This window comes from Arachis hypogaea, chromosome 13 (genome assembly GCF_003086295.3).
Source record: "Arachis hypogaea cultivar Tifrunner chromosome 13, arahy.Tifrunner.gnm2.J5K5, whole genome shotgun sequence".
Classification (NCBI taxonomy): Eukaryota; Viridiplantae; Streptophyta; class Magnoliopsida; order Fabales; family Fabaceae; genus Arachis; species Arachis hypogaea.
Genome location: NC_092048.1, coordinates 1,771,719 through 1,912,982, shown reverse-complemented (window position 1 = coordinate 1,912,982; position 141,264 = coordinate 1,771,719). Strand labels below are relative to the sequence as shown.

At 30.3% G+C, this 141,264-nt stretch overlaps 17 protein-coding genes and 1 long non-coding RNA gene across 26 annotated transcripts; 6 read left to right on the top strand and 12 right to left on the bottom strand.

Moving 5' to 3' along the window:
• Positions 1-9,308: 9,308 nt before the first annotated feature.
• LOC112736338 (probable pectate lyase 5) lies at positions 9,309-13,044 on the top strand. Its single transcript, XM_025785739.3, has 4 exons — positions 9,309-9,473; positions 10,227-10,997; positions 11,735-11,873; positions 12,783-13,044. Exons 1-4 carry the CDS (start codon positions 9,352-9,354, stop codon positions 13,002-13,004), a joined length of 1,254 nt encoding a protein of 417 aa, XP_025641524.1. The 5' UTR covers positions 9,309-9,351; the 3' UTR covers positions 13,005-13,044.
• An 11,966-nt stretch (positions 13,045-25,010) lies between these two features.
• On the top strand, positions 25,011-27,899 carry LOC112736337 (BTB/POZ and TAZ domain-containing protein 1). 3 transcript variants are annotated; one of them, XM_025785737.2, is made up of 5 exons: positions 25,011-25,226; positions 25,318-25,430; positions 25,786-26,089; positions 26,317-26,636; positions 27,640-27,899. In XM_025785737.2, the coding sequence occupies exons 1-5, from the start codon at positions 25,128-25,130 to the stop codon at positions 27,686-27,688; spliced, it is 885 nt and encodes a 294-aa protein (XP_025641522.1). In that variant the 5' UTR covers positions 25,011-25,127; the 3' UTR covers positions 27,689-27,899. The 3 variants fall into 3 exon arrangements, with proteins under 3 accessions (XP_025641522.1, XP_025641523.1, XP_025641521.1); XM_025785738.3 differs by having other exon boundaries at positions 27,583-27,899; XM_025785736.3 differs by having other exon boundaries at positions 25,012-25,226; positions 27,624-27,899.
• Positions 27,900-29,773: 1,874 nt separating this feature from the next.
• Positions 29,774-32,320, top strand: LOC112736336 (peptide methionine sulfoxide reductase). Its single transcript, XM_025785735.2, has 2 exons — positions 29,774-30,692; positions 31,856-32,320. The coding sequence occupies exons 1-2, from the start codon at positions 30,372-30,374 to the stop codon at positions 32,105-32,107; spliced, it is 573 nt and encodes a 190-aa protein (XP_025641520.1). The 5' UTR covers positions 29,774-30,371; the 3' UTR covers positions 32,108-32,320.
• A 382-nt stretch (positions 32,321-32,702) lies between these two features.
• LOC112736335 (vignain) lies at positions 32,703-35,031 on the bottom strand. Its single transcript, XM_025785734.3, has 4 exons — positions 34,529-35,031; positions 33,711-33,946; positions 33,459-33,599; positions 32,703-33,170 (listed from the first exon to the last, which is right to left on the bottom strand). The coding sequence occupies exons 1-4, from the start codon at positions 34,989-34,991 to the stop codon at positions 32,907-32,909; spliced, it is 1,104 nt and encodes a 367-aa protein (XP_025641519.1). The 5' UTR covers positions 34,992-35,031; the 3' UTR covers positions 32,703-32,906.
• Positions 35,032-40,547: 5,516 nt separating this feature from the next.
• LOC112736334 (GCN5-related N-acetyltransferase 1, chloroplastic) lies at positions 40,548-41,981 on the top strand. The gene has a single exon (XM_025785733.3). The coding sequence runs from the start codon at positions 41,229-41,231 to the stop codon at positions 41,814-41,816; it is 588 nt and encodes a 195-aa protein (XP_025641518.1). The 5' UTR covers positions 40,548-41,228; the 3' UTR covers positions 41,817-41,981.
• Positions 41,982-44,710: 2,729 nt separating this feature from the next.
• Positions 44,711-48,928, bottom strand: LOC112736333 (uncharacterized). 2 transcript variants are annotated; one of them, XM_025785731.3, is made up of 5 exons: positions 48,168-48,928; positions 46,376-46,412; positions 46,038-46,274; positions 45,881-45,928; positions 44,711-45,505 (listed from the first exon to the last, which is right to left on the bottom strand). In XM_025785731.3, exons 1-5 carry the CDS (start codon positions 48,467-48,469, stop codon positions 44,990-44,992), a joined length of 1,140 nt encoding a protein of 379 aa, XP_025641516.1. In that variant the 5' UTR covers positions 48,470-48,928; the 3' UTR covers positions 44,711-44,989. The 2 variants fall into 2 exon arrangements, with proteins under 2 accessions (XP_025641516.1, XP_072067085.1); XM_072210984.1 differs by having other exon boundaries at positions 44,711-45,495; positions 48,168-48,757.
• A 7,914-nt stretch (positions 48,929-56,842) lies between these two features.
• Positions 56,843-58,999, bottom strand: LOC140177801 (uncharacterized). The gene is made up of 2 exons (XR_011869274.1): positions 58,553-58,999; positions 56,843-57,140 (listed from the first exon to the last, which is right to left on the bottom strand). It is a non-coding gene; the product is annotated as an uncharacterized lncRNA (long non-coding RNA).
• A 10,808-nt stretch (positions 59,000-69,807) lies between these two features.
• On the bottom strand, positions 69,808-72,607 carry LOC112736332 (leucine-rich repeat receptor-like serine/threonine/tyrosine-protein kinase SOBIR1). The gene has a single exon (XM_025785730.3). The coding sequence runs from the start codon at positions 71,917-71,919 to the stop codon at positions 69,982-69,984; it is 1,938 nt and encodes a 645-aa protein (XP_025641515.1). The 5' UTR covers positions 71,920-72,607; the 3' UTR covers positions 69,808-69,981.
• Positions 72,608-74,580: 1,973 nt separating this feature from the next.
• Positions 74,581-75,953, top strand: LOC112736331 (uncharacterized). The gene is made up of 2 exons (XM_025785729.3): positions 74,581-74,973; positions 75,045-75,953. The coding sequence occupies exons 1-2, from the start codon at positions 74,923-74,925 to the stop codon at positions 75,507-75,509; spliced, it is 516 nt and encodes a 171-aa protein (XP_025641514.1). The 5' UTR covers positions 74,581-74,922; the 3' UTR covers positions 75,510-75,953.
• Positions 75,850-80,937, bottom strand: LOC112736141 (uncharacterized). The gene is made up of 3 exons (XM_072213353.1): positions 78,771-80,937; positions 76,717-78,656; positions 75,850-76,371 (listed from the first exon to the last, which is right to left on the bottom strand). Exons 1-3 carry the CDS (start codon positions 80,935-80,937, stop codon positions 75,850-75,852), a joined length of 4,629 nt encoding a protein of 1,542 aa, XP_072069454.1.
• Positions 80,938-85,033: 4,096 nt separating this feature from the next.
• On the bottom strand, positions 85,034-95,573 carry LOC112736329 (protein SIEVE ELEMENT OCCLUSION B). The gene is made up of 9 exons (XM_025785728.3): positions 95,227-95,573; positions 93,785-93,883; positions 90,616-91,067; positions 89,508-89,617; positions 89,278-89,420; positions 88,168-88,647; positions 87,017-87,249; positions 86,590-86,659; positions 85,034-85,769 (listed from the first exon to the last, which is right to left on the bottom strand). The coding sequence occupies exons 1-9, from the start codon at positions 95,431-95,433 to the stop codon at positions 85,455-85,457; spliced, it is 2,109 nt and encodes a 702-aa protein (XP_025641513.1). The 5' UTR covers positions 95,434-95,573; the 3' UTR covers positions 85,034-85,454.
• Positions 95,574-103,923: 8,350 nt separating this feature from the next.
• On the top strand, positions 103,924-106,522 carry LOC112736328 (protein-L-isoaspartate O-methyltransferase 1). 3 transcript variants are annotated; one of them, XM_025785725.3, is made up of 5 exons: positions 103,924-104,209; positions 104,376-104,429; positions 104,681-104,951; positions 105,542-105,706; positions 106,009-106,522. In XM_025785725.3, the coding sequence occupies exons 1-5, from the start codon at positions 103,988-103,990 to the stop codon at positions 106,257-106,259; spliced, it is 963 nt and encodes a 320-aa protein (XP_025641510.1). In that variant the 5' UTR covers positions 103,924-103,987; the 3' UTR covers positions 106,260-106,522. The 3 variants fall into 3 exon arrangements, with proteins under 3 accessions (XP_025641510.1, XP_025641511.1, XP_072067083.1); XM_072210982.1 differs by having other exon boundaries at positions 103,938-104,209; positions 104,376-104,511; XM_025785726.2 differs by lacking the exon at positions 104,376-104,429 and having other exon boundaries at positions 103,928-104,209.
• Positions 106,523-106,870: 348 nt separating this feature from the next.
• On the bottom strand, positions 106,871-110,005 carry LOC112736327 (28 kDa ribonucleoprotein, chloroplastic). The gene is made up of 4 exons (XM_025785724.3): positions 108,842-110,005; positions 108,385-108,486; positions 107,487-107,768; positions 106,871-107,136 (listed from the first exon to the last, which is right to left on the bottom strand). The coding sequence occupies exons 1-4, from the start codon at positions 109,478-109,480 to the stop codon at positions 107,074-107,076; spliced, it is 1,086 nt and encodes a 361-aa protein (XP_025641509.1). The 5' UTR covers positions 109,481-110,005; the 3' UTR covers positions 106,871-107,073.
• A 142-nt stretch (positions 110,006-110,147) lies between these two features.
• Positions 110,148-115,738, bottom strand: LOC112736326 (probable galactinol--sucrose galactosyltransferase 2). Its single transcript, XM_025785723.3, has 13 exons — positions 115,424-115,738; positions 114,224-114,519; positions 113,880-113,970; positions 113,633-113,773; positions 113,342-113,449; positions 113,121-113,240; positions 112,383-112,793; positions 111,917-112,058; positions 111,742-111,809; positions 111,522-111,656; positions 111,121-111,332; positions 110,672-110,760; positions 110,148-110,550 (listed from the first exon to the last, which is right to left on the bottom strand). The coding sequence occupies exons 1-13, from the start codon at positions 115,615-115,617 to the stop codon at positions 110,254-110,256; spliced, it is 2,304 nt and encodes a 767-aa protein (XP_025641508.1). The 5' UTR covers positions 115,618-115,738; the 3' UTR covers positions 110,148-110,253.
• A 5,220-nt stretch (positions 115,739-120,958) lies between these two features.
• Positions 120,959-121,897, bottom strand: LOC112735692 (3'-5' exonuclease-like). Its single transcript, XM_025785215.3, has one exon. The coding sequence runs from the start codon at positions 121,769-121,771 to the stop codon at positions 121,148-121,150; it is 624 nt and encodes a 207-aa protein (XP_025641000.2). The 5' UTR covers positions 121,772-121,897; the 3' UTR covers positions 120,959-121,147.
• Positions 121,898-122,745: 848 nt separating this feature from the next.
• LOC140172916 (aldehyde oxidase GLOX-like) lies at positions 122,746-126,014 on the bottom strand. 2 transcript variants are annotated; one of them, XM_025785722.3, is made up of 4 exons: positions 125,867-126,014; positions 124,169-125,062; positions 123,636-123,927; positions 122,746-123,301 (listed from the first exon to the last, which is right to left on the bottom strand). In XM_025785722.3, exons 2-4 carry the CDS (start codon positions 125,010-125,012, stop codon positions 122,875-122,877), a joined length of 1,563 nt encoding a protein of 520 aa, XP_025641507.1. In that variant the 5' UTR covers positions 125,013-125,062; positions 125,867-126,014; the 3' UTR covers positions 122,746-122,874. The 2 variants fall into 2 exon arrangements, with proteins under 2 accessions (XP_025641507.1, XP_025641506.1); XM_025785721.3 differs by having other exon boundaries at positions 124,169-125,073; positions 125,867-126,012.
• LOC112736324 (pentatricopeptide repeat-containing protein At3g53360, mitochondrial) lies at positions 125,665-130,216 on the bottom strand. Of its 3 annotated transcripts, none has more exons than XM_025785718.3 (3): positions 130,008-130,216; positions 128,569-128,641; positions 125,665-128,429 (listed from the first exon to the last, which is right to left on the bottom strand). In XM_025785718.3, exon 3 carries the CDS (start codon positions 128,359-128,361, stop codon positions 126,094-126,096), a length of 2,268 nt encoding a protein of 755 aa, XP_025641503.1. In that variant the 5' UTR covers positions 128,362-128,429; positions 128,569-128,641; positions 130,008-130,216; the 3' UTR covers positions 125,665-126,093. The 3 variants fall into 3 exon arrangements, with proteins under 3 accessions (XP_025641503.1, XP_072067082.1, XP_072067081.1); XM_072210981.1 differs by lacking the exon at positions 128,569-128,641 and having other exon boundaries at positions 125,665-128,031; positions 128,133-128,429; positions 130,008-130,065; XM_072210980.1 differs by lacking the exon at positions 128,569-128,641 and having other exon boundaries at positions 130,008-130,185.
• Positions 130,217-133,517: 3,301 nt separating this feature from the next.
• Positions 133,518-139,098, bottom strand: LOC112736323 (E3 ubiquitin-protein ligase RGLG2). Its single transcript, XM_025785717.2, has 12 exons — positions 138,629-139,098; positions 137,640-137,908; positions 136,858-136,942; positions 136,628-136,768; positions 136,422-136,535; positions 136,241-136,338; positions 135,939-136,018; positions 135,763-135,868; positions 135,523-135,650; positions 135,107-135,296; positions 134,931-134,987; positions 133,518-133,764 (listed from the first exon to the last, which is right to left on the bottom strand). Exons 2-12 carry the CDS (start codon positions 137,892-137,894, stop codon positions 133,684-133,686), a joined length of 1,335 nt encoding a protein of 444 aa, XP_025641502.1. The 5' UTR covers positions 137,895-137,908; positions 138,629-139,098; the 3' UTR covers positions 133,518-133,683.
• Positions 139,099-141,264: the final 2,166 nt, after the last annotated feature.

The following is a 141,264-nucleotide window of genomic DNA, read 5'->3' as shown; positions in this document are numbered from 1 at the left end:
AAACATTAATTATTTATATTTTTCATCTTTTGGCTACAAGAGTTTCATTTGCGCATGCAACCTATGATTAAAACTTTAAAAAAAAAAAAAATCGTTATTTTGAGTTGTTTTCGCTTGACAAACAAGTAAAGCTAACTATATGGTGTTTGGGGCCCCATAAAATCCAAAAATATCATCATATATATAAAGCTAAGCAGCAAAAGATAAATAATTTTGCCAAATGAATAATAGCTCAAATGTCATAGATTTTCCTTACTCAATTAAGAGGTTGCGGGTTCGAGTCTTTTATCTTTCCAAATTTTTGCCAATGAGTTATAGTTCAAATGGCATAGTCTCTGCATATTAAGAGGTTGTGGGTTCGAGTCTCCTATCTTTGGTAAAAAATAAATAAATAAATAATTTTGTGTGTTAGTGAGATGATGCTTTTATACGGGTCCTTATCTTAATATCAAATATTAGATTCCTAAAATCACTACTAAAGTGAAAATCACTTTTTCAAATAGTAATGCTTGTTTCTTTAATTTAATAAATTTTTTAATTTAAAATTTTTTTTTGAAAATTATTTTGAGAGTTGGATTTCCATTACCACAAAAAAAGAGGAATGCAAGAAGTGAGTGATGATTTTTTGTTCTCCGTTATTTCGAGTGTTTGGTTAAAACAAAATCAGAGTCTTTTAAAAAATAATTTCAACTGTTGTGATAAAGTGATTACTCCAACTATTAAGAGCAACTCTAATATTAAGAAATAGAGTTTTTCTATTGACATATGGGAACTCAATTATCATTAGAGTGAAAAGGGAAGGAGGGTTCTTGACGTGGATCAAGGTTGAGAGTCCCTCTAAACAGGGACTTGTAACAACCAATAAAATCATGTCATGTGGTAAATTAATAAAATAAAAATAAAAATATATTAAATATATATATATTAAATAATTAAATTATAATTAATTTATTAATAATTATAATAATTTATTATATTAAATACTTATATATCTACTTAATTAATTATTTATATTAATTATTTAATAATTAGTTATATTAAATTATAATTAATATAAATAATTATGTTAAATCAATATCAAATATTATTTATATTATTATATTAAATAATAATTAATTAAATTTATTTTACATAAAAATAAATTTAATTTTTACATATTATAAAATAATTTTTAGTTAGATTATTTATTTTTATTTATAAAATTTAAAATACTAATCAAATTTAAGTTATTTATTTTAATATTTTATAATATTAAATTATTTTGAATTTATAAATTTAAATAATATTATTATAAAAAAATAATAATTATATTAATTCTAATTACTTTAATTAATTAATTAAGTGAAACACAATAGAGATTAAAATTAGTTTCTTTTAATGGAGAAGAGAGAGATTCTTTGAGTTTTTATTTATTGTTTATGATGTAAAAGCTGATGTTGAGTTACTTTTTATGACATGTAAGCCATAAATAGAGACTGGAATGAGTTCTTTACTGAAGATCGTCTAAGAACTACAAAGAATTGAGTAATGTCACCCAATCGATGTTGATGATAATATCGAAAATAACATAAAAACTGATGATAAGTTTTATGTTCTAATTTTTTTTTTTTTTGGTTGCTGTGTCTACTTGCTTTATCATATTCTGTTGAGTTTTTTTATTTAAAAAATAAAATTAATTAGGAGAAACCCAAACTCTCTCTATGGTCCTAAATGCTTATTTAACAGCAAGAATGCATATATGGTGGAAGCTACTATCATGAAATTAAATAATGAAATATATAATCCAGTAAGTGACAAAAAGCTATGGATGCATGCAATGTGGTGTCACCCACATTTCGTGATTAAAGCTAGTGTGTGTCGGTGTACATGCTTATCGTATCACCTTTTAATAATAATAATAATAATAATAATAATAATAATAATAGTTAAGTACGATTTTGGTCTTTAAGGTATAAGTCGAAAATTTTTTTCGTCTCTAATCTTTTATTGTATGCAAAATCATCCCTAAAGTTTAATAAAATCAAGTTTTAAAATTATCATTTTTATTTAAATCTTAAAATTTTGAACCGAATTACTCATAAAAAATTATAAAGTTAAAAAAAAAATAAGAGAAAGAGAGTGTTTCTGTTCTTGCAAAAGAGAACAGAAAGAAGAAGAGAAAAGGAAAGAAAAAGAAGAAGAAGTTGTTCACGATTCACTTCCGCTTCCATTTCCGCCACTACTTTTGTATGATTTTGGTTCTTAAGGTAAAGACGATTTTAAAACTAAATTAAACTTTAAAATAATTTTGTATGTAAAAAAAGGTTGAAAATTAAAAAAAAAATTCCGATCAATACTTTAGAAATCAAAATCGTATTTAGCCATAATAATAATAATAATAATAATAATAAGCTTTTAGAAAACATTTTTAATGTTTAAGGGAATAACGTCCTTCAAGTCCAACGTTCTCATCTGACTCTCAGAAGAATTGTGTACGAGTAATTCATAATTAAATTAAAAATGATACTATATTAATTCTAATCTTGTTACTAATAACTAATTGCCTTCTTTTTCTCTTCATCTTTTCAATTGTTCCTTCCTCTTCGCCTATATATCAAAATCAAAGGTGTAATTCAATTCTTGCGTAGAATGGCAAGTAAAATCAATTTTCCAACATAGCACTTGAATAGTTGAATTGAAGGAACATATGGACCCATTAGAATAAAATGATCAAACAAGTCAATATTTTCCACCGGGAAAAAAAGCTTTAATTAGTTTCTATCGATAAAATAATAATATTTAGAGTAAAATATTATTTTAATTTTTAATATTTATGCTAAATTTTAATTTGGTTTATAACATTTTTGTTTTGTCTTCGTGAAGATGGCCGAACTATAGTGACTCCTTCGAGCAGTGTGTTGCTTGGTTAGGAGAACTATATGTCGACTTGACTTGAACACCACAGCAAAAATACCTACAAAAAATATTCCGACGCTCAAGTTATAAGTGAATCTTAAAGGTGTGTTTAATAAGTATTTAAAGTAAGTCGCAAAGAATCTGGCTATGTTGTGGTTATTTGCTCGTTTATATAGATGAATATTTGGTTAGTTTTGGAGTATGGCCAAGATTCCGGGTAGAATCGAGGATGTCTTTCAGAGTAATGGCTTTGACCCACACTCTACATAACCGATCTTATCTTTTTTGTTGCCAAGTTATAAGGTTTGTTATTGTTTTAATGGTTAGGCCGAGGTATAGGGTACGTATCATAGCCCTCAAGCTTGCCTTGTACCGAAGAAAACAAAGGCGAGCTTTAGTTGTGCGTATACCTTGGCTATAGATTTTTTGTGTTGTCGGTATACCTTAGCCCCCAAACTCATCTCGGTTTTGTGCAGAATGAAAAACGTCTTGTAATTAATGAACGTCTGGTTTTCTACGCCTAGTGGATTGATTGATGTGAAACGTGGCGCAGATTTCAGTGTGCCCTTGACCGTTGGGTTGATATATGAAGCGGGTGTATTTTTTGAATGGCTGAGATTTGAAACAGCTTGTTGGTAACTGTTTTAGCTTCTTTGCATGTATTAAGTGCATTTCTATTTTTCTCCTTGCTTCTCATCCTTGTAGACATTGTGAACGTAACTCCTCCGTTTTTTCAGAGAATGAGTAAGAAATGTGAGTGTTGAATTTCGTTTGTGTCTTCTATTTCTTTGGTTTTTTGTGTTCAAAATGGGTAAAGGTAATTTGGTGAATGCCGAGAGCGACCTGTATAGTTAGGTTGACGTTAGGGTGAAGAATTGCGCCTCTCGGTTTGATGATGGTGAATCAGTGATGAAGTTAGGTTCGGATGTGTAGGTTAGGGATGGTAGTCAAATAAGAATACAATTGTTACCTTGTGGAGAGGATGATCGTATTTGTGATAAATTTTTTGACTGGTCTTACTTCTACATGTATTGTTGCTTGTTTACAGAGTTAGGTGTCAGGTTACCCTTTACAGAGTTTGAATGTGGTGTTTTATATTGGCTAAATTGTGTCCCAACTCAGGTGCACTCAAAATCCTGGGGTTTTGTTAGAGCTTTCAAAGTATTGATGGAGGTGTTAGAGCATCCTCCGTCTCTTAGGTTATTTTTTTTCTTTATTTCAGGCTAAGGGGGTCGGGCATGGTTTGTAGGTAAATTTGAGGAGTCATCCTAGTCGGTTAGTCTTTGCTTTGAATAAGTCATCATTTAAGGACCTTAAGAACATGTTTGTCAAAGTCAGGAGTGTAGAAGAGGAGTTTCCGTTCTATGTGAATGAGTTTTTGGAAGAGAGTTTCCCTCTCTCATGGTGTGCGGAGCCTGTACAGGTTTTGGATATTGATGATAGACTTTCTCATGATGATATTGTTATGGTTTCTTTTTGAAATGTTGGAATCGAGAGAGTTGTTGTCCATTATTGAATTGTTGAAGTGTGATACTTATAAACAAGCAGTTTTGGATTACATAGGTAATTTAGATTGGCAACTTTTTTGTTGTATTTTGTCTTATGATTCTGATGGCAGCTCTTTCATTTTTCAGCTGAGAAGGCCCCAACCATCACCACTGCTGGTCTGAAATCCTTCTTAAACCAAAAAGAAAAAATGAGAAAGAAGGGTCGACCACTAATGTTGATAAGGACATAGGTGTAGGGGTTGTGCAATCTGAGCCAAATCCTAAAGGAAAACAGAAAATGGGACAGCCAAAAGGGAAAGTGGCCGAGGTAATTGAGATGAAAGATGAGGAATATGCGAGTTTGCAACTGGTGGAGTCGACGTATGAATCTCAAAAGCGACTACATCAGTATCTTGAGGACGATCATGCTAAGTCGCTCTAGAGATTATTCCCTTTTACCACTCTGGCTGACGAGTTCTGTCGGTTTCCTGAAGATGCAAAAATGATTGGTGAAGTCGGCAATATAGGCACAAGCCGCTTTCTGCAGGTATGTCTTCGTTTGGATTGTATTTTGATTTTTACCATTTGTTTAGTATTTAGTGCTCATAGGTTATTGGTGCTCGCCTTGTTGCTGTTGGTCGGACGCAGGAGCTTGCCTTCGAGAAGAATAAGAAGGATGCGGCAAGTATTGTTGAGCTGTCGAATGCTGTTGAGGAAAAAGAGAAAGTGATTGTTGAACTTTCTTCTTATCTAAAATAGAAGGAGGCAGAGCTTGTTGAGAGAAGGCGTTTCCAGCTTTCTTCTGAAGAGGAAGTTAAGACGGTAAGGAATGAGAATGACCAACTGGTTGCTCGGGTCAAGGAGTTGGAGGCCGAGGTATATGAGACGTTTGCTCAGGGTTTTGACCGAGCTGTTTCTCAGGTCAAAGTTCTGCTTCCAGAGGCAGACGTTTTGAAGCTTGATACCACAAAAGTTGTTGTAAATTATGAATTGGTTTATGATGATGCTATGGCGGAGAAAGAGAGTGAGAGTTCGAACATGGGTGATAAAGGTGACTGATTGTGATATATAGTTGTGGTCATTTATTTTGTTTATTTGAATATTGCTGCTATTGCCAATAGTATCGGTTTTGTTTAGTAGATTCGTTGGACAATTCCCGAGTATGAAGCTCAGTTTCTTTTGTTTGAAACATTTAATATGTGATCGTATTTATGGTTTGGTCGTTTGTTGTTTGTTAAGTAGATATAGAAATATTGACAACGGAAATAGATCGAACTAGAAAATGAATTGCATCGTACTAACATTTATGTGGAGGTTGTAGCGTCCAGCCTCATTAAAACCCTCCCCGAGTAAAATTCATCTTGGGAAAAACCTCGAAAGTGGAAAAACAAGTACCTTCATTCGTTGATAACATGGTCTTTCATGATTGATACAACTTTAAAGAGGAAATATTATAGAATCCTGAAACAGGGTCTCCTTTTAATGTTTGTAATAGGTAAGCCCCCAATCCGAGAACCTTTATAACACGGAAAGGACCTTCTTAATTTGCAGCTAACTTTCCGGGTGCTGGAGGCCTTCGTGCCTCTTCTGTTCGCCGAAGGACGAGGTCTCTTACTTGGAAGATTCGAGGGATTACTTTTTTGTCGTGTCTTTTTTCTATGAGTTGTTTCATTGCACTCTGCTTGATAGCTGCTATTTTCCTGTCTTCGTCGACGAGGTCTAGCTCGGCTACTCTTCTGATTGTGTTGCTATCATAATCATATAACTCGGTTCTTAAATTTGGGTGGCCGACCTCGACAGGTATCATTGCCTTGGCTCCGTAAACCAGTCTAAAATGGGGTTTCTCTCGTAGCTGATTGAATAGTTGTGTTGTAGCTCCATAAGATTTTAGGGATAAGGTCGGTCCACTCCCCATTTGCGTTGTTGAACTTCTTTTTCATAGCCTGCAATATAACTTGGTTGGCTGCCTTTACTTGTCCATTTGTTTGTGGATGCTCCACGGAGCTAAAATGATGTTTAATGTTGAAATTTTGTAAGAATAAAGCAAGCATATAGTTTGTGAATTGTCTACCATTATCAGAAATTATTTCTCTCGGTATACCATACCTACATATGATGTTTTTCACAAGAAAGATCTTACCTTTTCAGCAGTTATGCGTGCTAGTGGTTGTGCTTCGATCAATTTTGAAAAGTAATATATTGAAACCAGAAGAAATTTTACCTGGCCTGGCGCTTTTGTGAATGGTCCTAGGATGTCTAGTCTCCACCTATAGAACGGCTAGCTTACCTCGATACTATGTAACTGCTCGTCTGGTGTTGTTGCAATGGTAGCATGTTTCTGTCAATTGTCACATCTTTGTACTTTAAGCATGCAATGATCTCTTTTCATTGTCGGTCAGTAGTATCCTGTTCGAAGTATTTTGGATGCTAGAGCTCGTCCTCCTATATGATTTTCACACACACCTTCATGTGTTTCAGCTATGACAATCTCGGTCTCTTCTTTATTGAGGCAATTTAGTAGTGGTTGTGATAAGTCTCGTCTGTATAAGTTGTTTCCAATGCTTATATAAAAACTTGCTCTTTATCGGAAGAGTCAGGGGTTTGATTCTTGGATTGGAATAGTTCCATTGTTGATGTAATTAAGAAAAGGAATTCTCCAATCGCTTGCCTGCGTAATGCTTAATATGCATGTTAAGTCTATACTAAGCTTTTCAAGTGTTAATTGTGATAATGTCGAGATGTGTGTACTTATTCTTGTGGTGGCTAATTTAGATAATATTAGCTCGAGTGTTTTGTTCCCTATGCATATGAATAATTTTAAATTTGTCGAATTTTGAAATGAGATCTTTTGCTATAACTCAGTATTGTTTAAGCAAAAGATCTCGTGCCTGGAAGCTTCTATTAATTTGTTGCACGACTAGGAGGGAGTCGCGATAAACTATGAACCGAGCTATCTGAAGGATGTTGGCGAGCTTTAATCTTACTAGCAAAGCTTCATATTCTACTTGGTTGTTACTTATAGTGAATTGAAAAAGTGTAAAGATTGTTCTACTAGCACTGTGTCTTCGTCTTTTTGTGATAATAATTAGTAAATCAATTTACTTACTACTAAAATTAAACGTTATATTAACTTTTAAATATGCTAATTTTTCATGTCAAATTTAAATATTTTACTAAAAAAATATTAAAATTTCAAATTTTTTAAAACTAAAATAAAATATTTAAAATATTAAAAACCAAATTAAAATTTAACTCAAATTTTAAAAACCAAAATAATACTTTATCGAATATTTATATCAAATGGATGGAGGAACAATTTATTACTTTCACTGCTTAACTAACCAATTTAATTTGATTAAATTAATAAATAAAGATGCCCATTACTTCCTTGTTACATTGCAAGTAATGCCTGCCTCGACAGAAAATTTATTAAATTAAAATATTCACAAAGCATTATAATATTATTATTTAATATTTCTAAAATATATTATGTAAATAAATAAGTATACAAAATACAATGATGAAAATTGAATATTTTAGTAATTTTTTTCAAGTATCAAAAGTGCCATTCAGTTGGATTTAAAAAATATTCTTGTAAACTACGTCTTCATTACAGGACCCACCCCTCACGAGGACCCTCGCATGCTAATATTATATTAAAATAATCAATCCTCCATCTTAAGATCTTAATTAATTATTAATAAGGTAGGTAAAACCCAATTAACTACCCTAACTAAGCAGTTGTGTATAATCATGTGGGCGTGCCTCTATATATCACTACTTCGGTTTAATTAATTAATAGAACCTACACTAATAGAATTTTACTTTTTAAAGGGATCCAAGATCAATTTGGTTAAATGATAGGTAAATTTTATTCTAAGAAGATTTAAATGTGTGCTAATAGTGTGTGTATATATATATATATATATATATTGTGAACATAAAATATAATTTACTAAATTAATTATTATATATTTATATATATTTGAGTAAATTAATTTTTTTAACCATGACATATTATTTAAATACTGACAATTTTAACCATTAAATAGGTAAATTAAGTTAAAAATTATCACAAATTGAATTAATTTGATACAAGTACAAAAAAAGTTGGATAAAAAGTAGCATCGATTGTAAATATAAAATTTTAAAAATAATAAAAAATACTATTTATTTTTACTGACAACATAAATGTAAACAATTTTAACTTAATTTTATTAATTTATTTTTGACAACGTTTTTATTACCAACAACATAAGCCTCATTATTATTATTATTATTATTATTATTATTATTATTATTATTATTATTATTATTATTGCTGATGACGGAACAAAAAAATCGGTAATATTATTTGTCCAAAATTACAATTATATCTATTTGGAATTTTTTGTCAAACTTACACAATCTTATATATATATATATAAAGTTAATTTACATCTTTTACAATTAGAATTGTTCGCTGTTAAGTTTGTTATAGTAAAAAAAAAAAAACAATAATTTACTTTATATATTTATACATGTTGTTTTATATTTTCTCAATAAATAGCCAATCGTTAAAATAATCAAATATATCATAATAAAAGAATTGAATATAATTTAGTCGAATAATCAAATATTTTTATAATAAGGTAAAATAATACTTTACTTTGTAGTAAAACAAGGTAACCAACTAACCATCCTCTTTTTTCAAACCCATACTACATCTTTTATTTTCATCTTTGACTGTGTTTAATTTTTTTTGTTTTTTTCCTTTTTGGAAAAAAAAAATGTTGCACCATGATTTAGGGCTTGCTTAACGGCAAAAACTAGCCAATAGGAATCCCCCAATGAGCATAAATCAGGGAGCAAGTGGGTCCCACATGTTTAAAATTCTCTTTATATATACACCTTCTACTAAGTACTTCTTCTTCATTCACTTCTCTTTATTTTCTTCAAACCCAACATCAACATATACATTATTGTTATTATGATGATATCAAGAAGCATTCTATTCTCTTTGGTTTTCTTGGTTTTCTCTTTTCTCATCCCTACCTTCATTTCCTCTTCCCCTCTCCAAGACCCTGAATTGGTAGTTCAAGAGGTGAATAGGTAAATAACTAAATATATTTATATATAAATTATAATGATCTACTTTAATTTATTCTTCTCCATATATGTGTTAAACTATTTTATATTATATGCACATACATTGTTTATTATTATTATCTTTATTCACTTTTAAGTGTCATTTTTAAACTAAAAATAGAATTTGTGTATCAATAGTATTAATTCTAAAAATGATCTTACAATATATAGTATTGGAAAGTTTTCAAGTATATCGGTACACTGGTGTTTCAGTAATTTTTAACCGTTGATCTTAATTATATATATTATATATACTTTTTAAAATTAAGATCAACAGTTAAAAATCACTGAAACATCGGTATACCAGTACACTTGAAAAATTTCCTATAGTATTAATTTATATCTTAGATGATATAGCTACTAGCTTGCATTCAAAATTCAACCTTTTAATTAAATGAGTACTTTTTAGATTTGTATTATTATGGAGATTAACCTATAGTAGTATAGTTCTAATTACATGTGCAATACATAACTTTATATATACAAGTCAAAAGTAGTTAATGTACAAATAAAGGAGTGAAACTTAGTTAAAGTAATTTTATTTTATTTTTATTTTTATTTTTATTTTATCTCTTTTGACATGACATTATGGTTTGAATAATTAAGAAACAACAAAAAAGATGCATTTTTTTTCTCTTATGGCATGTGGGTATATAGTAATGTGTATGTACTTTGGAAAATGACATTGATGCTTAGTTTTGTTTTCAACTTTTTCAGGCAAATCAATGCCTCCATTGCTAGGAGGAGCTTGTTAGCTAGTGATAGGAGAAACTTAGGGTACCTTTCATGTGGAAGTGGCAACCCCATTGATGATTGTTGGAGGTGTGATCCTAATTGGGAACAGAACAGACAGAAGCTAGCCGACTGCGCAATTGGGTTCGGAAAGAACGCAATTGGCGGTCGGGATGGTAAGATTTACGTGGTAGATGATTCTGAAGATGATGATCCAGTAAACCCTAAACCCGGAACCCTACGTCATGCAGTGATTCAGGACGAGCCATTATGGATCATATTCGCTAGGGATATGGTAATCAGACTGAAAGAAGAACTAATTATGAATTCTTACAAGACAATTGATGGAAGAGGAGCTAGTGTACACATTGCTAATGGTCCATGCATAACTATACAATATGTGACAAATGTGATTATACATGGAATTAACATACATGATTGTAAGCAAGGGGGGAATGCTATGGTGCGCGACTCTCCTAGGCACTACGGGTGGAGGACCGTATCGGACGGCGATGGCGTGTCGATCTTCGGTGGGGCCCACATTTGGGTGGACCATTGTTCATTGTCCAATTGCAATGATGGGTTGATTGATGCAATTCATGGGTCCACAGCAATCACAATATCTAACAATTACATGACACACCATGATAAGGTTATGTTGTTAGGTCATAGTGATGAATATACTCAAGACAAGAACATGCAAGTCACTATTGCTTTCAACCACTTTGGTGAAGGTCTTGTTCAAAGAATGCCAAGGTAATTACTTAATTTTAAAAGATTTTAACATTAACATTAAATATCTTATTAGAGAGGAAAATAATGCTCGCTTATTTGAATAATATAATTTGAATTAGGTTAATTAACTACAAAAATGCTATTCGTAATTTCGTACACCAAAATCAGTCATTAAAATCAGTCACCAATGTATTTGTATATAAATATATCTGTAATTTAATTTATTTTCAATGTGTACGTATTTCTATTCCAACATATATTTTATACTAGTAGCTGACTTTAGTAGCTGATTTTTGTATACACGTAACATAATCGAAGTAACTTTTTAGAATATAAAAATAGTATAAAAAAGTTTATTTTCTTCATTTACAGGATTTAAACTTAAGATATTATTTAAAATTTAAAATAATAATAAATATATATTATTTTATATTGAATTTGTCTAACTTGTGTTGGAGTTTTTGTCCAAATATAGTAGTAACACCTTTTGCAATTCTAAGTTCTAACTACAATTTATAGTCTCACCCAATAAAATCCACTAAAGCTAAATAAAAGAAGAGAGAAGGAAAAAAAAAAGTTGGAAAAGTGAAAATGATAGAAATTTATGAAAGTGGGGGGATATGGGTGCCTTTAAACTTTGTCAATATCCCTCTTAATTAATTAATTACCATATGGGACCATATATATTTATATTGCATATGCATGAGTTGAAATGAAGTTTGAAAAAATATTGGTGGAATTTTTATGTTACTTTGTAGGTGTAGGCTTGGATACTTCCACGTGGTGAATAATGACTATACACATTGGGAGATGTATGCTATTGGAGGAAGTGCTAACCCTACCATTAATAGCCAAGGAAATAGATTTGTTGCACCCAATGATAGATTCAGCAAAGAGGTAATTAAATCTATTATTATTATTATTATTATTATTATTATTATTATTATTATTATTATTATTATTATTATTATTATTATTATTATTATTATTATTTAATTTAAAAAATTATAATGCTTTTTCTCCAACATATATATGAATATTATTACTAACTACAATTATCAAATGAAAAAATACATGAGAATGACATTTTTTTTTGAACAACGTAAATAATAAATTAAAAAATTAATTTTAATTTTAAAATTTAAAATTTAAAATAATTAAATTTATTCATGTTTAATAGACTAAGATATAACTCATTATTCATATTATTCACTATGTTCATTATTTACTTATCGAAATTGTTATCAATATATATAATAGTCAATTCTCAATAAGACAACAACATATGAATATGTTGACTCACATTATATTTACTATATATACATGCTTATATGAAAAGTAGTAGTTTTTATAAATATCACATAAGTAGGTATACATGTACATTTTTTTTATTAAATATGAAGTTTTTTTTTTTTTTTTTGGGTCAACAATTCAGATTTTTCATTTTACACTTTAAAGTGTTATCTCTATTATTTTATATTAGTCGAATATAAAATTTACACATCATCATTCAATGATGATATAATATTTCACAAAAACAATTCCACTACATTTTTTTAAAAGAAAAATATAGTAACATATATGTAAAAAATTCAACTAATGAAAAATTATTCTTTTTGGTCAGTATATCTGTACATTTTTTTAAAATATTATTGTATATCTTAAATTTCAAATTTGAAACCCTCTATAAAAAGAGAGTTAAAAGTAATTTTATGATAATAAAAAAAAAATTGACTAATATCTAATTAATTAAAACTTATTGGTTTTCTATATTTATTGATGTATATATATGATGAAATAATGAAGGTAACAAAGCATGAGGATGCAGCAGAGAGTGAATGGAAGAATTGGAATTGGAGATCAGAAGGGGACATGCTTGTTAATGGTGCATTCTTCACAGCTTCTGGTGCTGGTGCTTCTTCAAGCTATGCTAGGGCTTCTAGCCTCAGTGCTAGACCCTCTTCTCTTGTTGCTTCTATTACTACTTCTTCTGGTGCCCTTCTTTGCAAGAAAGGTTCTCCATGCTGATCTCAACATTAATTCATCAACCAAAATTGTTATTAATTAATTAATTAAGAGTAAACTGATAAATAAATAAAGGTGAAAACTCAGTTACAGTCGACTTCACGTGAAGTTGATAGCTGAGAGCTGTTAAATGAAAATTTAGTCAAATCAGTCAAATCATCTAACGGCTCTCAACTATCAACTTTACGTGAAGTCGACTGTACCTGAGTTTTCACCTTAAATAAATTCCTGAGAATTTATATTTCGGACATATTAGTCTCTAAAAAAAATATTAATAAAATTTTTTAGAATAGTAGACGTGGACACACGACCTTTAAATTAGTCTCTATATATAATTATGATAAAAGGTCTTAGTTTGAATTAGCTTGTCTACGTTTATTATTTTAAAGAATTTTATTGGTATTTAAAAAAAATAATTTATCTAAAATATAAATTTTAGGAATTTATTTATTATTTTACTCGTTAATTAATTAATAATTATTTTGGTTGCTTACCTTGATCCATTATTAATATATATATACATGGTATATAATTTCCCAAGAAGCAAAGGAAATTATATATTAAGAAAATATATATTTTGTGAAAGAAAGAAAAAAAGGGAGGGGAAATTGAAGAAAAATGCCTATATATATATGGTCAATTTGGATTTGGATATTTTACTTTTTATTTGATTTTCATATCCTTCCTCTTTTTTTTCCTTTTTTGGTTTTTGTTGTTTAGGGTTGTTTTGTAATGTTTGTCTTTTTTTTTTCTTTCCTTTTTTGGGTTTTTTGGTAATTTTGTCATGATTACAACCTCCACATGTTACTCTTAGAAATGGTGTCTAAGAGAAAGAACAAGTGTTGAAGAGTTGATATTATTGTTATCATCATCATCATTATCAATTATAATATAGTAGAAAATTTTCATCTCTCTATGTTACAAACTTACAATCTCTTCCTTTTTCAAAAAATTAATTAATTAAGAATTATTAGTTAACCTATTTTTGTAATCTTATGTTATATTCTTCCATTTCCCAAATTATCCCTCGTTCTATGTGACCGACACATCCTCACAAAAAATAAAAAATAAAAAAAATTAACAGTGTTGACTAAGAATATGAATAAGGTTAAGGCTTGTACGACATTATATTATTATATATATAATAGAAAATTTAATGTGATGTAACGCAAAAACAACATAAAATAAAATAATTCAAATTAGACTTTATTGGAGTAATCGATATATAAAGTTCAACCACCAAAATAACTGTTAACTAATAAACAACAGAAGGGTATAAATAAAGTGGAAATTTGATGTAATTTTTTTTTTATAAATTATAAATATGATCACCAAAAAAAGTATAAGATCTTCTATAAATAAATATGATCATGATGTATGAATTAAAACAATAGTCACCAACAAAAAAAAGGGAAGAAATTAAAACAATAACATTTAATTCGTATGGTTACTTCATCTAATTAACAAGAAAATGACCTTGAAACGTTAATTTGGGGTAGGAGAATTATTTTGGAAAAATATTGACCATGAGATCTCTCACATGATATTTGTACTACAATACATATATATGGCCAAAAAAAAAGAATTTAATTTTAATACACGGACAGTGTAAAGTGTTATATATAATCGTGCAATAATATCTATTTTTTTATATGACTATTCACGTAGTTAATGTAAAAGATAGTTATTTTTATTAATGTAATATTATGTAATTAAATATATGTGTAAAATTATTTTACACTGACAATACATTAAAATTAAATTCGAAAAATATAAAGTCAAACATATAACGCTTGGTTTTTAAAACTAATACTCAATTAAAGAAAAATTGTATATCCTTGTGTGATGATAGTACAAAAACCTCCAAAATATTCAAACATTTAACAAGGGAAAAATTTTCGGTGGAATAATGTAAAAGCTTAAAATAGGAGGGGGAAAAAAAAGCACATTGGGTGCATCACTATTTAGTGGATCTTCTTTTGATGTATGGAGGCATTTGATTAGATTGTGGTTATATAGGTGGAAGATTTACATTGGAATACCACCACAACTTTGACAAAGTTTGTTTCAAGAGTTTCTTTAATTTCTTTCATTTTTTCTTTTTGAGTATTCTTTCACTTTCTTGAGTAGTGAGAAATAATTTCTATTTTTTTTTGAGAAATAAAAGAAAAAGAGAGTTTATTATTTATACTATAGTTGCAAGCTATAAAGTACAGACATTTTTTTTATTTGATGTGTTCGTGTATCGAATACATTTTAGACACGACACTTATCAACATTTGTTCGACACACGTGTCTTCTATGTCTATCGTATTTCAATAAAAAATAAAAAAAAATATTAAAAATGATTATAAAATTAATTTATATTTTAATATTAATAAAATACTAAAATATTATTATAATTTATTTCAAATATACTTTATATTTTATATATATATGCTATGTCTCTATATCTTATAAAAATTTTAAATTTTATATTTTTGTGTTCTATATCATGTCATATTTCGTATCCGTATCAGTATCTGTGCATCATAGGTTGCAATCTTACTTGACCAAATCACATGCAATCAGAATAATGGACACTTCAATTCATTTCCATTGAAACCGGATTGAGCTTTCTCACATGGTGGATCTTGATTGGGAAGGATACCCGTTTATACTAGTTAGGGTTTACATATTATTATATATTATATATATTTATTTATATTATTTATGTGTTGGAAAAAACAAGAGAAAGAAAAAGTGAATTAATTAGGAAAAGAAGCTTCTGAATGAATGGCTCTATGCATTGCACATGAGTAATAGTGGTGCTGTTATAAGCTCAAGAATTTTCATGATTACATGCAATAGAATAGAATAGAATACATATATATCTATGATAATTGCTTCCTAAGTTTTTCTATCCTTTTCTAAAAAGAAAAGAAATTAGGATTTAAATTAAAGTTTAAACGTGCGATCTATTTGATTAATTGAGTGATAGATAAATTCTCTTAACAACCTTTTTAGTATATTCCAAAATAACAACTAAAATTTATATTTTAAAGACATAAAATATAAATTTATTTTTTTTTATATTCAGAGAAATAATTAGAGTTGTGCGTTTTTTAGCTTCACTTGAAAATTGAATAAGACCAAAAAACCTACAAAACATAGACATTTTATGAGTTATCATATTTGTGTATTTGATATTACAAAAAAGCAGCAGATAGTAGCGAATTTTTAGCGACGGTTTTCAAAAATCGCTGTTAGATGAAAAATGGCGACAATTGTTGTGCGGATTAGAGAAGGGTTTCTAACAGCGTATTATTTTGCGGCAGTTATAGCAAAATCGTCGCAAAATGTCGATTTTGCGACAGTTGCTGCAATAGTCAATACAAGTTACTCTGTTAATATTCATTAACACTCGTATGACATATGTGTCTTTTGTGTCTATTCGTATCTAATTTTTCTGGCTGAAACCTTAGGTTATTGGGTATACATTATATATAATATAGTCATTATATTATGATTATGTGTAGGGTTTGTACAAGTTTGAATTTTGGTTCCCTTGCAAATTCTTGCCGCAATCAAAGGGGAACTCCATTTTTCAAAGTACAAATTGGAAGCCACGTTGGTGTAATTACAAATTAACGTGACAAAGAACATAATGAATTGAAGTTAGGTGAATGTTGTAGGTTTTAACTTTAATTTTAGTTTAAAAAAGTACAAAAAGATTACTTGTATAAAGTCAACAAGTTAATTATGAAATTGTAGCATATCGTACTTTGAGGTAAATAATTCAATTTTAGGAGCTAAATTCACACTTTAATTATTCCTATATTATAGCTTTTAAGATTTGATCTTGTATAGTATGTTATTATCTTATCAAGTATATTAGGTATACATTAAAATTATTTATTAATATAAATTAAAATATATATTAAAAATAAAGTTAATAATATATATATTTATACATAATATATATAATATTTAATTTTAATGGTTAATTTTAATGTATAAAATATGGTCTTACTAATATAGTTTAACTTGTAAATAGAATACTTAAAATAATAATAATAATTAATTAATTAATGCATAAAAACCCTAGTAATTAGGCCTCGGTTAGATTTGTTGCTTACTTTTCCCATTGACTATATAAGCATTGAGGATGAATGGTTAATATAGTCCACGAAAAATAAATTGTTTTTTAAATTTATTATTAAAAAATTTTATCAATTAAATTAATTTTTTAAAAATTATAAATTAATTATGTTTGTCTTTTTACACTCCACTAATAGTTTTTGTTAATAATTAATAACGTGGAATATTAGCTGACAATATTAGCATATGGATGCATAGTTAAAAGATTTTTTATACCTAGAGGTAGATCATGCTTAGAGAATTATAAATTTGAGTAATATCCAAAATCAATTTAAGAAATCTTTAGTTGAATACTTAGTTTTTTTAATAAATTTTAATTATTAAATTAATCTTCAATTTTTATTTTATTAAACAAATCTATTTTTATGTTATATATTTTCGTTAGAGGTTAACAGAGTTCAACTACATGAAGAGATCTGAGAATTAAAAAGAAGCATGCTACATATATAAGTTTTTTTGGCTTATAAATCTTACAAGTTGGCACAAGCTCAATAAAAAACACGCATTACACTCCCACATTTAAGAGTAAATAAATGCACGTTATTCAACCACTTTTTGTTTCCAAAGCGCGCTACTTACCATGCATTATAAACGACTCTTCTTCTTCTTCCTCCATGAAAACGAGTTTCTTGTCAAATTTGAAGATAATGGAACTTCAGAAATACACCCAAACGATTACAGAAATACACCCAAACGATTACAAAAATACACCCAAACGATTATAGAAATACACCAAAAAAATTATCGAAATACACCCAAAGGATTTAAGAAATACACCCAAAATTCGCTGAAGTACACCTTATGCATAATTCAGAACTCTTTCTCTTTCTCCTCCTCATCTTATGCTGCTTCTTCTTCTTCAAAAACGATTTCAGAGCTTGATGTCAAAAAATAATGGAAATCAAGAATAACGAAGAAAGAAAACAGAGAGAAAAGCACGTAAATGAAGAAGGAGAAAGAGAAGGCAAGAAACGAAAGAAAAGAAGAAGAAGAAGAGGAAGAAGAACGTGCAGCAAGAAGAAGAAGAAGGTGCAGTGAAAACGTGCAGTAACGGTTGAAGAAGGAGAAAGAGAAGGCAAGAAACGAAAGAAAAGAAGAAGAAGAAGAGGAAGAGGAAGAAGAACGTGCAGCAAGAAGAAGAAGAAGGTGCAGTGAAAACGTGCAGTAATGGTTGAAGAAGGAGAAAGAGAAGGCAAGAAACGAAAGAAAAGAAGAAGAAGAGGAAGAGGAAGAAGAACGTGCGCAAGAAGAAGAAGAATGTGCACTTGTAAAGACTTGTATAAAGAAACGCTTGTATGTGGAAAATTTATCTTAAAAAAAAAATATAGGAACATTTAAGAAAGGGGAATGCTAGGGGACAATGATTTTGTGGAACAATATGAACAACCACCAATCAAATAAAAACCACTATACTTTCAAATTAACCCTCTAAATTTTAATATTAAAATAACTATCCGTACACTAATAAAATAAACATCCGATATATCTATTGTTTACATTGTTTAATATTTACATTATTTACCTATACTTTTTCTTTAAGAAAAATCTGATCTAATTTAATTCTAGCTCATCACTTCAAAGTTCAAAAGCAAGAGTATGTAACAACTAACATAATAGATTCATTCCAACAAACAACCACTCACCGAATCCAACTAATTATTTCAATGATTATTATGTGCAACTAAGCATGGATGGTACCAATAAAAGTACGTACCAAAACCTAATAAAATCTTAATGGGCCCATTTGGGCCCTTCAAGTTTGCTGTGTTAGTTATAATATGGTGAAATATGTAAATGCGTCGCACATTGTTGGTAGCAAAAGTGGTTGCTCTCTTTAATGTTAAAGCTTCTCACAGTCTCACCCATTCTACTCAAATTGATTTCGGTGACTATAGTAATTATAGTATTTCAAAAATAACAACAACAACAAAGTCTTATCCCATTAGGTGAGATCGACTACATGAATTAAACGACGTCATTGAGTTCTATCATATCTACAAAGAGACCGTTTACATATAAATCTCATTTGACTACTTCATAAATAGTCTTTCTGTATCTTTCAAAAAATATTGCTAAAATTAAAATAACGTTTTTTTATTATTAAACAGTATTTTTTAAAAAGTGTTGATTAAAAAAAGTATTATCAAAATATAAAAAAATATAACTTTAATTTTAATAATATTTACATAATCATCGTAATTACCATAGTATAGTCATATTAAAATCTATATACATGTATAATTATAAATTGCACATAAGAAAGTGATTGTTATTTTGAACAAGGAATTAGTCTACACAGGTTTATTTTCTTTCCAATCCAAGTTATAAGGATATTAACAAACTTGTACCAAAAGGAGTGGTTACATTTTCTTAAGTTAAATTAGACAGATTATTCGTAGCAATAAAATTTGATTAAGACCAAATTTCAAAGAAATTTTAGTTTTCTGAGGTAAATTTTATTGGATTTGTGTCAGAAGTTAAAATACTAACGTAAAATGAATATTGATCAATAACAATGCATATTTATCGAGTAGTTAATTCATTCGTTCATTTTAAAAATATCGAAAATTTAAATTTTATCTGCTGTATGCTATAATTCATTGGCCATTAGCAATAAATTCTTAAATAGAACATAAGATAAATTTACTTCAATTGACTTAGTTTTAGTATAAATTTTTCGATTTTAATGATAGAATTAATTATAGTAAAATTAGGTATTCTAATTTATTTAATTTAGTATTATTATTCTGTATTTTATTGTTTATTTATTATTTTTTTTATGAAAAATAACTTTTTTACGGATAAGAGTTGGATTATGAGTCTTCTTGAATTGTAAAATTCTAACTTAGTATTTAGGGTATTGATTTTCTGATGATATGACATGAAGAGTATTTTTAATGGAGTATTTTTAAAGTATTACTTTTGATACTTTTAAGAAATAAATTAATTTAGAATTAAAATCTGTATTAGAGTTAATTGATAAAATTAAATGGATATTACTTTAGAGATATTGATAAATTTTCACTTATATAACTATGTCAATAAAATAATTAAAAATAATATAAAATTTTAACTAAACTAAAATTAAATATTAAAAGGATAAATTTTATTTTTAATTTTTAATTTATATATAATCTCTCAAATATTTATGTGTCATCTTATAAAATTTAAAATAAAATTAAAATTAAATATAGCATTGGCGCTATAAAAAATTATGATATCACTTTTTATTTGAATAATTATGATATCATTAATAAAAAATTAACAATATGTTTGTTTTGTAATAATAGTCATCGTTGACATTAAGAAGTGCACTATACTAGTGAAGTGTACATGAGCATAACTATAGATATGACATGCTAAAAAATGTTCAAGAAATATATATTAACAAAATCTTTTTATTTATCGTTATTATTGTTGTTGTATATTATAAAAAAATATATTTAGGTATATAAAAAATATATCAAATATTTTTTGGTTGATATCAAAATTCTTAGAGACGATTTATAATATATAAATTTTTAACTTAATAGTAAACTTTGTGAAAAATTACGAATAAAATATTATTAAAGAGTGTAAAAATATTTAGAACATAATAACACTTATATCATTCAATTCTAATTCAAATAAAAGTTAGGGTAAAGTACTAAATTAGTCCTCTAGGTTTGGGCGTAATTCTGTTTTGATCTTTAAGGTTTAAAGTGTTCTATTTGAATCCAAAAAAGTTTCATTTAGTATCAATTTAGTCCCACAGTGAGGTCAAAATTAAATAATTAACAAAATGTCCTACATAATAACAGTACAAGAACAAAATCGATAATTTGGAGAACAAGTACAAGCTCCAGAGGCATAAAATCAACCATTGATACATCAATATATTTATTTATTATTTTTTTATAATATAAATAAAATATTTTCTATAAAACTAAAGAAAATGATAAATAAATGTATTGATGCATCAATGGTTGATTTTGTGCCTCTTGTACTTGTTCTCCAGATTATCGATTTTGCTCTTGAACTATTGTTATGTAGGACATTTTGTTAATTATTTAATTTTGACCTCACTGTGGGACTAAATTGATGCTAAATAAAACTTTTTTGGATTCAAATAGAACACTTTAAACCTTAAGGACCAAAACAGAATTATGCCCAAACCTAAGGGACCAATTTAGTGCTTTACCCTAAAAGTTATGAAAAATAATTTTTATTTATACTCTCATCCATGATAAAAGCTAGGACCCAAATGCATCAGTCCAATTATGCTAAAGGTACTAAAAAAAAAAATCCAAGAGATAAGCTCACCATTATTTGAAATGTGGAATAACAATTCTTTTTTAAATGTTGGAAAGTAACTATCTCCCATTATAAGTGAAAGAGTTTTTTTTGTTTGATCGATGGATTGGACAACTCCCAATTTTAGGTTATACAATACACCCACTCACACATACACTATAAAAAAAAAGTGAAAGAGTTTTAGAGTGGTAGACTGGTAGTCAAACCATCACTCCTAGTTATATAAATATCCCATCAAATACGAGTATATCTCAATTTTTAATTCACTTGAACCAGTCAAAAATCCTTATTAATTTAAGTATTAGAGTTCTTTGTAGGTATTATCCACCATTCTCACTCAAAGACCTTAAACGACTTTACCTCACCAAAAAGGCGACGAAACCTTCATTAAAAGAAGTCCGAACCTCATGTTTACACTAAAATCACATTAGTTTTGAGTAACATTCGGAACAATTTTAATTTTTTTTGGATCCATGACTAATCCAAAACTAAAAGGTAGATAATACAACATGATTTATAAAAGGAAGAGTAAATGTACTTTCCGATCCCTAACCATTTGTCCAATGGACTTTTCACCCCCTAAGAAATCTAAAAACCCAAATCGGTCCCTATCTACTTTGATATATGTACGTTCCAGTCCCAAAAAGGACATTTACTCAAAGTTGATAGGGACTGGAACGTACATATATCAAAGTAGATAGGGACTGATTTGGGTTTTTAGATTTTTTAGAGGGTGAAAATTCATCGTACAAATGATTAGGGACTGAAAATGACATTTACTCTAAAAAGAATTGTGTTTTTGTTTTCTGGTCAGTAAGGTTTCGGTTGTTTAGTTCCAAGACTCAAGAACTCAAAAAATCATCTGGGCTTAACACAGCCCGATTCCTTGTAATTATTGACTTGGGCTTCCTAGGCCTTTTATGAGTTGTTTTTTAATTTTTACTCTCATTCACCGAGAAAAAAAAAGGACAGGAAGAAAGAAATTCGACCCTATCATCTGAAGGGAGAAAGAAGGCCAAATTACTTCAAAATAAAAAAGGCCCAATTACTAGAATATTATCTAAAAATTTATCTTATTATAAAAAAAAATTACAAAAGATAGCTTAATAAATGTCTATGAAAGATTTTAAAACGTGAAAAAAGTAATAAAAATATTTTTTCATTAAATGACAAATAATTTTTGTCGTTAATACCACTTGCGCATTTGATTTAAATTTTTATAGGAGTATTTGGATAATTACTTAAAATAATTTTTTAAAAAAATACCCTATTGAGACCTTAAAATTATAAAATTCATATTATTTTTTCTTAACTACTTAATCAAAAATATAAAATAAATGATTTAATTAAAAAATATCTTAAAAATATTAGTTAAAAAAAGTTAAAAATGCAAAATTTAAATTCTTTTTAATATATTTCAACTATTTAATTTACATATTTTATTATAAAAAAATATTTATAATATTTATTTTTAAAATTCATTACATCATGAAATTATGGTTCAGATTTCAGGAAAGTACGTACAAAAGGCTAAACATATCATTAATAAATTAAACGACATTAATAAAAGTGAACTACTATAACCTAACCAACTTTACCCGATAAAAAAGATTACCTATAACATCAAAACATTTTAAATTTTAAAGTTGTCACTTTATACCTGACAAAAAATATAATTAAAAAAGAAAAAGGAAAAAGTGACATTTTATAAACATTAAACGACTTTACTACTTATCCATATAGGATTTTAAAAGTGTACAATTTTTAAGGAGAGAAAATGATGTTAACCAATAATCCTTAGTTTATGTGGACGTCCCATGAATTTAAAACAACCTAGATCTTCAATCACAATCTTTCTTAGAGGTGGGTCCCATCATTATCAAGGATAAGAGAAAATATCGATTTAATTCTTAACTAATATTATGATTTTAAATAAATAAATTAATTTTATAAAATTTTTATTAGGTCTAATAATTTTATTATAAATTTATATTTTACGTACTTAATTTATTTTTTTAATTTTATATAAAATTTCGGTTTTTTCTTCTTGAATTTTGAGTGTATAGTTCATACCCTCTCTGATGACATGGAATGTTGGAATGGATGAGAACAGGCAAAGGGTGAGTTTTGTTAATTATTGTTAATTAATTGTTGTTAATTTTTTTTGTTTTGTGACTAGTTGTTAATTGTTTAATTAGGGAGACTCTTGTTTACCCCGAAGAGCCATTTAAACCTTGATCAAAGGGATGGTTTATCCATGTAACATTTTTTATTAGAAAAAGTATAGGGTACTAATATATTATTTGTCAATTTATTGTCAATAATAATTATTTATTATTTTTTAAACATATGTTATAAAGAGACACATCCAAAAAATATATTTTTATTAGACACATCTACAAAGATACTTTCATTAAATATAGTCATAAATAAGAGTTGATAGAAGTTGACAGAAATATTGTTGGTAACGTAGCGGGATTGTTTTTATTATTACTTTGTTAGTGCCAATTTGCCAACTTGCACAAAAACATCGTTGTGTTGTGGCCTTGTCTAGTTGTCTTTGTTCACATAACAAAGTTTTCAAATTAATTTGGATGGTGAAATAGTTAATTTATTAGTTTATTTAAATAAATATTAACTTTAAATTACATCTGATGTATGTAATACCTTTTAAATCATCTATATCGAATTTCGCTAAATCAGACATCACCCATTAGTATTTGGTGAATTAATTCTTATTTATTTATATTCATTTTTAATATATAAGAAAATTTCTCTAATAATAAAGCTAGATGAAGATTAAAAATTATAATTAAATCTGTAAAAAAATATACATTGTATATGATATTTTTATTTATTTATTCTTTTATTATAAAAAAGTTTCATTCTTTATTAAGAGGATAATTTTTACCTGATTATCTATATTCGTCAAGATGTATTTTAATATTTATTTTTTTAATATATTATATTTAAAAATATTCTTATGTTATAATCTTTTTTTTTATTTTGTAATTTCTAAAAATAATTTCACATGTATAATTTCTTAACTTCCATCGAAATTTTTTCTAAAGTAATTTTTATTTTATTGTTGTAGAAATAAAAAGAGTAGCAGGAATAACAGAAATAATAGAAATACTACAAAAGTATAGATAATACTATAAAAGAGATAGTAGAATTACTCTCCAAAATACAATTACCTATTTAATAAGAAATACATCTTACAATTTTAAATCAGTAAAAATTTATATACAGTTATTTTTATGAGAAATTGTTAAAAATTATAAAATAATTTGATATATTTGATTAAATTATTATTTAATATCTTTAACCATTAATTTTGGTGAAAACTTAAGTGCAATTAACTTTATATGAAGTTAATAAATGAGAGTTGTTATATGATAATTTAATCAAGCGACTCTCAACTATTAACTTCACATAAATTTAACTGTACCAAAATTTCTACTATTAACTTTACATAAAAATAATGACATATCAAATATTTCATTATTTAAAGTTTAAACCCATTTGCCTCTTCCACAGAGTTAGGTGCCTTCTATAAATATAACCCTTATTCCCAAATATTCATCCCTCCACTCTTCTAACTCTTATTCATATATCAAAAATTCAAAATAGTAATCACTTTCAACTCTCAAACTATAATAATATAATAAACTGAAGCAAGGAAAATAATTCATGGATACGTTTATGACTACCTCCCGGGTCTTACCAGAACCCGACCTTTACCTATACACTTCTGTCTCAACACCCATTCCAGTTCATGCTAGCATCTTGGTAAGTTTCCTATATCATTATATTCTATTTCCATTATCATTATGGAATAATCAAATGTCAAATTCATCAATTGTTTATATCAATCCCAAAGGCTTCGGCATCCCCGGTTTTAGAGAACATCATAATGTCCAACAAAATCATCAAAATCTCCGGCGTTCCGTACCGCGCTGTCATTGCCTTCCTACGCTTCCTCTACTCCTTCAGGTTTGTATACCAAATAAGACAGAAACTCGAGTGCAGTTGATTTAAAGTGAAATTAATAGCTAAAAATTGTTAAATAATTTGACAGATTTTATTAAAGAGAAATACTAGGGTCAAGTAATTTTTGTGATTTATAGTCATCAAATAGTCATTAATGATAATTTTAATGGTGTGAGATTTCATTCAATAATTCATTTTTTTTACTGGGTTACATACTGGCCAAAATTTAACAAAGTTGCCACCCCTAAATTTTTTCTTTATTAAAATGTCATCTAATGTCCACTATCAACTTCACGTTAAATTTTATAAAAGAGAAATGAATGAGCAATTGATGTTTCAATTGGAGGTAATGATGCAGGTGCAGGGAGGAGGAGATGGAGAAGTACGGAATGCACCTTCTAGCACTATCGCACGTGTACGCGGTGCCGGAGCTGAAGAAAAGGAGCGTGAAAGCAGTGGGGGAGCACGTGACAGAGGAGAGCGTGGTGGACGTGTTGCAACTGTCGCGGCTCTGCGACGCACCGGATCTTTATCTCAAGTGCGTGAAGTTGGTGGATGATCGGTTCAAGAAGGTGGAGAGAAGTGAGGGATGGAGATTCTTGCAGAACCATGACCCTGCCCTCGAGCTAGATATCCTCTGTCTTCTTGACGACAACGATAACGTAAATCAAATTCAAACTCTGCTTTCCGTTATAACAATTTGGTACAGTTGATTTTACGTGAAATTGATAATCGAAAAGACGTTAAATAAAAATGTAGTCAAATCAGTCAAATCATATGACGGTTCTTAACTATCGATTTCACAATGAAGTCGATTCCAACTAAATTTTTACCAATAAATATGTTAAATTATTTAATAATATATAATATTTTGGTTGATATTTCACAGAGAAAGAAGAGATTGATGATGAGAAAAAGACAAGAGAAGGTGTACATGCAACTGAGTGAAGCAATGGAGTGTTTGGAACACATTTGTACGGAAGGGTGCACCAATGTGGGGCCCTACGATGTGGAACTTCGAAAGGGGAGAGAACCATGCACCAAGTTTGGTGAAACGTGTCAGGGGATGCAAGCTTTGATACAACACTTTGCCACGTGTACGAAGGGGAATAGTGGAGGCTGCATGAGGTGCAAGCGCATGTGGCAGCTCTTTAGACTTCACTCCTCCATTTGCCATCACCATGATTCCTGCAAGGTCCCTCTTTGCAGGTAAAAGATTTAAAATTAATTTATTATATATTATTTTATTTTTCTTAATTTAGGGATTTGTGATTTGGAGTAAAATAAGATGAAAAAATTGTATAGATAAGCTATGTATATGTATAATTTTTTTTATTATTAATGATTAATCACATATAAATATTTTTACGTGAGAATAATAATTATGTTAATACATATTATATTAAATAATTTAATTAAATATATAAAATTATCTAACACTTTTTAATTATTTTTACATAAAAATATTTTTAACTATTATTATGAGTAAAAATTAATACATATATATAAATCTTAATATTGTTGGATTTATCATTCAGTCTTTTTTATATAACAAAAAAATATTAAAAAAATAATACTAATTATTTTATTTTTAATATATTTTTATGGTTCCCTCTCAAAATTAAAAGCCGCAATACAACTAGAGTAATACTAATTATTTGTTTATCACACGGAGTTGGTGTCCATTTGACACACAAAAAAAAATTAATAATAATAATAAATAAAGTTCAACGACTAAAACTAAAAAAAAAAAATCCTTCAAATATCAACTGCAAAAATAGATTTCGAATAGTCAAAATAGTTTTTGAAATATCAAACATACATCAATTTAATTTTTAAAAAATTAATTTCTTAAATTAGTATCGAAAAGATATAATTATAAATCAAATTGATTATTTTATTAATTAAATGATGAAATGTGACATTATTATTTTGTGATACGTCATTATCTAAAAAAGACCAATTTAATTTATTATTATATTTTTTAGAGACTAATTTAAAATATTGATTTTTTTACCACCAAATTAACGACCATAAAATCTTTTAATGACCATTTTAATCCAATAATTAAGCACATATTGCATTGTCACTGTCTTGTTTTATTCTAATACCATAGGATGATTGTCTTGTCTTACACTTGGAATTTTCTATTCAGTGGTCTGAGTTTAAATAACTTTGATGTTTATTAATATGAAGACAAATTGAATTGAAGAGGCAAGAAGAGAAGAGGAAAGATGATGGAAGATGGAGACTACTTGTGAGGAAGGTGGCTTCAGCCAAAGCCATGTCATCTTTGTCACTCTCAAACACCAAGTGTGGGTTCAACAAATTTTAGGGGGATCACAAACAATAATCCTCCATCACAAGTTTTTTTTTTATGTTAATTATATTAATGAAAATCTGTACTTAACTAATGTGAGATACTCTGTGTATATTTTTTATTTGTAAAATTTTTCCTCTTTTCTTTCCAAATTTTGTAAAATAATTATAGTTATGTGTTTTTTTTTCTTAAATAAATAAGTTATAAGTATTTCATTTTATCAAATTAAGGATATGTTTTTAGTATAAAAAGACATTAAATTAAAAGATTTTAAAGTTTTTTTATCTTTGAATTTTTAGAATATCTTTTAATTTAGCTTGTTAAAAACTAATTTATCACGAATCAAAATTTTATTTAAGAATTTGTAGTAGACGGTTGGAACCTCCAAGTTACTTTTTTTTTTTTTTTTGGTAAGTAACCTCCAAGTTACTTTAAATTCAATGGCTCAGCTCTTTTAGGGTTTTTTTTTTCCTTCAAGTAGATTCTTTTGTAATTTTTGCAGAAATGGGCCATAATTTATGACAGGAAGGAACTGGGCTACGTCAAGGATGTACTCACTATTGTATCTTGGGGTGACTGGTTATTGGCTTGTAGTTAATAATTAGTATTATGTTTAGCTAACTAATTCATTTAAATACAGGTTTAAATTCGGTTTTATACATACTATAACTCATTGGTTAGCAGCAAATCTTTAAATAGAACTTTGATCTGCAATGAGTTATTAGCCATTATCTATCGAATTGAAAAATATCATGAAAAAAAATAGTATTATGTTTTTGAGAAATTGTGAAAATGTATATGATTACAAAATTTATTTAAAAAAAAAACTACTCAAAAGCTTTGTATAATCACATTTTATAGTGAAAGCATATTTGTACAAACAAAGCTGAACCTTTCATTTTAATTAATGAAATTGAAGAGAAAAAGTATATTAATATTGGTGATTTTTTGGTAGTCAATGAAAACCCAAATAGCTGTTTTCATGTATTTATTAAAAAATAAAATATAAAATTTATACTAATTTTGAAAAATGCTTACCCATTATTATTATTGATTTGGTTCTGCCATTCCTATTTTGTGGTGCAATGGGGTTGGAAGACTTTCGAGTCAGGTTGACTAAACTGTATCCACAATTATTCATGCATGTATCAGACCAATTTTGTTGGTGTTGTTCACCCTCTTCATTCCATTCAAATGCCACGTTCAACATGTAATCTACTCATATTACTACTATTCATTATACTTATTATTTCATACCATTTTTATTAATCATTCGCATACTATCTTATTTGATACACAACTTTTTTATGATTAGAGAGTAAATCTCTTCATTGATTTCTCAACGTTCTTAAGTTTTATGAGTAAAAATAATAATTCATTAATTTTTATAAATATAAAACTAATTTCTTTTATTTATAAGTAAATTTGTTGATATTTTAAAGTTTTATAAATAAAAATAATAATTTACTTTTTAAATTTGTATTTTTCTAATAAGCTTAAAATTCACGACACCTTTTCAGAATAGCTTACAGCTATGTACAAGTAAAAAGTTGCAATCAATAAGTAATTTTGTTTTTTTTTTTAAACATCGGTTTGAATAAATTATTTGCTTTCTCAAAATGAATATTTCTAGCATTTTTTTTCATTTTTTAATTTATTAAAACTTAACTTTAAATTTCAATAAATTAAAATAGTTACTTATTCTAAAAAAAAGAAGAAGAAATATATCTAAGAATTTATTATTTATATATGGTTATATCAATACTATCATCTAATTATGAGAATAGAATAATACATTATATTGAGAATAAAATTCAAAGAATAAAAATACAAAAGTAAATGTTTTTATATTTTATTTAAGGTAGAAATTCATACGTAGTTGTCTTCGTGTGCATGTAAGTGTCAGAAGTTCGAATATCGCCTTTGTGCATGCAGTAACTTATTGGCAAGCGGCAGACTCTTAATAAATGGAACTCAGATCCACGACAGATTAATCCTTGACCTGTCGAGTTGAGGGATACAGTGAGAAACCAAAAAAAGAAATAGTTAAAAATCGTTAGATCACAATTTAGTCAAATCAGTCAAACAATCTCACAATTTTTATCCAACTGTAAGTGAGTTTTCACTTTGATTTAATAATAAAGTAAAAATAAAAAATATAATTAAAAAAATTAATAAAAATAATAATAAAATAAAAAATAAAGGATCCAAAAGTTTGTCCATCCAAAAAATAAAGGATCCCGCTAGGGAGACAATGGACTATTGAGTTACAAAATAAATATCCATCCGAATACTAGGGATAATAAACATCTTCCAAAAGTTTAAATTTATTTTGAGGTTCATCAAAGATCAAACTCTTGACCCTTCGAATCTAGCGCTCTAATACCATGTCATGATACCACTCATCTCAAAAGTTTCAAGAAAAAAGTAACACTAATAGTTATATGTCTAATACTCCGTATACACATTATACAAATAGAAATTCTATTGGCTCTTGGTACTTTCCAAAAAATAAATGGTGTTTTTTATGAAGCTAAACGCAGCTATAAAAGTCAACCGAGATTCGCAGTTACTCACAAAGGAAGTGAGAAGAAGCACGCCGTATTACGAATAACTGAATAAGAATGGCATCAAGCACAGGGCAGAACCCGGCCCATGACCCGGATACAGATAAACCGGAAAACCCGGATCACGAGTTTGCAGAGTTCGGAGCGGGTTGTTTCTGGGGGGTGGAGCTTGCGTTTCAGAGAGTGGTTGGTGTGGTCAAAACTGAGGTTGGTTACACGCAGGGTCACTCCCATGATCCCACTTACAAGCAGGTCTGCACCGGAACCACCAACCATGTCGAAGTCGTTCGCGTGCAGTTCGATCCCAAACTCTGCACCTACAACGCCCTCTTGGATCTCTTTTGGTCTCGCCATGACCCTACTTCACTCAATCGCCAGGTCTCTAATATCTTTTTAGCTTTGTTCTTGTTTTCAAGTGTTAATTAAGATTTTGCGTATGTTAAATGAATTTAATTTTGATGTACTTTCGGTCTAAGATAGTTTTACATGTGATTCACGTAAAGCCACATAGTAAAAATATGAATAAGCGTAGGAGGTGTACAATGGAGGATTTTCAAGTATTAGAGATATGATCATTAGTGTTATATTGTCCTCTCAAGGTTACGCTTTTGGGATGAGTGGTTTCATGATATGGTATTAGAGTTCTAGATCCGAAAGGTCAAGAGTTCGATCCTTGGTGAACCCCAAAATCAGCTTAGTTATCTCTAGTATTTGGATGGTTAGGCTATTGGCTCCCTAGCAGTACTCTAAAAATATTTATCCTTTACAATAATCGCATGAATTGTCATCTAAAAGAATAGATATCGTTGTAGGACTCCATATAACACTATACACGGTCAGGTATCAAAATTAAACTCATGTTAAATTTGCCAAAAGATATGGTTTGACTTCTTTTGAATTTACAGTTTATTATCTTCACACCTATGCTTCAAATACGAGTGTCTTAATCCAATTTAGATTAGATGAGTGTTGAGGGTTCGAATTCTGCGTTGTGTATATAGAAACCATTGACCAGTGACAAGCCATAGCTATAGACTTTTAAATGGAGACAATATCTGCAATGATGGATTACTTCTTAGCTTGTCAAGGTAGACCATCCGCAAGAAATCAATCAAAGAAGACAAGTGCCTTGATTTCTTAAAGATTTGCATGCCACATAACTATTGGAACTAATTTAGCTTGTAGAAAAATCTACTAAAACCATAACAATGCAATATAAAAATTAACTTCACACCTACGGCTCAAATACAAGTGCTTTGAATTAACATGGTTGGTGGAGTGGTTAGTTCACTAGTTTGCATAAACAGATGTTGAAGTTTTGGATTCTGTATTGTGTATGCAAGAATCCATTTACTAGCGACAGCAGCAAATTAGTCTTTGTTCTGTCGAACTGGAGAATACCATGAGAAATCAATGAAAAAATACGAGTGCCTTGTTTCCCTAAAGATTTGCATGTCACATTACTGTTGGAACCAATTTAACTTGCAGAAATCTACTAATATGACATGTGTGTGATTTTTTTGCATATGGATATATTTCAGGGCAATGATGTGGGTGCACAATATAGATCAGGAATATACTACTACAATGAAACTCAAGCTCGTTTAGCCCAAGAATCAAAAGAAGCTAAGCAATCAGAATTTAAGGGCAAGATTGTCACAGAAATTCTTCCAGCAAAGAGGTTCTACAGAGCAGAGGAATACCATCAGCAGTATCTGGAGAAAGGTGGTGGTAGAGGCCTCAAGCAATCTGCTGAAAAGGGTTGCAATGATCCCATAAGGTGCTATGGTTGAAATGAATGAATCAATGACTTGTGAAGCAAGTTACAGTTCTAGTTTTCTATCCGCCGTCAATTCTAAAAGCATGGTATGTTATCTTGAAAAATAAAAGTTGATAACGTTGTCTGATTCATGTAGCTAACAATGTGATAAGACTCTCTTGTTACTGTTGTTAATAATGTAATACAAACTTGATTTGTGTAAATGTTTATGTTTGTTTCTTGCAAATTTGCTGGTCTTGGTTTGGTTTGAACAATTGCAAACAATTATGTTAAAAGCTATAAGATATCATATTTAGATGAATAAAAGTTTAAACCAACTTACATGAGAAATTGCAAGGAACCAAATTGAAATAAAAGCTATAATTTTTTGCAGACATGAGTGCCAGTTTTGGCTTGAATATTTGCATGACAGTCGAAAAACTTCTTCCTACTATGTTAGTGTCGTTTGATCCATGTAGCTGAGTGTAATGACACTTAGTTCTGCTTAGTGTTAATGTCATATGAAGTCGCTCCATTCAAAAAACAAAATTCTTAACTAAAAAATTAAAAGCGAAAACATACCACTTTTTCGAAACAAACTCTTTCCATGGAATAATTGCAGCTTACTGTTAGAACTTTCAAATTTGAAATTCTTATTTGCTTGTGACACAAGCCTCAATGTCTGGAAGGTTACATCAGCATATGAAAATGTTATAATCCTAATTGATTATTATTACTATTATTGCAAATTCCTAACACACAAGAAAACAACAAGAACAACAACCATGAACTGATGAAAAGGTCTTAAATTCCAAAGGGTAAAGTTATTCAAATCAAAGTTCATCAATGGGAAAAGATGAAGATCCTGTTGGGTTAGCAGAGGAGTTTTTGATTGGGTATGAAGCCAACATATTTATGCCACATTGTCCTTCCTTCTGAGTTACTCCCCTTTGTATTCTGAAGTAACCCTGTTCTCCCCATTTATCCCCCCATGAATTCTTAACAATCCAATACTTGGTTCCGTCGTTGGTTACGCCGTACCCAACTGCGGTCACACCATGGTTTAGATGTGTGGTACAAGTTCCGTTGTATACTCCCTGTAATGTTAATTAATTATTAGCAAAAAACGCAGGGTTCAGAGAAGAACCGCACCCAAAAAGTGTAATGTACGCAGTCTAATCTGATAATTACATCAGTGCCTGCTGTAATTCTAGAGTAAGAATTAGTCTTTCCAAAGATTTTCAACTTATAACAGTTTTATCTATCATTAAAGTGTTATAATCTGATATTAGAAGACTTTAATTTTGTTTAAGCACTAAATTAAAGTGTAGATTACAAATCTTTGAACAAGTTTTACTTTGCATTAGGTGAAACTAGTCCCTTACCTCTTTGTAGAACTGCATATCATAGCCCATGGCATCTATGGCTACAGACACAGGCTGGTTCGCGACGGCTTTAAGCAACGCACCTTCGTCGTTCGCAGGGACAGTCTCGTGGCCATCGATAGACACGGCTTTATCATTAGCCTGCAACATGAATGAATTACAGCATCATTTTAAAGCTTCTCTAGTTATTAGCCAATTATTATTGTCTTGGTTTTAAAAAGAAAGAAAAAAAGTTTAGCATAAGATTTTCACCTTTAATGTGTCACATGATCCTTTTACTGCTTTATAAGGGTAGTTCTCCTCTGTTGTTATGCCACCCTTTTCTTTGATGTACTTGAAAGCATACACCATTAGGCCACCATTGCACCCTTGATTGATTGCATTGTCACAATCCACAAGTTCTTGTTCAGACAATGATACTAACTTTCCTGTCTTGATTTGGTTGATTCCTTCGACCGCTGCAATGGTCGAAAACGCCCAGCAACTACCTGTAACAGACAGACATAAGCAGCAACATTATCTTCAAGAAAAAATGTCATAGAAGAGCCTCGATTTTTGCTCAGATGAAAGTAGGGCTGGCAATGGGTAGGGTAGGGACCCTAACCCTACCCGCGGGTTGAAAATTTTATTAAAATTCTACCCTATCTCAACCCTAACCCTACCCGCACCCTAAAATTCTAAACCCTACCCAACCCTACCCTACCCGCGGAAATATCAAATTTTTTCGAAGTAAATATAAAATTCAATTATTTCAAATTTTATACATATTAATAACATAAAAAATAAAAAACTAATGCTCTAAATTACTAAATTAACTAACTAGTTTAGTGGTTGTTCACTTATTATAAGTCATTACATAAGAGAGGTTGTGGGTTCAACTCTTATTTCTTTCACTATATAGAGAGATTTTTATAAAATATGTGGTGCGGGTAGGGTACCCGAACGAGTTAGACCGGATTGGGTACCCGCGGATAGGGTATGAATTGCCAGTCCTAGATGAAAGATGTCCATGAACATATAATATAAGAAGAGAATATGATTAGTGAGTAATAGTGAGTATTATAGCTTACCACATTTGGCTTGATTCTTGACAGGAGTAACAGCACCTTTCTGCCTCCAATCCACAGAATCAGGAACATCCTTAACATTCTCATACATGAATGTTTCTTTTGCCCCTCTTAGTGTCCCATGGAACCTTCTATGGTGATCAATCCTTGATCCGGCATAGGAGCTTCTAAATTCATCATTGGTCAAGTCAGCAAACATGTTAAGCTTAAGCTTATAAGGCTTGTCCATTTTGTTAGTGTTGTGGACATGCATCACATTGGCCTTGAACACATTGAATCTCTTGAGTTTTTCGTCGATGCTTCGAGTCACCGTGTGGTGGCTCCTCCACTTCTCATACAGCTCCCAGAGGCTGTCCTCCGACGCGAGATCCTTCTCGCTGAAGTCGAAGCTCTCGGCTTGCCAGGACAAGCCGAGAAGCAGAGTAAGTGAAAGAGCAGAGGCTAATAAGAACTTCTTCATTTCCATATATAATGCTTAGATTTTGAATTGAAAGATGGTGAAGAAAAATGGTAGCATGTGAAGGGTTTATATAGTGGAAAACATGGAGGCTAGTTATCACCAACTAAATAATGAGAATAAAATTGAACAATAGAAAATAAATAAATAAATATTAATGTGCAAGTTACATATTCCTTATGGACATCAACAATGAGTAATGAGGAAGATGCCAAGATGTGCCATTAGAAAATAATCAAGAAGCTGTACTGAATTCTCAATTTCGGCTATAAATTAATGTTTTGAGTACGTAGTTATTATATGAGTTCTTGAAGTAGTCTTAAAAATTGGACACTTTAGTCTTTTAGATTTTAAAATATACAAAACATTTTTAATCATAGTAGCTAGAATTTCGATTTAACTCTTAAAATCTTTAGATATTATGATTTTAAATGAATTAGTCGATTTTACGAAATTTGTACTAGGTCTGACGATTTTACCATTTAAATCTTATTAAAATTTTATATTTTACGTACTTAATTTATTTTTTTGATTTCATGTAAAATCTCGATTTTCTCTACCTTGTTTTTAACGTTTATATCTGTTAGACAATACAGTCTCTCTCCAATTTAATCCGAAGAGTAAAATATAAAATAGTCCTCGAAAAGTTTAAAAAATCTCAAAGCAGTCATCTCAAAACTGACAAATTTCAAAAATTTAAAAACAGTTATTTCAATTAAACGGATTAAATTAGAAGGGGATTATATTGTCTAACAGAAGTAAATATTAGAGATTATTTTGTGTATTTTGAAATTTGGAGACTAAAATATCTGATATTAAAACCCTCAAAGGACTGATTTAGGTAGTTATCCTAATTAAAAAATGAAAATTGTGATTTTTTTTAATCACAAAAATTAGGTAACTAGCTTTTTAATAAGTATGGTTATTATTATGTGGCTTATGTATGGAAGCAAAAAGGGTACAATAATTTTCTTAAAAAATGGTGTCTCATACTCTAAAGCATTTTTGTGTCATGGGTTTCTGTTATTGTATGCTTAAAGGATAATCTTTCTTTTTGCATGTAGATCACGCTACTAAAATAAGAAGAGAGTGATATATGAAAGCATGGTTACGTTCAGTTTTATGACACCATCACCATATATATGATATGTTAAATATATATATATTTGCAAATGAAGAATGGAAACTTTATGATATAACCGATTTCATCTTTATTTTTATCTACATAACTGATATATGATATGGTCCACAAGACTACTAAAGTTTGGCACACAATGTTACAAGGAAAATATGTTCTTAAGTGTCAACTATATATGTATGTACATTAGTGCGTTTGTGGTAATAAAATTTCGTAAGAGTGATAGCATGAAATTGATATTATTTAGTGAAACATTGATGTATAACATTCACAAGTTCATTAATCCTTAATCCTTGTACATTTCCGTTTATTGACCAACTTACTTGCTATATGTCATACTTATTTGTTACACATTTATTACTTATTACCATGTTTGATGGATTAAGCTCTTGAGTGAAAATCAAGGTAAAATTCTTGTATATGAAATTTATAAGGGGAAATTATCGAAATTAAAGTAAAAATACTACATAGATTAGAAAAAATAGAGTGAAATTGCCAACGATTTGTAGAGAATTTTTTTTAGTAACGGAAAACTTAATTCTAAAGAAATTACACAATAATTATTTTAAAATGAGAAATATTTGTATCAATAAGAAAATCTAAGGATGAAATATGAGTTAAAAATATCACAGTTCTGATTATGGGAATGATTAATTGATTAGTTCAATTAAGCTAACTATGAATTGACCACTAGATCAATCGAGTTAAAAAAAAAGTTGCAAGTAAACGGATAGGGTTGGAAGTGAATCGAGTTAGGCCCATCTCAAGTTCAGCTTACAAAAATTGAGCTCGACTCACTTATAATCGAACTTATTTATAAAGCTCAAACTCAACTGCACTCACCAAAAATTTAAGAATTGGCAAGAACATAATTTATAATTCTATATAAATAACAACTTATATCTCTATCAATTATAATTATGTCCTCTATCATAATTATATATAAAAATTATATATGTTTATTGTATTAAATATAAAATATATTAATATAGATAATTATAACAAGTTTGTATATATACATAATCGAGTTATTCACGGGTCAATGAGTTGAGTTTATTCAAACTCAAGCTTGTATCATTTAATATATGAACTCAAATTCAAGTTCAAATTTGATTTATGAGTTGATGAACTTAGCTTATCTAACTATTAACCAATCAAACTCGAATTGGTTCATGAGTTAGTTTAATTTATTTTAAACCCTATGAATGAATCAAAAATTAAATAAATAGTCAAATCAATTTATTTTTTGTAGTTAATTAGTTTAAAATAATAAAATATAAAAAATCTTTTTAAATATATATATATATTTTATATATAAATATATTATATTATTTTATTATATCTAATTAAATATCAATTTAACTTTTAAACACCTGAATTTCTAGCATTACCAATTCAATAATTAATATGATTTTTTCAAACCTTAAAAAATATGACAATCAAAAGATAAAGAATTACCAAATCTAATTATCCCATATCAACACATATATTTGGATATTCGTCTTTCTAAACTCATATTGAATACCAAATTAACAAATTTGGTTTTATGATTTCAAATTACTAGGAACATATAATACTCTCATTAATGAAAATTTACTTCAATATGATTGTACAATTAGACTGTCACTCAATAATCAACTTTCACTTATACTTTATAAGATTATATATATATATATATATATATATATTAACTAAACTCTTAGTAGTAGTTTATTATAAGGAGAATTTGGTAATCAATTGCTAAAGGGTTAGAAACTAGAACTTGCTATTATTTGTTGGTTTGGAAGGTTCCATTAAGCAAAAGCAACATACAAGAAATTAAGGCATTATTTTAGTAGGTTAGAGTGTTGATGAGCTTGAATATCAGAGGTATAATTATTCTGTTGGTCTCTATAATTTTGTGAAAATTTTAATTAGGTCTTTATATATTTTTTTTTCTTTTTAATTGGGTTCCTGTACTAATTTTTTTTTCAATTAAGTCTCTCTTAGTAGTAATTGGCTTAATTTTATAGGGATCCAACTAAAAAAAAAGAATTGGTATAGGAACCTAAATAAAAGGGAAAAAAGTGTAGGGACCCAATTAAAAAAAAAATTAGTGCAAGGACTCAATTAAAAAGAAAAAAGTATAGAAACCTAATTGAAAATTTGACGAAACTATAAAGACCAATAGAATAATTAAACCAATATCAAAACATGTTCTTTAATTTTGTTGCTTGTTGTGACGGATTGCTGTAACGTAATGCATGGTGCGCCACTAATCTCAATCCCCAAATTGGAAAAGCTGAATCTTCATGATAACCTATCATTCCCTTGTACATGAAGTATTAGCTATTATGGTCAATTTAGTATAGCTATTTTTTTGGGTTAGACAGATTTAGTATAGCTACTTACATATTTTATATGAAAAAATAAATATATTTTTGTCATTAAATTTTTTTTATTACGTTAAAATTTTTAAACTTTATAAAAATAAGATATATAGGTCATTCTATTATATTTTTTAGCATTTATTTGTCTAAGTAATTAAAAATAATAAATCTGATTAAAATAAAAATTTATATGTCTTACTTTTATAAAATTTAAAAATTTTAATATAAATTTTTTTAAATAAATAATAGAAGGTCGGTGGCGTGCCTTAATTGCATTTAAAGACTTTGTTTTTTATTAACTTAATTTTGTGAAAGAGCTATATATCTAGTTCTGCCTCACCGATAACAAGCTAGCTTTACCTTATTTGGATATCCTTTTACTTTCTTTTAGTTTTACTTTTAGTATATATACCAAGAAATATTATCTACTAAGATTAGACTAACTGACTGGTTTTATAAAATTTTTATTTTTTGAAAATAGTTTAGTAAAAGTTAATTTTTAAAAGATAATTTTTTTAAACACGATAATATTTATGTTTGATAAATTAAACTAAAAATATTTTTTTTGATAATACAAGTAACAAAAATTATGTTTGATTAAATAATTTTTAAAATAAAAAAATATAATATAAAAGTAAATTTAGATATTTATTAATATATAAAATTATATTAGATTTTTAATTTTACAAAATAATTTGTTAGGTATTTTCAGAAACACTCCTATTTAAAAAAAAATTTGAAAGCACAAGTTTTACCTAAACTAAGTTTAAGTGTATTCTTTCTTTCTTTTATTATAGTAAATATTGATTAAAAATTTTGAAAGATCAATTAGTGTTTTAGCATGGGAAAATCCTTAAGTAATTTCTCATATAATTAATTAGGATAAATTAAAGAAAGGCATAGTAATCTCTTCTTTATATAATTAAACGGACTACTATATCCTTTGTTTTCTTTTAATTATTTAAACGACTTTAATTTTCATGCATTGACAGTGTAAAAAATATTTTATACAGTCGTGCAATCACAATTATTCTCTTGGATGACAATTAACGTAGTCAATATAAAAAGTTGTTGTTTTCGTTAATATGACATTATGTGATTGGATGTAAGTGTAAAATAGTTTTTCAATTTTTATTTAAAATTATATGAGAGTTTTCCCATTTTTAGGAACTAATTTATCTTTTGAAACTTGTAAAAAGGAAGGAAACTAAACTAAACTAAACTAAATTAATTAAATTTCTTAATTTTAAGAATACTCACTTGTATGGCTCATTATATATATGAACATGGGATGATGAGTATGGAGATAACATAAACACACCCACTTGGCCACTTTATTAGAGTGATGTTGTTATTTAAGATCACATGGACATTGCCCATAAGAGTTGTTTTTAATTTCATCCCAATTAAATGCATTAATTAATACAGCTTCTCCAGGGCCTTATTGGTTATTGCATTCTTGGTTACTTATCTTGCTTGTACTCCAAGTAAGTCCATGATCCTTGAAGAAGATAAAGTAAACACCCATCTTGAAGTTTCAAATTTCATCCATAACCCAATTAAAACTACTAAATTAATCCAGTCCAAACTAAAAAGGCTTGGAACTTAATCTAGTTGTACAACTTTTTCATTAATTAGAATTGTAGATATAGGGACCTAACTTCTCTGAAATAAAAAAGTTACATAAAAAAAATGAGGTAATAAGAGTTTGCTCATTTTAAAACAAGATACTGACCTAATAAAACTTACATAAAATAAAAATTGCAAATTTAATAATAATTGAATTTTTATTTTCCCATTTACTAATTTTATTATTACGAGGATGTTAATACTTTTTATTGTCATAGATTTGTCAGAATTTATATCTCCCTGTTGAAATTTACTTGAGCTAAAAAAAAAAAGAGAAAGGGATTGAACCTTAAATTTTACAAATTGCATGGATTAAATTAATTTAATATACAAGCACAACCAATTTTAATTCATCCATAAAAATCCAAAAGGGTAGGCAAACATACCACACAGCTTCGCTAAAGTAATCAACATATAAAATAAAAAAAATATATAATTTTATAATAAAATTCAAAATAAAGCTAAGATTAGCCCCAATCCAAGTTGAAATATCCAATACAGGGAGTTGACATTATGCAGAAACACTGCAACATTCCTAGGCAGGGTTGTCTCAACTCTCAACAATATGTGTGCTGAAGTTGACAAGGACATAGCATCAACAACACATATTATATGTTCTTCTGTTCTTTAAAGCTCTTATTCTAATCAAAATTATTATTATTATTGAACACAAGCCTCTTTTTTTATTGTCCACCATATTCTTTTAACTCCCAGGTTTAGAATTAATCCGTCACAGATATAAATTATTACATGCACAAAATGAAATTCGAATTTCGAATACTTGAATAAATTGACTACTCGATCAATTTAAATTAATTAACACAAGCCTTCTTTTATCAAAAAAAAGAAACACTTGTTGCACAAAATTCTCCCAACCAAACAACACAAACGTTATCCACAAAAGCCTCTCTCACAACCACAAATCACAACAACAACAAAAAATCCTATTCACTTCATCAAATATAATGACTCACATCTTCAATCTTCATCATCTATTTCACAAGGCCCTTAAACCTTTAAACACTACCAACTTTCCAATTTTTTTTTTTTCAAATTTTCTTTTTTTTTAAAAAAAATACATAATATAATAGTAATAATAATAATAATATAATGCTCTTACGTGGCATCATCTCGAGTCCTCTCCCTTCTCTCCGCCTCCAACTCAAACCCAAACTCAAAACCCGAAACGTCGTCGTTTCATCGCAAACCCCAACCAACGCCACAAGCTACCCTCTCTCCATCTCCGACGAGGTCCTCGAATCTCGCGGCTTCGTCCTCCGCCGAAGCGCCGACGGCCTCAACCTCGACGATCTCAACGGCGTCTTCGTGGCGGTAGGGTTCCCGAAGCGAGATCCGGAGAAGATCCGCGTGGCGCTGGAGCACACTGAATCGCTGCTGTGGGTGGAGTACCTCCGTACACGGCGGCCGGTGGCGTTTGCGAGGGCAACCGGCGACGGAGTGTTCAACGCGATAATATGGGACGTGGTAGTGGATCCATCGTTCCAAGGAGTTGGGCTTGGGAAAGCGGTTATGGAGAGAATGATATCGGAGCTTCTAGAAAAAGGGATCGTGAACATTGCTCTTTACTCGGAGCCTAGGGTTCTTGGATTCTATAGGCCTCTAGGGTTTGTTGCTGACCCTGATGGCATTCGGGGAATGGTGTATTCCAGGAAGAACAAGAAGAACAAGAACAAATAATTTCACAATTTATTTATTTATTTTTATTTATCATAACATATTTGTTAATCATTTTTTTTGTTTGTTAGTTACTCTCTGTTCTAGTTTTCCTTTTAACATTGCTTAGGCGACATTAGGATATTTGAATACTCTTATATAATATTGACAACGAAAATTCAAGTGCAATTTTTTGAAGTAAAATTAATAGTTGAAAACAAACTTGAGCTCTCAAAATTAATAGAATAATTATCTAAATCAGTTCAGACATTTTAGTTCTTCAATTTTTGAAATATACAAAAAATTCTATCAAGAATTTGATTTTGGAACAAATTAATCTTTGGTTTTATTTCTCTTGACAAAAAAATGACATAGAGACTTGAATTAATATATATATTGTATTATATTGTTCTTTTTAATTTGTCTAGTTGTACACATGAGTAATTGACTATCACATATTGTATTGTATTAATTTATTATTGACGAAAAAATAAGGCTATGATTGATTTGTATGCTGGAGTTGAATTTTAAGAAATTTTTTGTTTATTTCAAAAGTTGAGAGACTAAAATGTTCAATTTTAAAAATTTTAGAAACTGATTTGGATAATTAATCAAATTAATATTAATACATGAATGGAATCCAAAAAGGATTAGTTTTCTCTCGAGTTGAATTATTTACTTGGTTTGTACTAATAGACCGAGTTAATACAAATAATTGCTTGAGTAAATTTGGCATTATTGATCAGAATTACAATATATGTGTGATGTGTAACAAGAAACTTGAAACCGTACAACATTTGTTTAAACTGTACAACATTTGTTTGTTACGTGTGAGTCAGAGGCGGAGCTAGAAATTTTTTTGGGAGGGGCCAACATGAAAAATATAAGTTAAGAAGAAAGGAAAATTAAAAATAAAAAAAAACTAAATTAAAAATTAAAACTTATACATACATATTATTTATTTTGGGGGGGCCATTGCCCCCCTTCTCTATAACGTGGCTCCGCCACTGGTGTGAGTATGCTTGACAGGTATGGTGCGCATGGATTACTTATGTGGGTCGGGTTTGGTGTTGCCCAGGGTCCATCAGAGAACACTTTAAGAGTTGGAGGATGATGCCTTCGAGAAAAGACGAGCGTAAAACATAGTTACTGGGATTTTTTTCCGTGATTTGGAATATCTGGTTGTATAGGAATGAACTCATTTTTTAGAACAAGACAACGGTAGCGATGGAATGCATTGTTAAATCTTTTTGTAGTTTTAAGGAATGGTGTGAAACAAACTCATGTCATTGATGACTATGCCGAAAATGATATAAGAGTTGTTACACTTTTATTTCCTGGTTGTATGTGTTGAGTTTCTTTTGACTTTAAAAAAAATAAAATTGAAATTTATTTTTAAATTTTTAAAATAAAACTAAAGAAAATTAACATTACGGATAATTTTTAAAATGATAGAAACAAAATATATATTTTTGTCTATTTTTTTTCTTAGTCCACTTGTAATAACGCACATCCTTGAACCAAAAAATGTGAATTATTTTGTTTGCAATCATAAGTTCAACTTGATGGCATAAAAGAAATAAAGTTACTGAATGTTAAAAGTTAGAAAAGTGAATCCAAAGCAACATAACTTGAGTCAACTCCATGATTGAACCTTCCTTCTCTTGAATTTGAACAGAAGCTTTAGCTTTTGCCTTTTGGAACCCAGCATTAAGCTATTCTACAACATACAGCTTTTGTATCATTGCGGAAATTCCACGTTTTAAATTCACTTCTTTTTCTTTTCACTCATAGCTCTCTTCAAGGACGCTCAAATTTTAAATTGTGGTCACATTTATGTAATAATTGTCATTGCAATTTCAAAAAAAATGCAAATATGCAATGTACCTTGCACTAGTAACACAAAAATATTAAAAGTATATCGAAAATCAGCTATCAAATTAATTATCTTGTGTAAATCAATTTGGATAGATCGAATAGTCAGGTCACTCATTCATTTAAATAAGTGTTGAAATTTTCGAATTCCGTTTTATGTATGCAATAACCCATTGGTTAACGACAAAACCCCTTAAACGGAGCTCAGATTTGCGATGAATTAGTTCTTGACTTGTCGAGTTAAGAGATACCGTGAGAAACAAAAGAAAGTTAGTTATCTTGTGTTTGTCTATAAATACATGTATTATCTCATTTATTTTATATTCTAACATATTTGATACGATTAATTGATTTAGTAGCTGATTTTTTGTCTGTAGGTAGAATGATCGATAGTAACTTTGCAATTTGCAATTACACTTGTAAACAATAATATAAAAGGTTTAATTATTCTGTTGGTCTCTATAGTTTCGTGAAATTTTCAATTAGGTCAATATACTTTTTTTCTTTTTAATTGGGTCCCTGCACCAAATTTTTTTTCAATTAAGTCCCTCTTAGTAGTAATTGGCTTAATTCTATAGGATAGAAAAAAAAATTGGTACATAGACCTAAATAAAAGGAAAAAAAAAGTGTAGAGGTCCAATTAAAAAAAAATTGGTACAAAGACTCGGTTAAAATAAAAAAAAAAGTTAGAGACCTAATTGAAAATTTTGCGAAACTATAAGAACCAACAGAGTAATTAAACCAATATAAAACAATGACTACAATTATCCCAGCAAACAGCTCTTGCAATTTCAAAGAGTGGCCACAAAATTTTCACCAATAAAGATTATAACTTTGAACAAAGAAATTGAGTTTAATCATTGTTTTAAATTTTTTGAAATTTGTACAAGAGCTTATTTTTACAAAGGAGGTGATTGTTGCTATAACAAATAATAAAGCCTTATTCTATAATTCAATTCATGTGAATTTTTACAAATCATAGGAGTGCCCACCTTTGATATTAAGTTCATTTTAATACTAAAAACAAGGTTAGAGTCACTTCATTTGAAAATAAGAATAATGAGAAGAAATAATATTAAGAAGAAGAAGAAGAAGAAGAAGAAGAACTAAGAATATCCAATACCAACATATCCAAATCTACATGAACATTGCAATGGAAGTATGAAACTGCAAGAGCAACATATTGCATTCTTCAAACCATAAGTTAAAACCCCCCTCTCAGTGTAAGTAATTGTGTCTGTATTCTTCTTTGTATTTTCCCCCCTCCCATGTTGCAAATTCAGTATCTCCAATGTAACATTGTGCTTCAAGAAGAGGTTGGTTTAGCCGGGGCGAACTCTGTCGAGCCAATCGATGCTCTTCCTCGGCCTCTCGAACTGGACATCGACGCTTCTCCTGGACTTATCTTGCAAGTCCATGATTCTAGACTTGTCGTACTCCACGCTCCTTCGCGACCTCTCCACCTGGTCGAAATGGACTCGCAACTTCTCCAATTTGTCTGCATTATTGATTTTGTACTCGTGGAATTTCAGCTTCTCGGTCCTATCGACACTCTTCCTCGGTTTGTCCCTCTGATCAGTGCTCTTCCTCGGAGTTTCAAAGGTATCAACACTTCCCCTGGATTGTTCAACTCTATCTACACTCCTCCTAAAACTTAGTCTTTGCGACGGCGCCTTTTCTACAGTAGATATGAATTTTCTGAGATGTCGAATGTATTCCGGGAAGAGTTCCAAATTACAGTGGTTTCCTCCTTTGAGCCATAGAGGTTCATATTTCTGTTGGCATAGCTCCCACAATTGCTTGCCATGAGAGCAATCGACGACCTCATCGGCAGTTCCCTGAAGAAAAGTACACACACAGCCAAATTCGACATTAGTACCCGTAAACATAACTACATAGAAAGCATGATCACTTGAATACAACTTAAAAATGTTTCAATCAGCTGCAAAGGCTGGTAGAAACAGAATCCTTTTTCTTGTGCCGAATACCAGTTCATGTCGTATCACGATTTTACATTACAAGATTTAGCAGGAAAATTTATCAACCAAGTAAAATAGTGCAGATTATTTGCATTAATTAGACTGCATTTGTCACTTTGATGCTAAGCCCGAGTTGACGATCCCAATCGAAGAAATTATGATAACATATGAAAGTTAATTATTGGACGAAAAAATGACGAAGTGAAAAGTTAAACCTGCCAATAGATTACTTACATGAATTACTAGCACCGGACACTTGACCAATGGAATTTTATCGATGTTCTGCACAACGGCACGACAATAACAGGAGTTAGTTCAGGGATAGAATGCTGCATGTATGTAATCCTCAAATCAAATGACATTAAGCACATCGGACAATGAAGAATCTAACCTTATAAATGTCGAACCAGTATGTCCGCTTCACAGGATACATGACTCTCAACCCAGATAGTATAGGGCTGTGGAGAACAACAGCCCTCAGTCGGGGTAAACGAGCCGCGAGATCCAAAGTAGGGCCGCTGCCAACAGATTGACCATAAAGGATTATGTCTTCTTGCTTTGTCCCGTAGTTCTCTTCCAGATACTTATATGCAGCTTCAATGTCGGCGTACGTATTATGCTCACTTGGCTGCAAGAGAGCATCAAAGATAAACAAATTTTTCGGCATTCGTTTGCCTGCAATGATTAAGAGTACTAAATAAACAAGAAATAAGTGTATATACCCATTACCTTCCCCGATGATTGTCCATAGCCTGAATAATCGTATCTGCATACGTCGAAAAAAGATACTTCAAAATCAATAACCTCTGACTTACAAATGTTCCATTTTACATATCATTTCTTTGACAACAACACAACAATATCATGACAGCAGGGCAAGAAGTAACAGGAACAAAATCCCTAAATTAGGGAGCAAAAGATCAATATGACATATTTTCATTTGAGATCTAACTACAATCATTCGGATGTAGGTCATTAGTATATCAAATCAACTGCAACACAAGTTCCTGTCATTTTTAGTCCAAAAATACTCCATGAGAGTTTACAATTTCATTGTTTATCAGGCAATCTTAGAGCTGAAGAACAAAGTTTTGGTCAATCCATGGTCCAAAATAGTTAACCAGACGTCGCATCGTCACTTGTCAACGACAACTTCCCAAATTTATATTCTTTTTTCTTTAACTACACATGCTTTAACCTTCTACATTTTTATATGCTTGACTCATGACCTCTAAAAGTAGTGTTTCACCAAAAAGCTAGCTAAATTCAAAGTTCTTTTTCTTCCACAATCAAAATTTCAACTTGGTTGACGATGAACAGATACGGACGATACATTAAGTACCGATGAAAGTTATGAAGTACCATGTTCACACCTTCACATCATAACTTTGAATCGTGCAAGACTCAATTACAAAACATGGATCAAGCTTCACAAGTAAGGGATTAGTGTACTATTGATACAGGAATTATACACAGGAACTGGAAATCATTGCTTGCAACATGAAAACTCTTGCCAGATAAGCCGGAACTCATGACCTAACAAACTGGACCCATCATTGAATAATCAAACCCCCCACAAAGCCATTGAATTCTTTATTGCAAAACAAATCCATCAACATCAAAAGCACAACAAAACAAATCCAAGCCAATTCATTCCCCTCAAATGAATGGTCATAATCCAATCAAATGCCAAAACAAACACATGCCACCGAAATTCAGCCAAAAATCCAACCACAGAAAAACACATCCAGTCTCAATTGATCCACAAAATTCCAAAAGGGAGACAACCATGCAACACAAATCCTCATAAAGAAAAAGTTACAAAGAATAAACTAGAACATTAAAAAGATCATTTTTATACTAAAATTCAAATCAAGAGTAAGATTGGTCCCCATCCAATGGAAAAACATAACTCCGAACGTAATTCCAGATACCCCATTACTTAGAAAAACTAATAAAACAAACCCAATTGCCCAAATCATATAAATAAATAAAAATTCAATTTTTATAATATAAAATTAGAATTAAGAGTAATATTGTCCCCAATACTAGCTGAAAACATGACTCCGAATTCAAAGAACTTAATAAAACCCAAACCATATAAATTAAAAGAAAACTCTTTTTTTAAGAAAATAATAAAATTAAAAGTAAGAGTAAGATTCAACCCAATTATCCAAATCACAAAAAAAAAAAAAAAAAAAATTAAATCTTTTGAAGCTGAAAACAGTGAGAAAAGGTGAAGCATGCTTAATGAATTCAACCCAGATACCCCTCATTGCTTAACAAAGCATAAAAATCAGTACCCAAATCACATAAACAAATTGAAAAAACAAAACAAAAATAAAAAACCTGAGGGGAAAAAAGTTGTTAACTTAACAGTAAGATTGAACCCAATAAAAGGTGAAAGCATGAGTCCAAACTCAGATGAAGACATTTCAGATACCCCATTACTTAGAAAAGCTTAAAAAACAAAGCCAATTACCGAAATCATAATCTGAGAGAGAAAAGGTGGGAACTTTACCCCATGAGGTTAACGCGCAAATGGATACTGAGCTCGATGAAGAGTTCATACATCTGTCCAATATCAGCGGCATTACCATGAGAGTAGAGAAGAGTGGACTTCGCCATTGGGTGTCTCACGTACATGGCTACGATCTCTGTTCCTCTTCGGTTGGGGAATTTGAGAACCTCAACGTTCTCGCGGTGTGGAAATGGGTCCAAGAGTAAGAGACCTGTGGCTTCTTCTTTTATGAGCTTGTATGATGGTGGGTTTGGTGGGAAAAAAGCGAGCTTTGCTGCCATGGATGAAGTTACTCCACCCATCTTCGAAGATCTTGTTGTTAAGAGAGAGAGAGAGAGAGAGAGAGAGAGAGAGAGAGAGAGAGTTCACATAACTGGTTGTGGTGTTTTGTTTTTTCTTCTGTGTTTGGTTTCAACTTTTTTTTTTTTTTTTTGGTGTTATGGGGATGGATGATGATTATGTTGGTTTTGTGCTGTGTGTGAGAGAGCTATGTCATTGTGAAATGTGAGAGAGAGAGAGAGAGAGAGAGAGAGAGAGAGAGAGTTTTTAATTTTTTGTTATTTTTGGTTTGGGATAATTAGAGGATTTATGGTAAAAAAAAAAAATAGGTGATTATATTTATAAAAACTATTTTTATATTAATATAATAGTTATAAATATTGACATATTTATGTAAATATTTCAATTAAATATATCTAATTATTTAATCATTTTTAATTATTATTTCATAAAAAAATTAGAAATTAATACACAAAAAGAATAATTAGTTAGTATTAGTCCAAATATAAGTTGGGGGGGGGAGGAAAAAAATGTTGAGAACTTGAAATTTTTTATTTTATATGAATTTTTTTTAATAAGTACTTAACCAATAGCTAACCCTTTATTAGTTTGTTTTTAGGGTTTGTGGTATTGAGATAATCTAAAGTGTTTTTATTGTTAAATTAATAATATATACATACAAAAAATAGATATTATATAAAAGTATATAGTTAATTTTATTAAAAAATTTGATTATGTTATTGTAAAATTTTATTATTTTAAATTTATTATTTTATTAATTAACTATTTTATAAAAAATATATAGAATAACATATTGTACAAAAAATATAATACTTAATTTAATGGATTATACTTTTTTTTTATTTTTATCACCTTAAGAAGTAATTGAATAAGTTATTGATTAATTGAATTCACCTTATAATAATAAAAAGATATAATAATAAAATTTAAATAACTACTCCAAAAAAAGTCATTTTTAATTTGTTCACTTACTTATTTAGTATTTTTGGAAAAATGTTTTGACTTTTATATTAACTTCATTAAAGAATTTATTATTGGTCAATAAATTATTATACGTATAAGATAAGTTTCGAACCTTCGATATTTATTTAACTCAATGAATGAGCTGATCACTCAACTAATTCAAATTAATTTTTTTCATAAATTTTTTTTAACATATCACGTAAAAAGTTTATATGTGGAGTAACATTATAAAAGATCGAAGTAAAATAGTAATTTTCCTATATATATATATATTACTTTTTGTGAATATTTTATCCTCAAAGCAAGTTTACAAGGACATCCCTCTTATTTTTCGGGAGCTATAACAAGTGGATTCACCTGTGAGATATTGTCTCTAACTTTGTTCACATCTCATGTATTATTGATTTAGATACAATCATTGTAAGTCTACAATCCCCCCTCTAATTAATAATATAATGTAATTAAGATAAGTTTATAACATAGTAAATAAAAAGTAATTAAAAATATTGACTGATTATTAATTAAAAAATAATTTAAACTTTTTTTTTTCTGACCAAGATTAGAAAACATCTTAGTAATCTCTTTTAAGAACAAGTAAAGCCTCCCCTTCTCATCATCATATCATATTTATTATCGAAAAATGTTTCTCAGACCAAAGTGATTTTGACAGAATTCTGTTGACATATATATTGATGGGATATTAATATAGCTGACACATTATATTTTTTAATATATGATTTTGACATATCATATTTTTTTATTTTATTAAAATATTTTAGTAGAAATTTATATATTATCATTTATTTATTGTACAATTTTATGTGTCTACTTTCTTACTTTTAAACTTTTTATTTTATTCATATAATTCTAAATTTCTTTTAGGAAATGAATCCCAATTTCTTTAAATAATTTTGACTTTAGTTTATACCATTTTTATTTATGAGTATTTCCTTTCATGTATATATACCATAACAAGTTTTGTTTCATGCATTAAATATTACTTATTTTTATTTTTCGGCTCTCTAGTCTCTGCCACGTGTTCTGGTTCTTCTTCAGTCATCAACCATAGTTGTGGTCCATTTTTCTTCTTTCTAAGTTCTAACCCAATACATCTCAATTGTTTTTTATTTCATTCACTTCCTTCCTTTTTGGTTATTTAATTTATGGTAATTGCAAAATTAGATCTCTTTTTTCCCTTTTAAAATAAAAGAAAAATAGGCCTAGTCCCTTCCATTATAGCTATTGTTTGTTAAAAACTTAAAATCAAATCAAAGAAGGATATATATGTAGATAAGTTTTCTTAAAATATTTTGTATACTTTAAAAATAAATTATTAAATCAATTATTATATATTTTAATAAAATAAATAATTATCACAATAATTAAATCTATTATAATAAAATAATCAAATTTTTTTATAATAATATAATAATTTTTTATACAGTAGTAGCTAGTATTAACTTATGTAACTTACTTTTCATGTATAGGTAAAATGGTTTTTTTTTCAATAGCATACATTTTTTTTTATCAAAGATAGGGAGACTCAAACCCGCAACCTTTTAGGTGAGTATAGAGAAAGACTATATCATTTGAGCTATAACTCATTGGCTTTCAACAACATACATAACAAAATAGAAATAAATAAATGAAACCAAATTTCATATATAAAAAAGATATTATTTTATTTAATTAGATTATCCTTTATTCACCCCCCATCAAGTTGCTTGAATGGGAAGCAAAATATATCTAAGTTTTGGGGACACTTTTTTTTTTTTTTTTTTGGGAAAAGAAAAAGGGGGTAAATATAGTTATTCCTCAAGATGGATTAGTCTAATTGATAATAAATTAATAATATATATAGAATGAATACTACAAAATCACCCTTCATTCAAATCCTTTTAATAACCCCTTTAATTTTATTTGCTGTATAGACAGGGAAGAACATTACTACAATTATAATGATCTTGTTGGTTGGGTAGATGATCTTCTTAATAAATATCATTAATAATCTTTTAAAGTTTTTTTCTTTTTTACATAAGAAATAATGCATTCAATAACCCTACAATTAACAACCTTATATATCCCAAGGAAACCTATTTTTCCCCCTTACATGAAAATAGCTAGTATTATATATTAAATCTCAATAACTTTACTTTTCAACAAATTATGTGAATATTAACCTAATTTGTCAAAAAGAACATAAAATCAATTATGCACATAATGCTAACAATATTATTGTTATACAAACAATTGGAACAAATAACTATACAAGGCAATTATATAAAAAAAAGGTGTATGTTTATGCCTTCAATAATTATTTTTTTTATTCTAAAAAAAAAACTACTACATAATTATCTATGATTGTCAAAGCAAATAATGTTAGAGAAATAAAAAAAATAGTCCAAATTTATTTTAGGTTTAATTATTCTGTTGGTCCTTATAATTTTGTAAATTTTTTAAGTAGGTCCCTACATTTTTTTTTCTTTTTAATTGGGTCCCTATACCAATTTTTTTTCCAGTTAAGTCCCTCTTGATAGTAATTGGTTTAATTATATAGGAACCCAACTAAAAAAAATTAGTACAGAAACCCAGATAAAAGGAAAAAAAAGTATAGAGATCCAATTAAAAAAATGGTGCAAGAACTCAATTAAAAAATATATATATATTTAAGAATCTAATTAAAAATTTTACAAAATTATAGAGACCAACAAAATAATTAAACCTTTATTTTATTTATTATTTATTAATCATAGGGATAATTAATAAATATTATATAAGACAAATTTAAACTGTTTTTTTTTTATCTTCTAAATATTATTGATCATTTACATAACATTATTGCAATATTAATTAATGCTTTAATTTGTGTCATATACAAAGGAGGTGGATAAGAATACAAAATAAATAGGGAAGATATGTTTAGAAGGGTTGTGGAGAGTAATAATAATTAATTTTATTTGAGTGGAGACCAGAGGAGCAATTGAAAATGAGTAGAGGGAGGGAGGGGTTTGAGTAAAAAACACACAAAAACATAGGAAAGTGGAGAGAGTTTGAATTAGTAAAATGATTTGTTGGATCAAAAACAGGTTGTCCCATGTTGTTGTTGTTGTTGTTGTCAAAACCTATGTCCATGCATGCATGCTTCTCTCATTACCATCACCCATGATTTCATTCCTAAGGAACCACAATCTCCCTTTCGGCCCTTTATTATCTCTATTTCTTCACAATTATGGGACCTCACCTTGACATGCCTCTACCAATGTCCTCCTCTTCTTATTAAGCTTTTAATTTGTGGATAAGAGAGTTTGATTTATGGATTTGAAATTCATCAATAAATTATTATATATAAAAGATAAAAATTAAATTTTTATTTTATTTAATTTAATGATTGAATTAATCTATCACTCCATTAATTTAAGTTAGTTATAGGTAGCGTTTGGTGGATAGACAGAGACAGAAAAACTGAGACTAAGAGACAGAAATTGAAATAAATCTCAGTATTTTGTTTGGTGTAAAGTGAAAGACAGAAATTGAAATAGGAATGAAACTCTAATTTAATTTGTACAAAAGGTAAAATTAAAATTAATTAATTGAAATGAGGATATTTTAAGTATAAAATGTTATTAAAGTTTTAATTTCCATTTCTAAAAATTTTAGTCTCCTGTGTCCCTATTTTTTGGAGGTACTGAAATACTAAAATTTTAGGGACAGAAACAGAAATTTTAGTATCAGTCTTTGAACCAACAAACATGATACTAAGTTTCAGTCTATCAGTCTCTGTCTCAGTACCTCAAAACAAACGCTACCTAAGAAATATGCGTAAACTAAAATCTGACAAATATAGATCCCGTTTGGATGGGTTGATAAGTTACTTTTTTTTTTTTTTACTTTTAACTTATGAAAATGTATAGTATTAATGTCTGGTACAATTTTTAAAATCAAATTGCAGTTTTTTAAAAAGCTATTTTAGTGTTTATGAAGAAATTAAAAAAATGACTTCTCTCAAATAAAAAGCTTTTTATCATCTTTCTCTTAAAATAAGTACTTTTAGAACTAAAAACCCAAATACAAAATAACTTATTTATAAGTTACTTTTAATATAAACATTTATTATTATTATTATTATTATTATTTACCGAAAATATGAAGACTCAAACTTACAACCTCTTAATTGAGTATGAAAAGACTATACCATTTGAGCTATTGCTTCTTGGCTAATATAAACATTTATTGTTTAAGTTATTTTTTTAAAAGTAATTTAATTAAGTTATTTATCTAAATTGGACATATAATATAAGTAGTTTATTGAATTTAAAGTGTATTTTTTGGGAGAAGAAACATGACAACGAGATTTAAATTATGCTTATTAAATGTCAAGACAATTTTGAATTAGTTCTTTATTTTCAATGTAGAGAGATAATATAAAATATATATTTTAGAATTATTTTTAAACTAATTTTTATATTTTTAGAAAATAATACTGCTATGGTGAGGAGTGAAGTGAGATGAAAAATAAAAATGGTTTTTTTTATAATAAAAAATATTTAAAAAATAAAAAATATGGTGTGCAATATATATTCTCCTTAAAAACTTGTTATAATTTTTTACTTTTCTTCCAATTTTTTTTTTAATTGCTAAAAAAAAGATACAGTATCAAATTAAAACCGGACACAATTAGGTCAATAATTTAAGAGTGTCCTTCTAGGGTATTAATGTGTTATTAGGGAAGACGATATAATCATTTAGAAATCTTATTTTATTATTATTATTTAATGAAATTGTGATTCTTATTCACTTTTCCTCGTCTACCTTTATTATTGTCATTAAAATTTACTTGTGTAGATAACTTTATTGGCTTAATGGCTTTCTCTGGTCTTAGTTGACCCTTTTTTTTTTCTTTTTCTTTTCTTTAGTAAAATCAAATATAAATTTATGAATTGCAGTAGTAACAACATTTGAGAGATAATAAAATATTAGTTCAAAGTAATATAAAGTAATTTTGTTTTATATTAACTTTTTATTTTATAATTTTTAATTATTATTAAAATAAATAATAAATATATAATTATTAATGTGATATATATAAAATTATATATATTAAATAAAATAAAATAATTTTAAATTATTATCTCTCTAGTATTAGTGCCGTAAAAGTATACAATTGTATTTTTAATTTTATGCCAACTCTTATTGCTTCGATTCAAATTAATTATTTTATCCATGTTACTTTGATTGAATATAAATATTATTGTATCTAGATAGAGTAATATTTTAATATGACACAAGATCATGTTTATAACAAAATAGAGGGGGATGTTTACTGTGTATACCTGTATATTCCAATTCCAATGGCATGTTGCTTCCCCATTAATTCATTCATCCCCATCATAGGAACTTTCTCCCTTTGTTATTTTAATTAATTAATTAATTAATTAAATTACATTAGGAAGAAGAATCTTTGTAGGGGAATTTTTGAACAATGGACCTCGATTAGGGTAATGAAGGCCCATCAACGGCTCCAATTGAAAACCCTAACAATCCCAAGACACAAGAGTGTGGAAATGTGGGGCCCATTTTGTTAGAAGCAATTTCCGTCGTATTAATATTTAATTTGGTCTCCAAAATTTAAAATTAGATTTAATTTTTAAAATTTTAATAAACTTAAATTAAATTCTAAAATTTATAATCATAACTCATATTAATCATTGAATTATCTGTTAACAATGTATTAATTTGATGTATTAATTTATTGTGATTTGAATTTCTCACTCAAATTCTATGTAATCAAAATTTATTAGAGTTTCAAAATTTTGATTGTTGCTTTGATTGTTGCTTCAGAGTTTCAGAGTTGCAAAATCTTTAAATTGAATTTATTATTATCGTTTTCACAAGGATGTATGTTGTGGAGCCAATCAAACTTTTACGAGGTCTAGTAGATCTTAATCACATAAAATTTAGTTGAAGAGTCCAAATCTTAATAAGTTAATATACAAAATTAACACGTTATTTACGAAAATTAGCTCAAAAACTAACGTAAGTTATTATTGTAAATTTTGGAGGCCGAATTGAGTCAATTGTAATTTTAAGAGTCAATTTGAGTTCGACTTCGAAATTTGAATCAAATTTAAGTATTTATTCAATATCTACCTATTAAATTGTGCCATGTGTCACCTATGTAGCTTTGTAGGGAGAAACAACCAATAAGCAAGGTATTAGCATACTAATTATTATTAATTTAATTAAATAAATAATTAAATTGAAGACTTGAAGTTTCTTATGCTACTACAAAATGCCAACATAGAGAATAAAATAGTGTACAATGATTTGAAATTATGGCTTTACCTACACGTTTTAAACTTTTAGACATACATATATAATTTGGGGTTTTATATATCTGTAATATATGTATAAATAAAAGGTATTTGATGAATTAAAGATCACACAATCATGGTGGTTGATTTCACAACTTATTACTTTATGTCTTATGAGTTTCTTGTATGAATTTAGGTTAGGTTGACTCATAGTCAACCCCTACTCCTTACATTTAGGATAACTTTAATTGGATATAAAAATAAGAAGAATATGAAGCAATTTTATGCATATCATTTTATAAATAAAAATTGTTTATACAAAAGTATCTAACTTTTATTCCAATTTAAACATATTTTAAAAATAATTTCTAAATTTACTAATTAATATCTATGTCAAGTAAAATATACAATTGATTCTCCTTTAAAAGTATGTTCAATTGAAGATAATTGTGAACTTTTATTCCAATTAAAACATATTTTAAAAATAATTTCTAACTTTTTTTATAATTCTTAATTAGTCATTGTATGTTTATATATATTTATATTAATTATATTTTTAATTAAATAATTCACTACTAGAATAATTAAATTTATAATAGACCAATAATTAAATTTATTCATAGTAATATAATTTTTATAAAACATTAAATATGTCTTTTTTATACGTAATAACTAGGGGTGAGCACGGGTCGGTTTGGTTTGGATTTATGATAAAATTAGAATTGAACCGATCAAAATTTAATTGGTTCAGTTTAGTTCGGATTTGTGTTTTTTTATACATGAACCTGAACCAAACCAAACCGATTAAGAACGGATTGGTTCGGTTCGGATAATTGGGTACCCGATGACTTTAAAATTTATAGAAAAAACCAAATTTTTATCTTAAAAATTCAATAAGTACAATAAACATATAACATCAATAGAAATAATCCAAACAAGGTTGTCAAACTCGCGAGTCTAGGTAAACTCGTGGAGCTGACCTAGACTCGACTCGTAAACTCGACTCGTAGACTCGTACGAGTTTACCTGTTATAAATTTTTTATAAAAAATATATATATCATGTATAATATATATATTTACTCAAATATAGGCACTCAAACTTAACAATTTTAACATAATAAATTAACATAATACTACAATTATAACAAGTACTCTAGATCACACATTCAAATCCTTCACAAATCACAAATATGCATCTAGTTCAACATAAAACACACAATCACACAATCAAAACTTCATATAACACAACCAAAAAACAAAAAAAAAAAATAACAAAGCAACAATTAAATGTTCTAATAAAATAAAAGACTAAAACTGAAATCCTCCAACATCTTCATCTTCCATGGCATCAACATCATCACCTTCACCATCTTCATCAGACATTTTGTATTTTTGTCCCTAAATCAACATTCAGATTCAGTTGCAAAGTTATCAAAGTTGATAAAATGAATAAATGATAAATAACAAATTCATATTTCAGGATTCAATTGCCAAGTTATCCACTAGTCCACTATCAAAGTTGATAAATTTATAACCAACACAGCTATTAAAAACAAACTAAACCACAAATTAAATATAATACAATTGATGTTAGCTGAAACTATCTCATTTCTTTTAAGTATTGTAATATAATACAATTCATGTTAGCTTCCTTCCAATCATTAACTATCTACCAACAATTGATGCTTATATGGATTAGCATCTGCATCTATGTGAGGCATGTGCATTGACAACTTGCAATACAAGCATAGCTTAGCATATCAATTCACAAGAAAAAAGAAAAGAGAAACTTCAAAAATAAATAAATTCCATAACAGAAGGAACAAAGTCATATAAAACTTGGTATATTTTTAAGGTAGAAACTTATAAACAGTTATTTTTATGTGAAATTAATAATTGAGAATCAGTAAATAAAAATTTAGTTAAACTTGTCAAATTATCTAACAATTCTTAGTTATGAATTTTATATGAAAATAAATGCACGTGAGCCTTCATATTTTAGTATGCTTTTGTAAAACTGATTCTACGTAGAATCAGTTATATGAGTTACACAAACATGCTTTGATTGGGAATGAGTAATGACAAGTAAAAAGATTGAGCAACTGTACTTAAAGCAAACTGGCATCTAAACTCTAAACACGAATCTATGCATCCTCCAAATAAAGTTCTTCTTTCCACCTCATTTTCCATAAAAGCAAAGCAAATTCAGCAACTAGAAGCATGATGAGTGCAATGATAAGGAATATGAGACAAACATTATCTAAGAACTCAACCAATTGGATTTGGAAGGACCATTGTGCAAGCACAGTCAAATTTGCACACCCCAACAAGGTTAAGAGCTAATAAACAAGTTAAAATATTGAAAAGCTCAAAGCTTTCAAAATCATGAGCCAACTTTACAACATGGACATCGAAAAACAAGTAACAAAATACAAATTACAAGAAGCAGCTATTAAAAACAAACTAAATTAACCCTAACATTTCAGAGTTTCAGTATTTCAGTTTCAGATATTCAAATTCTTCAACAAAAAATAACTAATTAAATAACTAACAGTCTAAGTATCTAACACTAATTAAACTATTAAAGCATCAGTTTAATTTTTGATACATTATTAACTTATTAAAGCATGTTTAATTTTTTTTCCATCAAATTTCAATAACCAATTTCATTATTCATCACACCATATGACCAGAATTTAAACTAAAAAATTAAACTATTAATATCAGAAGTCAGAACCAAAATGGCAAAACCGATGAAAGCTCAGGCAGAACCGAAATTATTGATATTTAAATTTGCGGAACAAAATTACCTTGGAGAAGGAAGCTCAGATAGAACCAAAGAAGAAGAGAGGCAGCTCAGGCAACCTTCAGCTCAGGCAGAACAGAGGGCGAGGAACACAAACCAAAGGTGAGGAACGAGGGGAAGAACAGAAGTGCCGTGAAGCGTTGAGGAACCTTCAGCGTCGTCGTCAGCCTTCAGCTTCACCAACGAAGTGAGGACTGAGAAGTGGACATGAACGACGATGGCAGTGCTGCACCACGAGGAAGAAGATGGCGTGGGATCCGTCCAGCCTCCGACGTGGTGGCGCAGACAATGGTGGATGGCGGCACGATGGGCTTGGAGAAGAGAGTGAGGGCTTGGAGTCTTGGAGAAGATAGTGTTTCTCTGTTCTGTGTGTTAGTGTGGTTTGGTCGTTTGGGATTAGGGTTTCCTTACATGAACGAAGCCCTTTCCCATTTTTTTGGCCCAAAACGACGTCGTTTTGGCGAAAATGGGCTCCTAAATCAAACTCGCTGACTCGCCCTCAAACTCGCGAGTTTGATCGATTCTGTCCGAGTCTAGCCGAGTCTACCCGAGTCTACCCAGAAACGAGTTTGTGTCCGAGTTAACTCGATTCTACTACCTAAACTCGTAAACTCGTACGAGTTTACGAGTTAACTCGCGAGTTTGACAACCATGAATCCAAACATCTTAAACACCAAATACATTAAAAAATAAAATCATTCAAATCTAAACATATTAATAGTGAATAATCTTTGTCTAATGAAAAAGTCATATATATATATTTTTTTATTTTTTTATTTAATTAATATATGATCGGGTTCGCGAGTTGGTTCGGGTTCTGCATCCCCAGAACCGATACCTGAACCAATTACTAATAAAGGTCATCGGTTTAGTTCGAGTTAAACCCGATTACTCATTAGTTTTAGAACCAATTTAATTAGTTCGGTTCGATTTCGGACGGATAATTGGATACCCGCTACGCGTGCTCACCCCTAATAATAACTAATTAATGATTGTTTTTATATGTATAAAATTAACATGATTGAAAAATTGTTTTTATATACAGTATAACATAATAATATAAATAAAACTGAATTGAAAAGTGGTATAAAGATGCATGCATCCAATGGATGTTAGAGCCATCGCAAAAGGTTGTAGCTGTATTTATCTGGCATAGCATAAAAAAAACTGTTTTCTTTATTATATATATTATACCATTATAAATAAAATCTCTATTATTAACTATCTAGCAAGTGAGTTACAAGATTATTACTTTGTAATTATATTCCAACTAATGAATAGCTTCTGGCCTTCTACAGTGAATTTATAAAATCAATGAATAACATCCTCCGAAAATAGGATACTTCTACAATGAAAGGTTATTTTTGAAGTTAGATAGAACAAACTTTAATGTTAAATTAATTAAAAAATTAAAAGTGCTATAATAAATAAAATTAATTCTGGAGTTATGCCAAATAAATTTTCCATAGTTTCAACTTTCACCTAACTAATTTTAAGAAAATTGCTCAACAAAAGACCGTCATGAAGTTGACTCTTCTTACAATTTTTTTTTGTTATTTATGATATTTTTTAATTCGACAAATTAATGATTAATCCATTAAAAATTTGAGTTTTATTTAAAAGTCTACCACTGATTAATGAGTTATTATATAAAAAAAATAAGATTTAAACTGCTAACACTTATTTAAAAAAACAAATGAATTAAGTAACTAACCATTCTACTAACCTAAATTTTCTTTGTATTTAAACAGTTTTTGTGCAGGTGGGAAATGGATCTTTTCCATTTTTTTTTAACACTAGTGTGATCTCTCACTTTTAATTTTATAAGTGGGACTAAAATTAAATAGAAGAGAGAGAGCAATGAAAAGTGAGATCCTACACTGGACACCATCTAGTTTTTTTTTTTTTCTAGCACTATTTATTGGCCAAAACTGCAACTTTTTTGATGAATGAATAAGGATCGTCCACTCTCTCAAGTTGGGCCTCAGCAACCTGGGCCATGTATACCTGCAAACTAAATATCCTTCATTTTCACTTAATTCTACACAACAAATTTTCTCTTAGTTTGAGTTGCTTTAACCATTAGCCTCCTCGGTCCCAAAAGAGGATGACCCAGGTTTTGGCGTCAACCAGACTCATAAGTTTGGGTTGAAAATGAAACCGAGGAATGTGCGGTCATGGCGATGGACGAACGAGGACCTCAAGGCAATTAGGGACAGCTTTAAAGAAACGAAAGATTTGAAACTCCAAAGACCACCAAAGTTTCGGCGGGATGAAGACGATGAGGAATGAGGATGTTTGTTGATGGAGATGAAGATGCTGCCGACGAAGACGAAGATACAGCCGACGTTTCGATAACTGTGTCCATTGATTTTGGAACTTTGAGCGTCGAAGATATATCCACTGATTTGGAATTCTTTCGCGTCAAGATGCGGCCGTTCATCTGCTTGGCTTGCTGAGGAAAACTTGCTGTAATGGAAGATAAAGAGTCTAGCTTTGTGGAAAAATGAAGAGGGAAACGTATGTTTGATTTCTGGATTGGGTTGGGGGCTTTGAGTTTTTGTATTAGGTTTCGACCAGATTTTGGTTTAGATCTTTGACCAAAAAAACCATTAGCTTCTATTTAGTTGGTATTTTACAATTTTTTTTTAATTTTAATTTCTCAAATAATTCTTTTTTTTAGATTTAGGACAAATTTACTGCAAACTTCACTCCAAATATTTAAAAAAATAGTTGACTGACTCAAATTTTTTAAACTTTACAATAGACAATGACAATCATTATTATTGTTTCCAAAATACATAAGAATATATAAGAGTACATAAAAATAATTCATACTTTCATTGGAAAAATAATGAGTTTTTTAATTTATAATGAAAAAAATCTTATTAATAAATATGGTTTATTCCTGTATATTTGTGTATTTTTTGAGACGATAAAAATGGTTGTCATTGTCGCCAACAATATTAAAAAAAGTCATACTCGTTATCTGTGTACTTTTGTGTACTCTTATATATTTTTGGAGACGATAATAATGGCTTAAAAATTTGAGTTTCGTTGATTATGGAAAAAATTGAAGAAGCAAAAGAAATAATAATAATAATAATAATAGTAATGTGTTCTATATATACTACATATATTGTGGAAAAAAAAAGAAGACGACAAAATTAAAAATAAAAAAGAGTATAATAATAGACCTAAAAAAATAAAAGAAAAATGAATTGGTCAAATCTGAATAACTATAAGTACCATTGAAGGCTAGTTCAATTCATTGAATAATATTATTGCTTTTATTTGTCTTCATATACCGTAATACGAAAATATTTTGTCATAAAAAATGTCAGCATTTACTTTATTTAATATTATCGATCATTGGATCATAATAACCTGTACAAGATTGGATCTTCTTTTTCTTCGTTATTATCTTCCCAAATAGGTGGAGCAAAACGTAGCATCTTCTCTTTCACCGTTGAACATGTTTCACCATTCATGAGTTCTTGTGTATTATAATTGAAGAATGCACCATTAACAAAACTCTCAACCTTTTCTTGATCATCATCATAGATGTTACAAAGAGCCTCCATGTATTGTAAGGGCAACTTTTCCATGATTTTAACGTAGTGCGAGACACGACGGAACGAGTCACGGCAAAGAACCCTAGAAAAATCCAAGAGCTTAAGTTCGCTTTTAGTGGCGGTTGGAGGTGGCGGTGAAGGAGGGTTTATTGCTTTTCGTAATAAACAGTGTTCTATTGGGTGGGTGGCGGCAGCGGTCATGGTAGGGACACGTGGCATCATCATCATGGACATAATTAGCATGAGAAGAATGATGATGAACTTTGATGAAGACATTGTTGAAGACTTGAAGAAGCTAAAAGTGTTCTTAAACAAGAATATTTGATATGAGAAACAATCAACTAAGTATGTGTGATTTAGTGACAATTGATGTTATTTATATACAATAATATCGTTAAGTTTGATTTGATTTGGTTTAGATTAGATTAGATTTATCTTATCTAATCTAACTAATCTTTTTTTTTTTATGGGAAAGTAATAACAATGTAGAGAAATTTTATGGGAAAACAAACTTAAATGAATTTATTGTCATCAAAACAATTAGGGTGTGGTACTGTGGTTGATCACTGCTTAATTTCCATGAACCAATTAAAAATTTAAAAGACAAATATATATTATTATTATTTACTATCTACTAATTAACTCTATTTTTCTCACCAGCTTAAGTGCATATATTCTTCATAACTTGGAAATTAAATAAAACCATGACAACATAGATTTATATATTAACTATATCACCATTGTTTTATTCAATGTCAAATCTGAATTGAAGGGTCAATATTGAAAGATCAACATATATAGATAAAAAAATGGGACTTAATTTATTCATATGTTTTAATTTCCCCAGTATCATTATCTATAAATCTATATCTTCTTTATACCTTGTTGATACTCTATAATTTCTTCAAGCTTGGTGGTGGAGCCTTCAATAATTTCTTCTTATTTTCTCTAATGGTAGCACAAGTTTCACCTCCTATGAGATTTTGCGGATCAGAACCAACAAAATTATCTTTGACATAACCATTAACCTTTTTTTGATCATCATTATAGATATTACAAAGTGCCTCCAAATAATGTCTGGGCAATTTTCCGGTCGATCGTATCGAAAACCATACTATTCGAAACTGATCTCGGCAAACAATACGACCAAAATCTACCATTTTTTGGTATCTTTTGGCCACCGGAGGTGGAGAAATAATTTTCGTCCTTATACAATGCTCAATAAAACTAGTCTCTCTCGTTTCAGCGGAGATACATGTCGTCGTCATCATGGACATGACTAGAACGAAAGTTACAATTGTCCATGATGACGAAAACATTGACCAAGATGTTCTTGTTTGAGAACTAGGAAAAGAAAATGACATTTTTGTTGGTACATCAAACAAGTGTGCTTATGATAGTTTGTGGGATTTAATTTTTCTAAAAAAAATTGAAACAAGATCTCATAATTTTTATTTTTATTTTTTTGCCCACTATTAATTTGTTTTTTGGAAGTGAAACAAGATCTCATTTTAGTGAGTGTCCTAGAATTGGTAACTTCTCCTAATTTATGGCAAGTTCGTGAGTTTCTTCTTACGTGTGATGCAATGCATGTTTATAGAGTTTCTTTGGTTTTGGTAATCAAGTGGTAACTCCTTTTGAGAGGAGCAAATAAAAGGAGAAAGAGAAAAATGGTTTTCATGTGCAAACAATAAATAATAATGAATGTTACTTCCGACCCAAAATTAATTTGTTGAAGTTATAAACACTAATGCCCTATCCATTTAATCATAATGTATTATTTTAGGGAACATAAATTTATTAATCTTTTCCCGGATGAATGATTAAAATAGAGTAGTAGTGTTTATAGCTTTAATTTGAACCCAAAATTTTGGGAATAAGTATTATTTTTGTTTTAAAATGACATGAGATATCGTATCAATTGCATTCTTTTTAATAAGATGGTAGGGTATAAACCCAATGGGGATTTTATTTTATTTATTTAATAGTAGTAGATAAAATATGAGTTGCCTGGTAAAAGATGATAGGTTAATTGCTCTATATTATTTTACCAAAGAATATTGTTAAATAACTAAGATGCACTTTTTTTTAATACACGTTTTTATCAATTCATTATGTTAGCTAACCCTTATTTTTTTATCACTGGTCAATGAATTGCTGTATGCTCAAAGCGAAATTTATATTTCTGATATTTGAGCAAACGAGCGAACTGACCACTCGATCAACCCAAATTGGTTCACTCACTTTGTTACTAAAGTTTGGTATAGTAGTTATGGTGATGTAATTATTAAACTATAATTTCAGTTTACAAATATGTACAATAAAATGCAAGCCCAACCCTTCAAGTTGGACTAAACTATATAGTTTTTGGGCTCAGACCCAGATATCTCTGTTAGATCCATTTCTTAAATTGATCTTATTCGTCACCACTCACCAAAAGTAAAAGACAATCCAGACCAAATGAATAAATAAAAGAAAAAAACTATTGATATTATTACATTATTATTAAATTATTATTTTATTTTATTTGTTATCTTATCTTTTTTATTTAAAAAAACAAATTTGTTATGCTTATATTTTTTTAAATTAGTTATGTTTTTTTTTTCTAACAAAATCATTTAAAAATTTTGGTTATTTTATCTTATTTTAAAATTTAAAATCAGTTTAGTAATTAATATAAATAAATAGCATTATTCTCCCATACAATAATAATATATAATAATTTTTTTATTTTTTTTTTATTCTTTCATAATTTTATTAATTATCATTTTCAATAATGCTAAGTAGTGTAAATTGTGATTTCATGAATTGTGTGAATAGCTCAAATAAAATTCTTTTTTCAATAATATCTTTTTTCCGAGCTATAATTTGATTAATTTCTGTAGCATTGTTTTTCTGTTTCAACAATCGAAAGTGAGCAAAGTATCATGGTGTTTACCGTGTTGAAATTTAAAACTTATTTAATCTCTTAAACTAAAACTAAGTTAATTTAATATTAACCTTCAATATTTAGTAAGAAAGTTATATATATATATATATATATATAATAAAATTTTAATAAAAAAATATTTTATTATAAAATAATTTAGAGATATATACTACTCAAACTCTCACTTCTATAACTATTTACTTCCTAAATAGATAGTTAAGATTTAATTCAATTAATAGTTCGTATAAAATGGCATAATCTCTTTATATTCATCTAAGAGGTCATGAATTCGAGTCTCCCTATCTTTAATAAAAAAAAAATATATGTAACCTATCACATTTTTTTAAACTCTTTTAGATTATTCTAAACTACTCTTCATGTTTCAATACATATTCATAATTTTTATACTCTTCGAGAATATTCTAAAAACATCTAGAGCAATCTCAAACACTCTAGAACATTATACGAACACCATTAAATATATCATTGTAAAATTTAGAAATAAGTATTGTTTTAGTTTCTAAAATTTGGGATCAAAATTAAAATCGTCCCTAACGTTTTTTTCACCTAAAATTGTCCTTAACGTTAAAATTTATTTTCAAAATCATCCTTTCTTAAAAATAATTTTGGACAATTTACCCTTTATAAATTGATAATTACATCTAAAAAAAATTCATCCTCCCATCATATATATGCCCTACAATCGTACTTCCGTAATCTCCATCTCCATCAACATCGTCTACCCATTTTCGCCCCTCTCTCCATGCAATTTGCCTCTTCCTCTTCTCCGTTAGCGACCTCTTCGTCCCCATCAAACCAATATTGGAATGAAAATGTCGAAATGAAACTTACTCTTTTTCACTCATCCTTTTATCAATCAATTGGTGAACACATAACTACCAATTTCACACTAAAGTTAAACCAAATTTCAAAAAGGATGCATCAAAATTAGGATGACTTTTCAAATAGTATGTAGTAAAAATCAAGCACATAGTTTTACCTACTAAACTTCTATGATTCATTCTGGTGAAGTGTTAGGGACAACTTTAGAAGTTACCCCAAATGTTGGGGATAAAAACGATACTTTACTCTAATATTTATTGGTTTTTTTTGTCGTATTTTTAAATCATTCAGAAACTATTTTGTTGATATTATTTTTCAAGAATCATTTTATCAGCGACTGAATCTTTCGAATACTAAATTAGTAGTTAACCTTATTTTTAAAGAATTCATACTTACAAATATTTATAAGTCGGATCCAACGAATTTCTAACTCATTAAAGTTCACCATTCAATAGACAAATAGTTAACCGTGAACCTTATTCGATTGAACTGGCTAGTTTGATCGGATTAACCAGGAACCAGTCATCTGGCCGATTTGATTGACTCCAAAACTATTCTGCAAAAAATCGGTGAAAAATCGTTCGAACTGGTAGTTAACCGGCAAACCGGTGAAACCAGCCAGGTTTTTTAGAGTTTCGGTTTTTCAATATCCACCAAAATGGCGTTGTTTTGATGTCGAAAAAAATCCTTACTGATTACCACCCACATAGCTGACCCATCTGACCCATTTTCGAAGAGCCACTCACCACACATCCTCAACCCTAATTTCGTCTTCTAGTCTTCCTCCAACGAACTCCATCGTCCTTACCACAATCGATGCCAGATCGAAGCTGCTGTTAGCGGGCAGAAGGAACTCACCGTCGCGGATCAAAGATGCTGTCAGCGACGTCGTCGTCTGGTCGTCTGAACTATGAAGCTTTTGGCGTCGGCGTTGTCTGGTCGTCCTAATCGTCGGGATCGCGGTTTGAAGATTTTGTTAGCGTTATCGTCGGACATCTATTCTGTTGCCGTGAACTCTAGGCCTTCTCTGCTCTCCATTGCAGTGAGTTCGTGTTTTTCAATTAATTTTTTTATCTTATTAAATAACTATATAAATTGCTGGTTGCTGCAGTGAGGAATTTAGTTTACTGATTTGAATTCAGTTATTTTTTTTTATTTTGTTAATGGTATGAATTGATGGCTTGATGTAGATTTTTTTTGCTTTTCAGTTTTTTTTATTTTGTTAATTATATGAATTAATCATTCTGTAATTTTAGATTCTGAATTTTGAATGCTATATAGAATTGATACAAATTTGGATTCTGAATTTTGAATGCTATATTGAATTTTGATGAATATAATTCTGAATTTTAAATGTTATATGAATTGATATAATTTTAGATTCTGAATTTTTGTCATTCTAAATTTTGTTATAATTACTATAATGACTGAGTTTTTATTTTGCTGTATGTAATTTGTAATTTGTATATTGTATATAACTTAGATGGAACAACCACAAAGTGATCAACAACCACAAGTTAATGCCATCCAAGAATCTCAAACAGCTTCCTCTCGAAAAAAATCTTACCCGACTTATAAATATTTTACTGTGAAGTATGACAAAAATCACAAAGAGCATATACATATATCTTTTGTTTGAATACTTATAATGGAGGGGGTATATATAGAATGAAATATTACCTTGCAAAAATTTCTGGACAAATTAAAGTATGTAACAAAGTCACTGAAGAGGTTGAACTTCAATTCAAAAGGCTTCTGATGGAAAATAAAAAATAAGATGGAAAAAAATTTGAGGAGGAGTCTTATGATGTGAAAATACAAGCACAAGAGTCTGAATCGCCTAACCCTGTACAACCTGTTGTTTCTACAATAACAGGAGACAAAAAAAAAAAAAAAGAGAGAAAAGCTATTATTGTTACCCAAAAAATTATTTCAAAGAAATGACTACTCCAGAGTCTCAACCGACTTTAAAAAGTGTTTTGGCCAGTAAAATAATTGTGCACAAGGCTAAGTCGGAACTTGCTAAATAGATCGTTGATACACGTATTCTTTTTAATGCAATTCAATCACCTTACTTTTAACCTGCATTGGATGGTATTGCTGCAATTGGACCTGATTTCACATAGCTGACCTTGCTTTTCGTATTTCAAAAGTGACTGTGTTTATTTACAATCATATGATCTTCTTGTCCTGGCTTAGAAAAAGAAAAATTTGGAAAGAAATTGTTCGACCAGGAGTCACACGTTTTGCCACTATTTTCATTATTTTGAAAAGTATATATGATCACAAGAAAGATTTGCAAGTATTGATGATGGACACATATTTCACTTCTCATAAATTAGCCAAAAGTGTTAATAGGAAGATTGTTAGTTCAATTGTCTTGGATAGTAAATTTTGGCAAGATTGTGTTATCACTGTGAAAATTGTTGGTCCTCTTGTTAATTTGTTGAGGATTGTTGATGCTGATGAAAAACTCTCTTTGGGATACATGTATGAAAGCATGCAAAGAGCCAAAAATACTATCAAGACAATGTTTAGAAATCGAAAAGCTACTTATATGTCATACACAAGTATCTTGAAAATGCGGTGGGATAAGCATTTAAAGCGCGATCTCTATGCGGCGGCGTACTTTTTAAATAAAGCTTTTTTCTATAGTGAGGATTTGGTTAAGAAGGCAAATATTTTGAGATCTTTACTTGATTTGCTTGATGTTGAAACCCTTTGCGATGACTCAGTTGCCGCAATGCAAGAAAAATAATTGAATCAAAATTATAAAAAAAGTTTTGGGAGAAAAAGTGCCAAGAGAGTGGCAACGAAACTTGAACCTGGTAAGTTATTTTATTTCTAAGTTCAATTTAGTTTGAAAGTTTAATATGTTGAGTAATAAATATTAAACAGTATTTGATTTTTATTTTTTATATATATTTAGGTGAATGGTGGAGGTTACATGGTGGAAGAACTCCTAATTTACAAAAAAAATGGTAATTTGTCTTTTTCATCAAACATCTTCTTCGTCTGGAGGTGAAAGGAACGGAAGCTTTTTTGAACAAATCCATTCAAGAAAGAGGAACTGGTTAGAGTATCAAAGACTAAGTGACATTATTTATGTGACTTATAACCTACGCCTTCAATCTAAGTTGCATCAAAAGAAGATGAATTATGATCCAATTGACATTTAAAGCATTAACACGGTAGATTTTTAGATAATGGCAGATGAGGATGATCCTGAATTTACTAATGGAGATGTTTAAGGCATTGAAAGTTTAATATACACTGATAATGCTATGCCTTCGTATTCTGATGGTGAGTGACATAGCAAACTCTGTTTCATTCCATAAAAATAAATGTTGTTAATTTTGATTTCTTATTGAATTTTTTTCTATTTTATTAGATGGAGGAGACATGGAAGTTAAAGTGAATATGCTTGATATTGTAATTGAATTCTCAAACACTTTTTTTTGTGGTTCTTCTAAAGATGGTGGTTTTGGATTACTTGTACTTAATGATGATTATGATTTCTGATGTGTAGTGTCTTTGTTTAGTTGAAAACTTATTTGTTCAATGTTATTTTTTTGTGGTAGAATATTTTGTGTTTGTCATTTATGTGCATTTTGATTTCCTTTAACTATAAATTTTAATATTTAAAATTGTTTATGAACTTTTAATAATAAATTATGAATAATTTATTATGCGAAATTATCAAATTTTAAATTTTATTAATATAAAAATTATTAAATTTAAATATTTAAAATCATATATTAATTTTTTTATAATTTTATTCTATATTTATTTAAACCAGATCAATCACAATTCAACTCCAATTAAATCATTAAACTAATCATTTAACCGATTTAATCACCGGTCTGGTTCTCACAACCTTGCTTATTCCATAATATATATCTCATTAAACAATTAGGATCACAATCACAATGCTAATTTATTAACATTATGTTATAAAGAAAACACTATCATTATATTTGTTCATTACACTTCCTAGCTAGGAAAATACAATTTTACCCAAACATATTATATAATACATTAGAAATAGAGAGAATCTACTCCTTTGTTTCTTTTTTTTCACTTTATTTAAGAGAGATTCATGTCATCATGCTTGATTTGAGTTAACATACACCTAACTTCCTTGCTATTAGGTCTCTCCTTAGGATCATCCATAGTGCAAAAGCATGCAATCTTAAGAACAAGAAGCATTTGCTCCTCAAAACCATTCCCACGAAGCTTCTCATCAATGGCTTCCTTTGGAGTCTCCGAGATGATAACCTTCCTCATCCATTTCACTATACTCATCTCATCCGTGTGTTGGAAGAAGTCATCAGAGGGAAGTTTTCCCGTCACTAAAACTCCAAGCACCACCCCAAAGCTGAAAATGTCACACTTATCAGTGAATTTAAGAATCTGGTGATACTCTGGTGCAATATAACCAACTGTACCAGCAACTTTGGAAGTAGTAATGTGAGTTTGAGCATCAGGCATTGCTTTTGCAAGACCGAAATCGGAGATCCTAGCTTCCATATCATCATCAAGAAGAATGTTTCCTGGTTTGAGATCTCTGTGAATGATTCTTGGACTATGACTCATGTGAAGGTACTCAAGTCCAGAAGCAACTCCAATGGCGATCTTGTGCCTTGATAACCAATCCAGTTCCTGATTTCCATCTTGAATTTTGTTTAACAAATCTTGTAAGCTTCCATTCTTCATGTATTCGTAAACCAAGAGGTGGCAATCAGGGCGGGAAACATGAGCAAGAAGGGGTAACAGATTCCGGTGTCTGATATGGCCGACTGTGTTGATCTCTGATCGGATTTGTCTCATTTTTTTGTGTAAGTCTCTGCTTTCTTCTTCTTCCATTTCAGTTGCATCCTTCGGTGGTTGGATGATTTTTTTTATGGCAATCATTTTTCCGTCGCTTTCTGGCAACTCCGCCTTGTAAACCTCGCCGGAGCCACCTTTTCCGATGAGTTCCAAGTTCGCCAAACCATCTTCTTTCTCCAAGAATGCCAAATCTTCGGCTTTCTTGATCAGAGGACTGAAGATATCAGGGCCGCCGGCGCGTTTGCCTCCTCTTTTCAGTAACGCCTTTGTCAGTTTGAAAAGCAATGAGAATATGAAACCGGATATTATTCCGGCAAATGCTCCGGCAAGAAAACCGAGTATCCATCCGAGAATCTTTCTCCTGTGATTGTGGTGGTGATGGTGGTTGGGTGCCGGTCCGGGAGCCGGAGAAGAAGCGCTGGGAAAGTAGCTCCTCCTCCTCCTTTTGTTTGATCTCGGAGATGGCGCGAGAGCGGTTATGCCGTCGTTGCTCTCTCCGTCGTCCTCGGCGAAGATGAAGCGTCGTGGGACAATCGGCGTCGAGCCTTCGAGGAAACTGTTGCCGGAGAAGTTGAAGTGTCTGAGGTTCCGAAACGAGCGAACGGAAACCGGGACACGACCAACGAAGAGGTTGTCGGCGACGTTAAGCTTTTCCAAGTTCGGAAAATACTTGAGGAAGTTGAGGTTGCCGGAGAGTTTGTTGGAGGAGACATCGAGGACTCGGAGCCTTGCGAGCGAAGAAAGGCGAGGCGGGACTTCGCCGGAGAAGCCGTTGCCACGGAGGTCGAGGATTTCGAGCTTCTTGAGGTTGACTATGGAGTTTGGGATGCGGTCAACGAGGTGGTTATCAGATAAAGAGAGTTCTTTAAGCTCAGTGAGGTGTCCAATGGCGGAAGAGAGGGTTCCATTGAGATTCTTGGAGGTGAAAAGAAGGCGCGTGATGCGGAGGACGTAGGTGGCTGTGGCGGTGTCGTTGGTGGAGAGCCTTCTCTCGCAGAACACACCATCGATGGTGCATGGGTGGAAGCGTTGACCGTTGACTAAAAGTGCATTGAGACCAAGGTCTCTTTGGAGGGTTTTAAAGGCGGTGAGGTCTGAAGGGTGGAGATCAAGCTTGGCTTTGATGATTGAAGAGGAGAAGAAGAAGAATAACAAGAGTAAGAGCAAGAAGAAGATAGGATTTTGTGAAGCCATTGAAGAAGAAGAAGAAGAAGAGAATGGTGTTTTTTTATTTTTTTAATGTGTTTGTTTAATGGTTGTTTATAAACATTATAAGGTGCTAAAAGCGTGTGGAATTTTTTTGCTGATGGGTCCCTCTTTGGACTGAATTTTCCACCAGGACTCCTGGGAGTTTACCAATTCAAAGTTTTTTTTTTTTTTTTTGGAGTAATCAGCAAGTTGATCATCAACAAATTTTCGATCACATTTATTGGTTTTTTAATCATTTTTGTTTTTTTTTTTTAGTTTTTTAAAAATTAATTTTATTAGACAGATTAATTTTTTTATAATTTTAAAAGAGAATTAATTTGTGTGATTTTTTTGGAATCTAATTATTTAATAACAAAATTTATTAGAGATTAATTTGTAAGTATACTTTATTAATTTAAAAAAATTATTAATAGAAAAATTAATCAGTTTCACAAAATAAAAAATTAAAAATTAAAGAAAATATTATTTTTAAATGAAGGACTCGTAATCTTTTAAAAAAAAATTTATTAAAAATCGAAATAGGTATTCATCCTTTCTTTTAATGAGAGGCCGAAATATTGATTGAACTTTTTTGTTTTTTTAGTTTACTATCGTTCTCTTGGTTCTTATGGTATTGACAACAATGGAATGACTTTGAAATTTGAATTATGACTTTTTTGTTTTTTGTTTAAAAGAAAATATTCTTTTTTTATTGTCTAAAAATGTTCAAATGTAAGTGAAATTAAACTAGTTTACGAATAATAATTGTGAAGTTAATTTGTATGTGTTATAATAGTAGGGATTAATTTCATTTATTTTTTTCTTTCTAACTCATACAATTATTTATTTATTTATATTACAAAAAAAAAACAAATTAATAAAATTCGTAGGTTTTTTATAGGAAAAGAAATCTTATTTAACCTTTCAAAATGATTATATATATTACATTAATTAAAGTATATATATGTTTTTATTTATGGTGTGGCTACACGGTGGTGAGTTTTCACGTTTCAGTAGTGTTCCGTCTGTGATGACCGAGGTTGATGATCTCCGGCCGAGTACTTGGATGCGTGGCTAGATTATATGTTGTCCTCGAGCAACGACGTGAGTTTAACCTCGGCCTTCTGAAACACGGCAGCGGGAGCACCTGCACAAAGCACTCCGACGCTCAAGTAAGTGGGAGAATAATTAATGAATAAAGAGTAAATAACTAGAAGTGAATGTGGAACCTGCCCCTTTCTGAATCAAGGGGTAAGATTTATAGGCTCCTCGAGTTTGCTGGTGAGCTCCTGTTAGTTCCGATATTCCTGGTCAAGTGCCGTTATGGATATCTTGTGAAGAGACGTGATTGAGTGGCGTATTCTGTTTCGGAGATAATTTATAAAGTTTGTTTGTTCAGTTCTGCTCGGTTCCGATTTTTAAGGTCAGTCTGCCACTGAACCTCCATGCCGATTATGGTGTGGTACGCATCATAGCCCCCCAGGTCGGCTAGCGTTCCGTATAGGTCGGTAGGCGAGCTTTTTGTTTTTCATACGTGGCTAGGTTTTGTTTTGAGAAAATTTGAAAAGGGTTTAACTTGTCTCTTCGCGAATCGTGTCATCTTTTATTGTCCATTATTGCCGTTTCGGTTTCCACGTTTGTTAGTGGGCATGAATTAATTTACCCACTTTGTTAGTGGGCTTGCAATAATAGTTATTTTCATTGTTTTGGAAATTACGCTGTGTTGCTCCTAGTCTTCAAGTCTGCGCTATGTCTTCGAAAGGTAAACGTTTTCTGACTCTTCTTTGACTGTTCGTTTCTGCATACTCTGTCATGGCGGGAGAGAAATTGAAAGAAAAATTGAAGGCTATTGAGGATAGGGAAGACGACCCATATCACTGGGTCCAAGATGATGTGAAGACACGTTCATCTTCCTTCATCAGCGTTGAATCCCTTTCTGATTTGAGGGGCATAGATTTCGTGAGGGGGGGTTCTGGCGTCGTTGTCGAGTTTCAGCCCTGTTCTAGTAGTGATAGGGTTTGTGAGAGGAGGGGTGACTGGGAGTATTTTTATATGTATACTCCATGCATGGTTGAACTTGGAGTGAAGTTTCCCTTTTCTTCTTTTGAGTGTGACGTCCTTACTCAGCTAAACTGTGCTCCGTCACAGTTGCACCCAAATTCTTGGGCGTTCCTTCGCGCATTTCAATGTCTGATGGAATTCCTCTCCTTCCCTTGTTCGCTGTCTTTATTCTTTTCCTTTTTTCAGGCAAAGGGGGTTCGTAAGGGGTTGTGGGTTTGTTTCAGTAGCTTTCCGGGTCGGTCTGTATTCCTTCTTTATAAGTCCTCTTTCAAGAACTTCAAATCTCTTTTTGTGAAAGTCCGCTCGGCCGAGTCTGAGTACCCTTTCTATTTGGATGGTGAGTTGAGCGAGAAATTTCCTCTCTACTGGTGTTCTGAACCGACTCAGATCCTCGAGGCTTCTGAGAGGAGTGAGGAAGAGGAGTTTGTGATGAACTTTATTGTGGAGAGTGTTGCTGCTGGGGAATGCTTGTCCATCCCTGAAATTTTGCGTTTATATGATTTGGGTGATAATGAGGGTCTTAGGGCTTACATAGGTAATGTTTTTTGGTGTTTTGTTATTAAGTATTGGACATTTGCCGAGTTTGTCTGACATTTGGTGGTTTTTTTAGGTGGCCGAGTTCCCTTGTTGGACCCGAACAAGCTGCAATCTTTCTTGAGTAAGAAAAAGGAGAAAGGGATTGGGAGTGCTGGTGATCGGAAGGATGTGGGCGAGCAGGCTTTCTCGTCTGTTGCGCATCCTGCGTCTTCATTTAAAAGGAAGAGAGACGATACTTCCTTAGAGGTTATTTCCGAAGGTGATCGTGAGGTTGTAGGTGGTGGCGGAGTTGCCTTTGATCGGCAGAAAAAGCTTCATGGCTTCATTGCTGGTTCTAGCTCGCACTCCCTTTGGAACGAACAGTTTAATTTCGCGGAGCTTTCTGATAGGGCCTCGCAGTATCCTGGGGACATGCTTATGACGCGCCGAGCTGGAATGGAAGCGCTCGGTAAATTTGTTCAGGTATGTTTTGTTTTGTGTTTCTTGTTTTTTTCAACCTTTTGTATTGTTCTCATGCTACGGGTGCTCGGTAGGTGGTTGCTTCTCGCTTACTCTGCGTTGGTCGGACTGTTGAGTGCGTTGGTGCTGATCAGCAAGAAGCTGTGAACAAGGTCTCTTCCATGGAGAAGTCATATACAGCTCGGATTGCTGATTTGGAGAAGGTTGTAAAGGAAAAGGAAGATGTTGCTACCAGTGCTGTGGCTAAAGCGAAAGAAGCTGAGGATGAGGTGGTTCGTTTAAGAGATCAAATCCGTTTGTTGCAAGCTGAAGTTATGGAGCACGACGTGGCCAAAGGTCGGCTTACTTCCCGTGTGCATGAGCTAGAGGAGGCTGGGATGGAGATGTTCTCTTATGGTTTTGATCGTGCTGTGAGTCAGATTGCCTTGTTAGCCCCTAATTTTGATTGTGATAAGCTCGATATTACAAAGATAGTTGTAGGTGGAAAGTTAGTTGTGGATGGTACTGTGGAGGAGCACGATGAGAATGCTCCTTCTTAGTTTGTTTGTATTTGTGGCTTTTGTTTTGACTGTCTGAGCTCTAGACTGTTAATTTTTTGGACTTTGTATGGTATTTGGCCGATGTTAGGCCGGTTTGACTATTAGGTGGTGGTATTTGGCCGACGTTTCAGGCCAGTTTGATAATATAATATATTTATAGTAAGTGTTTTTGCTTTGTTATATTTTGTCATTGTCAGGCTTTATTTGAAAAGAATTTATCGCTTTTATTTGGATTCGGGGGGCGTCCGGCCTCATTAAAACCCTCCTTAGGCAAAACCCTTTCGTTGGGAAAAAAGCTCTAAGGGGGAAAAAGAGTACCTTCATTCGCATTTTGTACAAACTATGACATATACATTTTGAGTGATGAGATGTTCCAGTTTCCTGGGATGGCATTGCCTTGTAATGTTTGGAGTTGATATGCCCCCTTGCCGAGTACTTGGGTAACACGGAAGGGGCCTTCCCAATTTGCGGCGAGTTTGCCATGAGCTGGAGGTCTTCTGGCTTCCTCTGTTCGCCTGAGCACAAGGTCACCTTTGTTGAATATCCTCGGAATCACCTTCCTGTTGTATTTTCTTTCCATTATTCTTTTCTGGGCCCTTTGTTTGATAGCGGCGATTTCCCTGTCCTCTTCGGCTAGGTCAAGCTCGGCGCTCCTGGCCCTTTGATTTTGTTGTTCGTCGTACAACTCGGCTCTTAACGTTGGTAATCCGACCTCAATGGGGATCAGTGCTTCTGAGCCATAGACCAACTTGAAGGGTGTTTCGCCTGTAGTGTTATGTATTGTGGTGTTGTAACTCCACAGTACTTCGGGAATGAGCTCGGCCCATTCTCCCTTTGCGTTGTCGAGCTTCTTCTTTATTGCCTGCAACACAACTCGGTTAGCAGCTTCGGCTTGCCCATTAGTTTGTGGGTGTTCTACCGAGCTAAAACGATGTTGAATATTGAAATTTTTTAGAAATAAACCGAGCTTATTGTCTGTGAATTGTCTACCATTGTCTGATATTATTTCTTTTGGTATCCCAAAGCGGCATATTATATTTCTCCAAATAAAAGATCGTACCTTTTCAGCTGTTATCTTTGCTAAAGGTTGCGCTTCTATCCATTTTGAGAAGTAGTCTATGGATACCAAAAGAAATTTTACCTGTCCTGGTGCTGTTGGGAAGGGGCCGAGGATGTCAAGCCCCCATCTGTAGAAAGGCCAGCTTACCTCCATGCTGTGCAGTACTTCGGCTGGCTTGGTTGAGATCGCCTCATGTTTCTGGCATTTGTCGCATGTTTTGACCTTAGCTATGCAATCTCTCTTTATGGTCGGCCAATAATATCCTGTTCGGATTATTTTTGCGGCGAGAGCTCGTCCTCCTATGTGGTTCCCACATACTCCTTCATGGACTTCATTCATTACTTCTTTGGCCTGGTTTTGGTCGAGGCATCTTAATAGTGGTTGTGAGAAACCTCGTCTGTATAGTTCTCCTGATATTTTTGTGTAGAAGCTTGCCTTACGTTTGAACTGTTGAGGATGGAGCTCGTCTCTGGGTAATGTACCTGTACATATGTATTCAAGAAAAGGTTTCCTCCAATCGTGGAGGTGGTTAATGTTTTCAATACATAATAATTCAATGCTCGGTTTTGTGAGTGTGTGCTGTGATAATGTTGATGTTTGTGTGTCCGCTCTGGTGGCGGCGAGTTTAGATAGTATATCTGCCCTGACGTTTTGCTCTCTATGCACATGTAATATGGTGAACGAACTGAAATTTGAAATTAGATCCTTTGCTATGAGCCAGTATTGTTCTAGCAAGGGATCTTTTACCTGGAATTCTCCTCGGATTTGTTGGACCACCAGGAGGGAATCGCAATGTGCCGTTAAGTTCGTTGCTTTGTGGCTTAGGGCGAGCTTTAATCCCGCTATGAGGGCTTCATATTCGGCCTGATTGTTGCTTGCCGAGAAGTGAAATTGGAGGGCTTGCTCGGCTACCACCTTATTTCCCTCCTTTAATATCATTCCGGCCCCGCTTCCTTCTCGACTTGATGCCCCATCTACGTGCAATTCCCATGTTTCAATGTGATCGTGTGGGGTCATCTCTGTGATGAAGTCGGTGAGAACTTGTGCCTTGAGGGCCGGCCTTGTTTGAAACTGAATGTCGAACTCTGAGAGTTCAATTGACCATTTGGTCAACCGTCCTGCCAGTTCTGGTTTTGTTAATATTTGTCTCAGTGGATGATTCGTCCTTACTATTATTGTGTGGCTTTGGAAGTAGTGCCTGAGTCTCCTTGCTGTTGTTATCAGTGCAAGGGCGAGTTGTTCTATCTTCGGATATCGTTGCTCGGTTGGTTGCATGACTCTGCTGACGAAGTATACTGGCTGTTGCGTTTTTCCTGTTTCGAGAATAAGGGCCGAGCTTATAGCATAGTTTGAAACAGATAAGTATAAATATAAAGGGTCACCGATTTCTGGTCTTTGTAGCACGGGTGGTGTTGCTAAGATCGCTTTGAGCTCGGAAAATGCTTTCTCGCCTTCCTCTGTCCAATGAAATTTTTTGTTCTTTGATATCGTTTGGAAGAGGTGATATGCTCGGCTTGATGCAGCGGGGAGGAATCGAGATAGTGCAGCTACCCTTCCTGCAAGTTGCTGTACCTCTTTTATCGTTTTAGGGCTTTCCATGTTGAGTATTGCTGAGCATTTTTCAGGGTTCGCCTCGATTCCTCGGGATGTGAGCATGAATCCGAGAAACTTTCCCCCCTTTACTCCGAAGGCGCATTTCTCGGGGTTCAGTCTCATATTGTAATTTCGTAGTTGGCCAAATATTTCCTTGAGGTCTTCACAGTGCGATTTTTCTCTCTTGGTTTTCGCGACCATGTCGTCCACATATATCTCCATGTTGCGTCCTATTTGGTGATGGAAGACTTTGTCCATCAAGCGTTGATAGGTCGCACCTGCATTCTTCAAGCCAAATGGCATTACACGATAACAAAAGTTTCCATGTTCGGTAATGAATGCTGTTTTGCTTTGATCTTCAGGATGCATTAGTATTTGATTATACCCCGAGTATGCATCCATGAAGCTCAAGCTTTCGAAACCTGAAGCGTTGTCTACAAGTTTATCAATGCATGGTAAAGGGTAGGCGTCTTTAGGACATGCTTTGTTCAAATCTGTAAAATCGACGCACATGCGCCATTTACCTGAGTTTTTTCTTACCATTACCACATTCGAGAGCCATGTGGTGAAGCGGATTTCTCTGATGAAGTCGGCTTGTAGGAGTTTACTGGTCTCTTCCAGGGCCGCCTTTGATTTCTCTGCTCCTAGGTTTCTTTTCTTCTGGGCTAAGGGTCGGCTCGAAGGATTGGTGGCGAGTTTGTGACAGATGATCTCCGGACTTATGCCCGGCATATCTGCTGGGGTCCAGGCGAATAAGTCTGCGTTGGCCCTTAGCAGCTTTACGAGATCCGACCTTTCTTGCCCTTGTAGTGCTTGACCTATGTATGTTACTTGCTCTGGTTTGGACGTTAGTTGAATTTTTTGGAGTTCGTCAGTTGGTTGTGGTCTCTCTTGTGTGTCTCCTCTGGGGTCGAGTTCGGCTAGGGAAAGGACTTCCTCTCTGGTTTGTACTGCTTTGATCTCATGTTGTCTTCCGCTGTTATCCGATCTTTTTAAGCAAGAGTTATAACACTGCCGAGCTTGTTGGCGGTCTGAGTGGATCGTTGCTATTTTTCCGTCCTGTGCCTGAAACTTAACACATAGGTGGAAAGTTGATATTACTGCTCTGAACATGTTCAGAGCAGGTCTCCCGAGGATAATGTTATAAGGACTATTGCAATCGACAATCAGGTATTGTATATCAAGTGTTCGGAATGACGCGTTTTCACCTATTGTCGTTTTAAGCCATATATAACCTTTTATGGGTACCCTTTCTCCGGAGAATCCTACCAGTTCTCCGGAGGAGGGTTGTATGAGTTTTTCAGATAAGTTCATTTTTAAAAATGTAGAATGAAAAAGTACGTCTGCGCTGCTACCTGGGTCCAAAAGGACCTTTCTTACCAGTAGGTCGCCTGTCTGGATAGAAATTACGACCGGGTCGTCCAGGTGTGGGGCGGCCGAGGACATATCCGCTTTATTGAAGGTGATCTCTAAATCTGGTGCGTCGCTCTTGTTTGGAGGTGAGGCTCCTTCTATGGCTAGCATGGCTCGGTAACTTCGTTTCCTGGCCGATGTTGTTTCGCCGCCTCCAGCGAATCCCCCGGAGATGCAGTTTATGACTGCCTTGGGCAGGTTGTTGTTCGGCCACTTTTCCTTGTTTACTGAAGTCGGTTGCCTTTCCTCCCTGCCCCGGTCGTCTTCCTTATGCTTCCTCGCTTCAATGTATTTGTCCAATAGGCCTTGCCGTGCAAGCCTTTCCAAAAGGTCTTTGGCTATTATGCATTCGTCGGTGGTGTGTCCGTATTTTTGATGGAAAGCACAATGTTTGGTTTTGTCTACGAACCTCTGGTCTTGGTAACTGCCTGCTCTTATTGGGGGTTTTATAATCTTGGCATTGAGTATTTCCTTGATTATCTTTTCCCTTCTTGTGTTGAATCTGGTGTAATTGTCAAACTTCGGAGTGAGCTTGAACGTTTTGCCGACCTCCTTGTTGTGGGTCGATCTCATTGATCGTTCCTCCTCCCTTATGGGTTTCCTTTCCGTTTTGTTGGCCTCGCGTAGTTCTTCAATTTTCATTTGTCCGGCTGCCCTTTCCCTGAACTCCTCCAGTGTCTTCGGTTTGGTGATGGCGATTGTTTCTCTGAATTTGCCAGGTCGGAGGCCGGCCTTAAGCGCATGGAGATGGACAGCCGGATCTAGGTCGGGTATTTCCATGGTCGCCTCTGCAAACCTGGTCAGGTAATCTTTTAGGCTCTCCTGTGGACCTTGGCGGATCGTGCCGAGGTAATCTGATCCGTGGACGTAAATTCTCGCTGCGGCGAAGTAATCAATGAAGGACTTCGCCAGTTCTTCAAATGATGAGATTGAACCTGCAGGTAGTTTTGAGAACCAAAGCAAAGCTGCTCCGTCAAGATATGTCGGGAATGCTCTGCAAAGCACAGGTTCATTGTTAGGACCGTTAAAAAACATCATAGATTGAAATTTCTTAATGTGAGCCCGGGGGTCACCAATCCCCTTATACGGCTCAAGTGAGGAGGGGAGTGTGAAATGTTTTGGCATTTGAAAATTTGTGATTTCTTCGGAAAAAGGGTTGTCCAAGGTCAGTCTCTCTTTCGGTGGGTCAGCGATCAGCAGGTCAGGCGCGCCCTGGGAAGATCTTTTGGAGCTTCCCTCGCCTATCTGGTTGGCGTTATTTCGTGCTGATAGTTCGGCTAGTCTTTTGACTTCCGCTTGAAGTTCCGCCATTTGGGCCATGAGTTCGGCCTGTGTGAATTGAGGAACTCCATTGTCAGCCATGACTGGGACCCGTGCTATCCTGCGAAGAAAAACTCAAGAGGTAGAAATATAATAGGGAATCGTGGGGTTAGTGTTATCGGGCCCCACGGTGGGCGCCAAATGTTCCGTCTGTGATGACCGAGGTTGATGATCTCCGGCCGAGCACTTGGATGCGTGGCTAGATTATATGTTGTCCTCGAGCAACGACGTGAGTTTAACCTCGGCCTTCTGAAACACGGCAGCGGGAGCACCTGCACAAAGCACTCCGACGCTCAAGTAAGTGGGAGAATAATTAATGAATAAAGAGTAAATAACTAGAAGTGAATGTGGAACCTGCCCCTTTCTGAATCAAGGGGTAAGATTTATAGGCTTCTCGAGTTTGCTGGTGAGCTCCTGTTAGTTCCGATATTCCTGGTCAAGTGCCGTTATGGATATCTTGTGAAGAGACGTGATTGAGTGGCGTATTCTGTTTCGGAGATAATTTATAAAGTTTGTTTGTTCAGTTCTGCTCGGTTCCGATTTTTAAGGTCAGTCTGCCACTGAACCTCCATGCCGATTATGGTGTGGTACGCATCAAGTAGTATTCATTTGGTGTGTAGTAGCCTCCATTTTTGGGACTTTCACATTAACATTATTAATTAAAGTGTAGAGCGTAAACCAAACAATATCCACAATATGTTGGGATGTTGTTGGTAGTTTCATCTCAAGGGACATTCTAAAATGAACCTTTTACTTGTGTTATAGTACTAAACACTATTAGCTATTTTTGGAACTCCCTATAATATAATCAAAGCATCACAAACCTAGAATTTTGTAAGAGTGTATATTCAAATAGTTTTTTAAAAAATTTTATGTAGGATATTTTTGCTTTTTAAAAAAATTTTGTTCATACTCTATCTCAATATTATGGCCTAAGTCTAAATAAATCAAAAAGCCCAATTTAAAGATTGGCCTTCGTTACCCACCGACCTCCTCAGAAGAGGTCAGATTCGACACGGACTCCTTCCCAAAGAAGTCGGGTTCGACGGATATTTGGCAGATAACACTTATTCAAATAAGTAACTGTCCCTGAAATCTCTCAATCCATTTTCAGGAGTCATATCTCAACTACTCTAAAATAAAGTGATGGTTATCCACCTTGAAAAGTGGAACTACTCCAACAGTGATTATTGAATCGCCACTATATATATCCTAACACTTTTCAGGTATCTCTAAGTTCCTCTAAGTTCCATCAATACTCTCTAAACCTACTTAATCCCTTGTTGACTTAGGCATCGAAGTGTCTTTACAGGTACCACCCTCCATTCTTTTACATACACAAATCGGATAGCGGCTCCCAGATGCGAATCAAGTCGGAGACTACCTCCTTTTGACGCTTGGGCCAATCCTTTAAACTCAATCTACCTATCTCAAGTTACCTACGTAACAAATTTATTACATTAAAATTTTTTAGGGAAAGATTTATATATCTTAGTTTTGTAAAATTTAAAAATTTTAACGTATAAATTTCGTTTGTGTCCTTTGGTATGTCTGTAACCAGTAACCACCGATAAAAAAAAAAGTGTTATCATAGAAAAAAAATGTCTAATTTCTATACATACTATTTTATGAAAAAAATATTAAAAAAAAAGTACATAATAATAAGACTTGATTAGATATTAATTAATATGAATGGAGTTATGACGGCTATTAAAAATTACCATAAAAAAAAACTCATTACACTTAAATTTTAAGAATTTCTAGAATAACTAAAATTTTTTTAATGATTTAAACCGCCACAAATTAAAAAAAGAAACGCACAAATAAGAAAAAGTACATTCGTCAATAAAGTTAAAGTAAAACTTAATTAGGCTGCATTTATATAGCATAATTTTATTAATTTCATAAAAAAAAACCTTCTTTATTGATAACAAAAAAGGGTGTAAATTACACAATGAGTTGACTCATTCTCTATGAAGTCTTAACACGGCAAAGACCCTACAAATTGAGAAATATATACACAATGATGTTCCTATATTTATGTAAATAGTTTATATATATTTTTTATTTTTTTATAGTAAATTACACTAGAAGTGTTTAAACACTAACCGATATTACTATATTTGACATAACTTTCGTTAATCTATCATATATTCTTATAATAATTTTATTGTTATATTTTATAAAAAAATATATAAAAATCACACAACTTAAATTTTATAAAAAAAAATAGTGTATCTTTTTAGAATTATGTTACTTGGATACTAAAATTAATTATCAAAATCAACCGTCAGTATAAAATATATATTAAAATATAAATATATATTAAAAATAAATTAAACTATATATATATATTTATATACAAATATATTAGTAGCTGATTTTAGTGTATGAATAATATTTTTGATATTTTTATATACTTTCATATTCTATGTTTGTTCTTGTTACTTACAATGAAACTTCCTTACCCCTTTTTATAAGCTTATAAAGTCTTGTGGATAATAAAACCATAACGTTTTTAATGGTTTTGGGTCAAGTCAACCCATGAAGTCAACAAGTCATTGCTATTGCTAGCTGGTGGGTCAATCAATAATGTGTCATTTTCCCATTCATGAATCATGTTTCCTCTCATTATTATTGGACTAATTTTTATTTTTATTTTTATTTTGCGTGTTAATGATGCTTTTAGAAAGGAGAAAAACACACATTTTGTCATTTTTTGCATATTGGGTGAATAATATCTCCTTTAAAAAAATATGTAGCTTCCATTTATATTTGATGGAGAAAATTCACAAAATTAGAAATTAGGTGTACATCTCTCTTTTATTAGGAATTATATATGCTGTATTTTAGAGAAATATAACCAGGTATATATTGAAGGATATTTATTCTAAATTTTATATCTTGTATAATTTTTGTTAATTAGGTTAAATTGTGATTTTTTTAAGGTAAATAAAATTATTTAATCTACAAATGTGTTTATATATACTATTGAATAGCATGACAAGCATGATTATCCATAAAGTAGAGATGTGCTTTCATTGTTTATTTATTTATTTATTTATTTTTAAATTATTAATGAGATTCCAACGATCTTTATTATTATTCTTTCATTGTTTATTTATTATTTATAATTTTTTAACGCAATTTTATAATTTCTCTTTCTCAAATTTAGCAATTTGTAATATATACATATATGAGATTCTGGGTATATATAAAAATGTAGGGAAGTATTTATAGTTATTGAATTAATTTAAATAATTAAGATTAAATATACTTAATAAATGATATATAATAAATAATGTACTTATGATATTGAATTCATTCTAAAAATTAGTTAACAAATTATTAACATATTATTATTATTAAATATGTCTAACTTTCAATTATATTTTTTTATAATTATAATTGATGGAATTTTTTAAAAAGTATTATATTTAATAGATAATTTTTAAAACATATATTTGATAAACGAAAACGAAAGATAGTGATGGAATTTAATTGTTGGATCAATAGATGTGCACAAAGTCGTTGCTTTATTTAATTTTTTTATCTCTATGGAATATATGGAATATATATAACACACAAAATATTTTAAAATGATCGAATTGAATTGGTCACAACTCACAAGAATGTCTTGCACGGGCTGATTTGATCAATCGGATAAATCCATTCATTCATGTTTTTCGTGGACAAAAATAAATGAGAAATTTGTTTCTTATGACCATCGTGATAAATATTAAAATTTAATTATGTTCACTAATATAATAGTATGTAAATTCTAAACTCCAATAATAATAATAATAATAATAATAATAATAATAATAATAATTTTGTTCACTCTTGATTCTCGTTCATTTTATTCTCATTGGTTCAATCATGTATATTTTTTTATATTTTTATTTTTCTGTAAAGCATATTTGTCTTTAAAGTGAATTGAAGTAGGTATTATTTATTGTTTAGATTACTTAATTGACAAGTTATAATATAACCATCATATATATTTTATTACTCAAAATAAACATATACTTTTATTTTATTAGTTCAAAGACAAATCTATTATTTTTTTTCAAAAATAAAAATAAAAATATTGATATAAAGGTAAAGCCAAAGAGATCCAAATAATAAAGAAATAAAATAAAAATAAAAATAAGGTATTCATAACACATATCATGACTGTTAATCATTATTACAACACTAAAGTTTTACATTACAAATGCTCTTTAATTCCTAGCAAGGACTAAAAGAGCTAGCTAGTATAGCACAAACACCATATCTTATAATGACTATATATATCCCATAAAATCAACACTAAAAATAAATTATTTCTGTCTCATACATCAAACTGACACAACATAATACAAAGTATTTAAAAGTGCCTTTGGTTTGTATTTTTATTTTTTGTTTTTTGTATTTTCTATTTTTATAATTTTATGAAAAAAAATTATGAAAACAAAAAAAAATAATTTTATTGTTTTCATTATTTTTTTTTTCACAAAATTTTAAAAACAGAAAATATTAAAAATAAAAATACAAACCAAACACATCTGTTATTATTACTACTCGACGCAACAACGATACATAAAGTACTTCTCCATTTGGCGGCCGCATTCGGCGCAAACGACCTTCTGAGGTATGCCGCCGGTGCTACCGGGGAGTATGAGGCGGTTGCAGTGGTGAGGGGTGTGAAGCTGATCAAGATAATCCTTGAGAGCTTGGACCAAACCAAGCTTATCAATGTTCTCCTTCCATTTATCAAATTCCAACAAGCTTGTTAGGGCAGTGTCACCTTTGGCTCTAGCCATTTCTGATGCACCCCTACAAAATATAGCCCAACCTTGATCGCTACCATCAAAGCTAAGCACAGTCATCACCTGTCATATTTTATAAAAAAATAAAAAAAGAATTATAAAAATAGAATGTTCAAGAGTTACTATATGAAAAATTTTAGGTGGCCAACACTTTTTTTATATGGTATGAGTGAATACCCTATCCGATTTCTGATAATTATTTCGAAAGGATAACGAGGCCTTTAAAAAAAAAAATATCCAATTTGGTCCTTGATCTTTTTTCTTTGGGACTTATTAGTCCCTGTACCAAAAAAAATAACATTGATTTTTTTTTGCACAGGGACCTCGTTGTCCTTTCGAGATAATTGTCAGGAGTCGGATTGGATTTTTTTTTTCAAAGATCTCGTTGTCTTTCGAAGTAATTGTCAAAAACTGTTTTGAGTTTTTCTCTAACATTTTTGAAATAGAAAAACTAGTAAAGCAAATAAGAAAAAGAAAATGTTTAGTCCTTTGATATAATTTCTTAGATATAATTAAATTAAAATAGGTTGATGATAAACCTATTTTGATCTAGACAAAAAAATACACACAAGTTAATTTGATCTCTAAAATGACTTAATACGAGTCAAATTAACGTATTGATAAATTATTGTTCACCAGAAATCGAAAATATAATATACAACAAATTTTATCTCGTAGTTATTTTTAGTGATCACACATCATTAAAAAGGTAAAATAATAAAAAAATTAACTTGATTTGTGCTAGTATTTTAATTTTTAAAAATAAATTGAGTTATTAATTTTAATTTAAATGATTAAATTAATTTATATGCGATTTTTCAGAAACTATTTTTTAGCATTAACCAATTTAACCTAATTAATTTTTTTGGTAACATATCATCACCTCACTCATGATTTCATCATTCTCCACTGTTCTTCCATGCTGTAACTTTGAGTAAAGCATGCTCTCCAACCTGTGTGAAACAAATTCAAATATAAGTATTAAATAAAAAAATTAATGATTAATTCAATAAAGAGAAAAGGATAAATAGGTCCTGACCTTTTGTTTCGCGGACATTTTTGTTCCTAATCATTGAAAAATACTTTTAAGTTCCTAACCTTCACAAAACTTAGACGGATCAGTCCCTCCGTCCAAATGCCTCTATCAGGGACTGATCCGTCCAAGTTTTGTGAATGAAGTTCAGAGACTTAAAAGTATTTTTTAATGGTCAAAGACGAAAATATCCGTAGGACAAAAGGTCAATGATCTATTTGTCATTTTCTCTTAAATAAATTTGAAAAGTGTTTATGAATCATATATAGCAACAAACCTTGCCCAAAAGAACCAAATTGAAGTCACATTAGGCCAATAGTAGCTGAACTTCCTTGTGGCAAATGTGTTGATCATTTTCTGCATCCTCTCCTTGGCATTGCTCTTCCCCACATAAACCATCTCTAGCTCGAATCCGCCGGCTTTCGCAACGCTAAGTGCGGCCGTCGTGAATTTTGAAATCCATTCAAGGTCTTCACCTCCATACAGGCATATGAATTTGCCTTCAGTCATCTGTAGCAATATCAACAAGCGAAATTTTGAGTATCAAGTATCATCATAAAACTTAGAACAAAAAAATATAGCTACGGGTTTTTTTTTTTTTTTTTTGTCAAATTGAATGATATATCACACAACAATAATGTAACCATATATTATTTGCACATCAAAAATAAAAAATCAGTTACTAAATCAGTTATAATATAAAAAAAATTGAAATGTAAAATACGCATTAAAAATGTATTAAATAATATATGTATTTAAATACAAATATAATTAGTGTTAAATTGAACGATACATCACACAACAATATAACTATGTCATGTATACACAAAAAATTAATTACTAAATCAATCATAATATAAAAAAGATATTAAAATACACGTTAGAAATATATTAAATAACATATATATGTATTTAAACACAAATATATAGTAAGTAATTTAGTGACTAATTTTTATATATATAGAATTTTGATTACCCGATACAAGATGACCAAAAAATGACAGTAGAAATTGGTTTAATTACGCTGTTAGTCTCTATAGTTTTGCAAAATTTTCAATTAGATCCCTATACTTTTTTTCCTTTTAATTGGGTCCCTGCACCATTTTTTTTTCAATTAGGTCCCTCTTAGTAGTAATCGGCTTAATTTTATAGGGACCCAACTAAAAAAAAATTGGTACAGGGACCTAAATAAAAGGAAAAAAAAAATGTATGGACCCAATTAAAAAAAATGGTGCAATGACTCAATTAAAAAGAAAAAAAAGTATAGGAACCTAATTGAAAATTTCGTGAAACTATAGGAACCAACATAGTAATTAAACGGTAGAAATTTAGTGACAATTTTCAAACCGTCGTTAAATAATATTTACCAATTCCAAGATAATAATAATAATAATAATAATAATAATAATAATAATAATAAGTATTTACCCATTCCAAGACACTAGGGTCAATGCCATCAACAAGAAGCTCAAGACTCCAAATCTCTTGCTTCCACATAGACTCTTCTTTCTCTCTTGTGAAAGGGAAAGCCAAGTTACCCCAAATCCAAATCATATGAATTGCATTTGGTGAAGACAACCTCCCTTGTGGATCAAGTGCAACAACAATGGCTTTCTTTGTAAAGTTCCAAACTTCTTTTATGTACTTTATAACTGATGGCTCAATTATGAATGGGTCTCTAACACTATACCATGCCATCATTGATTGCAAGTACTCAAACTTTTGATTGGCTGCTTCATTCCATGAAGATTTCTCCACAACTGGGATCCACACCATTTCATAGTGTCCTTCACCTCTTGCTTTTGCATCTTTGTATAAGTTGTCAAGAACCATTATCTCTTCTTGTGATAGGTCAAGATCTGATATTAGAAGTAGCACATGCTTCCTCCTTAGGATTTCAAGACTAGTCTGGAATTTCAATAAGTCAAATTTTACTTTTAGCGACGGATTCAGAAAATTTTACATAATTTTTATTTTAACGTGAAAGTAAATGTAATATAATAATGAGCGAGAATAGTCACAAAAAAAAATGAGCGAGAATAAAATATGTATAAATATATATAAAATTTAATTTTAATATATATAATAATAATATAAATTAAAATATTTTACGTAATCATTTAATTATATCCGTTTTGGATGTTCATATACGTTATTAATATAAAAGTTGTTATTTTTGTTAATATGGTATTTAAGTGGTAAAATCGTTTGACTTAGTAAAAATTTTATAGAATCGATTAACTCATTTAAAATTATAATGTCAAAAAATTTTAAGAGTTAAATCAAAATTCTAAATACTAACCCATGAAATTAAATAGTGAATAATAACAAAATGAAAATGTTTAGTTAAAAAAAATGACAAAAAATAGTTAAAATTTGTTTTATTTAATATTAATTAACTATTATAATAATTAATAAATATTAAATAAGATAAATTTTAACCATTTATTTTGTTTCTCTAGTATTACTGTAACAAAAGAAGGGCTGGTTGTAACTTGCAAGTTTAATTACTAGATTATATAATTAATGTATACATACCTTTGTTTTGGTAGTTCCATCAATGAGTGGAGGAAAATCATCCTTGGCATATATCAATGCTCTGAGGATTTTCATGTTGTCTATGTGGACTGTCTCAAATAAACGGACCAGATTGTGGAAGGCCTCTATTTGCATCCTTTCCTCTGCACAAATTAAATTAAATTTCTTAATATCTTCATTAATTAATCAGTAATTATATATTTAATTTGGTTATAATTATATATATATACCTATGGCTCGATAGCATTGATCCAATTGATTATTGAGGTGCTCATATATACTAGCCATTTTGTGAGCAAGGCTAGATAATTCCCATGCCTCTGTGGCTGATGACATCGACCTGTAAAATATTATACACATAAATAATTTGATTTGTATTTTCATTTTTTAAATAAAATATAATAAAAAAAGTAAAAATAATAAAATATATATAATGGAATTGATATTAATTTGATTTTTAAATTAAATTCGTCGTTTGAAATACATATAAAATGAGAATTAATTTGATTTGTAAATCCATATGAGATTTATATTATAATTAAGATAAAATAACTAATTGTAATAAGATGGTATTTTTACACTTTAAATATTGATATAAAAGAGAGTGATTTTCAATAATTCAAATTAAATTAATTATCATTATATTACAATCCAAACATAAATATTGATTTGTAGATTAATTTAGTTCACATTTTACATGATTAATTCCAAACACAATATATATAGTTAATTTCTAATTCAATCATTTCATTTTAAATCAAATCAAATAAAATTAAATTTATTTAAAATTTATTTTATTCTAAACATATCGCAGATGATTTAACATATTAACAAGAGAATACGAACGAAAAAATGAAAAATTATTTTACACATTATTTTTAAAATGACGAAAATGTGCTCTGAACACATATCAAATATTCAATCAGTAATCAAATTAAAAGGAATAATAATAATAATAATAATAATAATAATAATAATAATAATAATAATAATAATAATAATAAGGTTTAATTACTCTGCTGATCCCTATAATTTCGCAAAATTTTTAATTAGGTTTCTATACTTTTTTTTTCTTTTAATTGAGTCCTTGCACTAATTTTTTTTTAATTGGGTCCCTACACTTTTTTTTCCTTTTATTTAGGTCCATGTACCAATTTTTTTTTTTAGTTAGATCCCTATAAAATTAAGCTAATTACTACTAAGAGAGACTTAATTGAAAACAAACTTGGTGCAGGAACCCAATTAAAAAGAAAAAAGTATAGGGACCTAATTGAAAATTTCACGAAACTATAAAGACCATCAGAGTAATTAAACCTAATAATAATGATATATACTTACTCATTTCTCATGCCAATGAAACCAGAAATCTGAGAGGAACAAGCAACAATGCTTCTAATAACCCAATAAGAAGCAATTGGAATATAAGCACTTGCAAGAGACATAGGAGGAGAGTCTTGAGAAATATATTGAGATGGAAGCTCCTTAAACTTAACAATGCACATTGTAACATCCAATGAAGCCTTCACAAGCTTGTTCACAGCATCAAATTGTGGCATCAATGAAGATGAATTCTCAACTATGTCTGGGAGTTGTTTAAGAAGTGCCACTGATTTGGCAAGTGTGTTCTCTTTTGTGCTCATCTCAGCCACTAGCCAGAACTCTCCAAACACCACTGAGAATGATGCTAGGGTTAGAACCACCTTTCCATGCCATGCATAACTTGATAGGTAGTTTAGGAGCACCATTGTTGATCCATGTGCATCTCCGCTTCCCGAGCACTTGCACGATAGCTACAGTAACCAAACAGCAGACGAATTCAGAAAATTTTTGTAACGGTAACAAAATTAATATTAAAATTGCATTGGTTTGGTCATAATATAAGGTCTATAGTAAAAAGAAATATATCAAAATTTAGTGGGGTTATGTGGCGCTATATATAGATTTTGAAAATTTAGTAAAAAATAAAATAAAAAGTATTTTAAATATTTTAAAAATATTGATATTTTGATAATTTTAACTGTTAATCTCAATTATATATATTATAATAAAGATCAATGAAACACTAATATTCAAGGGACACTTGAAAAACCTTCCTAAAAAATGTAATACTTTAATTTAAAGTAAAGTATATTTTGTATTCTTAAAATATGTCAAAAATTTTAAAAATATCTCAGAGTTTTATTTTGTTTTAATTTTGTTCCAAAAATTTTTTATTTGTATCAAATATACTTTCGACAGATAAATTTTTACAAAATTTAAGACTAATCTAACAATAATGCATGAAAATTATACTTGATTTGCTTGTATTGAAAGTTGTTCTTATGAAATTATTGATGAATTAGTCTTAAATTTTTTAAATAATTAGCCGTCGTCAGAGATATATTTAATGTAAATTGAAAAATTTTGAGACAAAATTAAAATAAAATAAAATTTATGAATATTTTTAAAATTTTTACTAAATTTTAGAAATAAAAAATATACTTTGATACAGTAACGAGTTTAAAGTAGTATAGATCCATGCATGATAGATCATGAATTGTTGTATAGTAAGTTTGCTAGGTTCTTTAATTTAATTTGTTGAAGAACTTTCAATATATATATAGATATGAATAATGAACATGGTAATTAATTAATTAATGATATAATGATGCTCAAGAATCAACTAGGCAGAAAAAATAAATAAAATAATCTAAAGAGTTCAGAAAGACAAAACACAAGGCTGTTAGCTATAAATTAAATAGTTAAATACTTGGAGATAGGAGCACAAAAAGTAAATAAAGCTAAGATAAAGTGTTTTTAATTATCTTTCTCATTATTTATTTATTTATGTGTAAGCTAAGATAAAAAAGACTGCCACCATCCAGCATCAAAGTTAAGTATATTCTATTTCAGAAAGCAAAGGAACAATAAATGGCGGTAACTATCACAAAAGTTAACAAAATTTTTTACATGAAAAAATGTTACCTCGCACGATAGCTACAGTAACCAAACAGCGACGAATTCAGAAAATTTTTATAATAAAAAAAAAATTAATATTAAAATTACATCGTTTTGGTCATACTATAAGACCTATAGTAAAAAGAAAAATTTTATGATCAACGTATAAAATTAGATTTTGAAAACTTAGTATAAAAAATAGAAAATTTTTAAATATTTAAAAAATATTGATGTTTTGATAATTTTAACTATTGATTTTAATTATATATATTATAATAAAGATTAATAACTAAAATTGTCGAAACACTAATATTTATGGGACACTTGAAAAACTTTCCTAAAAATATGTATGTCGTACTTTTAATTTAGGGTAAAGTATATTGTGTATCCTTAAAGAAGTTTGTCAAAAATTTTAAAAATATTTCTCAATTTTATTTTGTTTTAATTTTGTCTTAAAAGTTTTCGATTTGCATCAAATATACTCCCGACAACTAAATTTTCAAAAATTTAAGACCAGTCTAACAATAATGCATGAAAATTATACTTAATTTGCTTGTGTTAAGGGTTATTATGAAATTATTATTGAATTAGTCTTAAATTTTTTGAAAAATTAACCATAAAAATTTTTTAGGACAAAATTAAAACAAAATAAAATTTAAAGATATTTTTAAAATTTTTACCAAACTTTAAAAATAAAAAGTATACTTTACCAAAGTATACTTTACCATTGATATTGATACAGTACCGAGTTTAAAGTAGTATATATCCATGCATGATAGATCATGAATTGTTGTATAGTAAGTTTGCTAGGTTCTTTAATTTAATTTGTTGAAGAACTTTCAATATATATATAGGAATAATGAACATGGTAATTAATTAATGATATAATCATGCTCAAGAATCACACTTTTTTATTTTTAATATTGGAATGGTAATAGTGTTTTTTTGAAATGTGGATTGTTGGAGTGTTATTATTAAATATTGAACTATTTAATTAGAGAAGTAAAAATCGGACCGTTCAATTTGTTAAAAATACAGAAATTGGACTGTCCGATTTGTGAGAGGTACACAAATTGGACCGTCTAATTTGTGTTAAAAAGAATTAAAAAATTTGAGGTTTGTGTATTCCAAATTTTTTTAATCTTTTAAACACAAATCGGACAGTCCGATTTGTATATCTCCTACCATTTTAAAAAATACCAAAAACTACCATATTAAAATATATCACTCATACCACTTCCATATTTAAATTTTTTAGCCGAAGAATCAACTAGGCAGACAAAATAAATAAAATATTCTAAAGAGTTTAGAAAGACAAAACACAAGGCTGTTAGCTATAAATTAAATAGTTAAACACTTGGAGATAGGAGCACAAAAAGTAAATAAAGCTAAGATAAAGTGTTTTTAATTATCTTTCTCATTATTTATTTATTTATATGTAAGCTAAGATAAAAAAGAGTGCCACCATCCAGCATCAAAGCTAAGTATATTCTATTTCAGAAAGCAAAGGAACAATAAATGGCGGTAACCATCACAAAAGTTAACAAAATTCTTTACATGAAAATGTTACCTCGCACGAGATTTTGTGTATGACAAAAGCCAGCGAGTCAAGCATGTCAAATTCAGCCAATGCAGCAGCAGCTTCCAATTTCTCGTTCTCACTTTTTTCCTGAAAAATATTATTGTATTGTAATACATAATTTATTCTTAACAAGTTAAACATAGCAAAATTAGTCTATTAATATAAAATCTAGCACATATAATTAAGGGTAAAATATACTTTTTGTCACTGAAGTTTGGCAAAAATTTTAAAAATACCTCTAAGTTTTATTTTATTTCAATTTTGTTCAAAAAATTTTCGATTTGCATCAAATATACCCTCGACGGCTAAATTTTCAAAGAATTTAAGACCAATTTAACAATAATGCATAAAAATTATGCTTGATTTGTTTGTATTGAGAGTTGTTCTTATGAAATTATTGTTGAATTAGTCTTATATTTTTTGAAAAATTAGCCGTTAGGGATATATTTGATGCAAATCGAAAACTATTGGAACAAAATTAAAATAAAATAAAACTTAAGGTATTTTTAAAACTTTTATCAAACTTAAGGAACAAAAAATATACTTTACCCTATAATTAATTAAGAGCTTGATTTTGATATACTCATAGTATAACTCAGTCATTTGATCTAATCAAATTCACGCATTTAAATGATTTTCTAAATTAGTTTATTAAAATAAAATCTAGCACGTATAATTAATAGTTTAATTCTAATATACTGACAGGATAACACAATCATTCGATCTAATTAAATTCACACATTTAGATGATTTTTTAAATAATATAAAAATTAATTAATTTTAATGGTAATGCACGATTAAATGTTTATTTCCTTTTCATATGTATGTGAAAATTAAATTTTATAATTAATTAGGTATACACAAATAGCTTTTGTACGTATATTTAAATTTTTTTTTTTTTTGAAAAATTTAATATGACAAAAGAAGATACATGTATAAATAGGCTAAAATTTTTTATTATGAAAAATAAATGTGTGCAATTCAATTCTGTTGGTGTGTGCATGTGTTTTATTTTGATATGGAAATCAGTAATCGGACCTACCGATTACTTTGTAACTTGATTTTTAAAATGTGGAAATCAGACTCTTCGATTTGTTTGTTATGATTTCTTTTTTTTAAAAAAATTATAAATAAGAGGGTCCGACTTTTTGTTCTTTATAAATCGGAGGGTCCGATTTCCACATTTTAAATTAAAAAGTTCCACATTTGAGAATAACACCCTTATTATCCATAATCCTAAAAAACACAATTTTCACCCTAATATCAAAAATAATTTGCGGCATAAATAATGATATTTCTAAGTTTTTTGTTTTGTTTTGTTATGTTAGATGGTAAAAGGTGGTTGGGCAAAATTAATTAGTATATACACCTTATAACATTTGTTTTAACAAAATTAATTAAAAGATGAATGAAATAAAAATGTGTCTTACATGATGACCCTCAATGCTACGAGCAATGAGTTGAATTAAGACTTGATCAACAATTTGAATGATCGGTTTCACATCAACTTCACGGCCATCAGGCTGATGAGTTGCCTGAATTTGCTTCATCATGGCGCTATCGTCGGCCGCCGCGAACAACCGCCGCTTTTCCTTCCTCTGTTGCATCTTATTAGAACCACCGTGGGTGCTGGCCATAATTATTCAACACAACAACAATGTATGTATTATGTGTTACTCTCTCTTTTTTGAATACGTGCAATTAAATTGTGACACAAACTAGGGTTTATATAATGTAAGGCAATAGAATAAAGCATGTTATTGAACAAGTACCTTGCTTGTTGAAGTGTATAAAACTAAAGCTAAAGTTATATATGATGGAACCCTATTTATTTAGGATATGGATACACATGGCTTAGTTAGCTTTGGTGGTCCCATTCATCTAATTTACTTCATATAAAGTGAGAAACTTTTTTTTGTTATAGTCTTTGGTGAATCTTAGCATAAACATTGGAGTAAGTTAGCCAAGACATAATTAATAAAGAGAAATAAACTTTTTACATAATCATATAAATATGGATAATTACCTTAGCATAAACAGTGAAAAAGTGAAAAAAATGTGACATCAGATAGATTATGTCATCACTATATATACTATTCTACTAGACTTGCTTTATTTGTGGCTATTTTTTTTATATTTATTAAATATATGTGTAATACATTGTTATTGGAAGATTATGCATTTTTTTTATATGGTGTTTTTTTTTGTATTATTCAAATCGGATGGTCCGATTTGTTAAAAAAAAATTAAAATACAATTCGGAGGGTCTGATTTGTTTAAAGAAAAAAATAAGGTAAAAATCGGACGGTCCGATTTTAACATTAAACATTTTTTTATTTTCGAAAACATATATTGGACCGTCCGATTAGTTTTTTTTTTTAAATCAAAACGGACCCTCCGATTAGGTTTTTTATATTTTTATATTTTTTTTAAACTCAAAACGGACCCTCTGAATTCTATTAAAACACTACTGTACACTACATTCAGAGAAAGTATTTCTCTTTTTCATAATGTTGCATCACCCCACCCTCTCTTCCATATTAAAAATAAAAAGCGTTTATTTGTATTGTTTGAGATATTAATTATTATATATTAAATTATTAATATATAATATGAGCATCTTTAAATTTTTTTTTCACATAAGTGAAAGTGATTAATTAATAAGTATTCCCTCATCGTTTCATCCCTTTTTTTTTCTTTTTTTTTTTTTGTTATTTATGTATTTGATTTTTTTAAAACTATTTTCTTAGTAGCAAAAGTGTCGTCACCTTAATTTTGATATGAATTTTAGTCACAGTTAAAACCGTAGCTAAAATTCGCTTCTATTGTAGTATTTATATTATTTTTTAGTGCATTTTAAAGTAACATTTTTTTAGAAATAGTCTAACTTATTATTTTTATTTTGTCACTATATTTACTATTCATAAGTGGAAGGTATATACAAATATGTAAAATAAAAAAATATGCATAACACAACTCTTTTATCATTCTCTTCAGGATTGATTTTGGTATCCCTTTGGTAATTTCAAAAAAACAAAAAAAACATTTATCTAATAATGGAAGAAGAGATAGAATACATGTTTTGAATTGTAGTACATTATTTCATGTGGTCTTCAACATAAAAGTACTACACATCATTATTTTTTTTTTGTGAAATCAGTTGAATCACGAATCGTTGATTAGTTCAAAATATATAATATATTTATTTTTATATAAGGTCTAGGTCTAATATTTTGTTTGATTTCTAATTAAGTACTTTTTTTAGAGTAATTATGAATAAAATTCTCTTTTTTGTAAAGAAAAAGCAGCCAACCATATTATGCTAGCTAGTAGCTTGTAGCTAGCTAGATATTTAATTTAATTTAAGTTTAGTTTAGTTTAGTTTTTTTTTTCCATGTAGTATCACTTATCATCAAGATTCTAAAAATTAAATTGGTGATCGATTAAGTAGAATTATAAGTTTAGAGGTTTAATCGAAGTTTATTAACTGATGTTGAATCGATATAATAAAATAATATATTTATATATAAAATATAATTTTTTTAAAGAATTATATTTTTTTATTTTAAATTAATTAACCATTAACAACTCAAATCAATTCCATCTAATTAACCAATTTTTTACTTTTTTTTCTTAATCTTTTGATTAATTCATTATATCGGTTAATTTTTATCTTTAACCGAATTGACCCGATGATCGATTTCAATCCAATTCTCACAATAATGATTATCATAATAGATCGGCGCTTATTATTTTTCTTATATTACAGAGAGTGTGTATCACAAAATAATGTGAGAAGAGAAGTAATTTACATTGATGTGAATTATATAAATAGGTGCCTTCGATTTTTTTATTGTTTAGCTTTTTTTATAAATAATCACAAATTAAGCGGTTTAATTTGTGTTTTTGAAAATTAAATACATGTTAACATTGAAATCGTATTGTTTGATTTATATTTTTTCAAAATAAAAGAAATTACATTAAAATTAGATTCTCCAATTTTTATTTTCAAGAATGAAAAAATTTAAAAATATAAATCGAATTCTTTGATTTGTAGTTTTTTTTTTTAAACAAATTAGATTTTTCGGATCGTCCAATTTAATTAATATCAATTAAAAAATAGCAATATATAAAAAAAATACCCAATCTTCTAATAATAACGTATTACACATATATTTATTCAATATAAAAAATAACCTTCAGATCAGATCGGGTTATGTGCCTACTAACAAAGTCTGTGCATTAAAGTTGAGTGAGTTAAATCAAAAGAAAAAAAGAAACGTGGAAGGGTTTGGTTAATTAAGGAATTAACAATGAGTGACAAAGACCTTATATTGATTAAAAAGTCAATTTTTTTAGAAAAATTAATTAATTTCTTAAAATTATTTTTATTATAAATTATAAATTATAAATTTTATATTCTAAATTTTTTAAAAGATGAGAATAAAAAAATTAATTTTACGGAAAATTTTAATTAATATTAATTAATTAAAAATTAATTTATATATATGGTCCCACGTGAAGTATCAAGCAATATTTTAATTAGCATGCACATGTGAGTAAAATGATGTATTCTTAGTCATGATTACAAAGAGCTATTTATTCTTGAGAGAAATATTTTTTTCTAGCACCTAATTATAATATATATTCACTTTGTCATAGTTAGATTTGGATGAACTCTTTACTTTTGCACCTTATTCTTATTGTTAATAGAATGATTAGAATTGAATTAGATTAATTAGTATCATTTGTATTTATATAGCGTATTTATATATTAATAGTAAAATTCTATATCTTTATTATTTTAATTTTTTTTAGACTGAATAATACATAAAAATACTTTCTTTAGTTCGATCTCTTATTTCTAACACTTATTATTTAATTTTAGATATTTATTAATAAAAAAGAGGAGAGTTGAGCGAAATTAGGCCAAATTTAAGATTGTTTTACGAAAATTAAGTTCAACTTACGAGTTAATTTATTAATAATCGAGCACAATTGTAAATTTGAAGCTCAATTTCTATCACTAGAAGTCCATGATAGCTTAAATAGCATAATAATAATTTTTAGAAATTATAAATTATAATTATATAACAAACTTTAATTATATATATGTTTAATTATTTTATTAGTTCCTATAGTTTTATTAAATTTATAATTTAGATCTTTATATTTTTTTTTCTTTTAATAAGTCTCTACATTGTTTTTAATTCTATAATTAGATCATTTTTAGTGTAAAAAATATTAGAGTAAAGTATCGTTTTTATCCCCAACGTTTGGGGTAAGTCCCAAAATTGTCCCTAACGTTTCAATTGTCCTATTTAAGTCCCTAACGTTTTAAAATTGACTCAATGTTGTCCTGACGTTAGGGATCCGTTAACAGAATTGACGGCGGGACAAAATTGAGACGATTTTGAAACGTTAGGGATTTAAATAGGACGAAAATGTTAGGGACAAAAACGATACATAAAAATAAATTTTAATTTAATTTTATCTTTCAATAATATTAATTTTTTACTGTACATAGTATTCTATTATTTTTAATTACATCTAAATAAATTACACTTAATCACATTATTTTTATTTTAAATAAATTTATTTTTTTTATAATTTTAAAAAATTTTGATACATTAGAGATAAAAGGTATAATTTATATTTTATTGTATATATATTATTTTTTCTTTTCTACAAGTTTATATACTACTCATTCTACAAACATTTCATGATAACTAAAAATCTTTAACAGTAAAATTATAAAAAAATTTAATTTATTTAAAATGAAAGTAATATGATTAAGTGTAATTTACTTAGATGTGATTAAAAAATAATTGAATACTATGTATAGTAAAAAAATGATATTATTGAAGGATAAAATTAAAATTTATTTCTATGTATCATTTTTGTCCCCAACGTTTTCGTCCTATTTAAGTCTCTAACATTTCAAAATCGTCTCAATTTTGTCCCGCCGTCAATTCTGTTAACGGATTCCTAACGGCAGGACAACATTATTGAGTCAGTTTTGAAACGTTAGGGACTTAAATAGGACGATTGAAACGTTAGGGACAACTTTGAGACTTATCCCAAATGTTGGGGACAAAAACGATACTTTACTCAAAATATTAAAATTAACTGAATATTTTTTTATAAATTAAATGTATTTACAATTAAAAACTTAATTAGATTTTGGACTACATATTTTTTGAAAGAAATATTCGATTAATTTTAACGTTTTTGACATAAAAAATTTTAATTACAAAATTAAAAATAGTATAAAAATTCAATTAAAAAATATATATATAAAAACCTAATTACAAATTTAATAAAATAATAGGAACTAATAGAGTAATTAATCCTTATATATATACTTATTCAAACTCAAACTCGTTTTATTTAATATATATATAAACACAAAATTTAAGCTCAAGTTTATCTTATAAACTCAGTTAATCGAAGTATTAACGAATCAAGTCAAAGTCAATTTATGAGTTAATTTGGCTCACTTTTAATTTCGGTGGACGCTCACTTTTAGTTAATGTACAAATAACTAAATTCTATTCTTAAATGATTTTGTTAATTACAATGTGTCTTTTTTTTTTTGTTATAATGATTTAGTATTATTTTTAGGCCGATTGGCTGAACCACTTCTAGAACAGGAAGAAAGGAATATAGTAGGAATGAATATTCCAATTTTTCTCAATCAAAAAATGAATATTGATTGAATTAAAGTGTCTCCTCCTTAGAATAAATTCGTTGAGGATGAATTATTATAACTCAATAATTAGGTGTAAAAAACATTCCAATACCAAATATATATAATTGTGTTATAATTCTGTAAAATTTTCATAAATTCTTTATTATTAGCTTATTACACATGCATATACTAGTATCTATTAATCAACTTAGGTTAGTCAAATGATCAAGTCATTCGTTTGTTTAAATGAATGTCGAAAGTTTGAATTGCGCAATAAAGCTCAGCTAGTTGCTTCTCCCTCATTGAAACAGTTGTTAATCTGATGAGTCTTGTGACTATAGAGATGAATTAATTTGTCTATATCCCTCAAGTCTCAATTTAAATAAGTGCCTCAAGGAACAACAATTAAATTGAAAGTCATTAGAAGACTATTTGACCCATATTAAAGTGGATTAATTGTCTAAAAGCACTATTTTATTATTCATTTTAAAAGTTGAAACTACTTTTTTAATGGTGAAAATTGTATGTTTTTTATAAAAAAAGAAAAGAAAAAAAACTCAAGAATAGTATACTCAAAATAATATTTTTTATTAAATATATTTTTTAATCTTTGGGTCCATCTTCTGAGGTTGGTTTAGCAGCAACTAAGAAAAACCGACATAACAAAAGAAGTTAGCCCATTTTGTTGGTTGGGCCCAGTAGCCTAAAGCCTTGTAGTAATTAGATGTATGTCTAATACCAAAAAAAAAAAAAAAATTAGATGTATGTCTTCGTATAAAATTTGCCATCCACAAGATCTTACTCTAATAATAATGATCTATATTGAGGTTTGAGTTTTAGGTTAGACTAGTAGTGAATGGAAATTAGAGAGTTGGAAACTTTTATACTGCGTTTAATTTTAAAAACAGGATAAGATATCACACTAAAAATATAATACAAAAGATAAAAATATAAAAATTAATATTTTTATATTTTATTTAATGATAAACTGAATACAAGATAAAATAAAAAATAAAAAGTCTAATTTACTTTATTTTTTATTCAGACACAATTTAAAATATAAAACGATAAAAAATATAATTATAAAAATTAATATTGACAATTAAAAAAATTATATCTTCGGTCAATATCTTTATTTTTTTCTAAAAAAAAATATAAAATACACTAATTCAATATCTTAGAATATAATATTCTGTCTATATCTTATTTACCAAACACAATTTTATATTTCTGTGTTCATGATTTAATATCTTGCACTTGTAAATAAATACACCTTAGTATTGGATATGTGAATATAAAGGCAAAAAGGGAGTGCTTTAAGGAGTGGTTTTTGTGCCACAATACAGATAATTGGAAAAAATATAAGACGGGTAAAAAAGAGACAAAAAATGGATGTAAATAAAGTAATAACAAGAGTATATGAGAGTCTCTACCAGTCTTTAGGCACGAAGGAAGGAGAAAAAGGTATATATAGAATCGCAAAGAGTCGTGAAAGAAAAACAAGAGACTTGGATCGAGTTAAGTGTATAAAGAAAAAGACGGAGAGGTTTTGGCTCAAGAGGAGATCAATGAAAGGTGGAAAAGCTACTTCTACGATTTATTTAATGAAGGACAGAAGACTCTTCCGAGCCTTAGTCGGTTATGCACGAGTTCAAAATTTCGACTACTATCGAAAGATTCGAGACTTCGAGGTAAAAGAGGTTTTAAACCAGATGAAAAATGACAGGACTGTGGGGCCTGATAATATTCCGATTGAAGTTTGGAAGGACCTTGGAGAGAAAGGTATCAGTTGGTTAACCAAGTTTTTTAATGAGATTTTAAGGTTAAAGAAGATGCCAGATGAGTGGAGAAAGAGCACCTTAGTACCTATCTACAAGAATAACGGGGATATACAAAGTTGTAGAAACTATAGAGTGATCAAGTTCATGAGCCATACCATGAAGTTATGGAAAATGGTGATAGAACAGATGTTGAGACAAGAGACACAAGTAACAGAGAACCAATTTGGTTTTATGCCAGATAGATCCACCACTAAAGCGATATACCTATTAAGAAGGATGATGGAGAGGTATCTTAGTAATAAAAAGGATCTACATATGGTGTTTATTGATTTGGAAAAAAAGTATACTATAGGGTGTCAAGGAAGGTCTTATGGAAGGTTTTAGAAAAGAAGAGAGTAAGGATCGCATATATTCGTGCAATTAAAGACATGTATGATGGGCTACAACTAGTGTGAAGACTCAAGGTGGTGTGACAGGGGAATTTTCTATTGGTATAGGATTACAACAGTGATCATCCTTAAGTCCATACATTTTCACATTAGTTTTAGAAGTACTCATAGAATATATCCAAGAGCCTGTGTCATGGTGCATGCTTTTTGCCAATGATATCGTCCTTATGGGAGAGCCAATAGAAGACCTAAATAAGAAGTTATATTTATGGAGAGAAACTCTAGAAATGTATGGTTTGCGCATAAGCCGTAGCAAGATGAAATATATGGAATGTAAGTTCGGCCGCCGAAGAAAAAACCCTAATATAGAGGTGAAGATTGGAGAAAACATCATACGAAATGTTAAAAGTTTTAAGTATCTTGGGTGCATCATATAGGATTAAGGAGAGATTGAACATGATGTAAATCATAGGATTCAAGCAGGTTGTTCAAAATGGCAGAGTGCGTCTGGTTTTATATGTGACAAAAAAGTGCCTTTAAAACTTAAGGGTAAATTCTATCGTACTGCTATCAGACCGGCTATACTTCTTGGTACAGAGTGTTGGGCGACTAAAGGAGAGCATGAACATAAGTTAAGTGTGATAGAGATGAATATGTTAAATGGATGAGTGGTCATACGTGATTAGATAGAATAAAGAACGAAAATGTAAGAGAGAGAGTTGAAGTAGCACCTATTATAAAAAAGATGGTAGAATCGCGTCTTAGGCGGTTTGGACATGTGATAAGAAGACCAACAAAGCACCCAATCAGGAGGGTGGATGAGATGGAAGATGGATAAGGAGTGGAAGATAGAGGAAGACCTAGAAAGACCATCCACGAGGTGGTCAAATGAGACTATATGTAAACGGTCTCTTTATAGACAAAATACAGGATAAAGCTCAATGACGTTATTTGATTTATGTAGTCGACCCTACCTAATGAGATAAGACTTTATTGTTGTTGTATTGGATATGTGAGTATGTAGTATGTAAGAATATTATGATATAATACAAAATCGAAAATAAATTAGTAAAGATTCGTATGCATGTAGTTGTTTTTATTATCTAACGATTCTTAAATACTAACGTCACCTAAAGATAATTGTATAGAAATTTTTTTTAAGTGTACTGAAATATCAGTATATCAATATGTTTAAAATTTTTTCATCTGTATATAAATTTTTAGGTGGAGTGGACACGTGTGAGTGGTATATGACAAGAGCGTGTAAAGGAAGAGAGATTGGAGAAGTGTGGAAACAACCAGAAATAACAGAATCAGGATCAGAATCACAATGAATACTACTCCTTCTCCTTCTGCTTCTGTCTCTGCCTCTGCGCCCTATAATTTCCTCTTCTCTTCTTGCCCTGCTTCACGCGCTCTCTCTCTAACCGCAACAGCGACACTCTTCCCTTCTCATTCTTCGCCTCCCTCCTCTGTTTCCCTCACCACCTCCTTCTCCTTCCTCCAAAACCCTAATTTCATTACGGGAAACTCTCTCTTCCATTCCATGCAGGTATTCTCTCTTTCTTTTTCTTTCTAATTTTTCATTTATTGCGAATTTCCAACATGCAAATTGTATCCTATGCTGTAAAGATGCGTTATTTCTTTGATTTTGGTGGCAAAAGTTTTGTTTTGTTCTAATTCTCTTTGTGATTTTGATTAGTTTTTACCTTATTTAGTGTCCTCTTAGGAAGGGGAGAAGAAAGAAAAGAGAAAAAGAAGATAATGAAACAGTATAATTCCTTACTTTACTTCCTTAATCATGGCTTATGGTTATTACTATTACTATGCCATATTCAAATCCTTCACAACAAGGTAAACTTGAATTGCATAGCTAAACCTGTCAATTTTCTTGTTAGAGTTTACACTCTTAGATCCCTAAACTTGATTAGGAATGTTTACAAGTTAATTTGAGGGTTTGATAATTTCGCTTGCCACTACCAAAAGCTTGAAATTCTTGTTGTTTTGGTTGTCAAATATATAGAGATTCTGCTCTGGCAGCAGCATGAGTAGGAACAAAGCAATGGTGGAAAGTTTGCAGCGTTATGGAGTGATAAGATCAAATAAGGTAGCTGAAGTAATGGAGAGCATTGATAGAGCATTGTTTGTTCCCAACGGGGCTGGAGCTTATATCGACAGCCCCATGTCGATAGGGTACAACGCAACTATATCTGCGCCGCATATGCATGCGATGTGCCTTCAGTTACTGGAGAAGAATTTGCAGCCTGGAATGCATGCTCTCGACATTGGCTCCGGTATAGTCCATGAAACACACTGCATCTATTGTTTTGCACTAATATTTTCTCTTTAGCGGATTCTATAGAAATGGATTGGGTAGAATAAATATTCAGATTAGTCGATGAACAATGTATGTGCAATGTCAAGCTTGTTCTGTTAAGATTTTGGGTTATCAGCTCTTTCAAATATCTAAATAGACATCAATTTAGTTTTAGATATCAACTTTGTCCTTAAATGTAGGATCTATTATACTATGGAAACCATATTGGCATATTGCTATATACTAGAATATTGAAGGACTAATGTCTTGCATATAATATTTGATGTCTAATTTGAGCATTTATCCAAGATGTAAGTTTCTTTCAAGTTGGAATCCTTTTTATTTAATTTCTTTCTTTTTGGGTAGATTATGGATAAAAAATGCAGCTTATACTGTATACCTCATTTGCATCGAGATTTCATAGGCATAGCAAGATAATGTGAAGATGTTTTGATGTAAAACCTTGCATAGGGGATTGACAAGGGAGTTTGGTTTCTCATATAGCTCTCGTATTCCAAGATTTGCTATTTAGTGTTGAGTAACAATCTTCATATGGGCCTCTTGCAGGAACAGGGTATTTGACAGCGTGCTTCGGCATGATGGTTAGACCGGAAGGTCGTGCTGTTGGTGTGGAGCATATTCCTGAATTGGTTTCTTCTTCAATAGAGAATATTCAGAAAAGTGCTGCCGCCCAATTATTGAAAGATGGCTCCCTTTCAGTTCATGCTGCTGGTTAGTTTCCTGAGATATTAGTTTTTTTTAGTCAACCATAGCCATCTAGTTTTTCCCGATTTTAGTTTATATTAATTGGTGATGAGGACATAATGCAACTGGTTTAATAATTTTGTAGTTAGTCCATTTTGTAAATTGAAAATATAAAGATTGCTATGATTCATGTTTTGTTTGAAATTATGTTGGTTCAGAAGTATTGTTCATGTGACTGATATTCGAGATATTTGAGCATGATATTCATAATATTCAAATCACAATAGATTTTGAATTGCTAACTGAATACATTTGAGCAATTTTGACAGATGGAAGAAAAGGTTGGCCGGAGTTTGCCCCTTATGATGCCATTCATGTTGGGGCAGCAGCACCTGAAATTCCGCAAGCACTTATTGATCAGTTAAAGCCTGGAGGAAGAATGGTGATCCCAGTTGGAAACATGTTTCAAGATTTGAAGGTGGTGGACAAGAAATCTGATGGCTCTATTAGTGTCCACACCGAGACCTCCGTTCGTTATGTCCCCCTCACCAGTCGAGAAGCTCAACTTCGCGGTTACTGAAATGGAGGAGGGATCTTGAATTTTGGTTCACATGTCTCTCTGGTTTCGGAATATGGGGGATACACAAATGTTAGAGTCTGTATAGTTAAGTTTCTTGGAATTTTGAAAGGCTAATGCTACAGATATCCGTGGTTGTTAGAACTTGGATTTCCCTCACATGGTGTTAGAATTTGTATAGTTAGTGTTGATGCTACTCAACTCCTTGTACCATATAAATAAAGTTCATCTGCATATGCAGTGATAGTAATTTTGGAATTAAAAATGTGCAACGAATTTTTATTATGTTCCGCAAACCAAGTTCAACCCATGAATACGTGATGAAGGTTTCAAATAATCATCTAAAGAAGGGTGACATGTAATAAAAGTTTGAAACAGGTTAATCTTTTTCTTTTAGAATAGAAATGTATGTCTTATGTTTGTAAATTCAGATTTCAAATTTGCAACAGAAAAACTTCTAATAGTTAAAAACACTAATTAGTTTCTGTTCTACAATTCACAACATAAGCTATGAAATTTACTAAGATAGCTACATTAATTTCAAGGTAAATCTTTCTTAATTTGATTCCGTTTTATAGAAACAAAACAAAACGAAACAGCAAAAGAAAAGAGGGTAAAGGAGAACATAGACCACTTAAGAATCTGAGGAAAATTAGAATTACAGCTATAAAATAATGACAATAGAATGTGTAAACTTAATTTGGAACCGGTTGCCCAGGAGAGGAAATATTTTTCAGAAAAAATGACACTATATTCTCAGCTATAAAAACAAAAAACTCCAGCAGCTGCCATGGTTGTTGATTACATGAGCTAATACTCAAAAAGAGCGTCCGGGTCTGTCCTCAGCAACATTCACTCTTATTGCCCTTCCATCCAAACTCTGCAACATACCCAAACACCATATTTACACGGACACATAAAGAGGGAAGACAACAAACTTGATAATATATCTGCAGGAGTTTTCCGATACCCTTAAAATTTTAAGGATATTGGATCATATCCACTAACAGTTAACGTGTCTAAACATCAATTTCATGTCCTAGTAATAAAAAAAATTATATGTTCTTTTTAAAACCCATGATTAAATCAGTGTACAGAAGGAAAACCCAAGACAAAATCAACTACGCTGTTCAAAAAGTTGTCCTCTCAAGTTCAAAGTTCAAAACATTTTGAACTATCAATGCATGAAATGTATAACATTGATAACGTGACAAAGTAGCTTTGAAATACCTGGCCATCAAGAGCAGCAATTGCATCATTCATTTCACTCTCGTCGGTCATTGTGACAAAACCAAAGCCGCGTGATCGTCCAGTCTCTCTGTCATACACTACGCGAGCATTCGCAACCTTACCGTGTTCGCTGAAAATCTGCTCCAGGCGACCATTGTCAACATCCCAAGGCAAGTTACCAACATAGATTCTAAAAGCCTGTTCGAATGAACGGGGTGGGCGTTCAGGTCGTTCTCCTCTTGGAGAAGCCTTGTTAACAGTCAACAGTCTTCCACCTAAATCCTGTTGCAAGAAAAAAAAAAGACGAAAAGGATGAATAAGATCTGAAAGAATTAAAGGGAAAAAAGAACTCCATAAAACAAACGAACTCGAAAATTTAATACTAAGGACATTCAGTGTTGCAATCAAATCAAAACTCTTGCATAAATAGAGGACTTTCTATAGCAATAAGAAGTCCATAATAACAAAATTATAAAAACATGCTTAATTTCATTTAGTGAAAAATAAGGTCATTGATCTACATACAAAAGTATTGCAAATAATTGTGTGGAGTATTGGTTACAGCTCCAATTGCAAATTGAACTTTTCTGTCCTCATTAGAATCCAACAGATAAACACACAACAGGGATCCATTACATTGCTCGGTGCAATTTTATGTTTCCTCACTGGTTAATTGGAAAACATATAAAAAAAAAGCTTCTAGCACACACAACTAAGTTCAGTATCTCCTCAGAAATACATACACCAAAAGTGTTCATGAGAAATTTTTGAATTCAAAAGCTATTTAGCGTTTCCAATCCTCCTAATTCAATAGGAAACTAACTCCAAACTCAGACAAATTAGCATCATACACAGCACAAAACTAGTGATATCAGCTACAAGTGGAAGAAGAACTTACATAGCGGTGGAACTTATCCACAGCAGCCTCAGCTTCCTCGACAGTACTCATCGTCACGAAGCCAAACCCGCGACTCTGGTCAGTGTCCCTGTTGTAAATAACCTAAAGCCACAGCCACAATACCACAATACCTTCAGAATCATGAAGTACATATTCAACACAGAACACAAACATCTTTGAAAAAGCTATAAAAACAAACACATAAGTGTCATAATACAACATACAAAACTAATAAAAACCCAAAAAATAAAGAACTAACATCTTCAAAACTCAAAAGTCATCACAAGCCATTACAAACACAATGAAACAGTATACACCTAAACAATTATAGTAGTGCATATGCTTCTTGGTAAAAATGATTTTTTTTAACAATTCACTAATAATTGTAACTCAATTGAGCAGAAAGCAGAAAACCTAACACTAAAACCGAAGAGTGTTGGTTCGTTTTGTTAGTTACCTCGGCAATTTCAACGGTTCCAGCTTGCTCGAAAAGCATGGCGAGTTTCTGGCTATCAACGTCATAAGGCAAGTTTCCAACGAAGATTTTCGCTTCCTCTGGTGGCTCAACAAAATCCCCTCCTTCTTCTTCTCCTTCTTCTTCTTCTTCGTCTGCGTCTTCGGCTTCAGCAACTTCAGCTTCGCCTACGATTTCAGCGCTGGGTTCCCAATCTGAAAGTGCAGGTTCTTCAGCTTCTTGCTGTTCCAAGGTGAGAGTGTTGTCTTCCTCTTGCTGGGCCCAGTCGGAGGTTTGGGCCACGTGAGTGAGCACGTGATGATGGCGCCTTGCGGTGAGAGAAAGAGAGAGGGAAGGGAATGGGCAAGCGAGTTTGAAGAGAGTGTGGTGGTGGGGTTTGGAATTTGAATGGGTGATGTGTTTGGAATGGAAGAGAGAAGAAGGAGGAGAGAGAAGGCATGATTCTGCCATGGTAGTTAGGGATTTGAAGCCAGTGATGATAGACATGTAACTGTAAGAACAGAGAGAAGAAGAGAAAGGGTTTTGAATTGAAGGAAATGAGGATAAGGAAGGAGGGGGTGGGAATTGAAAGCAAAATGAAAAAGGGTTTACGGTGATTCTTAAGAACACCAAAAATATCATGCAGCCAAAAATCTAGGGATCATTCCTCTCTTATCAACATGATTATTTGGGCTGGGCTTTTTTTTCTTTTCCATCTCTGAATTTAAATTGGGGTAAAGAAAAAAATTCCTTAAACAGGACATATATTCATTTTTTCCTAACCAACTTGGATTGGTTTAGTGGTCAGCTCACTCGTCGCAGACCTCTCTGGAATTCAGATTCGCGACGAATTAGTCCTTAACTTGTCAGGATGAAGAATACCGTAGATAACAAAAAAAAAAAATATTCTTTTTCCCTTCCCACAGGCATTAGGATTACTCCCCTTGATATTTTTCATTATTTAAAAATACACATAACAATATTATTAGGCCTTTTTTGGGTAAACTTTTAAGAAAAGATCTTTTTTCGAATTATCTTTTTTTTTAAAAATATTATGAAAAAGTAAAAGTAATTTTATGTTTGGATATCTCATTTCAAAAGATCTTTTTATTTATCAATTATGTTTGGGTATAACAATATAAAAATACTTTTTTGTTTATTTATTACATGAAAAATATCTTTTTTTTAATGAAAAAACATCTTTTAAAAAAAGATGTACATTGCACCTTCTCAAAAAAGATGTTTTTTTTTTATTTTTCTAGTACTTTTACTTTTAATACTAGAAATTTGCCAAACACACTAAAAAAAATTCAACAAAAAAAGATTTTTTTTATCCTGATAATAGTGCCAAAACAAGCACTTAGTATCATGATTTAGCAGTTAAGAAAAAAGGTAAACTGCAAAATTAGCCCAAGTTAGTATACAAGTTCAATTCCCCTTGATTTGCAATCACTACCATCAAGATTAATTGTGAGTAGTCCATTTTCATGGTTGTAGAAGAACTCATTTTCTTCCTTCATTTCCACCATGCAACGTTTTGGTCTAACATTAGAGTATGCTCCAAATCTGCCACATCCTCTGGTTTTGATTTTGACCATGCATTCTTCATCATTAACAGCATCCATGGTGCAGTTCAGATATTCAACTGCACCCCCTGAATTGTACATGTCAAGCAATCCTATTGGTGCAAATTCTACATCATTACCAAACACCTGTAATGTTTCAATCATTAGCATTAACATTAACATCTTTGCATGTTGGTATTAGTAAACATGATTTCTTTTTTCTTTCATAAAATAAAAAATTACAATGTTAAGATAGTAGGATACTTACCCTGATTGGTGATACTGTATATATTTCACATTGAAGAGTCTCTAATGTCACTTCTAGTTTTTCTTTGTTTTGTAGCTTGGTAAGAACACCTGCATTATAGTCACATTTTAGGGAAGTAGATATGAGTTTGGGAATACTCAAAGTGAGAGTATTTTCGTCTCTTAACTAGAGGTCTCGGATTTGAATCAAAGAATGAGAAACAAACAAGACACTGAAAACAAAAACATGAACCAAACATACTCCTTTTTCTAGTCTTTGTTGCCGATATCCAAATCATATTATCAGAAATTCGACTAATTCGAGTCAAGAAACTGTAGTTGTTTCTCCGGGTATAGATTCTTTCCAATCCGCAGTCCTCGAATTTAGGACTACTAGTAAGAAGACTACAAACTAGTCTATCAATTGACCAACATGTAATAAGAATGTAATTGTTGAATTGAAATTTGAACCTGAATTGAAGGCATATATTGCACAATTTCCATTCCAGTTTTCTCCTGCAACATCTTCTAGAAACTCCACATCAAGGGGTCTCACTTTCCCTGATAAGGTTATGTTATTTGGTGTTCCATCAACTGGTTTCAGTGGCCAGCTTCCTGCTCCTTGGCAATTGAACACACCTACCACCCCGGTGAACTTGTTCATGTTCCAAATCTTCAGCAAACTGCACAAAAAGGATAATAATAATTTAGCATACCTTTTTGAGCAAATCTTATTTGGTTGAAACTCACATGCAGGTGTTTTCATGTGAAGTTGATAGCCATGAATATTGTCATCTAACGATTCTCAATTGTCAATTTCATGACAACTGCATACGAGTCTCTACTGTAAGATTAGGGATAATTTAGCATACCTTTTACCATCCATAACAGGATCTTTAAATAAGCAATCTCGAGTCGGGCGGCCGGCGAATCTTGCTCTCAAGACTGATCCATTAGGTAGTACTAACTTCTTGAGGATCTCAAAATCATGGTTTCCAGGCTTATCACTGTATACTTTATCAAATTTTGGTTAAGATCATTTCAGAATTTTTTCTTAAGCATAAGAAAAACATTTTTTGGTGCATTATTTACCTTACATATACTGCACAACCACCTATTGCTCTTGCTGCAGCATGGAACTCAGCAGTGTCATGCTTGCTCTGAAAAAAATAGGAAAAAATGTTCAGAATCATATGAAGCAACTTGTAACATTTTCAGTCATTGATCAAAGATTTGAGAAGAAAATGTGACAGGAATATTGTATTACATGGAACATATCCCAATCAGACACAAATATCTCCCCAACAAGAAGACTATTGAAGGATACTGAGGCAATGTGTAAGGTTTGAAGTTTTGGCTTTCCTGGCATGAAATCTTCAGATGCTCTTGCTGATGCACTCTTCTTTGAACTAAAAATTTATCATCAGAAAATTTTAGCTTCGATTCGGTATAAATAATTCTTTATATAGTTAAATACGTTTCTGGTATACATAAAGGAGTTTAATTTTGATTCATTGACAGTCATTCAATCACATCTGTTCTTTTGGATGACTATTTATACAGTCAATGTAAAAATTGGTTATTTTTTTGCTGACACGACGTTACATAATTGGATGTACGCGTAAAAGTGCATTACATTCATAGTGCATCAAAATTAAATCTCAGATATAGATCAACTTAGAGTAAGATACTTTGCTCTTAACCCTTCTTGATATTTAGTTAAGTACACAAACCTGTATATTGAATCAGAGTTGTGAGACATGCAACAAATGAGGTTATTGTCCTTGAAGTTCTTGGCTATAGATTCCTCTAGTGCCTCTTGATACCATTTCGTCAGCGAAACGCGTCCGCCACGGCCAGAGCCTAAGGTTTCTATCACATTCTGGACATCAACTTTGACGCCGTCGACGCCACAGCTAGCAAGATAACTGTGATAGTCATTGTAGAAATCTTGAAGCTTTTCAGGATCCATGATTCCAACTCCATATTTTTGCAGGCTGTCCATGGCTATATCTCTAAGGTTCCCTGTGTTTCCAGGTGATTGAATTGGATATGAAAGTTTTGGATTGTATTTCTTCATAGCTTCTGATGATGGGAATACTCCTCCCCAGTAACCAGCTAATGCATGCCACATGTAAACATATCTGCATGGTTTAGAAAATTGTAACTCTTTTCGATTCTCTTGTTATTGTGAATCATGGTGTTGTAGATTAGGCCTTGTTTGGTAACTGTCTTAGTAATTCGAAATATAGATATATTTGCAAATACAAACTTATTTCGAGATAGATGACTTCTATCTTGAGAGAATAATTGCTCAGTTTTATATTTACAAAGATACACAAAACCTTTCTATCTCGTATATGTATATTCTGTTATGAGATACTTACCGAAAATAGCTTATAGTTAAAGGCGACCGGCACACGAAGGAAGGAATAATGCATAAATGCTTTAATTGACATGAGATTGCTTACTTTAGTCCAAAGTTGTGTTTGATGAAATCAACAAAATTGTGAAGATTGTTGCAAGAATTGTCAAGGTCTGCATTGTTGAACTTTTTGTTTTCTTTCATGCCTATTAGTCTGGTTGCAAACCTATTTGGGAAACAGGAAATGTCAACATGATGAGTCAGAAATGGAGGGTAGAAAGGGTAGTTTACCGAAATAGAAAAAGAAAACAAAAATGATGGCCTTACTGTATTCCTTCAATTGGTGGTTCACCTTCTTTGTGAAACTCATTGAATGTGTCTTGCCAACCATCATCAATGATGAGAAACTTTGGTGAACAACTTCCTTCTGAGAAACTGTTAAGTAAAAGTAATAAGTATTGTCACTTACTTTCTCAACATTTGCAAGCTGTGTTTGGTGTTTTGAAAACAGAATAAGACACGACACTGAGAACATGACACAAAAGACAAAGATACAAAAATTAGTGCTTGTAAACAAAAACGGCCTAAACTCTTGAACTTTTGATTAACATTTTATACCTTTGAAGGCCCTCTCTTATTCCTTGTGGACTCACTTGATTGTAAAAAGCATCCCAAGTGCACCATCCAAACCAATCAAGATGTGCAGGGATTTTCTTGTGCTCAATGTGACTAAAACTTCCTTTGAGTTTTTCCAATATCCTATTATATTAACACAAGAAAGAAGAAGAATAATAAATATGTAATTTTGCATGACATAGCATAATGTGAAGAATTAATAAGGACATCATAGAAAAATAAGACATACTTGATAGAGTTTCTGACTAACTCAAATGGATTGTTTCCTGAATTTACAAATACAGCTTCTAGTGATTGTGAAGTTTTGATATGTGCATCTCCTGGATCATTTACAAATTAAAACTCACATTAATTAGTATTAATCATTAAATTTGTAAGTATCACAGTTTATAGAATGATTAAGGTAAAACTATTGTTCATCTACTTTGACTAAAGAATAAACATTCCTCAAGAAATTTCAGATCGGATACTTTAGTTCCTAACAAATTTTTATTCTCGAAAATTAATTCTGTCGGATAGATTGGTCCTCCAAAATGAACTGAAAATGGAAGTGTAAGAAGAGTCTATGCAAACCGCTTTCGACGCAGAATTGGAGCTGATTTGATTGAGTTCCTTGCAAAGTTGAACGAAATTGTCCATCCAAAACAGGCAAGAAGAGAATGTAGTTTGTGTTTTGTGATGTTGAAGGATCCTCATCTGAATCAGAACAAAACTCTTCATCATTATCATCATCACCATTGAGTGCAGAATCTTCTCTTGCTTCTAGAAGCAAGAACTGAGTCTCCAATGGAACATCACTTGCACATTTTCCAACCCTTGGTATCATCCACCATATCTTCACTCTGAAGAGTGATAGTAACTTATATCCCCTGCATTTTTGTTCATAATCAAGAGTTCAGCACTTAACAACTTAACATCAATATAATGTTGAATTAATAACTTCTTTGAGTAAATTAAGTTTGACTTTCTTTTTTGTCATATTTTGTTTTTGGTTTCTATCCCTAATCTAACTCAACAGGTCAATGAATAATCCATCGCAAATTTGATCAGCTAGTCGTTGCTACATACATAAGATCGGGTTTGAACTCTAAATACTTATTTAAACTGATGAGTGATCTAACCACCAAGGTTAAGTACGATTTTGGTCCCTAAGATATAGGTCAAAAAAATTTTTCGTCTCTAACCTTTTCTGCATACAGAATCATCCCCAAGGTTTTATTTGGTTTTAAAACCATCCTTATCTTAGGGACCGAAATCGTATGGAGGTGGCGGCGAAAGTGGAGGCAGAGATGGATCGTGAATAGTTTCTTCTTCTTTTTCTTCTTCCTTTATTATGGATAATTTGGTCCAAAATTTTAATATTTAAATATGACGAATTTAAAACTTGGTTTTAAACCTTAGAAACGATTTTGTATAGCAAAAGATTGGGGACGAAAAAAAATTTCATCAGACCAAAATCGTACTTAACATTTTTTTTTTCTACTTTCTATTCCCAGCCCAAAAATCAATGATTAATCCGTCACAAATTTAATCTTTATTAAAAGGTATGTAGCTAGCTAATAAGTTACTGCATACGCGATAAGATTCGAACTCCTACTTGTGAGTGAGCTGATCCCTCGACCAACCAAATTATTTATTTTTTTTGTTATCATGTATATAAATATGCCACAAAGTTGAATCATCACAATAAAAAAGTTCTAATATGATATCATATTAAGAGGAACTATATGATCAAAAAACGTATAAATAGTTATATCTCTAACAAGTACTGACCGGAGAATGCCAAGAGTGAAGACATGACGAGAACTTGGAAGATGAGAAGTAGCACCCAAAAAAGCAGCAGAATCAGATTCAGCAGTGCCAATTGAAGAAACCTGAATGTTTTTGGGAACATCAGTTAGAACCACTTTTCCCCTCACCACAAGGCACCTCTCTTCATTCAAACTAGGCACCACCTTCACTGTCATCTTCTATTACCAAAAATGAACTTGAAGAATAATGGCTTGAAATTCAGTCACAAGCTGTATTCATTTATATATATATATATTCTTATCATAAATTCATAATACTTGTTTTCTTTCTTTGGATAGTAACAAAAGCAAACCAGTTGGTATTAAATATTACGGTTGGAATTGAATTTTCAAGTGGTGGACCCGGCACATGGGATTTTAGTCAATTATAAATAATTATCGTATCTATTAAATATTATTAAAATCACATTTTTTCGTTGAATAACACAGCTAAGGGTAAAAAGTAATAGCTCAAATGGCATAGACTTCCCATACTCAATTAAGAGGTTACGAGTTCGAATCTCCATATCTTTGGTAAAAAAAAAAAAAAACAGCTGAGGTTATATATTCTTGAAAGTATTTTTTTATTTGATTTATTTAAATATATTATTTATTTATTTAATTGAAATAAATATTAAATTATTTAATAGTTTATTTGATCGCATTAGTAAGAAAATTTTAAAATTTTATTCAAAAATAAAAAAAAATATCTACAAATTTAACTATTAATATTATTTAAAAAGACTTTTAAATAATAAAATTTTAATAAATATTTTAATTTAATTCCAAACTATATATATATTATGATAATTGTTATACTTTGAAAATGAGTAAAATTATTACTGGTTGTTTTTATTATTTTTAATATTACAAATAATTAAACTTTAAATTTAATTAATTTTATAAAATTTTTATAATATTAATATTTTATATATTTTTGTACGTTATCTCCTACAAAACATAAGTATATATACTAGCATATATAAATATAAAAATGCTACTTATTTTTTAACTTTTATCTTTTATTCCGTCTTTAAATTTAAATATTTTAATTTATTTAATTAATCATGTTTCTTATATTTAAGGAATCACTATTATTTTTATTTAATTTAAATTTTATAATTATTATATACTTATAAATAACTTGAAGATGAATCACTCCTCTTTTCTCCTTTCAAAAATCATGGAAGCTTTAAAGCTTAAATCTCAAACTTTAATTTTAAAAAATTTACAAAAGTTTGGTATTTTTCATTTATAAAATACGCAACTTCAATTATTTTTGTTCCTTAATTTCATGAAGAACGTATATTATATAAATGTCTATAGAAATTGATATTCAATATTACATTAATATTTTAAAGCATTGCTAGTAAGTCTTCATTAAAATTTTTACCAACCATTTTATCATTAAAAATTGAGATATTCTCCACGTCTAAATAATTTTAACATCTAAATTCATTCAAGTGATTTTAGGTCACACGTTTTTTTTCGCTTTTTTATTTTTTTACGTTTCTTCTCTTTTTTCTTTACTCTGATGCTACATCTTCTTTTTCTTCGTGTTTCTCCTCCTCCTCATTCTCCTCCTTCTTTTTTGTGTTCCTTCTTCTTCGCGTATTTTCTCTTTATTGTCATTCTTTTGTTGTTTATGTTACTGTATTTTTTTTCTTTTCCTCCTTCTCTCCCTAGTGAAGAAGCAGTAGAATGTGAGGAAAAAGAGTTTTAAATTGTGCAGAAAAGACCGAAATTATATTCAGAAATAAACTGAAATTATATTTAGAATGAACTGAAATTATTCAGTTCATTTCTGAGTGAATTATTTTGTTAGGATTCTTTTTGTTTCACTATTTTAAAAGAAATAAAACAAAAAAAAAGAGAAGAAAAATTAAACAAAAAAGAAGAAACAAGAAGAAAAAATTCCTTAAACTTCTCATCATGTTCTTCTTTTCTTATCTTGTTCATCTAATTAAATAAAGAAGAAACCATAATGCTGCAAAATCACTTAATGAATTTGGATGTGTTTTTGTTATCGTCATCACGAACAACACCAACATTTTGCTAACATCTTTATTGGTTCTGATTTTCTCTGGTGTTATCATTAAATAATTTCAGTTTTTTTTTTAATTTATTTTGGTTCATTTGTGAATTAATTTCGGTTCATTTGTGTGTTAATTTTGGTTCACTTGTGAATAAAAAAATTAGTCAATACTTATCAGCAGCATCAAGTGAACCGAAATAAATTAAGAAATGAACTGAAATTATTGACAAAATTTTTTATTCACAAGTGAACTGAAATTAACATACAAATGAACTGAAATAAATTAAGAAATGAACTGAAATTATTTAATGAAGACAGCAGAGAAAATCAGAACTAATAAAGATGTTTACAAAATGTTAGTGTTACTTAGATTATTTCTTTATTAATAATAGGCTTATCATTGTAATTATTTTTTTACTGAGAGTACATAAAGAGTACATAGTATATAAGGTGTAACAACTTAATAAATATTTTTTCAAGAAAGTTTTTTATTCTCTTCAATAATGAGAAGAACTTATTTCTCTCCCTCTCTTAAAAATTATATTATATTTAGTTAATTTTTTTTCACCATTTTGTCATAGATTAATGTTCAATGCATTATGAATTAACTAACTAGATATTACTAAATATTTAGTCTAATAAATGATGTGTTACTCAATGTGTACATTATTTAAGCATGATAAAGCACTACTTAGTAAATCTCTTTTACTAATTTTACTAACCATTTGTCATGAAAAATTATATGGTATTTGAATTACTTTATTTCTCTTTTTTCGCATATTTGTTTTGTTAATTTTTTTATTATTTTACATATATTCATAACACATCTAAACTAATAAGATAATAAATAAAATATTTTTAGTACATATTTAAAATTATTTATATTTGTACTTATATTTTTTAATACGTCCAAAATAATAAGATAACGCATAATATTTTTAGTACAAATCTAAATTTTGTTTAAATTCGTGCTTGTATTTTTTTAACATAAATAATTTTTAACACATCTAAAATTACAAAATTACTCACTAAATAATTTCTTAACGCATCTGAAACTTATCCAAAAATAAATGTGTTCATTTTTCTTGTTAAATAATTATATACCAGATTTAAAATCGAAAAAGATTGATTTTGATAGTATTATTGTTACCTAGATTATTTCTCTATCAATAATAAGCTTACTATTGTAATTATTTTTTAGTGAGAGTACATAAAGAGTACATAGTATATAAGGTATAACAACTTAACAAATATTTTTTCAAGGAGATTTTTCATTCTCTTCAATAATGAGAAGAACTTATTTCTCTTTCTCTCTTAATCCCTTCTGGTTCATCAAACCATCAACATCACAACTTGAACAGCTTAGAGCATGAGATTTTCTTCACACTAAAAAAATAATTACAATGGTAAGCTTATTATTGATAAAGAAATAATTTAAGTAACAATTATTTTAATTTTAATTTGATTAGAATTTAATTTTGGACTATTATTTTTATTTTATTATGTTTAAATTTAAATTTGAATATTTAATTTTAAATAGATATAATTTTAAATTTTAAATATATAAGAAAAAAACTTTGAGACGTAATATTTAAAAATAATTATTATAATTATTTTATTAAAATTTTATAAATAATAACTAATTAAAAGATCAATTATGATAAATACCTAAATATATTGATATAAAAATTTAGTCATCAATCAATTACTATATATTAGTATTTGGTATCTCAAAATTTATTATACTACTAAAATAAAAAAAGTTTGACTATTTTAAAAGTTAATAATTATTAAACTAAAAATATGTATAAAGTAATACGTAAATATAAAAATACATGATTGATAATTTTTATGTGTAGTATATAGTGATCAAAACAGTTAATAATAATATAAATTAATAAAGATTTTGTTTCATTCAAAAATTGAAAAATTACATGCGTAAAATTAAAAAAACTACTTTCCCATTTCATATATCATACTAAAAAACACCCACCTACACATACATTTAAAAAAAAAATCATGAAAGCTCCAAATAATATGAATTTTTTACACAAATTTAGCTAAATCTTTTTTTAAAAATCTTCCATATTTTTTAATTCTAACAAAATTACCACAATATGATATTGTTTTTTTCTTATTTCTCATCCATATCTGTTTTCATTATCCGATTAAATCTATGTCATTTCTATTCATTCACATCTATACAAGAGCCTATATATTTTATATTTTTTTTACAGCTAGCATCGATAGAATTACACACGTAAAAGTAAGCGTGAAACACGACCTAATAATAATATGCATCTTTCGGTTCTGTTGAAACCCAGCTTTCCACGCGGTGCCATGTCAACATGACTCAACTTAAATCTAATTTAAAAACTAAATAATCTTTGGAAGATAAATGTTTAATTATTTTAGATTTAATTATTTTATATTTTTTAATAATTTATCAAATTTTTAAGTGAATTTTTATATCATATTAAATTTTATAATTAAATTTTTACGATGATAAAAATATTAAAATTAATAAAATATTCTATTAAACTATACAGAATATTTAATTAAGTATTAAGTATATTCGTTTTGCTTAATCGAATATTCCATTAATTTCAGTATTTTTGTCACCATAAAAATTTAATTACAAAATCTGATATGGTATAAGAATTCTACTAAAAAAATATATAAAGACCTAATTAAAAACTCAGTAAAATTATAAAATCGACAGAGTAATTAAATTATTATTTTATTAATTTTACTAAATTTTTAATTAAATCTTTATAATTATTTTTTAATTAAATTTTTATATTTCTTTTAATTTTGTAATTGAGTTTTCTTATGTCAAAAATATTAAAATTAATAAAATAATTTTTTAAAATATATACTATCAAAGATCTAATTATATTTTTAATTATAAATATTTTTAATTTATAAAAAAATATTTAATTAATTGTACACTAAAAATAATTTAATTATAAAATTAAAAATAATATAAAAATTTAATTAAAAAATATATATAAATCTAATTAAAAATTTAATAAAATTATAAAAACCAACAAAATAATTAAATCAAAAATAAATTTTACCATTCACCCTAAAAAATAAAGGGAGTCCCTTATTCCCACTAAAAACATTTGGAGAATCCCCGAAGAATATAGAAGGGATGACCTGACCATAATTCGGATACAATTTGCGTTGTAAATTCACTAAATGGTAAGTAGATCATTATTAAGTTGTTTTTTATTTATTAAATATATAATAATAATAAATTATTTAAAATTATAAATTTCTTAAAATTCAAATTAAATCATTGAATATTATTGGCACCCAAAAACCAATTTACTTGTTATCCGAATCGATAACAATGATCAAAATTGCTTAACAATAAAGTTATATTAATCATTAGTTTTAGAAAACTAAGAAAAAATTACAATAATAGAGCTAATTCAATAAACAAAAACAAATATAAGATCAATGAGTTAAAAAGAATAGCAAAAAAAACATATTCTTAATAAACCTATCATCCTTGCCAACGAATTATAATTCAAATGACAAAATCTTCACATATTCACCTAGAGGTTTCGGGTTCGAATCCCACTCCTAATTTTGGGGAAAAAAAATAATAAACCTATAATCCTTAAAAAAAAAAAAACAAATTACATACATAAGAAACATCATTTAGATAGGTTTAGGGTAAACCTCTTCCTTTTGAAGAAGGAGATAGTGGCCAATTTTGTAAGAAGCATAGGCATCAATGCATGCATATTCAATTTGATCTTTGGTCAACTCCTTTGACTTCCATTCACTAGTGCAAATATCCTTTGACTTCTTCATATCAAGCCCCACAAGTTCTTTGGCCAAAAATTTCAACCCTCTAGATGAATAATTTTGATCACATTTTTCTCCTGCAAAAGTAGCCAAATCTATGCCATTTTTGCACTCCAACCCATAATCACTCTTGAGTCTCTTGATATCATTCTCAATTCCAACCCCAACAAATTTGAAGTTAGGATCCATAAGAAAGCTCCTAAGACATTGAGGAACAATATTGTTGAAGAAAAATTGAAAGATTAAACACTTATCCTCAACACATAATTGCAAAATTGCCACCTTTGTCTTCTTGTTTTTGTCTTTGGTCCACTCGGTATCCAATCCAATAATCATGTCTTCTTTTGATGAAATTTGTTGAATCCACTCCTCAACTATGTTGGCTTTGTGAGTGATGATTGTTTCAATGCTTAATCCATCAAAAACCACCACATATTTTGAACTTGAATTGTCTTCCATCATAACCATCTTCATAGAGGCAAGTTAATTTGATGATTAAGGAGGAGAGAAAAAATACAAATTGATCATTAACAAATAACAATCTAATATAGGGGAAAAAAATTTGTGCCTTTTGGCATCATTGTAAAATTATGAAATTTAGGAAATAAAAATATGTTGAAGATTCGATTTGTATATATAGCAATCTAATATTTCGAAAGGTTATCTTTAGAATATCTTTATCATTAGTTTTAGATACTATCTTTAGATTGATCTTCTATTATTTTATCTCAGTTTGTTACATATTTGAATTTGTATTTTAATTTTAAGAAACCAAAAATTTTAGAAGAGCTAATGTAATCTTGATTATTAAAGATTAAAAAAAATAAATCAATTTCTAATTATATAAATCTTCATAGATTTAGCTAAATAATGCTCTAAAGATATTATACAATAAATATTGGATTGACCAATAAGATAAGGCGTGGTTAAAGCAATAAAATTTAGAATTTTGGATTCCATAATGAACCGTAAATTCTTGATGTAGTTTGATCACTTTCTATTAAAAAAGATGTTATTTCCTTTTTATTATAAGTTCGACACCTTTCAAAAATAAAGTCTCTAAAATATTAAAATTAAACTAATTTTTGGGATAAATTAGCCTTATATTTAATTTCTAAAATAAAGAAAAATAAGTTTATATTTAATTTTAGTTATTATTTTAAAACGAATTTGTCTGTCAATAAATTAACTGAATAGATCACACGTTTAAACTTTAATTCAAATCCTAATGTCTTATTATTATCAATGATCATCGATATGTATTTATTTTTTACATTGCATGCAATCATGAAAATTATTTATTATTATTAAATGAACGTTTGAAATTTTGACTTACACCAATTAAATTTCATATCACATCTCATAACAGAGGAGTCAATTTGATCTAACCCTAAAATAAAAAGTTGTAATAACATTGTTCATAATTAAATTGTTAACGCTCAAATAAATGGTTGGAAACAATTTTATTATCTATAATCTATAATATAATAATAATAATAATAATATCATTAGACATTTTGTATATGAGAAAACTCCCAAGTAATTAGTACTCCTAAATTGTATATTAAATGAATCAACTAACCATTATGTGTGAACCTAATCCATTGAGAAATGCTTGGAATTCCAGCATTAACAACAGTGAGCAAGTAGTAACCAGAAGGTGCAACAAAAGATGATGGTGGTGCTTCCAAAATTGCATTCACTGAACCATTTTTGCTCACAACCATTCTCTTGCACCTAAGCTTAAGCATCCTTTGATTCATGCCAAATGCATGTGTTGTAAATGGTGGTGCATATGCACTGAAAGTTACAGTATTGTTACTAATTTGCCCCTTCTTAACCACCATAAACTTCACTCTAAACTCTTTACCGTACCCAATTTGATTACCATATTCTATGGTTAAGTTCATAGGCCTCTTGTTATGGTACCTCTTGTCCATGTAGTGTGGAACAAATGCTTGGAGTCTCAATTCTGTTGGGTATGCCACATTGCGAAATATGTACCTGTTATGAATAATAATAGGAATTATACTCTAGCGTCGTTAATAGTTTGGTGTATAAACATCCCGTATTAACGCAGAATCTGGGGAGGAGCCGCACCCAAAGGGCGAATGTAGGCAGCCTAACTTAATAATTATATCGGTGGCTTATTCCACGTCTGAACCCGTAACCTTCAGGTCACACGGAGACAACTCAGTCGTTGCTCCAAGGCCTCCCTTCACCATTCTTTAATAATAATAGTGAAAATGATAATAAAAGAAACATTTTTATATTAAAATTTTCGCTTCTTAATGGTTGAGATTTCATTGTAAGTTTTATAAATTTTAAAAAGTAATACCTTGGATGAGGGTTGCCACCACCAACCAAGACCCTTCCATCAGGAAGAAGGGTTGCTGATGAATGGTGCATTCTGGCAATGCTTGTGGACTTAAGCACCTTGAACCTTTTCCCAAGTATCCTTTTGGGGTTATACAGGTATGGTTCAAGAGAAGCATTTCTTGCATTGTCAAACCCTGCACAACCATGTTTTGCTCCATTGATGATCAAAATTTGGCCAGTTGGGAGAATCAGCATGTCATGGAGGAGGCGCGGTTGCGGCATGTACTCGATGTTCCATTTGTGATGGTTACCTGCAGTGACAGATCCAAAAAATTTCCAAACACAAGTTTTTAAGTAATTTTTATCTTGACTCAAGTCAAATTAATAGAATCATGGGGAAATAGATATATGCTACTACTCATACAATCCACTAAAAGATAATTCTGAAAATTTCTAAATTAACAAATTAAATGATAAACCATAAAAATGTCACACACCACATCTTAACCCATATCAGACCAAACTATTTACACTTGAAATTCTAACTCTTACCTGTAATTACCATTCTCCCACATGATCTTAAGCCTTCTAGGAACATGCCGTCGTTAGCAGCCCTGAATGCCCCAGTAGTAGAACCACCACATACCATAACTTCCACCTTTTGGAACTTGTCCTTATGATGTAAAGGTAGCATCACAGATGAGCCTGAACTTGGATAGTTTCTTGATCCGTGTCCGGGGATCCGAGGGAATGTCTTGATCACCCGGTTCCTTCTTGCATTGAGCAGGATTGAATCACGGTTTGCGAAAATGAACAAGTTCCCATCAGATGATAAATGAAGAAAAGGATAGAGATTGTTCCCTCCTGAATTTTTGTCATTGGTTTGGTGCAAGAATGGAAGAGCAAAAGATTTTTCTTCATGATTAATTTTTGGTACAAATTCATATGTGAATACGTTTCTTCCACCAACAATAACAACTCTGTCATGTTCTGCGAGTATTTGACTAGAAGCATACCGCCGTTCATCAAAAAGGGTCTTCTTTGATTGAATCCAACCACATGTAAGATTCTTTCCACCACCACCACCACCACAGGGTCTACAGAATCTTATGCTTTTAGCTCCATTGCCATATCCACCAGTTTGCAATAGTGTTCCATTGCTAAGAAATGAACCAGAGGAACACCATGTATCAGGGTCAAGCCTCAAAGGCCTAACTTTGTTAGCAGCAATGTCATACTCTACTGAGTGTGCATAGCATGTAGGATCCACAAGATCATTGTGACTTGTGGTGCACCGTGTTCCATTGTAGCGTTTTCTTAATTTGTAACCTGATTGGCCGGCTCCGGTTTGGTCAAACATTATAACCGTGTTCCGATTGGTCAATGCCATGTGCATGCTGACCACACCAGAATTGTGAAGTAGAAGTTGCCATTGCCCTTTGGTGCCTATAGAGGAACTAGATTTTACATTGGCACCATTAATCAACACAGCACAAAAGATGATCAAGATTAAGATTGTGATAATCATGGATTTGGTGCAAGAAATTATTATGACCATTGTTTCATACACCATGTGATGATGATGCCTAGAGGGTTATGGTAATTATAAGATTTAGCAATATAAGGGTAATGTTTCATGACATTGTTTTGGTTGGGGGCGAGTAACTAGAACTAGAAGTCATGCTCTTGTAAAGAAGAAATTAATTTGACAAAATCTTAACCTAATTATCATATAGTGTATGATGATTGATTAGGATTTAATTTAATAAGAGTGGTGGTGTCTTGAAGGAAGTAAATAGCAGTTGAGTGTTTGGTGGGAATCCAATTGATTAACATAATTTTATACTCCCTCATTCATTAAATATGATACCTTATTTTTTGTTCCACAATGTCATTTTTTATTTAAAATTTATCATTATATTGTCAATTATATCCTTATATACAAATGCATTCTTAACTTTTACTACAGTAAGAAATATTTACTCCATAAAGTAATAACTAATATTGACCATTTAATATAAAGAAGAGAGACAGAAGAAAAAAGAGAATAATAGAAGAGATCATTTTTCCTATACAAAAGAAATAAGAATATCTCCAACAAAAATTTTAATAACTTACATTGATTAACATATAATTCATTGTCATATATTATATGCAACAATCTATTTAGCCCAAAGTGATATATGGCATTAAACAAGATATAACTTAGAGGCATACTGCATATCATCAATCCCAATAACTGATGCATACCTTGTTTAAGTGGAGCTTAACTCACCCCATCTGTCACATATCAGCAGCATAGTTTCAACAAACCAATATGGGATTGATCAATATTGTAAGTCCCTTGGTCCCTTAATCTGTAGTCCCGGTTTGGGATAGGTTAGTTGGGTTCTTAGTATAAGGACTTGGATGCAGGTTGTTCAATCGGGAACCAAAAAAAGCATAGCTTCGATGAAACCTTCCAACTAACTTCCTCACTAAATGTCAATGTCTAACCATTTGCAACTATCATAACCATCATCCAACATCTGCAACCATAACTCTTCAAGCATTGCGTATATTTTTTCCCTTTGAGGATGTGATGTATCATCTGAGAAGAACACATGGATCTTATCCTTGACTTCTATCCAACTCTGACCAGGAACCTTTGGTACACCTGTTTGTTTCATCAAGCTCCTTAGTTTGGCAACATCTTCCCAGTTTCCGGCAGAAGCATGAATATTGCAAAGTAACACCATTGCAGCAGAGCTGGAAGGATCAAGCTTTAGTATATTTTCTGCAGCTCGCTTCGCAATGTCAACATTACCATGAGTTTTGCAAGCAGATAGGAGAGTTTTCCACGTAGTAATATCGGGGTCAAATCCTGTTTTCATGATAAAAGTCTCTGCTTCATTCAAGCATCCAGCTCGAGCAAGCAAATCAACCATGCATGAGAAGTGCTCTCTTCTTGGTGGAATACCTAGTTCGACTTGCATGGTTTTATATAGGTGCCATCCTTCCTCCACCAATCCAATGTGACTGCATGCGCTGAGAACCCCGAGATATGTGACCTCATTAGGGTGAATACCAAACTTTCTCATTCTTCTGAAGAGATTAAGTGCTTCATGTGCAAGCCCAAATTGTGCATAACCAACAATCAAACTACTCCACGAGATAACATTTTGGTTGAGAGTTGAATCAAAAACATTTTGAGCAGATTTAAGTGATCCACACTTTGCATACATGTCAATCAATCCATTGCAGACAGAAACATCTAGCACAAGTCCACTTTTAACACTAAGGCAATGGACTTGATTCCCGGCTTCCAATGAAGCTAATTCTGCGCAAGTTCCTAATAAGTTCATTATGGTGATATTGTCAGGTCTATTTGCAGAAGAAATCATTAGTTTAAACAATCTGAAAGACTCTCCTGCTTGTTTATGCTGCAAGCAAGCTGAAAGAATTGCATTCCACGAGACTAAATTGGCATTCTCGCTTATATCTTCAAAAACATTAAATGCATCTTGTAGATTTGAACACTTCGTGTACATGGTTAGCAAAGAGTTGCAAACAGGTGCATGCTTATCGAATCCTAGTTTGATAATGTAGGAATGAATTTGCTTGCCTTGGTTGGGTGCCATCGAGCTCCCACAAGCAGAAAGTAAGGAGAGGAATGTAATGCTATCTGGGACCAATCCCGAATCCATCATCTGACAGAAAAAATATATGGATTCATTAGCATCACCACTGTCAGCAAATGCTGCAATAATTGCATTCCATGACACTAAATCAGGGCTTTCAATATGATAAAATGCAAGTTTTGCTGAAGGTAAGAATCCAAATTTTGCATACATATCTGAGAGCGAACATCCAGCAAAGGTATTCCTCCCTAAACCAAATTTAGTACATACTCCATGTATTTGCTTTCCGAATTCTGGCTCTAGCAGGCTGCTGCAAGCACTGAAAACACTGCCAAATATAAATTCATTTGGCTGATAGGAACCCTGCCTGAGCATGTCTCTGAAAAGATATAAAGCATCTATCTCATTACCGAATTGGGTAAACCCTGTAATCATGGAACCCCAAGAAATCAAATCCTTTGTAGAGATTGTAGTAAACACATCTGAGGCGTGATCAATTTGTCCAAATTTTGTATACATTGCAATAAGAGCATTTTGTGCAATCAGATGATAACCAAATCCTAATTTGATTACATGGCCATGCAGTTGCCAACCTAAAGTTATATCACCTGCAATAGAGCAAGCCTTGAGTATGCTTCCAAAGGTTAACTGGTCTGGTAAATGTCCTGATCGCAGCATTTGCAGATACATGATGATGGCATCATTCTCTTGACCGTTTTGAGAGTATCCAGAGATCATTAATGTCCATGAGACCACATTTCTCAGCTGCATTGCTTCAAAAACTTTTCTAGCATCCTTCAAAGAACCACATTTTCTATACATATTAAGAATATGATTATGCAGAACAATGTCTGGTCGATGGTTGGAATTTAGAATGTGATCATGAACTTTCCTACCATATTCAAGAGATTTAGAGTTGGTACAAGCCAGTATTAAATTCGTATATGTGCTTGGTTCTAGCTGGATACTTGAGTTCTTTATATAGAAATCGAATGCATGGAGTGCTTCTTCATAATGGTGCTGCTTGCACATCAAATCGATGTAACTGCTGCTTGATATTGGCTGTATAATAGGTTTTACGCATTTACATAAATATCGAACTTGTCCTTGAGTAATCATTGACATGGAATAATTAAAATGCAAGAGTACTAAAACTCTTGGCTAGAGCTTCCATCTTGACCTGCCTCCTCTACCTAGATGAATTCAACAGGAAGAAGCCATTAGGTTTTGATGTTTCATTGCTCACAACGATAGCAAAAAGATTAAGAAATAAAAAGGTGCCTACAAATCCAATAATAAAAAGTTGAGCAATGCTGAAGTGAAAAATGTTACCTATGATGCCAATGAGACAGACAAAATGAGATGCAATCGAATCAACATTGAAAACCAAGTGAACAGCTTCTTTCTACAAGAACCATACACAAGAATCAAATTTTTGCACTCAATGGCAATGTTAAATGAAACTGGCCAGTTTAGAATTAACCAGCGACTATATATATCCTAAAATTTGGGCAGTTAACAAAATTATAGTATTTCCTTCTCAAATGGAAATGCATGAAGATGTATATTAGCACTCTGCTAACTGAAACAAAAACATCTTTCATCTTTGTAGCAGCTTAGTGGAAAGATATCTAATTATCGAGTAAATGCTCAAGTAGTCCCTAAAATCTCACACTTGAATCAAGTTGTTCCCCGAAAAATATATTGCATCAAATTGGTGCCCAAAATTTTCACCATGAATCACGTTAGTCCCTAAGAGCACTCCAACATTGACGGTTATGTGCTCATGTGGGACTCCAATGGCTAGCTGACGCGGAGGATGACATCAAATGATTTTGTTTGACTCAAATTGGTCCCCAACCTAAATCATAAAATATAAACTAACTCCCAAAAATTAGTCTCATCCTTTACCTCTTCTCCCTTCTTTTCCTCTCCAGTGTTAAATGAAAGTATCTCTACCGCAAGTAACATAAAACTCAGCATTGAAATCAGAACTTTATACTAAAATCATTCTAACTCATCAATATTTAGACACCCACAAATTATATGCTATATCATTCACAAATTATGTACTTTAACATTCACACCACAAGAATAAAAATAAACTAGTAGCAAACCCATACTAACACTAAGAAGGCAAAAGAGCTATTGAAATATCAAACTAGAAGTAATTAAAAAGTTCCAATTTCTATCAAGCAAAGTAACAAACACATAGAGTGCTATATTACTAGATATTTGTGAACCAATTTCACGCTGCCATTGATACTTCCTATGTCATCATTTCTGCAATTTTATGACTGACAAATGAAGATTATTGACAAGCAAATCAAAGAAGGAGGCACTGACCGGTGGTGCTGAAGCAGGGAGCTAAGTTCAGCATTTACTCTCTAACTATCTAAGTTTCAAAAGCTTGAAGCTTTGCTTACTGCTACAAGTGTGGGTTTAATCTCTCAGCTTCATAGTTCACACTATCAAGGGTGATAAAAGTAGAGTTTGCAAGTAAAAGCTAAACCTATAAGCAAAACGTAAAAGCTCAAACTTTACATCTTAATGAGTAAAATCCCAACTCATTATACAAAAATCCAACTAAAAATTAAGTGCTGAATTAACAAATTTCACAACTTCTCGCAAAGTCAGAAGTAATACCAGTAATTAGTAACCCCTAAACCCTAAACACAAAATATTCATTATAGTGAAATTGAAGATGCCAAATGAAATTGAAAATGCACCGAAAAAAACAAACTTGTTAGTAAACGAGTGAAAGTATGCACCTTGAGGAAGCAATGAGGGAAAAGAGAGGGTCGACCACCGCCAGAGGCGGTTCCGATCAAGCTATTTTCTGGTCAACGGAGATACGATTAGTTGAATTTTTTTTTTTTTGGTGACTATACGATTAGTTGAATTGACCAAACTAGAATACCGATACATTGAATTATTGATTAATTAGGTAAAATAAATAATATGAAAAAGAAAATTTGACAAATTGTTTAGGCATGAAATTACATAGTGATATAGTAGTAAAAATATTTACTTTTTATAGTTATAGCGTAAATAATAATTAAAAAAATATAATTTGATGATTATATAAAAGGTAAATTATACTTTTTGTCCTTGAAGTTTACTAAAAGTTTCAAAATTACCCCTAAGTTTCAATTTGTTTTAATTTTATCTCAAAAGTTTTCGATTTGCATCAATTCTATTCTTTAAATTGACGCCGTTTAAATCAGACACAGACGTTAGTGATGTGTCCAAATAGAATGTTTGATGTGGCAAGGAAAGTCAAATTTTTAAAATACTTATGTGTGAGTAACCCAAGTATATCAATTAGCTTCCTTTTTCAAACATAACCCATTTGTCTTCCGTTTGACACAAAAGGAACATAACCAGAAAAACAAAGTCACACAAAGAAACTTGGTGGGTGGTCAGACGTTGCGCCGTGGTCTTCAGTTCGCCACGGCGACGTGCAGGACGATGCAAGTGGCAATGCCGTCGAGACTGAGGGAGGAGTTTGGGATAGGGTTTAGTCATCAACGAGGGAGTCTGAGATAGCACCGTTGTGATCAAGGTTTCTAATGAGGTAGGCCACCATTTAATTTTGAAATTGCATGTTTGAATGGTTAGAATTTAGGCATTTTTTTATCACTCTAGATTGTTGTTAGAATTCATCACAGGGGTAGGTTTTGTAGTGATAAAGGTAAAACTGAGTATATTGATGGTGAGGTGACAACAGTTGATTGGTGTGACCGAAATAGTTGGAGTGTTATAAAGACTTATGATGTGGTTGGAAAATTTGGGTACATTGCTGAGAACATTGGGATACTGTGGTATAAAGATACTGAGTTAGGATTAGAAGGGTTGAAGTTGTTGAAAGGTGATGAAGAAGCAATGGAAATGACAAATATAGGAGTTGAAAATAAGGTGATTGACTTGTATGTGGTGTATAAGACTTCAGTCCCTCATAATTTCTGTTATGACATTGGTTATTTAGATGTTGGGGATGGGAGCAAGGTTGTTGAAAAAGAGTATGTGGATGTTGATGGTGGGTCAAGTAATATTAGAGAGGCCCAAAATATTAAAGTAGAGGCTCAAGGTGGAAGGGTGGATACGGAAGCCCAAATGCAGAGATTAGTTGATGTCCACTTAAATATTGAAGAAGTGGTTCAGAATGTTGGTGATGGGACAATAGTGAAGAAGAGGATGACACTGATGATCTAGATTATGAGGTTGATTCTAATCTTCATTTTAGTGATAGTGAAGATGATTATTGTGGTGATGATGGGCTATTTGATGTTGATATAATTTTTGGGGAGATGTACCAAAACATAAAGAAGTCTAAAAAAAAGTAAGAGTGTTGTTGAGAAATTAAAGAAAACTCAAAAGGTGGCTGTTGGAAAGAAAAAGAGAAAGAGCTCTCATTTAAGCGATGATGAAGAATTGAACAGTGATGAGTTAGAGGAATTATCGAGTGAGGATGATGAAGTCAGCAAAAAAAATTTTCCGTTCACAAAGAATTGAAGGATATGAGCAATTATAAGTGGGAAGCTAGAACTCTCTATGCAACAAGAGAGGAGTTCAAGAAAGCTGTGAGAATATAATTTTGGGGATTTACTTTCCTTGCCACATCAGACATTCTATTTGGACACATCACTAACGTCTGTATCTGATTTAAACGACGTCAATTTAAAGGATAGAATTAATGCAAATCGAAAATTTCTGGAATAAAATTGAAACAAATTGAAACTTAGAAGTAATTTTAAAACTTTAGTAAACTTCAGGAACAAAAAATAACTTTACCCTTATATAAATTATTCTATGCTATTTAGTGTATTAAAATAAACTTATAAAAAACTTATTTTAATTTTAGATTAATGCTTAAAAATATTGAGTCAACTTCAATGATTTAGAAAGATGTGATTGATATAATAAAAAATTAAGTCTATTTTTTTACTAAAATCTAAATCAAGAATATAATTTTACCATCTTAACTTATTTTATATTTTATTTTTATTACACATATTTAATTAATAACAAAATGAATTAATAAGCATATTAATACCTATCAATTCACTACCATTAATAATATGGTAGTTTTAGGGAATAGGAACAGAAACAATGACATTTAGAATTTTGGAAATATTGACTTTTTGTGAAATATTTGTGAAAAGCTAAGCTATTCACATATTTGATCATGGTATATGGGCAAAGCAAAATTACCCTCTAAGCCATTTTATACATTATATTATATTATATCATGAGTTTAATTTTGATGTATTAATAATATAAAATATTTTATACAATTATATAATCACATTCGTTCTTCTATATGATTATTTACACGGTCAATGAAAATAATAATTATTTTTAATAATATGACATTACGTAATTAGATGCAAGTATAAAATTATTTTACACTGGTAGTATATTAATATAATTTAGTCTATTAAGGGCTCGTTTGGAAAATTTCAAAAGTAACTTTTTTTAATTTGTGACTTATGAAAAGTAGTAGTATTAAATTGTATGTTTCTAAGAAACTATTTAAAAACCTACAGAAAAATTAAAAAAAAATAACTTTTTTTTATAATAAAAAGCTTTTTATTACATTTCTTTTAAAATAAATATTTTTAAAACTAAAAATCTAAACACAAATTAACTTATTTATAAGCTACTTTTAATATAGATATTTATTATTTAAATTATTTTTTCAAAAAAAACTTAATTAAGATGTTTCCATACCTAAGTCCATTAGGAGAGACATTTACTTTTCTTAAAGTGTATTATTGAGTCAATGAAAAGTTATTTGTGGATAAGATAATAAGTTAGTGTAAGCTCTCACCTGCATATTACTATATTAGGGTTGTTCATCAATAAATATATAAAGCACTCATAAATTAATGTACAAAAATACAAAAACAACCTTGTCCAACTCATCATGTTTCATGTCATATCCCATCACTAAATTAGTGTCCCCATTATTCACTAGTGAAATTTAAGGATTTTTGGTATCCAAATAATTCACACAACTATGTTGTTCCACCGACAATGTTAGATGGCTTGGGAAAAAATATATTTTATAGTGATTCTAATTATTATAAAACTTAAATTATATTTAAAAAATATAACTAAAATTAAAATCACTTTTTTATTTAATATTATTTTTTAAAATTAAAAAATAAAAATACAATTAAATTAAAAAATTATTAAATAATTAAATCTCTACCTAATGAGGGGCAAGGAGCATTATGTTGAATGATGAACCACCACATGTAAATGAAATATAAAAATAAGCCAAAAGCATAGATTTGTTGAACCAATAAATACCAAAATATTTACAAATAAGGACCTGAATAAGCAATATTTTGTTGCCCATCCCTACTTACACACCTTCTCACCAAGAAAGTTGCACACAATCCTTTCTTTTTTTCTTAAAAAAAATTGAGATATATAACATTAATAAAGTTTAATTCTTGTGTCAATAGTACTCCTGCATATGGGGCATAATTCAAGCTCTTGTCCACATTCACAGCATGTCTGCAATGCAAATTACCAAAAATAATTCAAAAAAAATAATAATAAAAAAAGAATTATAGCAGGCTCATTCAATCATGTCTAACAAGCTCTAAAAATATTCACAATCAATTATTAATTAATTTCAGTTATAGCATTAGGAGGTTATACATAAAGGTTAAATTACACAGTTGATCCCTACACTTTCAGTGAAATTGCAAATTGGTCCCTACACTTTAAAAGTTTGTAATTGAGTCCTTAAAGAGAATTAAAATTTGCAATTTAGTCCCCATCGTTCAAAAAGTGTTTGATTTAACAGAATATTTTCAATATATTCTCTATTTTAACAGAATATTCTCAGTATAAGAATATTCTGTTAAATCAACACTTTTTGATCGGCTTGGGACTAAATTGCAAATTTTAATTCTCTTTAGGGACCCAATTACAAACTTTTAAAATGTAAGGACCAATTTACAATTTCACTGAAAATGTAGGGACCAACTATGTAATTTAACCATTCATAAAATAAGAAAAATGAGTGATTGTGTATGATCATGATAATTGTCTTAGAAAAGAAATACAAAGACACTGACTGAAGATAGAAAACACAATTGGGATAGAAGATTCAAATTTCTTGTCTTTGTATTTCTCTCTCAGACAAAACAACTATGCTCCGTGTATACAAAAAATTAGTCATTTGTTGAAAATACATGTTAAAATACAAAAATACATATTGAAAGTGTGTAAAACAACATATGTAGTTATATACAAATATATAGTAGCTGATTTTTAGTGTACACGTAATATTTTTGTATATCAAAAGTCCAAAACACGCAAAATGCATCTATCGTGTTTAGACTAAGAAATTGCGACGGAAAAGTGGAAACCGTGACGACAGAATACAACAACGAAGCTTTATCCCACTAGGTAGAATCGGCCGTGAAGACAGAACACTAAGACAAAAATTTACGTTTTTGGTTGCCATCAAACGAGATACAAAATAATTTTCTTTCGTAATTTTGTCCCTACACAATCCAAACACTCCCGGAAAAACCAAAGACGAAAACAAAGATGATATCTTAATTTTCTATCTCGAGACACTTATCAAACAGTCTAATGATACGCCACGAGCATGAAAGTTTTTCTCGTGTCATGCATGCGAGAAAGCATTGAATCGAGTGGATTCTTACCTGATGCCCACAACCAAATGCCATGTTCTTGGGATCAGTAAGACAAATGGGACAAAGCTGCAAGGATCATCACATTATAATGAAGGTTCAGAGTAATGGTAATTCACAAGGAAAGTTGAAAGTAAGATACAAAAGCAAGAGAGAGAGTAATAAAGTGTGTTCAACTGTCCAAGTACCTGATTATCAGATGCAGAAGTCGCAGGAGGATGTGCGGGAAAGACATCATCGTGTCTTTGACTGTGAGATGGCGCAGTGGGGCGGAAACTGTTTTGTCGCGAAGCTTTCGGAGAGTTATAAGATGGCGTATTGGAACCATATAGCGGCGGTGGTAGAGCAATCCTGTCTATATCTTTCCCTCTGCGAGCACTGCTCAAGAAATAATAGGATGTAAATGACTTCGTTATGCGAAGCTTGCAAAAGGCTACTACTCCCTCCGTTACGAAATATACATCACTTTCACTTTTGGTAAATTGGAAATTCAATGTATTCGGATACAATTTACACCGGATACATTAGTTTTCCGTTATACCAAACAAATGAAAGTGACATTTATTTTGAAAATTAAGTTAAAAAAAAGGGTTAACTTCATTACCCCAATATATTAAGTTCTAGTGTTGCCTTGTACTGAGAGGGTATTTCCATCAAAGCAGCAAGTGCAAACTCTGCTTCCTTACGTGATCGATCCATGTTCTTTGACATTATTTCCGTAAAATTCACAAACTATGGAAGGAATAATTTTACAAAAAAGAAGGGTGGAAATTAAGTTTAACATTAATAGAAATATAAATGAATTGTGAACCACGAAACTGATAACTTCGGAGGCGATGCATACCTGGAAATTATCAAATGCTCGGGCAGGGATGTTATCATCAAATTGTCTCATCATGTCCCACGGCCCGTCGCCAACTCCAACCAGAATGATCGATAAGGGATATTCGCTGTCAACAAGCACGTTTTAGAAATATGATAACCAAAACAATGAATAAAGTGAAACAGTTAGATAAGTACCTTGCTTTCACAATAGCTTCTACCGTGTTCTTTTCTTGTGCACTCAATTGACCACGCTCGGTATCAACACTTCTTGTTACCTGCAACAAGTAGCAATCCTCAATATTTCGATATGAAAACTCTAATGTTATTTATCAGCAGCCACATATAAGAAGCGAGACTGAGAACTAAAACCTTATGCATTAAGAGGGAATACGTAAAAAATGATTTAACAGAAAACCACTTAGATTAAGGAATTCGGTGTATGCTATTTGTGTAAATCACTTTTATTATTTTCAAATTCAATTTGAAAAAGATTGTACCTGTCCATCAGCTATGATCAATAAGACATGGTACTGGCCTCCACTTTGCTCAACAATGGAGACTGCCATCTCAATAATTGGGGCAAATGATGTCGGTCCTGTCGCATGTTGGAAGGCAAAAACGGCATAAAAAAGGGGCAAACTAAGAATGCTAAAAAAAATGAAATGAAGCTTAACTGACCTGCAAGCCTTAATTGAGGGACTAATTCTCGATATCGTGACAACACTTCTTCAAATCCGTGACAAAATCTATCATCCGGGTAGAAACTAAAAACTTCTTGGTCATGTGTCGATGCTGCCAATATGTAAACGTGCACACACAATGTAACTCACAAGAACATTAACTATTGGATTTTAAAGAGATCATAACAGTGTTTCTCGAATTACCATCACCGAACCCAAAACAAGGAATCAGGTTATCCTCATCGAAGGAAGACAATGTTTTCCCAATGATAGATATAGCTTGTTCGTATGGATTTTGCTCGTGACCAATGTGATGCAAGCATCTCCTTTGAAATGATCTTCCACCTGGTCAAAACGACAAGCTATGCACGTTGAAGCAAAACAAGCAGGAGAAAATAGAAAATAGAAAAGAGAGAAGTCGAGCGAATCAAAACCTGTCCACTCGTTGCTCTTTGTAAAATCAATACCAACAATGAGGTTGGAAGATTCTAGGCCAGCACCTGCCAGAGCATCGGTTACCTTCAAATATGAAAATTTAATTCAAAATGTCAGAAACAGAAAACAAATTAATTTAGAATAACTAAGGCTAAAATCCAAAAACAAGAACATCTTTACATCCTCCAACACAATGCCGAAACGAAACGAATAGCTATGTACAAAAAGATGGCCAATGTGAAACAAGATGTATGTACAAAACTTGCACCAAATAGACGAGAGATGATTTCTTGTACCAAATCCGGCACCAACTTTATAATAACAATTTCAAGTAACAACTAAAAGCAACAGTCGCAAGACCGAAAAATAGGAGTTCCCCTCAAACTTTAGAAGATTTCTAAGCAATTTGATAGCAATGGCAATAATGTTCCGAAATAATTCATGACCTGAAGAGCTGAACACCTAAACAGATTCTTGTTTCTCAAAAACTTACATAAAAGTGCATGAGTTCCAACATGACCAATTTCAAAGTTACCAAACTCGAGAGTACACCTGTATTCGTGAAGTATAGTTTAATTGGATTGTAAAACTAAACTTGTAAATAAAATTAACTCGAGAGTTTGATAACCTTGACCAGTTTCATTTTTCGGCACAACGCCAAAAAATCTTTCTAGAGATGCCAATTATCATGCAATTTGCAAACAAGAACCGAGTTATTCTGCAACGACAACCCTGAAAATCGTTCTAGAGATACCAGCAGAGACTAGGGAGATAAAATTACCTGCTCCAAGCTATGATAATTGTCATCTATCCTCGAATACTTCCTATCCAACCTCTTCTTCTGCTCCGCGGGACGGCCACTCCCGCTGCCACCATAGCTTTGAGATGTGTTGCCATGATATTGATAACCCTGAGGCCCATGATACTGAGGGTTTTGTGCATAAGAAGGTGTTTGATATTGAGGGTACCATGAATTTGAATTCGACCTCGTGGTTGAACGCCTGGAACTACTTCTTTTAGAACTTGATCCACCCATAGAGATTCTTTATCCTGCAGATAAATTCAGAAGCCCCATGAAATGAAATCATTAAAAATCAAATCTTTTTAACTCTAAAAGCTGTGTCTTATCAAGCTAAAGAGATCAAAGACACATTTTTTTAGCTCTTAAGGAAAATCTAAGTAACTTTTTTTCCCACATTATTATAAAAATAATGAAAATCACAATTCACATAAAGCAAAAGTCAAAACAACACCCCAATTTGCATTTTAATAATAAACTTGTTTTTCAATTTTCAAGCTAAATTCTTTATCTTGCAGAATATTCAGCAATACAATAAAAACAATCAAAGATCAAATCTTTAAGAACTGTACTGCACTTTTTCAAGCTCAATCTAAGTTAAATTAAAAAAATAACACTTTTTTTTTCTCTCCCTAACTTAAAAAATTCATGAAAATCACAATTCACATTATGCAAAAGTCAAGATACACCCCAATTTGCATTATAATAATAAACTTGATTTTCATTTTTTTTTTTTTCAAATCATGAAAACTACACAAAAGAATCCCATGATTTCTATTTCAATCCCTTTTCACATTAGTTCCAAAACTCTTACATACCAAACCCCTTTTTTTTTTCCCTTTTTGTAGAAAAAAAAAAAAAGAAGACACTTTTGAAAACTTTGACATCAGAAACAGAAAAGCTGACAAATAAAGCAAGCAAAAAATGAGAAAAAAATGAAAATGCATAAGGAAAATAAAGAAAGATTATACCTTGAAGAGGTGGGTAAGAGAGAATGAAATGAAAAAGCATAACACACTAACAAAGATCGAAGCTTTTGGTGTGTTTGAGTGTCTTCAGTGCACTGGATTTAGAGATAGAAGCAATGGATATGTTTATGTTATTGTTTTTATGCTGCAAACAAAACAAAATGTTTGATTTTGATTGATTGGTAAGTGGTGGAGAGAGGTTGTTGCTTCCACGAAGTTTCTCTTAGCACTTCACTTTTCACTCACTCACTTTGTTAGGCAAAAAAAAAAAAAAAAGAAGATTAAAAAGGAAAACAAAGAAGAAAAAAAAAAACTAAAATTATAAAACTGTTTATTGTTGTTGTTTGTTGTTTCTTGCTAGCTTCTTTTAAATATTGCTTAATCATATTAAAATGTTGCTTAATGCTTAGCACCCAGGTTTTGATTTGCGTTCTTATCAAGCGGTGTAGGGATTAGGCCCTTAGATTGGGATTAGGGGTGTTTGAGGTTTTATCTAATTATATTTTAAAGCAAAAAAAAAAATTTTTTTTCAAAATTAAGAACGAGACTTGAAGTCAAATTCAAAATACTTAAATAAAAATAAAAATGTTATGTCATTTGAATTTAAAATATTTTTTTTATTAAAGATAAGATTTAAGAGACTCGAATCCGTAACTTCTTAATTGAGTATGCGGAGATTATACTATTTGAGTTATTACTCATTGGCTTTGAATTCGAAATACTTAAATAAAAATAAAAAAGTTATGTCATTTGAATTATAATTCGTTAACAAAAATAAATGTCATTTATATAATATAAAAATAAATAATGTTACTTTATTTTGATAATTTTGTATAATAATTTTTTTATTGTTCATAAAATTCTGGACTCGTAAAAAAAATAAGGTCAACATTCAGTGTTTAAAATAAATTTTTTATTAGTTAAAATAGTATGTTCTAATAAAATTAAAAAATTATAAATTCAACTCTTAGAGTTGAGAAAATACTTTTTTATAGATTATGTTTTATAAAAAAACATTTTGAAAAAGAAAATATATATACCAAAATTCTCTTGTATTTCTATTATATATAGTAAGTATATAGTATAGGTAAAGATGATAATATCTAAATTTAAATAGAAATTAATTTATATTGGTCAAATAATTAATTCGTTTGTTTATTTAAATAAATATTGAGAATTTGAATGATATTTGATGTATATAATAATTCATTGAATTCAAAGTAAAGTAATCTTTAACTTATTAAATTAGTAGATATTCAGAGAAAAAATTAAATTTAAATAGTTAATTAAATTTGATTTTCAAATAAATGATGATATGGCTTGTTCATGTGTTTTGATTTGGTTGATTTGACCAAATTTAACTACATAAATTTGTAAATTCGTTTTATTTTTTTGAAAGAATTTCAAGTGTACCAGAAATACCGATGTTTTAGTTATTTTAACCGTTGATTTGAATTATAAAAAATATATATAATATATATTAATTAAAATTAACGGTTAAAACAATTAGAATACTAATGTTCTCGGTATACTTAAAATTTTTCCTATTTTTTTTATAATAAATTTGGTTAAAAATTATTTATCATGGGTTTTCTTGGATTATTCATCAAAATATGGAAAAAAAATTTCCCTCTCTTTGTTTCTATTATTAGTGTTACATATATTATATTATTTTATCTTTAATTATTAAATTAAAATCTCATATGCATATCAATTAGTGGGAATTGAACTCCCATGATTCAGGGAATTGGTCAAACTTCGACTAACTACATCCTATTTATTGGCTTTGAAGAACTATAATTTTCATTTTGATGAATATGAAGTGTGTAAAACACTAAAACTTTATGAAGAAAATAGTGTGGCAAAAAAAAAAAAAAACACTTAAGAGATGATCACTCCTGATAATTTCAAAAGTTCAAAGATGAATTATTATTTATTTAAAATATAAATCTATCGTAAAAAATGTTAACAGATAATCTATTATTTTTGTTCATTATAATATATTTAAATCTAAATATGTTGCTGTCGTATTCATTATTTTTTATTGAAAATATATAGGAATTAGTTTCTAATGAGTCAATATTAACTATTTTTTATAGTAAAATTATTTTTTAATTTTTTGGATTTAGAATTTAAATTTAAAATTTACAATAAAATATTTTTAAATTTGGAATTTAAAATTTAAAATTTAAAAAAATTAGTTAATGTGGTAGACGAAAAAAAGGTAGCTCTCTCCCTCTATCTTTCGTTATATTCATCAGTAGAAGCACTTAAGAAGTTATTTGACTTATAACTTAATAATAATGATAATGATTACTATAATAACAACAATAATGGTAGGTACGGGTTAGATAAACTATTATAAAATTGTGTTTTGAGATGATTAATTCTTTTTTTTTTCACAAATTACTAAGATAAAACAAGGACTGAATTATGTTGATGATTTTATCAAATACATGTAGATAGATATAAATAGAAAAATATTATTTAATTCAATTTCTCTTCTTTCTACTATATTTTCTAAACAAATTAAATAACATTTTTATTATTCGAAATAAAAAAGTCTTCTAAAGTTTATAATTACCTTTTATTTTTAACAAAATAAATTATTTTAACAACAATAATAATAATGTTAGAAA

What these genes read in the sequence shown, in the direction of transcription:
- LOC112736331 (XM_025785729.3), top strand. Translation starts at nt 74,923, where the DNA reads ATGCTTATGACGCGCCGAGCTGGAATGGAAGCGCTCGGTAAATTTGTT. An exon ending in CGCTCGGTAAATTTGTTCAG is followed by an intron (nt 74,974 to 75,044) that starts GTATGTTTTGTT and finishes GGTGCTCGGTAG; the next exon opens with GTGGTTGCTTCTCGCTTACT.
- LOC112736335 (XM_025785734.3), bottom strand. Translation starts at nt 34,991, where the DNA reads ATGGAAATGAAGAAGTTCTTATTAGCCTCTGCTCTTTCACTTACTCTG. An exon ending in GATCATGTGACACATTAAAG is followed by an intron (nt 33,600 to 33,710) that starts GTGAAAATCTTA and finishes TTCATGTTGCAG; the next exon opens with GCTAATGATAAAGCCGTGTC. An exon ending in ATATGCAGTTCTACAAAGAG is followed by an intron (nt 33,171 to 33,458) that starts GTAAGGGACTAG and finishes TTAACATTACAG; the next exon opens with GGAGTATACAACGGAACTTG.
- LOC112736329 (XM_025785728.3), bottom strand. Translation starts at nt 95,433, where the DNA reads ATGGCCAGCACCCACGGTGGTTCTAATAAGATGCAACAGAGGAAGGAA. An exon ending in TTCATTGGCATGAGAAATGA is followed by an intron (nt 89,618 to 90,615) that starts GTAAGTATATAT and finishes AATATTTTACAG; the next exon opens with GTCGATGTCATCAGCCACAG. An exon ending in ATGATGAAATCATGAGTGAG is followed by an intron (nt 85,770 to 86,589) that starts GTGATGATATGT and finishes AAAATATGACAG; the next exon opens with GTGATGACTGTGCTTAGCTT.
- LOC112736333 (XM_025785731.3), bottom strand. Translation starts at nt 48,469, where the DNA reads ATGGGTGGAGTAACTTCATCCATGGCAGCAAAGCTCGCTTTTTTCCCA. An exon ending in ATGGACAATCATCGGGGAAG is followed by an intron (nt 46,275 to 46,375) that starts GTAATGGGTATA and finishes GCTCTCTTGCAG; the next exon opens with CCAAGTGAGCATAATACGTA. An exon ending in ACTGGTTCGACATTTATAAG is followed by an intron (nt 45,929 to 46,037) that starts GTTAGATTCTTC and finishes GCCGTTGTGCAG; the next exon opens with AACATCGATAAAATTCCATT.
- LOC112736327 (XM_025785724.3), bottom strand. Translation starts at nt 109,480, where the DNA reads ATGATATTTTTGGTGTTCTTAAGAATCACCGTAAACCCTTTTTCATTT. An exon ending in TGGATAAGTTCCACCGCTAT is followed by an intron (nt 107,769 to 108,384) that starts GTAAGTTCTTCT and finishes TTCTTGCAACAG; the next exon opens with GATTTAGGTGGAAGACTGTT. An exon ending in TTGCTGCTCTTGATGGCCAG is followed by an intron (nt 107,137 to 107,486) that starts GTATTTCAAAGC and finishes GGTATGTTGCAG; the next exon opens with AGTTTGGATGGAAGGGCAAT.
- LOC112736328 (XM_025785725.3), top strand. Translation starts at nt 103,988, where the DNA reads ATGAATACTACTCCTTCTCCTTCTGCTTCTGTCTCTGCCTCTGCGCCC. An exon ending in AAAAAGAAGATAATGAAACA is followed by an intron (nt 104,430 to 104,680) that starts GTATAATTCCTT and finishes TCAAATATATAG; the next exon opens with AGATTCTGCTCTGGCAGCAG. An exon ending in TGCTCTCGACATTGGCTCCG is followed by an intron (nt 104,952 to 105,541) that starts GTATAGTCCATG and finishes GGCCTCTTGCAG; the next exon opens with GAACAGGGTATTTGACAGCG.
- LOC112736141 (XM_072213353.1), bottom strand. Translation starts at nt 80,937, where the DNA reads ATGGCTGACAATGGAGTTCCTCAATTCACACAGGCCGAACTCATGGCC. An exon ending in GGCGGCCCTGGAAGAGACCA is followed by an intron (nt 78,657 to 78,770) that starts GTAAACTCCTAC and finishes TCGATTTTACAG; the next exon opens with ATTTGAACAAAGCATGTCCT. An exon ending in AAGTACTGCACAGCATGGAG is followed by an intron (nt 76,372 to 76,716) that starts GTAAGCTGGCCT and finishes GTTGTGTTGCAG; the next exon opens with GCAATAAAGAAGAAGCTCGA.
- LOC112736332 (XM_025785730.3), bottom strand. Translation starts at nt 71,919, where the DNA reads ATGGCTTCACAAAATCCTATCTTCTTCTTGCTCTTACTCTTGTTATTC.
- LOC140172916 (XM_025785722.3), bottom strand. Translation starts at nt 125,012, where the DNA reads ATGCACATGGCATTGACCAATCGGAACACGGTTATAATGTTTGACCAA. An exon ending in TGGGAGAATGGTAATTACAG is followed by an intron (nt 123,928 to 124,168) that starts GTAAGAGTTAGA and finishes CTGTCACTGCAG; the next exon opens with GTAACCATCACAAATGGAAC. An exon ending in GGTGGCAACCCTCATCCAAG is followed by an intron (nt 123,302 to 123,635) that starts GTATTACTTTTT and finishes TATTCATAACAG; the next exon opens with GTACATATTTCGCAATGTGG.
- LOC112736324 (XM_025785718.3), bottom strand. Translation starts at nt 128,361, where the DNA reads ATGTCAATGATTACTCAAGGACAAGTTCGATATTTATGTAAATGCGTA.
- LOC112736334 (XM_025785733.3), top strand. Translation starts at nt 41,229, where the DNA reads ATGCTCTTACGTGGCATCATCTCGAGTCCTCTCCCTTCTCTCCGCCTC.
- LOC112735692 (XM_025785215.3), bottom strand. Translation starts at nt 121,771, where the DNA reads ATGAAGATGGTTATGATGGAAGACAATTCAAGTTCAAAATATGTGGTG.
- LOC112736336 (XM_025785735.2), top strand. Translation starts at nt 30,372, where the DNA reads ATGGCATCAAGCACAGGGCAGAACCCGGCCCATGACCCGGATACAGAT. An exon ending in CTACTTCACTCAATCGCCAG is followed by an intron (nt 30,693 to 31,855) that starts GTCTCTAATATC and finishes GATATATTTCAG; the next exon opens with GGCAATGATGTGGGTGCACA.
- LOC112736338 (XM_025785739.3), top strand. Translation starts at nt 9,352, where the DNA reads ATGATGATATCAAGAAGCATTCTATTCTCTTTGGTTTTCTTGGTTTTC. An exon ending in CTTGTTCAAAGAATGCCAAG is followed by an intron (nt 10,998 to 11,734) that starts GTAATTACTTAA and finishes GTTACTTTGTAG; the next exon opens with GTGTAGGCTTGGATACTTCC. An exon ending in ATGATAGATTCAGCAAAGAG is followed by an intron (nt 11,874 to 12,782) that starts GTAATTAAATCT and finishes GAAATAATGAAG; the next exon opens with GTAACAAAGCATGAGGATGC.
- LOC112736337 (XM_025785736.3), top strand. Translation starts at nt 25,128, where the DNA reads ATGGATACGTTTATGACTACCTCCCGGGTCTTACCAGAACCCGACCTT. An exon ending in TTCTTGACGACAACGATAAC is followed by an intron (nt 26,090 to 26,316) that starts GTAAATCAAATT and finishes GATATTTCACAG; the next exon opens with AGAAAGAAGAGATTGATGAT. An exon ending in TGCAAGGTCCCTCTTTGCAG is followed by an intron (nt 26,637 to 27,623) that starts GTAAAAGATTTA and finishes ATTAATATGAAG; the next exon opens with ACAAATTGAATTGAAGAGGC.
- LOC112736326 (XM_025785723.3), bottom strand. Translation starts at nt 115,617, where the DNA reads ATGACAGTGAAGGTGGTGCCTAGTTTGAATGAAGAGAGGTGCCTTGTG. An exon ending in CCAATTCTGCGTCGAAAGCG is followed by an intron (nt 113,971 to 114,223) that starts GTTTGCATAGAC and finishes TAAATGATCCAG; the next exon opens with GAGATGCACATATCAAAACT. An exon ending in TTAGTCAGAAACTCTATCAA is followed by an intron (nt 113,774 to 113,879) that starts GTATGTCTTATT and finishes TTAATATAATAG; the next exon opens with GATATTGGAAAAACTCAAAG.
- LOC112736323 (XM_025785717.2), bottom strand. Translation starts at nt 137,894, where the DNA reads ATGGGTGGATCAAGTTCTAAAAGAAGTAGTTCCAGGCGTTCAACCACG. An exon ending in ATTATCATAGCTTGGAGCAG is followed by an intron (nt 136,943 to 137,639) that starts GTAATTTTATCT and finishes TCATATTTGAAG; the next exon opens with GTAACCGATGCTCTGGCAGG. An exon ending in CTTCTGCATCTGATAATCAG is followed by an intron (nt 134,988 to 135,106) that starts GTACTTGGACAG and finishes TGATCCTTGCAG; the next exon opens with CTTTGTCCCATTTGTCTTAC.